This window comes from Myxine glutinosa, chromosome 5 (assembly GCF_964187855.1).
Source record: "Myxine glutinosa chromosome 5, kmMyxGlut1.1, whole genome shotgun sequence".
In the NCBI taxonomy this organism is placed as follows: Eukaryota; Metazoa; Chordata; class Myxini; order Myxiniformes; family Myxinidae; genus Myxine; species Myxine glutinosa.
Genome location: NC_136265.1, coordinates 129,097,669 through 129,213,330, shown reverse-complemented (window position 1 = coordinate 129,213,330; position 115,662 = coordinate 129,097,669). Strand labels below are relative to the sequence as shown.

The window sequence follows — 115,662 nt, the reverse complement described above, 5'->3', positions numbered from 1 at the left end:
GCTGCCACACTGGTTAATGACCCTCTCAGACCACTACATTTTTGATGAACCCACTCAGCGCACATTGTACATTGAATGGAGTTCACTCCGACACCCTTCCTGCACACAGCACATGGCCACTTCCCAGTTCTTTCCACCTCACCACATGCTTTACCACTTGCCATCACCTTCGTCTTTCCTATATTCAACTTCAGACCTTTTGTCTTCATACATTCCTTCCACTTGTTCATCTTTTCCTTCAGTCCATCCATACTTTCCACAATCAAAACCAGATCATCTGCATACAACAACCCACGGTAAACCCTCCTTTACGTTCTGAGCCAGCACCTCCATCACAGCTACAAATAGTAGTGGACTTAGTACCGACCCCTGAAGCACTCCCACCTTCACCTCAAACTCACCACTGTTCCCGTCCTTCGTCCTTACAGCTGTGCGTGCTCCTTTGTGCATTGCCATCACTACTCTGATCAACCATTCCTCCACTCCTAACTTCCTCAATGCCCATGTCAATACTTCACGTGGAACCCTATCGAATGCTTTCTCCAGATCAACAAACCCAAGAAACAACTTCTTCCTCTTCTCCATGTACTTCTCCTGCAACTGCCTCACAATAAAGAGCGTGTCTGTCGTTCCTCTTCCTGGCATAAATCCAAACTGCATTTCGTCGATCTTCACCTTCTTCCTTATCCTCCTCTCCAACACCCTTTCCAATACCTTCATTCCATGCTCCAATAACTTTATCGCTTGGTACGAGCCACACTCCAGAGGGTCACCTTTCCCCTTGCATAGAGGGACGAGGGTACTCAGATCCAAATCCACTGGAATGCGGCCTTCTTTCACCACCAGATTACAGATCTCTGTCATTCTCTTCACAACCCAACTTCCTGCTGCCTTCAACATATCTCCCACAACTCCCGTCGGCCCTCCCGCTTTTCTACTCTTCATTGCTTTTATCGCTTCCTCAACTTCCTTCTCAGTTATCTTCTCTGCCGGTCCTAAACCTGGGTTACTCTCTATGTTGCCATCCCATTCATTCTCTGTATTCAACAGCATTTCCATATATCTTTTCCATCTTCCTTTAATTCCATCTGGGTCCACAACGATTTGTCCCACTTCATCCTTCAAGCAACTCACCCCCATCACATCACACCTCTCTTTCGCTATCTGATTTGCAATCCTGAATACCGCTCTCTGACCCTCTTCCGAATCCAAGCGTTCTCCGAACATTTTCCTGCATGTCTCCTGCGCCTTTGCTACCTCTTTCTTTTCAGCCTTCTTGGCTGCCTTATAACTTTCATGCTCTGCTGTTTCTGCTCCCATACCCTTCGCCTTCTGCCACTCCTTGGACTTCTTCCTCTTCTCGGCAATCCTCTTTCCAACTTCATCATTCCACCACCATGTTTCCGAGTGCCTCGGTGGTCCTTTTGTCCATCCACATACCTCACCAACGGCTCCCAACAGACTATCTTTCATTGAGATTCAACCACGTTCAAGCTCAACCACATCATCCTCTACCCTACCCAGCCTCTCTTTTAATGCCTCCCTTACTGTCACCTCTTTCAACCTCCACACCTTCATTCTCGGTTGGTACTTCACCCGCCGAGCTCTCCCCGCACCTTTCACCCTTGTGTCGCAGACACCAAGTGGTGCTGTGAAACAGCCTCCTCCCCCGGGATCACCTTTGTGTCCCGGAGGTGCCCCCTATCTCGCCTACGCACCATCAGGTAGTCAACGGTTGTCGTCGACCCACCTGACGTGTATGTAACAAGCTTATTATCCCCTTTCTGGAACTGAGTATTACAAATCAACAAATCAGCTCCACCAGCAAACGCCAAAATCCTTTCACCTTCTCCATTTCTCACACCATATCCGTAACCCCCATGAACTCCCTCAAAACCGTCCATACTCCTTCCCACATGTCCATTTAGGTCTCCTCCTACCACAACAACTTCCTCATCTTTCACGTTTTCCATCAGCTTCTCTATCGCACACCAGAACTTGTCCTTCTCTTCATCGCTCCGACCAACCTGCGGAGCATATCCCGAGATGACGTTCACCAAGAGCTTTCCAATCATCATTTTCACCATCATCAACCTATTACTCACTCTAGTCACACTCACCACACTGTCTACAAACTCCTCAGAAAACAGGACACCAGCACCATTCACGCCCTCCAGGCACCCTTGCCACACAAACTTGTATTTCTGTCCCTGCCTACCCTTCACCATTCTCACACCACTTCCCTTCCATCTCGTCTCTTGCACACAACATATGTCCACTCTTCTTCTGACCAATACTTCCACCACTTCTCCTGATCTCCCTGTCATTGTCCCTACATGCCATGTCCCAAACCTCAGAAACCGATCTCCACTTCGGGCTGTACCCTGCCCATATGTAGTTGTAATTGTCATGGTTCTCTTTTTGAGGCAATGTTTTTATGGCCGGATGCCCTTTCTGACGCCAACCCTCTTTGTCGCCTCTTACGACCCGCAGGGATACGGTGTACCTATTGTAACCAGGGTACACACCGGTCATTAATTTAACTAGGGCATGCCCGTACTATATATATATCTAAAATTATATCCCCCCCCTCTATTTACATGAAATGGTTTGGTCCAAAGCGAACGGCTTGCGAGTACGGTGACAATCCCCCCCCTCTATTTACATGAAATGGTTTGGTCCAAAGCGAACGGCTTGCGAGTACGGTGACAATCCCCCCCCCCCTCTATTTACATGAAATGGTTTGGTCCAAAGCGAACGGCTTGCGGAGTTTGGTAAAGAAATCGCCATAGCGTGCACAAACGCGCAGGAAAGCGAAAGAATCGCAAATTAGTTTTAATTCATCTCGCGAGATCTTGGAGACGGCGGCAGGGATTTTCGAAGCTCCACACGGTCTCCACGTTTTTCGAAGTTAAGTCTGTTCACAATTGTATTTTGTCGAAACTGTATTTATCTTTCGGTGTGTGAAGTTATTGTGTGCAACTTTGGTTGTTTCTCGGTGTTTATCTTTCATAAATTGATCGTCTGTTTGCCGTGTCGCGAGCAAGGCCTTGTACAGTGTGCACTGTACAACCTTGAGGCTTTGTTTTTCTCTCAGTGGTCCGTCGTTTGTGATCCAATAACTTTCGTTCTCTGTATTCCCAGGCTTTTCACCCATAGCCTACTTCCTTGTGTAAATCTCAACTCAAAAAAAAAAAAAAAAAAAAAACATTTCCTTCTCTGTTCTCATTCGTTTATTCATTCTTATTCGTTCGTTCGTTCTTCGACCACGTGTTTCTCCCCCATTTCCCCAGATAGTTTTCACTCATTAACCTTCAATGTTTACACTTTCCCCTCAAGTTATGTATTCCGTCATATTTTATAACACCTTTTTCTTCTTCTTCTTTAAAAGGCTGCTTTCGACTTGCTCACCAAATCAATTCATCCCAAAAAAAATATCCATCTCCTATAGTGCCTTTGTTCTACATTCCCTAAACTCTCCTGCACTCCATCCTCCATCCAGCGTCCTTAAACGTATTTTTAACTCGAAGGTCACAAGAAACTCATTTTGCAATAAATGTTCGTTTCCCATAAATCGTACACTTTCAAAAATCCAATCTCACCCCTCCCCTCCAAATCTTCCCCATAACCCCTCCCCTCCAAATCTTACCCATCACCCCTCCCCTCCAAATCTTCCCCATCACCCATCCCTTTCAAATCTCCCCCCTTGCCCCCTCCCTCCTAAACTACTCCCTCACCCCTCCCCGCCAAGACGCCCCCTCGCCCCTCCCCTCCTAGACTCCTGCCTCACCCCTCCCCTCCAAATCTCCCCCATATCCCATCCCTTTCAAATCCCTCCCCTTGTCCCTTCCCTCCCAAACTCCCCCCTCACCCCTCCCCTTCAAATCTCCCCACCCTCATTGCTTCTCAATTTCCCCCCGCTCACTCCCCCTCCTCAAAGCGTCCTCCCCACTTCTTCCCCCTTCAAACTCTCACCTCCATCTCCCCCAACCTTCTGCCTCGCTCTTCCCCCTCCTCAAATAACACCTCATTGTGGCTCACCCAATCACCATCAAACCTTTTGTCCGCCCCATCCTTCCCTTTCTCTGAGCTATTCTGAAATCTCTGACACACCTTCAACAGCTCTCCCTACCTCTTCCACCTCTTCCACATCTTACCCTACCCCTCCTCCCCCCTGTTCTGTATCTGATGCTCCCCCTTCCTCTTCATTAACGGTATGGACCTCAAACATCCGGGGCCTTCGTTCAAACTTAACTGATCTCTCCATACAGGTTGCTTCTGTCCAACCAGACGTGATCTGCTTAACAGAAACTTTCCTCCTTTATGATGTCTCTGATTCCATAGTATCTCTCCCGGGCTACTCCCTCCTCCGGTATGATAGACCTGAGCCTCGTCCTGGAGGCGGGGTTGCTATCTTTATCAAAAACTCTCTTCCTCACTCGCCCTGCACTGCACTCTCTCCACCTCACCCCCAGGAATACCTCTGGCTACGGCTTCCCCTTCGCTCCCACCTCTTGTTCATATGTGTGTTGTACCGTCCACCAAACAGTGATGACTCCATCTACATCTCGCTGTCTGATGATATGGACCAACTTCTATCTACTCATCCCAACTCTCTCTTCCTCATATGTGGTGATTTCAACTGTCATCATGCCAGTTGGCTGGGTGTGGGTACCTCTCTCACCAGCCATGGCTCCTCAGCAAAGGACTTCTGCGACTCACTGGGACTGACACAATCTGTCAATTTCCCGACCCGGATCTCAGTCAACGGAACATCTTCTCTTCTGGACTTGGTTATGACTAACTTCCCTGAAAATGTCTGCTGCTCTTCTTCTGCTCCGATCGGATCATCTGATCATGTCCTTGTTAAAGTGGACATCTCTCTGACCATCCTCAGGGAGCCTGCTCAGCGTCGACGAGTCTGGCATTTCACTCAGGCCAACTGGCACGGTCTTCAAGCAGCCATCAATCATCTGGACTGGTCTCCCATCTCTACCACCTCTGACATCAACTCATCCTGGGAATTCTTCCAAAGTAAATTGCTCTCTCTCATGCACAGATTTATCCCATCTCGTCTTCAGTTGTCATACCCTTCCTCCCGTCCATGGTACACGGAATCTTGTGGTGAGGCTGTTGCCCAGAAACAACTTGCCTTCGTCTCCTGGAAAGCAAATCCAACGGAAGGAAATCTCATTTCCTTTCACAAAGCCCGAAACAAGTGTGTGTCCACCCTCAGGAGAGCCAGGAAACAATATCTCTCCGTTCTCAAGACCGAACTCTCTTATCTGTCTCCCTCTTCCAAATCCTGGTGGCGTCTGGTCAAATCCGTTTCTGGTGTTTGTTCCCCCTCCATCCCCTCCCTTACCTCAAACGGCTATACAGCTGACTCCGCACGTGAAAAAGCTGAATGCCTCAACTCTGTGTTTGCCTCTAAATCTTGTGTCCCAAACCCATCCCTCTCTGTACCCACCATACCCAGTCGTACCCTGCTGCTCCTGGACTCCGTGTCCTTTCCTCCTGACAAGGTGGAAAAGTTTCTGTCAACCCTCGACTCTGATTCTGCAACTGGACCCGACGGCATCAGCCCACGGGTCCTAAAATCCTGCTCTGCTGCTCTATCTCACCCTCTCGCTGTTCTCTTCACCCTCTCTTTTGCTCAAGGTCAACTGCCATCTGCTTGGAAATCAGCCAACATCACCGCTTTGCACAAAAAAGGTGCAAAAACAGATCCTAGCAACTACAGACCAATCAGCCTTCTCCCAATTATCAGCAAAGTCATGGAATCCATCATTGCTTCTGATATGAAATCTTTCCTCTTCTCCAATGGCTTGATCTCTGATCATCAATTTGGTTTCAGACCAGGTCACTCTACTCTGGACATGCTGCTTCTGCTGTCTCAACAATGGATGGAGGTCCTCAATGCCAAACAGGAAATTAGAGCTGTCTCCCTCGACATATCACGTGCCTTCGACACGGTCTGGCACCCCGCTCTGCTCACCAAACTCTCCTCCTTTGGTATCCATGGAAATCTCCACGCATGGCTGGCGGACTTCCTCTCTAGTCGTCGTCAACGTGTGGCCCTGAATGGGTTTCTCTCATCTCCTCTTCCTGTTCAGGCTGGAGTTCCCCAAGGCAGTGTTCTGGGCCCCGTGCTTTTTCTGGTCTTCATCAATGATCTCTCTGACTCTCTCGAAAATCCTCTCTATCTCTTTGCTGATGACTCCACTCTCTGCCGCTCCATTCCTCTTCCCTCAGATCGGCAGTCTGCTGCCTCCTCACTCTCTGAAGACCTGGACAAAATCACAGACTGGTCAAACAAGTGGAACATGTCTTTCAATCCTGACAAATCTCACACTCTTACTATGTCTCTCCGAAAAGATCGACTGGACAACCCTCCCATCTACTTTCTCAACAATCCTCTCCAAGAAGTTCTGTCGCTCAAGATTTTGGGTCTCACTATCTGCCATGATCTTTCTTGGGAAAACCACATTTCCAAGCTGGCCTCCAAAGCCAGTCGCCGACTGGGCATCCTCCGTCGTGCGAAGTCCTTCCTCGGCACACATGAGCTCCTCACCACATACAAGGCTTTCATCCGCAGCTCAATGGAATACTGTTCTCCCCTATGGGCCGGTGCTCCTGCCTCACACCTAGCTCGGCTTCACGCTGTTGAAACCAAAGCTTTCAGAATTATTGGAATCTCCCACGATGAAGCTATCTCTGAGGGCCTTTCACTCACTCACCGCAGGCAGGTAGGTGGTCTTTCTGTCTTCTACCGACTCCTCTCCGGCCTTGCACCCCCAGCTCTCTCTGTGCTCTGTCCCCCAAATATTCCTACAGGTCGCACAAGATCTGCCAGCAACCCTCTGATGGTTAAACTGCCGAAATCTCGGCTCTCCGCTCACCTTCACTCTTTCATTCCTCTTTTCTCCCGCCTCTGGAACAAACTCCCTCACTCCCTTCAATCCCACTCCTCCCTCCAGGTCTTTAAAACAGCTGTTCACCACCATCTCTTATCTTCCCCCATCCAAAACCTTGATCTTTTCTACCCCCGCTAATTCACCCCAGATCCACCTTGTTTGAAATTCCAACTTCTTTCCTGGAAGTCCTGGCAGTGTCCATATGTTTTATACCTCTCCCACTGCCCCCTTCCCACGCCCCCCCCCCCCCCCCCAAAGCCCTCGCCCTCTCTCAGATCTCTCGATGTCTCCATGTCTCTCGGTCCCTGCTATCAAATGTTGTGTTTGTGTCCTTCACCCTCTCTCCCCATCTTGTCTACCGCTCCCGATGTTATATGTTTTATGTGTCGGTTTGTCTTTCTGTGTGATTAATGTTCGCTCTTTCACGAGCCTCGATATTGTATACAAAAAAAAAAAAAAAAAAAAAAAAAAAAAAAAAAATTAGTTTTAAAACATAGTTTAACGCCAACATAGCGGCAACATAGTTTGCCAACGTGAAATAAATGAATACGCTCTCAAATGTGCCGTCCGAGGCAGAGTCTGTTCGCCACGTTCGGCACACGTGATAGCTCGCTGCTCTCTGATTGGTTGAATCGTTTTTTGGACATAGCTCGGTAACTACTTGTCCGATTAATATGAAACCTTGAAAAGGCACATCCTCAGGTCCCCAGCAATATACCTGGCAAGTTTCAAGTATATCGGACCGGTAGTTGTCGAGAAACAGCGGTCGCATACACACAGACACACACACACACAGAGATTACTGGAATTATAGATAGATAATGCATGTTTGACCGAAATTAAATTGTTTGGCTTTTTTCAGGCACATCAAAAATAAGTTCAATTGCTCAACCAACACTTATTGGGCGCATCAAAAATAAATTCAATTGCTCAATTGCCATTTTTCAGGCGCATCAAAAATAACTTTAATGGCTCAACCAACATTTATTGGGCGCATCAAAAATAAGTTAAATTGCTCAACCAACACCTATTGGGCGCATCAAAAATAAATTTAATTGCTCAACCAACATTTATTGGGTGCATCAAAAATAAATTTAATTGCTCAATTGCCATTTTTCAGGCGGATCAAAAATAAGTTAAATTGCTCAACCAACACTTATTGGGCGCATCAAAAATAAATTTAATTGCTCAATTGCCATTTTGTTGGGCCAAACCCTGGTGTTGGGCTAGCGGCTAGGGTGCCAGCTTAGGATCCTAGGATCCTGGGTTCGAATCCCGGTCGATCGCTGAATTAACGCCAGGGGGGTTGACTCAGCCTGTCATCCTTCCGAGGTCGGCTAATTGAGTACCAGTTCACTGGTAATTCCCTGTTTGTCGTTAAAGGCGGCAAAAAGGGTTGGCGTCAGGAAGGGCATCTGGCCGTAAAACATTGCTTCAAAAAGGGGACCAAAAAACAACAACAACCACGGTTCCCGAAAAAGGCCAACCCCCGCTTTGTGGGGAAAAATGGCCTCTAAAGGTGGTTTAATTGCCATTTTTCAGGCGGATCAAAAATAAGTTAAATTGCTCAACCAACACTTATTGGGCGCATCAAAAATAAATTAAATTGCTCAATCAACATTTATTGGGCGCATCAAAAATAAATTTAATTGCTCAATTGCCATTTTTCAGGCGGATCAAAAATAACTTTAATGGCTCAACCAACATTTATTGGGCGCATCAAAAATAACTTTAATGGCTCAACCAACATTTACTGGGCGCATCAAAAATAACTTTAATGGCTCAACCGACATTTATTGGGCGCATCAAATATAAGTTAAACAAGTCAGGAGACGACGATGGTTCACGAGTGAGCGGTTTTCAATGACAAAGGACGGACTATAACCGAAACAGGCCCGGACAGGCCAGGCCCGGAAATGTCAAAATGAAGGTTACTGACCTTGAAATGAGATAGAAAATAATGTATAATCAGTTATGAGGTTAGTTAGCTACACAATACCGAAAATTCGGTGAAAAATGAAATGAAAAAAAAAAAAATGAAAAAAAATGTGAAAAATCGATTTCCATGGGGGTAGACCCATGACATTGGCCTCACTAAATATCGAAACCCCTGTCAGATTCCACCAAACCCCTCGGAGAAGATGTAGCTTGAACTCGATTACCCCCTAAAAAGATATCTTTTTGGGGCGTGGCTCCGCCCACAATGGGCGCAATACGCCCACTCTGGGCAGGACACTAGATCATGATATCAACCTCCCACCCAAGTTTCATCACGATCGGATGATATCATCGGGTAGTTATGCTGCGGACAGACAGACAGACAGACAGACACACACACATGATGAATATAGTGGTCACTTGATAACTCGTGAACCAATTGCTCAACCGACATTTTTGAGTCGTTTGACGAATTATGACGTCATAATGAAGGCACAGATTGAGTCACCATTATCATATCTTTTTTCCCATGGGGAGTACTTGACAATAAGCCTTATTTCAACTTTTTCCATTGAGCGTTTTGGGAGATTTAGAGGTGTAACGTTTTTCCAAGATGGTGCCCTACCACGTGACCTGTGACGTCATAATTATGAATAAAAAATTATACAGGCAGAGGCACCCCTATTGTAAAATTTTGTGTCAATCGCACCAACGGTTGCCGACAAAATGAATTTTTAAAATGTAGACACGTACGTACGTCACACGTACGCACCCGAATGCCGAACACTGATTTTCGCTTCATGAGCGCAGGGTAATAACTGTATTGGCTGAAACGACCTTCAGGGGCATCAAAAATACATTTAATGGATCAACCAACACTCTTCGGGCGCATGAAAAATAAATTTAATTGCTCAATTGACATTTTTCAGGCACATCAAAAATAAATGTAATTACTCAAACAACATTTTTCGGGCTATTCAAAATTAAATTTAATTGCTCAAACGATATTTTTCTGTCGCAGAACGAATTATGACGTCATAATGAAGGCACTGATTGAGTCACCATTATCATATCTTATTCCCCATGGGGAGTACTTGACAATAAGCCTTGTTTAAACTTTTTCCATTGAGCGGTTTGGGAGATTTAGAGGTGTAACCTTTTTCCAAGATGGCGCCCGTACCACGTGACCAATGACGTCATAATTATGAATAAAAAAATTATACAGGCGGAGGCACCCCTATTGTAAAATTTCTTGTCAATCGGACTAATGGTTTCCAAGAAAATGAATTTTAAAAAAATTCAGACACCTACGTATGTCACACGTACGCACCCGAATGCCTAACCCTGCTTTTCGCTTTGCGAGCGCAGGGTAATAACTACAATGGCTGAAACGACCTTCAGGGGCATCAAAAATACATTTAATGGCTCAACCGACATTTTTTGTCCTTGAGCCAAGTTTGAACAAAATCGGACCACGCATGTCGGAGAAATTGTTGGAGACAAGTTTAAGTAACAAAATGGCCGCCAGTCAGCCATCTTGGATCTGATCTCCGAGTCCGAGAAAAAAAATGTAAATGCAAGTCCCACAAATGGAGAAATGGCATCAAAAATACCTTTAATCGCTCAACGTACCCTTTTCAGGTGCATAAAACACATTTTTAAAGGTCAGTTGAGTGATTAAAGTTATTTTTGATGTGCTCTGTGTTGAGCATGCATGGTACATGATCTCATCCGATGTTCATGACGTAACTATCTAACAGCAGGGTGGCCCAAGATAAAGAAACCCCAAAGAAAGAAGCCTCTCATCGATTTGTCCTTGTCACACACCCAACCTGCCCACAAAATTCCATCCGAATCCGTCCACAACTTTTTCAGATATCCTGCTCACAGACAGACAAGGACGAAAAGTGAAATATATAACAATTTAATACAACATTCATCTGGTTTAAACGTGTGATTTACTAGTCCAAAGTCCAATGAATCACACGGGGTGTCTTTGTGTTTCGTCCCCCGTAACTGGCGATGAATAAGAAGAGTATGCAGTTAGTGTCGGCCATGATAGAGTAGTTAGTGATAGAGACGTCATAGATTTGCATCTTCTGTTTTTTTCGACTTCATCCTACGGTGTGCAACAATAATTGTGATCTTAAAGGAACGGCACACGTGAGATAGTAAATAAGGTAAAAAGGAATGAGTGGAAAAAGAAAGTGAGGTACATTTTTGTTGCCTGTGTGGTGAGAACATGGAGGCACCAAAGATTGAGCACCTTGTGGTGGATACCGGGGGTTTTCTGAAAAACGCACCTGTGCAGGTACTGTACTGCTGACGCTTGGAGGGAGCGAGACCTCTTGAATCTCCAGTAAGAGTTTCCTTTCCGACAGTGTGATCCGTGAGGTTCCTCGATGACAATGGCGCCGACGGGGCCTGGTCACATTGCCTGTGGTTTGGTGTGTTTCCCACACTTTGTGTCGCCTTCTCTGTGTTGTCACTAGACCATGGCTCGAGACCTGTACACGTTGCGTTCGGTCATCTACGAGGTCCGTGATAAGGAGACGCGGCGGACGTTGTCCATGCTGCTGTACAGTTTGAAACTCGAGGAGCCCTCGCCCAAGTATGTCTCCCTGGGTGAGTGTGACGTCATTTAACGTGCTCCGAGCGACGGTCGACCCGATCTGTGTATACATTGTATCGATATACCTCATACGCCACGACGTTAAGCGCGATGGGTGTTCTGTGTCCACCGACTCGAACATCTAATGCCAATGGTAGTTACCTTAGGATGTACAGGTGGACATTTAGTGACCCTTTTGGTCATATAGATCGTCTCGAGATATAAACACCCCCACGATGATCGGTACTTGTACGGTGATTGTTTTGTGAACATGTTTATATAAGTTGGTCTGTTGGTGATGTGGTGCAAGCATGAGTCTAGTGTGTGTGTGTGTCTGGGTGGGTGTGCGTGTGTCTAGGTGTGTGTGTGCGTCTAGGTGTGTGTGTGCGCGCGCGCGCATCTAGGTGTGTGTGTGGGTGTGTGTGTGTGCCAATGGTAGTATGTCTCGGTGTGTGTGTGTGTGTGTCTAGGTGTGTGTGTGCCAATGGTAGTATGTCTCGGTGTGTGTGTGTGTGTGTCTAGGTGTGTGTGTGCCAATGGTAGTATGTCTCGGTGTGTATATCTAGGTGTGTGTGTATGTCTGGGTGTGTGTGTGTGTATATATCGGTGTGTGTGTCTGTATCTAGGTGTGTGTGTGCATCTAAGTGTGTGTGTGTGTATATGTTTCTCTCCACACTGACTTGGTTCTGCTCGCCCAGAACTTAACCTGCCGCTCCTCATGTGAAATGTGTGATTCAAATCGTCTTTTTTTAACACAATAATCATTTAGACCAAACTGACTATTTCAGGATGGTTCACTGTAATGGTTCTGATCCTAAATGCAAATCGGACTCATGGAAATGGACGACAAAATGGAAATGGACTTATCCTGGACACATGATGTACTATTGTTTTGCCCTGAACACGCAAATTTCCTGGGGTTTCTGCACACGAGCACAGGTCGTTCTGGGGTGGATTACGTCATTTCGAAAGTCACATATTGCATGGAGGTTAGAATGTCACCGGTGCTTTATGAATAAGAGTCAACAAAGAAATCTCTACAAGTGGACATGTCGCTGTCATCGAAAAAGAGGAGAAGGGAGTGGGGGTTGTATGGGTTCTGATTTATTTTTTTTCCCCCTTTATTCTGGTGGTTTTGCTGCCAGAACGTTAACGAACCGGTCATCCTTTGTGCCAATGGAATGAATGCCCTGCTTCTCACCAGTCACCGAATTCTCGAAGAAGACCGGCGACTTCCCGAGTCTCTCTGCTACCGACCTGCGCGTCTTGGCACTAACCTACGAGCTGGAGGCCAAGCACGTGGGCACGGCCCACCTCTGCAAAGAGCCAAAGCACTCGGTGAGCCTCAAATAGATTATGGTGTTGCTTTTTCAGGCAAACTTCTGGGTTCCATCATGGCCGCACGGCATTTTCTCTGCCCTATTCCGGTATCGTCTTGTTCATGATGGGATTGCAGTGCAGGCAATGGCATCAATGGGATTGTAAAGTGAAAGGTTTTTTTTGTTACATTGTACAATTTTAAGGTGTTTTGTTTTCTTGTAGGTACAGCTGACTATACCTGGACCCCACACACAAGCTCCTGTCAAGATCGAAGGCTTCCACCTTCCCAATGCTGTACGTTTTGGTCGGTCTTGCCTTTTATCACACCTGCTCAACATGTTTTGAAGTATCAGCCTAGTGTGCACAGTACCTCCCATGACTTTGCTGCTCCTCTGTTTTCCTGGTTCAATTCATGTTATGATGTTGTTGAACCAACATCATAACATAATAACATCGTCGGTGTGTATAAATTTTTGTATATCTTAAACACTTCAACCATGCTCCGTTTTTCTCAACGTCCTCTATCTTTTTCAGAAGAAGAAGAAACCCATCGATTCTTGGAAAGACCCAATAGAGTCGGTTCCAGCTGATCCTTTTGGAAACTTTTTGTTCTGGCGTGAACCTCCAATGGCAATTTCGACGTTTGACGAGCACTTGCTTCAGGTACGCTCACAGTACCTTCGGAATTTTAGTGCTTCCTAGTAACAACGAGGAATCTTGAGTACAAGAGATAAAACTCATCGGCAACATGCGAAGATGTGCAATTTCCCCTGGTATCTCGTTTTACCTTACAAGTAATAATTAAGGTAAATGCAAAAGGTTATCAGGTCATAATAAATAATCATGTGAAACCAATGCTACATCTTTCTTGGAATAATGGTTGTTCCCTGTCCATCCCTGCATCCATTTGTAGTGATGGTGTATATTGATTGTTTCCATGTACGAGTTTGACCAGTGAAAGATGAAACTGTTAAAGACACAGATGTTTTGTCATTTCCAGGCAGAACATTACTTACTAAACTAGAAGGGCACTCAGTAGAGCACATACCTCCGCCAGGTTGAACAGTTTGTTTTGAATCCCACTGATAGGCCGGATCTGGATTCAGACCTGAACCAAAATATAATCGGCTTGTTCTTGTCACCAAAACAACTCGTCCACCAAGTTTAGTCATAACTCGTCCATAACTTTTTGAGATATCCTGCTATATATTTGGCGTCAGGAAGGGCATCCGGCCATAAAAACATTGCCTCAAACAGGGAACCATGATTGTCATGGGGCCCGTAAGGCTAACCCCCGCTCTAGCGGGGAAAATGGCCTTAAAACGATCATTCATTCATTCATATCGTTGTTGGCCCGGTCTCTCAATGGTGAAGAATCACTTAAAAATTAAATAATTCTCATATCCGAATCCATATTCGAATCTTCACCAAAATCGAATTGATCAGTCCTTGTCACACACACACCCTGTCCAACAAGTTTCGTCCAAATTCGTCCATAACTTTGAGATATCCTGCTACATATCGTTTTTGGCCCTATCTCCCAATGGTGACGAATCACTTTAAAAATAATTTATAGAATTATAATTTATATAAATTTATAGAATTATTCTACAAGCCAGATAGGAATCTGGATCTTCACTAAAATCACAATGTCCTCGTCACATAATCATGTCAAATGTCGCATAATAATTTTGTCCTCGTCACATACGCTACCTCCCTGCCAGGTTTCTTCCAAATCTGTCCATAACTTTCAGATATCCTGCTATGTATCGTTTTTGTCCCGATCTCCCAATGGTGAAGAATGACAAATTCTAGTAGCCGGATCCGAATCCGGATCTTCACCGAAATCTAATCATTTCGTCCATGACATACGCTACATCTCTGCCAAATTTTGGCCGAATCCGTCCACAACTTTTTGAGATCTTGTTCACAAACGGACAGACAGGGGTGAAAACATAACCTCCATCCACCTGTGGCGGAGGTAATTACTGAGCAATTAATTGTACAATCTTATTGCCATTTCCTTGTATTGAAACTGCTCGTTAACATAGGGACGTTTTCCCTTCCCACCACTGGTTGATAAGCAAAGGAAGTCCTTATTCAAATGTGGAAGTGACCATTTCCCGTGAGCAGTTTCAAATTTGCCTAATCACCATTCGAAGTCTATCCTACCTAGGTACTCACCCCATATCTGTATGGAACACGTGAGAGAAATGTTTGTGTATTTAGTACACACGACTGCCTAAATAAAATTACCTCACCTGGCATTGTGATCTGCACACCAGCAGTTCTTGCGACATGGGTTTTAACAAACTACTTACCAACTGCTACACATCCACCATGGTCGGGCATTCATTACACACAAGTGCATGAAATATATATATATATATGTATATATATATATATGTATATGAATGAATGAATGATCGTTTTAAGGCCATTTTCCCCACTAGAGCGGGGGTTAGCCTTCATGTTAGTTACTTCATGTTAGTTAGCATGAAATATATATATATATATATAAGGTGCCTGGTGTTGGCCTGGTGCCAGCTGTTGTTGGCACTGGGTTTGGCACAACACCATGTTTAGCCTGGTGTTGGCTTAGCGGTTAGGGTGCCGGCTTGGGATCCTAGGATCCTGGGTTCGAATCCCGATCGATCGCTGAATTAACGCCAGGGGGGTTGACTAAGCCTGTCATCCTTCTGAGGTCGACAAATTGAGTACCAACTTGCTGGGATGAATGATCACGGTGTGTACCCCGATTTAGAATAGGTACATCGTATCCCTGCGCATCGTAAGAGGCGACCAAGGGTTGGCATCAGGAAGGGCATCCGGCCATAAAAACATTGCCTCAAACAGGGAACCATGATTGTCATGGGGCCCGCAAGGCTAACCCCCGCTCCAGCGGGGAAAATGGCCTTAAAAAAGACGATCATTCATTCATTTTCATATATTAAAGGTCCACAGACACGGAATCTCACTCAAAATGCATTTGATGTCATCGAAATGAGTCTTTTTATGGTGAATTCAAATATGGCATTGATTTTTTGTTATATTCACTTTGAAACATTAAAAATGAAAGAAAGCCGAACCACTTGGGAACGCCCCTAAAAATTCTGCCCCATACCTCAAAGCCGATGACGTAATCCATGTGACGTCACCTCCAGAACGCAGCTCGCTCGCAAGCATGCTCCACGTGCATTTGCTTGATACAAATCAAACACTTATTTTAGCTCCAATTTTCATTGTTTCCACTTTTAGTGAGAAGTAGGGGTCTGTGCAACCATTCATAAACTTTATTTGATGCAAATCGGATAATTTTTAGCCGAGATACCTCAGACCGTGAGTTGTTAATTATATAATTCACCCATAGTTGAATACGTGCAGGCTACTCCACGGAGCGACCTTGCGGGCTTATCAACGAGGCGAGGAGTGACACACATGCGTCTCAGCATACCTCAGATCAAGATCAAGCAAATCAAAAGTAGAGTACGTACAAATTACACGGAACGGATCGCGGGCCGAAGCATAGCGAATCGAGATGGCATGGACTTCGTTCTGGAGGTGATGTCATACGTCATGTGATCTGGTAGCAGTGAAATTCGGGGTTTTTTTCGGGCGGGGCTTAGCAGGGTGCAAGAGTGCTAAAAAGGAAAGGAAAAAAAATTATATATAAAAAAAATTATCTATTACTTATTACAAGAAATCGATTTCTATTTTTTTTTTTAACTGATACTCATACAAATAAGTCAAAAATGTTCTGCATGTCTGTGGACCTTTAAGGCTCAGATGAGGTGAAAGTGAATAATAGTGGAATTGTTGGTAAAGTTTGATTGTTGTGTTCCCTGGTTCTGTGTCAGCTGTTGAATGTGGTAAAAGAAAAGCATGAGGAACAGACTGAGCATGAACCGCAAGGACCTACGGAGGAAGAACATACAAGTGGTGAAGAAGCTGAGCAATTAGAACAGGATTTGCTGAACGTGAAAGATTGCGGTGAAGGAAGCGGATCTGACGAAGTAATCAGTGTTGAAGGTAAGTTTTGGTATACTCTACTCCTCTCCTCATCCATCAAACATTTAAGTGAACAATATTTGTACTAATGGATGACATTTACTCCAACTCGAGATGAGAGTGATGAGGACGACGATGGTGAGGGCTGGATCACACCGAGCAACATCCGAGAGTTGCAGAAGGATTCGTGCAAGGAGAAATTGGTAGAGGGAACTAAGGTTGCATGCCTCACCACCGACTTCGCAATGCAGGTAGGACCTTACGTGAGGTTCCAATCGCTCAATTGTACGTGGATTGTTAACGAAACTTTTTTTGACTCGCACCGACGATGTTATCAATATTGTCGTGAGATCACCTTTGCTAATCAAGAAGGGTTGGTTAATGGTAAAATGGCTGACCCACACTTTGCAATTTATCCGTTATCCAGAATGTTCTGCTCAACCTGGGCCTGACAGTCGTGTCCGTGACTGGCTTGCGCATACGTGAAGCTCGAACCTTCACCCTGCGCTGCTTTGCTTGCTTCACGTGAGGACTTGGCCCCTCTTCCTCGAGCTTTGCAGATAATAATCAAAGCTTTAAAGCATCGACAATATTAAATGTTAACTTTTCTAATTCTCAACATGGTCGAGCATAATCCTGGCCTTGCCTGCCACGAGAAGGTGCACACATCTCATTGGTGATTTGAACAACTGTTGCAGATTAACTTGGGACATGCAAAAGCAGTTTTGCATTCGCTGCGGCAATGCCACCCTGAAAAGAGTGCCTGTGTCACGTGGTCCCGATGGCTCGCTGGTCCTGTATTTGTCACGAAACCCCAAAGTTTTGAATCGTCGTGGACTCAAGGTAGACCCTTCACAAATGTATTTCCGAAAGTTTTGATCTGGCCAAAAACATCCATTAGACAAAGGAAAACACAAACCTCCCCCCCCCCCCCCCTCTTGTTTCAGTTTTCTCTGCCGATGCCAAAGGGTGGAAAGCATGCCCACAACCCAATACTGTGTGCCGACCAACGCCTGCCACACGAGAGGGTGTCACGCAAGGCTCTTGCCCGCACCGGTGCCCTGGAACCGGACTACGATGCTGGCGTCTCCCCTTTTGCAGTTCACGACCTGTACAGCCGATGGGCCACGCTGGGTGTCAAGCGTCCCGGCTTCGGCTCCGGGCGACAGCGGATCAACCCCAACGTACCGCGGGGTCGCTTTGGCCCAAAGCGCAGATGACCATTTATTCTAGCGATATAATGGAACGATTTATTTATACGTCATTTGTACAGCTAAAAGGGATGAATGCTTTTGGAAATTTTTGCAAACATTAAATTGGGCACATCTCAACTTGGTTTACTATGCATTTCCTTCCCATGAGCATTTGACTTGCATTTCAGAAAGTTTGTTTGTTATCCTACAATTTTGCATCAGATGTGTGTGCAGGTTGTCTTGGATCAAATAATGACCTTTAAAGAATACTGTTTAGATGAATGACAACGGTTGAGTTTACAGAGGAAGTAGTATGGTGAACACAAAGCAAGATGTAAGGAAAACAAATCCACATTTATTAACTGAAGATGAGTAAACACGGATCTTAAAACAATGACAGGCAGCATGGTTTAAAAAAAATAATAAAAAAAGATCCCAGGCCCTTCCCTCCTATGAGGAAGTCCACAAGCAAGCCTTCAGAAAAGCAGTTCATAAAATCCATACAAAGCCAGCTCAACATGAAATTCACAAATGTTGCTGGTACTCAGTACACTGAAGGCAAGTGGGGTAAAGGGAGGAGGGGTGCGGAGGATTTTACACCAAATATGTTACATCTCTCGGTTACATCTGATTGAGGAATTGAGTCAGCTTCAATATGTTAAAACTCAGACAGGTGTACTTGTACTGGCCACATTTGTCTGTCGTTATCAAAAAAGGCAATAAACTATAACGGTACTCAGCAGAGAGCATACCTCCGCCAGGTGGACAGTTTACGTTTTGTATCCCAGAGTAGACCAGAAAATCACAATACAGAATCACATGTAATCAAAATCATCTGTCCACAACTTTTTGAGATATGTATCGTTTTTGGCCCCATCTCCCAATGGTGAAGAATCACTTAAAAAATTATACTAGCCGGATCCGGATCTTCACTGAAATTGAATCGATTCTTCCTTGTCCCACACACAACCTGGCCACCAAGTTTGGTCCATATCTGTCCACAACTTTTTGAGATATCGTTTTTGGCATTATCACTAAAAATTCTAGTAGCCAGAACCGAATCTTCACCAAAATCTAATCATTTCGTCCTTATCACATACACGACCTCTCTGCCAAATTTCGTCCAAATCCGTCCACAACTTTTTGAGATATCCTGTTCACAAACAGACGGGTGAAAACATAACCTCCATCCACCTTTGGTGGCGGAGGTTAAAAAAAAATAAAAAAAATAATAATTTCCTCATTGGCAGACATTTTGCAGACTAACCCAAAGTAATGGAACATCTGGAGGGAAAAAGGTCCTCACAGCATTGAAATAGTTTTGAACAAACAAAAAATATATATAGATATGTATATATACATATATTGGTACTCAAAGAAGAACATCCCTCTTACCTTCAGTGTACTGAAAAGACCACTAAGGTATGAGGGACAGGTGGGAAGGGTAGGGGGTCGCTGTTTGGAGAATGCTGGCAAAGGAAACACCCGCACCCTGCCAGGCCAAGCACCGTGTCCCTCTGGCCCTAACCTGTGGGAAATGCAGGCAGAGACATAACTGTACCCAATTTCTATAAGACCACCCCCCCCCCCCAACCCCACACAACCCCATTGCCATTCCAGAGTGCCATCTTTCCTGAAAAACAAAGACTGCCCTAAAATGGGATCTTAGATCTGTAAACCCAGAGCCCAAAAAGCATTTAATATATTATGGTAAAACTATGTGTCACAGGAATAACCTTCCCACTGTGGCCAAGGCTCTCATGATACTGCCTCACTTAATGCTTTAACATTCAGCATTAATGGCAATTAACTTTCATAACATGGGGTAGGATTGAAAACAACCAAGGAGTAGGGTTCAACACAACTAGCTAACATTCAGACCAAGCAAAGTCAAAAGTTAGAAAGCAATGCAGTTAAGAATCAAACACACAAACAGGGTGAAGAGGCCCCCAAAAAAGAAAAAGATACAGTAAAAGGACTCCATGAAAGGCCATTAATCTGACACAGCTGTTCCCTCCCAGCACCCCTTCCTGACTCCCATCCCGTAAAGCAGCCCTGAGGGAGCGGCAGTTCTACAAACCCGCTGTCTCAGTTGTACACTCGGGTCTGCGCCGAACCTCGCCGCTCGTACACACCGCTCTGCCTTTCCCAGCAACCATTCGGCTCTCCTCAGCCCAATCAAGACCCCCCCCACAACCCCCACAACGTGATAAATCACTCAGCCCAAATTCCAGCAAGCATCAGTGCATGGAAAGCTGGGGTGTTGGAGAGAATGGGGAAGGGAAAGGTCAAGACTGAAGGGCAAAAGAAGGTCAGGAGAGAACAACAACAAAAAAAACATCAGTGATGGCAGAACACAAACCACAATGAAAACATCGCCCTTCATTCAAAAGGTTCGCACATCGAGCGAGTCACGTGATGTGCACTGCACATCTATTTTTCAAGCTTACACCATTTCCATCAAATTCCAGGCGACTCACGTGGGATGGAGGGCGGTTACAAGAAAACTACTCGTTTTGGATCATTCCGTTAATACATCACAATAAATCGCACGGATCTGAGAAAAAAAAAAAGAAGCTTTCCTGAAACGATTCCCAAAATCAGAACATTTTGGACGTGATAAAGCCAGAAGTTAAATGTACTGCCGTATTTGCCTTGTCCAGACAAACTTCGTATTTCCACCAGCATTTTTCTACCTGACTGGGCCCGGATCCAACAGGTCTACGCGTCGTGTGGCCAACGGCATCGCAAAGTACGGACCACACGATCAATATCCTTCGTGGGAAGAAAAAAAATTTGCAAGGGAGATTTGATACAAGTATGGAATTCCTACGTTTAACTACTTTGTATCTGCAAGGATTTCCACACAGCCAAGTGAAGAACTTATGACAAAATCCGACGAACAATTCAATCGGCCATAATTCTACAACAAACGTGCTAACGGAGCCAACATACTTTTTTGGGATGAGGTTAGAGACCCACGGTATGGAAGTGGATAACCTAGCTTTGTACACTGCCACTGTGAACTCCACAATGTCTATTCCCAAAGAAGGCCCGAGCGGTATAGCGATCCATATTGCTTCGCAAATGCTAGTTCTGGGAACAGTGCATTAGTCCAGGAGATGGAGGGAGGGTCAGGATGCAATCGGGAAATAAAAGTAAAAAGTTTAAAATATTAAATGATTTTGGGTTGTTTAATGAATTCCCAAATACAAGTACAACCAGCGAACAAACATGAAAATAAGAAACGTCAAAATTCCCGTAAACGTAACATTATGTACAATGTCCCCACATTCTGCGCCGCTCAAACGATCTTCTCCTGAATGAAGGGATGTTGCAGAGCATGGTTGATGGAGATCCGTTTGGCCGGGTCCAGCATGAGGATTTGTTCCAGTAGATCCCTCAACTGATGGACTTTCTTGCGTTGTTCCTCAGGCAGGCGCTGGAAGCCCACGAGGTCAGACAGCAGGTCCTTGGTGGGGTTAATTGTGCTCATGATGGTCACCTTCTCCTGAGAACATCGTGGGAAGGTGTGATGGACAATGATGAAGAACAACCAAGATACCACACGCAGCAAGAACGCGGATCGCTTACTCCGATGTCAATGCTCAATCGGTGCAAACTTACCCGCTCTGTGATTTTGTCGACCTCGATGTGCGTGAAGTTGAGGTTTTGGTCAAAGTGCTGGTCCTTAAACATGCCTTTGCGGATCATCTATATAAATGACACCACAATAGCACAAGTAAAGAAAAACCCGATTGTAAAGGCTGATCACTTATTCCCCAGATCAGGACTATGATTTTACAATGTGCTATGCAGTCATGAGAGTTGTGTCTAAACATGGACGGAGACGTGGGCGTGGCTGAACATGGACAGAGGTTTGGGCGTGGCTGAACATGGAGGGAGGAGTGCGCGTGGCTCAATATGGAGGGAGGAGTGGGCGTGACAACATGGAGGTGGTGTGGGTGTGACAACATGGAGGTGGTGTGGGCCTGGCTCAACAAAACGAGGCGTAGATCAGGTCAAATCATGCCAAGACCACGAACCAAGTATTATGAACACCAGAAGCATTGGATGTGCTACCTTGTTTGGCATCTTTCCTTTGAGGTCCATCATAAACTTCAGCATGTGGTTATTGGTCTTGCCCGGGAAGAGGATTTTACCAGTGTAGAGCTCGTACAGAGTACAGCCAACAGACCACAGGTCAATGGCATAATCATACGGTTTCCCTATGACTGCCAGAAAATACGGAACACGCTGATCAAAATGCTTCAATCAGAACATATGAATGCTACACAAGACTAATGTAAGCAACAGCAAGACTCAAAATACTGTGGCAAACCCAACAAAACCATTTCATCTTTAACATGGCAGGCACATGTGGACAAAAAAATGGAAACACCAATGTAAAGTCACTTAATAGGGCATTGGGCCACCACATGCACCCAGTATGGCCTGTATGTGCCGTGGCATAGTATCCACCAGTGTCTGTAAATCTGCAGGAGGGATGCGGCACCATTCTTCCACAAGAAAGTCAATCAACTCACACCCGTTTGATGGAGGTGTAAAACGCTATCTCAAGCGTCATTCCAGAATATCCTATAAATGCTCGATTGGGTTCACATCTGGTGACTGAGAAGGCCATGACATGAATAACATCAGTGTCATACTCATCAAACCATTGGGCAACCACATGTGCTCTGTGGATGGGACCACACATGCCTTCCTGCCGGGAGGGGTGTCCTGAAAGACACCCCTCCCGGCAGGAAGTAAATGCTGCAACACGGGGTGAAGATGATCACTCAGTACCATTAAGTAGCGATTGGCATCGACCTTGCTTTCTAAAGGAATGACTGCACCCAAACCATGCCAGGAAAATGCGGCCAACATTAGAGAACCACCAGAACCCTTCACTGTTGGAACCAAGCACTCAGGGTTGTAGAGTTCTTTAGGTTGGTGCCAGGGTCGGATTAGGGTTGGACCAACGGGGCATTTGTCCAGGGCCCAAACTCCAGGAGGCCTACGAAAACCACACGATACATTTATTTATTTATAAAGCTGGTATTATTCCCTTGTTCTATCAATCACTATCAAATGATATCACTTAATAAAGCTCTAGCTCTTCCTGATGATTTAAAATCCTTTTATAATCCAATTAGTGTTGAGTTCCCTATTATTTATACTTTTAAAAAAAAATCGATTCCCTCTCCCAAAAAATAAATAAATAAATTGGGCATCTCTCTCCGTGGCGTTTTAACAATCACTTTATAGTCGCTCATTCGTTCCAGAAACTGCTGCCCTCGTGTGCACTTATCCTTCAGATTTGGGTGGACCTTCCCCAGCAGAAATACATCACTTTGCTAAATTACGTTGTTGTTGGTAAGGAGAAGAAAACAGCTTCTGACATCCGCCGCATCATTTTAAATGCTGTTGCGATTTCCATATTTCCAAATGCTTAAATCACAACCTGGCCAGTTAATGCAGTACAAGCGCATGTAAACTGTTTCTCTTTCACGAGCCTCGATTAAGTATACAAAAAAAGAAAAAAAACCTGTTCTCAGCTCACCTGGAACGACGTTCAGGGGAGCTCATGCGATGGCGCGTCGTCTGTCAGTCCGTAAACACTTGAAACTTTGGCACAAATGAAACCAAATTTGGCACAAATGACATTTGTTGTGTTGGGACAAAAGTTTGTTCACGGCATTAAAAAAAAAAAAAAAAAAAAATTCGGGAACCGAGGAGGTTTACCTCGGTGGAAAACAAAGTGGATCCAGGTTTGACCTCCCAAAATAGGTATTTGCTTTTTCCTCTCAAACTACACACACCATTTCGATGAAACTTGACCACAACCTTCATCATCCGTGATGTACCAAAGTTTGTTCACATCATCAAAAAAAAATCTGCCCCTTTGGGGATCAATGTGGGGGTCGCCCCCCAAAATAGGTATTTGCTTTCTTCTTGGAAACTACACATGCAATTCTGATGAAACTTGACCACAACCTTCATCACCCATGATGTACCAAAGTTTGTTCCTGGCAATTAAAACATTGGGGTCAGAGGTGGTCTATGGGGGGAGCTTTCCCCCCAAAATAGGTATTAGCTTTTTTCTCAGAACCTACACACACAATTTTGATGAAACTTCACCAGAACCTTCATCATCCGTGATGTAACAATGTTTGTTTAAGGCATTGGAAAAATTGGAGCCTGAGGAGGTACACGGGGTGGGAGAGGGGTAGGGGGTGGTGCCACTCAAAATAGGTATTTTTTTGTTTGTTTGTTTAAATTCTTACGATTATGTTAGTAAGATTCTACATGCTGCCCTGTCTTCTAGCAACCATTTAAATTGGTTTAAAATACTCTTAGTCAGTGCATTATACTGTTTATTCTACCAAGTGAGCACCAGGGGTATTGCCCTTATGTTTTAAAGTCGTATTGGGCATTTCTGTTATGGTCGTTGGGTTTTAATGCAGTCAGGTGGTTAAATCAAAGGGAGGCACAAAGCTCCCCTCCCTTTATATAAGGGATCGTTTCTCTGTATGCAGCTTTAACATACACACAACACACAACAACAGGCATTTTAAGCCCATTTCCCCTGCTAGAGCTGGGGGTAGCCTTGCGGTCCCCATGACAATCTTCTCCATTTTGCCCTATTTTCTGCATCTCTCCTTGTTAACCCCCTTGCCCGCATTTCTTCTTCCACCATCTTCAGCCAAGTCTTTCTCGGTCTTCCCCGTCCTCTACTTCCTTCTACATTCATTTCCATCACTCTTTTCAACCAGTCACTTTCATCCTTCCTCAACACATGACCAAACCATCTCAACCTGTTCCTCTTCACAGCATCAATCACAGGCTCTATTCCCATCATCTTTCGCAATTCATCATTTGTCTTCCTCTCTCTCAACGATACTCCGCACATCCACCGAACCATTCGCATTTCCACCCTTTCCAGCCTTCGTTGCTGCTCTACGTTCATTACCCATGTCTCGCTCCCATAAATCATAACACTTCTCACATATGCAGCATACACCTTTCCCTTCAGCTTCAATGACAATCCCCTCCTCATCAGCACGCCAGTCAGTTCCCGAAACTTCTTCCATGCACATCTCACTCTTGCAACCGTTGCCGAGTCTGATTCAGCATGTCTCCGAGGTAGCAAAATGTTTTCACACTTTCCAGCTTCATGCCGTCTCCAAGATCCAACCCAACATTTCCTCTATCTGCAGCTCCCTCTGTGCACACCTTACATTTGAATGTAGCTGCCACACTGGTTTATGACCCTCTCAGACCACTACATTTTTGATGAACCCACTCAGCGCACATTGTACATTGAATGGAGTTCACTCCGACACCCTTCTTGCACACAGCACATGGCCACTTCCCAGTTCTTTCCACCTCACCACATGCTTTACCACTTGCCATCACCTTCGTCTTTCCTATATTAACCTTCAGACCTTTTGTCTCCATACATTCCTTCCACTTGTTCATCTTTTCCTTCAGTCCATCCATACTTTCCGCAATCAACACCAGATCATCTGCATACAACTCCCACGGTAAACCCTCCTTTACGTTCTGAGCCAGCACCTCCATCACAGCTACAAATAGTAGTGGACTTAGTACCGACCCCTGATGCACTCACACCTTCACCTCAAACTCACCACTGTTCCCGTCCTTCGTCCTTACAGCTGTGCGCGCTCTTTTGTACACTGCCATCACTACTCTGATCAACCATTCCTCCACTCCTAACTTCCTCAATGCCCATGTCAATACTTCGTGTGGAACCCTATCGAATGCTTTCTCCAGATCAACAAACCCAAGAAACAACTTCTTCCTCTTCTCCATGTACTTCTCCTGCAACTGCCTCACAATAAAGAGCGCGTCTGTCGTTCCTCTTCCTGGCATTATTCCAAACTGCATTTCGTCGATCTTCACCTTCTTCCTTATCCTCCTCTCCAACACCCTTTCCAATACCTTCATTCCATGCTCCAATAACTTTATCGCTCGGTACGAGCCACACTCCAGAGGGTCACCTTTCCCCTTGTATAGAGGGACGAGGGTACTCAGTTCCAAATCCACTGGAATGCGGCCTTCTTTCACCACCAGATTACAGATCTCTGTCATTCTCTTCACAACCCAACTTCCTGCTGCCTTCAACATATCTCCCACAACTCCCGTCGGCCCTCCCGCTTTTCTACTCTTCATTGCTTTTATCGCTTCCTCAACTTCCTTCTCAGTCATCTTCTCTGCCGGTCCTAAACCTGGGTTACTCTCTATGTTGCCATCCCATTCATTCTCTGTATTCAACAGCATTTCCATATATCTTTTCCATCTTCCTTTAATTCCATCTGGGTCCACAACGATTTGTCCCACTTCATCCTTCAAGCAACTCACCCCCATCACATCACACCTCTCTTTCGCTATCTGCTTTGCAATCCTGAATACCGCTCTCTGACCCTCTTCCGAATCCAAGCTTTCTCCGAACATTTTCCTACATGCCTCGTGCACCTTTGCCACCTCTTTCTTTGCAGCCTTCTTGGCTGCCTTATAACTTTCATGCTCTGCTTTTTCTGCTCCCGTACCCTTTGCCTTCTGCCACTCCTTGAACTTCTTCCTCTTCTCGTCAATCCTCTTTCCAACTTCCTCATCCCACCACCATGTTTCTGAGTGCCTCGGTGGTCCTTTTGTCCATCCACATACCTCACCAACGGCTCCCAACAGACTATCTTTCATTTACATCCAACCACGTTCAAGCTCAACCACATCATCCTCTACACTACTCAGCCTCTCTTTTAATGCCTCCCTTACTGTCACCTCTTTCAACCTCCACACCTTCATTCTCGGTTGGTACTTCACCCGCCGAGCTCTCCTCGCACCTTTCACCCTTATGTCGCAGACAACCAAGTGGTGCTGTGAAACAGCCTCCTCCCCCGGGATCACCTTTGTGTCCCGGAGGTTCCCCCTATCTCGCCTACGCACCATCAGGTAGTCAACGGTTGTCGTCGACCCACCTGACGTGTATGTAACATTGTAACAAGCTTATTATCCTCTTTCTGAAACTGAGTATTACAAATCAACAAATCAGCTCTATCAGCAAACTCCAAAATCCTTTCACCTTCTCCATTTCTCACACCATATCGATAACCCCCATGAACTCCCTCAAAACCGTCCATACTCCTTCCCACATGTCCATTTAGGTCTCCTCCTACCACAACAACTTCCTCATCTTTCACGTTTTCCATCAGCTTCTCTATCGCACACCAGAACTTGTCCTTCTTTTCATCGCTCCGACCAACCTGCGGAGCATATCCCGAGATGACGTTCACCAAGAGCTTTCCAATCATCATTTTCACCATCATCAACCTATCACTCACTCTAGTCACACTCACCACACTGTCTACAAACTCCTCAGAAAACAGGACACCAACACCATTCACGCCCTCCGGGCACCCTTGCCACACAAACTTGTATTTCTGTCCCTGCCTACCCTTTACCATTCTCACACCACTTCTCTTCCATCTCGTCCCTTGCACACAACATATGTCCACTCTTCTTCTGATCAATACTTCCACCACTTCTCCTGATCTCCCTGTCATTGTCCCTACATTCCATGTCCCAAACCTCAGAAACCGATCTCCACTTCGGGCTGTACCCTGCGCCCATATGTAGTTGTAATTGTCATGGTTCTGTTTTTATGGCCGGATGCCCTTCCTGACGCCAACCCTCTTAGTCGCCTCTTACGACACGCAGGGATACGGTGTACCTATTCTAACCAGGGTACACACCGGGATGTGCACTCTGCAGCTTTAACATGAATGAATGAATGAATGAATGAATGATCGTTTTATGGCCATTTTCCCCGCTAGGGCGGGGGTTAGCCTTGCGGGCCCCATGACAATCATGGTTCCCTGTTTGCGGCAATGTTTTTATGGCCGGATGCCCTTCCTGACGCCATGGAAGCTTTAAACCACCGTTTAGAGGCCATTTTTCCCCGGAAAGCGGGGGTTGGCCTTTTCGGGGACCGTGGTAGTTGTTGTTTTTTGGTCCCCTTTTTGAAGCAATGTTTTACGGCCGGATGCCCTTCCTGACGCCAACCCTTTTTGCCGCCTTCAACGACAAACAGGGAATTACCAGTGAACTGGTACTCAATTAGCCGACCTCGGAAGGATGACAGGCTGAGTCAACCCCCCTGGCATTAATTCGGCGATCGACCGAGATTCGAACCCAGGATCCTAGGATCCTAAGCCGGCACCCTAGCCGCTAGCCCAACACCAGGGATTAACACTTTAACATAGTGACTGAAAATACGTTTCTCGGCTTCTACTGGACGAAATTGGCTGCAAATTTCAGAAGTAAATGCTTTGTACGTTGAGGTAATATGTTCCAAATTTCAGCAACGTCTGTTTCCACATTCTTGAGTTTTATTTAGAAAACCCTCGAAATCACGTTGGTGTTTGTCCGTCCGTCCGCCCAAAATGTGTTGGCGCTCATATCTCAAGGGCTATACATCGAAACTTGGAATATACATCGGCAAATAGATCTAGTTAATGGCTTTCAAAACAAATTCCACCTAAGTGCTACATTTTTTGCTTTAAAATGAAAAAATATATATATCTAACTAACACACACACACACACACACACACACACACACACACACACACACACACACACACACACACACACACACACACACACACACACACACACACACACACACACACACACACACACACACACACACACACACACACACACACACACACACTATAACTCTTCCAACATGTGGCCTTATGGATAAGGTATCAGACTCCCAAGTTGGGGGGAGTGTAGGTTCGAGTCCCATCTGGGTTGAATCTTTTTTTCCCCTTACTTTTTCAAGTCTTTTATATCGTCTTGAATAAAGCCTTGTATAAAACCACCGTTTTAGAGGCCATTTTTCCCCGCAAAGCGGGGGTTGGCCTTTTCGGGGACCGTGGTAGTTGTTGTTTTTTGGTCCCCTTTTTGAAGCAATGTTTTACGGCCGGATGCCCTTCCTGACGCCAACCCTTTTTGCCGCCTTCAACGACAAACAGGGAATTACCAGTGAACTGGTACTCAATTATCCGACCTCGGAAGGATGACAGGCTGAGTCAACCCCCCTGGCATTAATTCGGCGATCGACCGAGATTCGAACCCAGGATCCTAGGATCCTAAGCCGGCACCCTAGCCGCTAGCCCAACACCAGGGATCTGAGCCTTGTATGATGAACAAATTTAATTTTAATTGAATTTAAATTTAATTTTGTTCGTATTTAAAATGTATCTTATGAAAAATTCCAGGGGCATGGAAAAGACCTCTTTGTATGGGATGTGCCATGTGGCAAACTAAAGAAAATAAGGGGCATTCTTGGATTAAATGACAGGTGCATAGAAAAGGCCCCTTTATATAAGGGTATGTGCCATGTGGCAAAGTATAGAAAAGAAGGGACATTCCATAGCTTATAGAAAATGTCAAAAAATAGAAAAGAAGAGACATTCAAAAAATATCGTGTGCAGGCTGTACTACCCTTGTGTTCTTAGACGGAACTAAGTAATGCTCTAGAAAGGTTCATATAAAGGGGTGCCAATTTGATTCATGCACCTGCATGAAGAAATACATGTATTTTATTTGCCAGATGTAGGGTGCCCCTTTATATGAACTTTTCTAAAGCATTACTTGGTTCCTCCTAAGAACCTAAGATGTTAGTATCAAAATCAATGAAACAAGAACAATGTGACTGTGTCACCAATATGCCTCTGCAGTCTGCATAGTCCAACAACGGGTAGATGCCATCACTCTGCATATGTATGGGTAGGGGATCACGTTTGTGAAGTTTCGCGTTGTTCGGATAAGGTTCGTTTTTCTATTCAAGATGGCTGCCAAACGAAGTGACCGATGACATCATCATTTTCAAACTATATGCAACAGTGCTGTTAGATATTTGTAAAATTTCGCATCAATAGGGTGAGCGGTTTCAGAGATATAATTATTTAATATTTTCCTTCAATCCAATATGGCTGCCAACAGCCTGGTGTTGGCTTAGCGGTTAGGGTGCTGGCTTGGGATCCTAAGATCCTGGGTTCGAATCCCGGTCGATCGCTGAATTAACGCCAGGGGGGTTGACTCAGCCTGTCATCCTTCCGAGGTTGGCAAATTGAGTACCAGATCACTGGTAATTCCCTGTGTGTTGCAAGAGGCGACTAACAAGGTTGGCGGCAGGAAGGGCATCTGGCTGTAAAACATTGCTTCAAAAAGGGGACCACGGTGAATGAATGAATGAATGAATGGTGCGGTGCCCAAAAAAAAAGGCCAACCCCTGCTCTGCAGGGAAAAATGGCCTCTAAAGGTGTTTTTTTTAATCCAATATGGCTGCCAAACCATGTGACCTATGATGTCACAAATTTAATATTTGTCACAAAAATTTAGATGTCACAAATTGGTCATAGATCATGTGCATGCAATTTAAGATTTTTAGGACAAGGAATTCGATTACATTTTTGGCTGGTATACCACTTCACCTATAGTATGATATCATTATCATGCTTTTGTTCCCCATTGGGTGTACTTGTCAATGTGCTAAGTTTCAAATTTTTCCATTCAGCGGTTTCTGAGAAATAATTTTTAATTATTTGCTTTTAATCCAAGATGGATGCCATACACATGACCTACGACGTCACAATTATCATAAAAACATGCTGCGTGGGTGTCACTCCTAACCTGAAAGTTTTGTTTCAATCGGACATATGGTTGCTGAAAAAAACGAGGTTTAGCCCATACAGACGAACGGACGGACAACCCAAAAATTTAATGCCTCCGGCGACTTTGTTGGTGGCGGCATAAAAAGTAATTTTTACTTTTAATTTTCTTCGGTTTTAAAAGTTGTTGTAACGGAACGGAATGTTTATAGTAACGCAGTTAAGCTCTTTTATTTTTAGCCTACCTGGAATTGGTATTCCAAATAAGGTATTGATCGTCATCGTGCAGTCGTGCACCACCTGTCCGTCTGCTATTTCGACTTCTCCAGCCAACCCAATGGGCTGATCCAGCTGAAATTTGGCAGCAAGGTTACGCAGCTGGCTGGTAACGGGGATTGCAAAGCTCGTTCCGGTTACGTGACTAAGTAGGTCGAAATGGCGGACTTAGTAAATTCCTTCAAAAATCTTTTTCTCGAGACCCACCAACCAGAATGCTACCAAATTTGGGTTAGAACATTAAGATAGGGTAATTATGTTAAATTGCGGAAGCCATGCCGATCACGTGACCAGAAGTGTGTTAAAATGGCCGGCTTAGTCAATTTTTTTGAACATCACGTACATTTCTTCAAAAATCTTCTTCTCCAGACCCACCAGTCAAAATACAACCACATTTGGGTTACAACATTAGGCCAGAACCCAGATAAGCTACAGGTACAGTGGTCCTATATTTTTATTCCCACTAGGTTTCAAGGTACGTGAGGGATTGGGGGTTTGAGGGGAGGGGGGAGGGGAGCCATATGACTCTAATGTCCCAGGGGATGTAATACTTAAATCTGGTTCTGGTTGGCATCTGTTTGTCGAGAACATGGTGAAGGAAGATTCATCTGACCATATCACATTTCTCCACTGCTCGTTAGTCCATTGGCCGTGCTCCATGCACCACTGGACTCACAAACAACATGCATTGCTAGGTGTGATGGGTTGCAGTGCACAAAGCGCTCGACTATATGGTATCCCACTCTCTCTGAAGTTCTCGATGGACCAGGTTGAAATTTAGTCAATTGATCTGCAGTTGCTCATCTGCTTTGCCTTGCACTTCAAATTCATGTTCAGATAGCACGATCCTGGAGTATGCGCTTCCGCCCACTGTTGCCCTTTGCTGATGATGCATTTTCCTCGGCAGTCCATGCCGACATCACCGTAGACACCATTGTGCTGAAATTTGGCAGCAAGGTTACGCAGCTGGCTGGTAACGGGGATTGCAAAGCTCATTCCGGTTACGTGACTAAGTAGGTCGAAATGGCGGACTTAGTAAATTCCTTCAAAAATCTTTTTCTCGAGACCCACCAACCAGAATGCTACCAAATTTGGGTTAGAACATTAAGATAGGGTAATTATGTTAAATTGCGGAAGCCATGCCGATCACGTGACCAGAAGTGTGTTAAAATGGCCGGCTTAGTCAATTTTTTTGAACATCACGTACATTTCTTCAAAAATCTTCTTCTCCAGACCCACCAGTCAAAATACAACCACATTTGGGTTACAACATTAGGCCAGAACCCAGATAAGCTACAGGTACAGTGGTCCTATATTTTTATTCCCACTAGGTTTCAAGGTACGTGAGGGATTGGGGGTTTGAGGGGAGGGGGGAGGGGAGCCATATGACTCTAATGTCCCAGGGGATGTAATACTTAAATCTGGTTCTGGTTGGCATCTGTTTGTCGAGAACATGGTGAAGGAAGATTCATCTGACCATATCACATTTCTCCACTGCTCGTTAGTCCATTGGCCGTGCTCCATGCACCACTGGACTCACAAACAACATGCATTGCTAGGTGTGATGGGTTGCAGTGCACAAAGCGCTCGACTATATGGTATCCCACTCTCTCTGAAGTTCTCGATGGACCAGGTTGAAATTTAGTCAATTGATCTGCAGTTGCTCATCTGCTTTGCCTTGCACTTCAAATTCATGTTCAGATAGCACGATCCTGGAGTATGCGCTTCCGCCCACTGTTGCCCTTTGCTGATGATGCATTTTCCTCGGCAGTCCATGCCGACATCACCGTAGACACCATTGTTTGTGAAACATCAGCAAGTTGAGCTGTCTTTGTCACTGGAGCTCCTACCAAGCGTGCCCCAATAAATCGCCCTTCTTTCAAAGTCACCGAGGGCTCTTCTTGCAGCCATGCTGGCCATAATTACAGTCAGGTGAAAAAGTAGTTGGGGTTGTCTGCGAAAAAGTTGGGGCGATCTCGCGAGATCTCGGAGACGGTGGGAGGGATTTTCGAAGCTCCACACGGTCTCCACGTTTTTCGAAGTTAAGTCTGTTCACAATTGTATTTTGTCGAAACTGTATTTATCTTTCGGTGTGTGAAGTTATTGTGTGCAACTTTGGTTGTTTCTCGGTGTTTATCTTTCATAAATTGATCGTCTGTTTGCCGTGTCGCGAGCAAGGCCTTTGAGGCCTTGTACAGTGTGCACTGTACAACCTTGAGGCTTTGTTTTTCTCAGCGGTCCGTCTTTTGTGATCCAATAACTTTCGTTCTCTGTATTCCCAGTCTTTTCACCCATAGCCTACTTCCTTGTGTAAATCTCAACTCAAAAAAAAAATATATATATATATATATATATATATATATATATATATATATATATATATACATTCCCTTCTCTGTTCTCATTCGTTTATTCATTCTTATTCGTTCGTTCGTTCTTCGACCACGTGTTTCTCCCCCATTTCCCCAGATAGTTTTCACTCATTAACCTTCAATGTTTACACTTTCCCCTCAAGTTATGTATTCCGTCATATTTTATAACACCTTTTTCTTCTTCTTCTTTAAAAGGCTGCTTTCGACTTGCTCACCAAATCAATTCATCCCAAAAAAAATATCCATCTCCTATAGTGCCTTTTTTCTACATTCCCTAAACTCTCCTGCACTCCATCCTCCATCCAGCGTCCTTAAACGTATTTTTAACTCGAAGGTCACAAGAAACTCATTTTGCAATAAATGTTCGTTTCCCATAAATCGTACACTTTCAAAAATCCAATCTCACCCCTCCCCTCCAAATCTTCCCCATAATCCCTCCCCTCCAAATCTTCCCCATCACCCCTCCCCTCCAAATCTTCCCCATCACCCATCCCTTTCAAATCTCCCCCCTTGCCCCCTCCCTCCTAAACTACCCCCTCACCCCTCCCCGCCAAGACGCCCCCTCGCCCCTCCCCTCCTAGACTCCTGCCTCACCCCTCCCCTCCAAATCTCCCCCATATCCCATCCCTTTCAAATCCCTCCCCTTGTCCCTTCCCTCCCAAACTCCCCCCTCACCCCTCCCCTTCAAATCTCCCCACCCTCATTGCTTCTCAATTTCCCCCCTCTCACTCCCCCTCCTCAAAGCGTCCTCCCCGCTTCTTCCCCCTTCAAACTCTCACCTCCATCTCCCCCAACCTTCTGCCTCGCTCTTCCCCCTCCTCAAATAACACCTCATTGTGGCTCACCCAATCACCATCAAACCTTTTGTCCGCCCCATCCTTCCCTTTCTCCGAGCTATTCTGAAATCTCTGACACACCTTCAACAGCTCTCCCTATCTCTTCCACCTCTTCCACATCTTACCCTACCCCTCCTCCCCCCTGTTCTGTATCTGATGCTCCCCCTTCCTCTTCATTAACGGTATGGACCTCAAACATCCGGGGCCTTCGTTCAAACTCAACTGATCTCTCCATACAGGTTGCTTCTGTCAAACCAGACGTGATCTGCTTAACAGAAACTTTCCTCCTTTATGATGTCTCTGATTCCATAGTATCTCTCCCGGGCTACTCCCTCCTCCGGTATGATAGACCTGAGCCTCGTCCTGGAGGCGGGGTTGCTATCTTTATCAAAAACTCTCTTCCTCACTCGCCCTGCACTGCACTCTCTCCACCTCACCCCCAGGAATACCTCTGGCTACGGCTTCCCCTTCGCTCCCACCTCTTGTTCATATGTGTGTTGTACCGTCCACCAAACAGTGATGACTCCATCTACATCTCGCTGTCTGATGATATGGACCAACTTCTATCTACTCATCCCAACTCTCTCTTCCTCATATGTGGTGATTTCAATTGTCACCATGCCAGTTGGCTGGGTGTGGGTACCTCTCTCACCAGCAATGGCTCTTCAGCAAAGGACTTCTGCGACTCACTGGGACTGACACAATCTGTCAATTTCCCGACCCGGATCTCAGTCAACGGAACATCTTCTCTTCTGGACTTGGTTATGACTAACTTCCCTGAAAATGTCTGCTGCTCTTCTTCTGCTCCGATCGGATCATCTGATCATGTCCTTGTTAAAGTGGACATCTCTCTGACCATCCTCAGGGAGCCTGCTCAGCGTCGACGAGTCTGGCATTTCACTCAGGCCAACTGGCACGGTCTTCAAGCAGCCATCAATCATCTGGACTGGTCTCCCATCTCTACCACCTCTGACATCAACTCATCCTGGGAATTCTTCCAAAGTAAATTGCTCTCTCTCATGCACAGATTTATCCCATCTCGTCTTCAGTTGTCATACCCTTCCTCCCGTCCATGGTACACGGAATCTTGTGGTGAGGCTGTTGCCCAGAAACAACTTGCCTTCGTCTCCTGGAAAGCAAATCCAACGGAAGGAAATCTCATTTCCTTTCACAAAGCCCGAAACAAGTGTGTGTCCACCCTCAGGAGAGCCAGGAAACAATATCTCTCCGTTCTCAAGACCGAACTCTCTTATCTGTCTCCCTCTTCCAAATCCTGGTGGCGTCTGGTCAAATCCGTTTCTGGTGTTTGTTCCCCCTCCATCCCCTCCCTTACCTCAAACGGCTACACAGCTGACTCCGCACGTGAAAAAGCTGAATGCCTCAACTCTGTGTTTGCCTCTAAATCTTGTGTCCCAAACCCATCCCTCTCTGTACCCACCATACCCAGTCGTACCCTGCTGCTCCTGGACTCCGTGTCCTTTCCTCCTGACAAGGTGGAAAAGTTTCTGTCAACCCTCGACTCTGATTCTGCAACTGGACCCGACGGCATCAGCCCACGGGTCCTAAAATCCTGCTCTGCTGCTCTATCTCACCCTCTCTCTGTTCTCTTCACCCTCTCTTTTGCTCAAGGTCAACTGCCATCTGCTTGGAAATCAGCCAACATCACCGCTTTGCACAAAAAAGGTGCAAAAACAGATCCTAGCAACTACAGACCAATCAGCCTTCTCCCAATTATCAGCAAAGTCATGGAATCCATCATTGCTTCGGATATGAAATCTTTCCTCTTCTCCAATGGCTTGATCTCTGATCATCAATTTGGTTTCAGACCAGGTCACTCTACTCTGGACATGCTGCTTCTGCTGTCTCAACAATGGATGGAGGTCCTCAATGCCAAACAGGAAATTAGAGCTGTCTCCCTCGACATATCACGTGCCTTCGACACGGTCTGGCACCCCGCTCTGCTCACCAAACTCTCCTCCTTTGGTATCCATGGAAATCTCCACGCATGGCTGGCGGACTTCCTCTCTAGTCGTCGTCAACGTGTGGCCCTGAATGGGTTTCTCTCATCTCCTCTTCCTGTTCAGGCTGGAGTTCCCCAAGGCAGTGTTCTGGGCCCCGTGCTTTTTCTGGTCTTCATCAATGATCTCTCTGACTCTCTCGAAAATCCTCTCTATCTCTTTGCTGATGACTCCACTCTCTGCCGCTCCATTCCTCTTCCCTCAGATCGGCAGTCTGCTGCCTCCTCACTCTCTGAAGACCTGGACAAAATCACAGACTGGTCAAACAAGTGGAACATGTCTTTCAATCCTGACAAATCTCACACTCTTACTATGTCTCTCCGAAAAGATCGACTGGACAACCCTCCCATCTACTTTCTCAACAATCCTCTCCAAGAAGTTCTGTCGCTCAAGATTTTGGGTCTCACTATCTGCCATGATCTTTCTTGGGAAAACCACATTTCCAAGCTGGCCTCCAAAGCCATTCGCCGACTGGGCATCCTCCGTCGTGCGAAGTCCTTCCTCGGCACACCTGAGCTCCTCACCACATACAAGGCTTTCATCCGCAGCTCAATGGAATACTGTTCTCCCCTATGGGCCGGTGCTCCCGCCTCACACCTAGCTCGGCTTCACGCTGTTGAAACCAAAGCTTTCAGAATTATTGGAATCTCCCGCGATGAAGCTATCTCTGAGGGCCTTTCACTCACTCACCGCAGGCAGGTAGGTGGACTTTCTGTCTTCTACCGACTCCTCTCCGGCCTTGCACCCCCAGCTCTCTCTGTGCTCTGTCCCCCAAATATTCCTACAGGTCGCACAAGATCTGCCAGCAACCCTCTGATGGTTAAACTGCCGAAATCTCGGCTCTCTGCTCACCTTCACTCTTTCATTCCTCTTTTCTCCCGCCTCTGGAACAAACTCCCTCACTCCCTTCAATCCCACTCCTCCCTCCAGGTCTTTAAAACAGCTGTTCACCACCATCTCTTATCTTCCCCCATCCAAAACCTTGATCTTTTCTACCCCCGCTAATTCACCCCAGATCCACCTTGTTTGAAATTGCAACTTCTTTCCTGGAAGTCCTGGCAGTGTCCATATGTTTTATACCTCTCCCACCGCCCCCTTCCCATGCCCCCCCCCCCAAAGCCCTCGCCCTCTCTCAGATCTCTCGATGTCTCCATGTCTCTCGGTCCCTGCTCTCAAATGTTGTGTTTGTGTCCTTCCCCCTCTCTCCCCATCTTGTCTACCGCTCCCGATGTTATATGTTTTATGTGTCGGTTTGTCTTTCTGTGTGATTAATGTTCGCTCTTTCACGAGCCTCGATCTTGTATACAAAAAAATAAAAAAAAAAATAAAAAAAAAAAAAATAAGTACATCCCATGTAAAGTTTTAACTTTTTCAACATATTTCAACATACAGCTATTTGATCTTCATTTCAACAATATTGATAGATAAAGGTGATATAATATAACAAATATCATGAAACATTTACATTTTGTAGTCCATTGTATAATTTAAATAAACATAAATGCAAATTTCGCATGTGGAAAAAGTAAGTACACCCCTACATTTATCACTACTTCAAATACCTAAAATTAGAATCAGGTGCAGCAGCTCAGGTGCAAATGATTAGAACATCGTTAGAGAGGATCTTGGAGGAACCTGTCTTATTTAAACCTCAGACATTTAGTTTGGTTTGCTCTTTGTTGTTGAAGTGTGTGGCATTACCATCCCGAGATCAAAAGAGCTCTCTGATGCCTTCAGAAAGAAGGTTATAGATGCCTACGAGTCTGGGAAGGGATTTAAAAAGATCTCCAAACAATTTGAAATCAATCATTCGACTGTCCGGAAGATCATCTACAAGCGGAGAAGACTCCAAACAACTGCCAACTTGTTCAGGCCAGGCCGCCCCAGCAAGTTCAGCCTGAAAGGAGACCATAAGATGCTGAAAGAAGTCTCTAAGAACCCCAGAATGTCATCACGGGACCGACAGGTAGCTCTTGCCACTGTTGATGTCAAAATGCACAAGTCTACCATTAGAAAGAGGCTGCACAAATTCGATCTCCATCGGAGGTGTGCCAGGAGGAAACCTTTGCTGTCCAGAAAGAACATCAGGGCAATAATAAAGTTTGCCAATGAACACCGAGGCAAAGACCAGCCCTTCTGGAACAATGTGCTCTGGACAGATGAGTCAAAGGTAGAGCTATTTGGCCACAGTACCAGAAGACATATTTGGCGAAAACCAAAGACAGCATTTGACCACAAGAACCTGATACCAACTGTAAAGCATGGTGGTGGAAATATTATGGTTTGGGCCAGCTTTGCTGCATCAGGGCCTGGGCAGCGCACCATCATGGAATCCACTATGAATTCTTCATTGTATCAGAGGGTGCTTGAGGATAATGTGAGGCCATCTGTCGGAAAGTTGTCAGATGTGTGGCGTGCTGATGAGGAGGAGAGTGTCGCTGAAGCTGAAGGGAAAGGTGTATGCTGCATGTGTGAAAAGTGTTATGATTTATGGGAGCGAGACATGGGTAATGAACGTAGAGCAGCAACGAAGGCTGGAAAGGGTGGAAATGCAAATGGTTCGATGGATGTGCGGAGTATCGTTGAGAGAGAGGAAGACAAATGATGAATTGCGAAAGATGATGGGAATATTGCCTGTGATTGATGCTGTGAAGAGGAACAGGTTGAGATGGTTTGGTCATGTGTTGAGGAAGGATGAAAGTGACTGGTTGAGAAGAGTGATGGAAATTAATGTAGAAGGAAGTAGAGGACGGGGAAGACCGAGAAAGACTTGGCTAAAGATGGTGGAAGAAGAAATGCGGGCAAGGGGGTTAACAAGGAGAGATGCAGAAAATAGGGCAAAATGGAGAAGATTGTCATGGGGACCGCAAGGCTAACCCCCGCTCTAGCAGGGAAAATGGCCTTAAAATGCATGTTGTTGTTGTTGTTGTTGTCGGAAAGTTGAAGCTCAACCGAAGGTGGACCTTGCAACATGACAATGACCCTAAACATACCAGTAAATCCACCAAGGAAGGCTGAAAAGAAAGAAATGGAGGGTTCTGGAATGGCCAAGTCAAAGCCCGGATCTAAATCCCATCGAGATGTTGTGGGGGGATTTGAAACGAGCTGTGCATGCAAGAAACCCCTCAAACATCGCACAGCTGAAAGAATTCTGCATGGGGGAGTGGGCAAAAATTTCTCCCAGTCGATGTCAGAGACTGGTAGACAGTTATATTATAAGAAACGCCTACTTGAGGTTGTTTCTGCCAAAGGGGGCAATACCACCTATTGGAGCCAAGGGTGTACTTACTTTTTCCACATGCGAAATTTGCATTTACGTTTATTTAAATTGTACAATGGACTACAAAATGTAAATGTTTCATGATATTTGTTATATTATATCACCTTTATCTATCAATATTGTTGAAATGAAGATCAAATAGCTGTATGTTGAAATATGTTGAAAAAGCTAAAACTTTACATGTGGTGTACTTACTTTTTCACGTGACTGTATAGGCAACCAGGTCTGTGCAGCATTTTTATGCATGACCCTAAGCACGCTGGGATGTTATTTGCTTAATTAACACATGGGCCACACCTGTGTGGAAGCTGTTGCTTTCAACATACTTGGTGTTCCCTTATTTACCCTGGTATTTCCATTTTTTGTCGACTACGTGTATTTCCCGAGTACGAAGACCCAAACACTAGGGTAGCATCCTCAACGACTCACCAATTTCCGGGGCACGATAGAATCGGCTGACGAGATATGGGGTAATGTCACAATCAGCAATATGTGACGCCGAGCCAAAGTCACACAACTTCAGAATCGTTTTTGATTCATTCACCTGGACGGAGGAGGAAGAGGAAAGTGATTAAATAAGTAGTTTTCAAACACGTATCCCCACCATAGTGTTACGTTTTAACCAGTCACCACCATTTACCCATTGCAAAAGACAGTGGAAGTGGTGGACATGAAAGCGTAGAGTCGAAGCTGATTTGCAAACGCACCAGGATGTTGTCGGGTTTGATGTCTGCGTGCAAGATGTTACATTTCTTGAGCAGTTTCAACGCCAGGAAAAGCTGCTGGCTGTACGAACGGACAGCCTTGATGTGCAGACCAACATCCTTCCCATACTTCTTCAGAACCTCTCGCAGGTTCATGCTGCATATGTGGAGCAACGTGCAGATCAAGGAGCGTTTTGAAATGAGAATAAATAAATGAAATGAAGAGCACACCAAAACACAGCAACCAAACTCTTCATCAATGAGGTGGTGAAAACTGTGTATGTGAGCGTGTTGGGGAGGGCAGGGCATGGACAGCAAAAGTGGTGGCAAGATGGGGAGAGGGTGCATGGGTTTAAATTTTAAGGGATAATTTACCTGAGTGGCTCAAATACAAGGCAGAGATGTTGTTTGTGGGTAAAATGGCGAAACAATCTAACACAATGAAACTTGTCATCCGTGTCTGCATCGTTTAACTTCTTCAGGAACTCCAGCTCTTTCAGGCCTGTCTTTTGCCTGCAAACCAACACGAAGCGGTAAACACTTGGGTGGTGTGGGGGTGGAGAGGAGGTGAGGGGTTTAAATTGCCAATTTTCATTTGGCGACTTTACAATAGGCACACGTCTTCTTTCGACAACGCCCTTCATTGGAAATCCGAGAAATTTGTCCGACTTTCCAAGCAGTGCGTTGCAAGCATTCCACGGTAAACAATTTAACAATCTTTTGGTTTTAGTTTTTGTCAATGAGACAGCACCACTGCCCGAGTGATGCCTTGGTCATACCAATTCACCGTACGGGAGGCCTGTCGTGGCAGAGGCAGAGCAGAGGTCTCGAAGCGGAGACACATTTGAACTGCGAGACCTTGTGTTATCGAATGGAATCTCTGCTCGCCAAGCCTCTACCGTCTGGGCGATTAGCAGGGAGACAAGGAGAAAAAAGGGTGTGGGGGAAGGGTGGGGGGGTTGGGAGGACGGAAGCGGAAAATCAGTGACCTAATGTGGCCTAGCGCCTCTCAAAAAACCCAGAATCCCTCATTCCGTGCGAAATTGTTCACCAATGTGCTGGAGGAGCCTTCACACAGAAGGAATCGAGTGGCAGAGGGTCCAGAGGTAGATATCGCACCTTGGTGATGGACACAACGTTGCAGGAGAATGTGGAAGTCGTAGGATGCAGAAAAGATAGAATAATGAGGATTTTTTTTTTTTTTGCAAAGAATTGGAATATAAAAAGGTAAGAGGTTTTAAGAGGAAAAATGTGAGGAAGCAGCGGCACCAAAACGGGGCAGCAAGCATAAGGGGAGGAGGAAGATGCCAAGCGGAAACAAACTTGGGCAAGATTTCAAAGTAGGCATATTTTTTTAAAACACCAGGAAGAAAGAATGTCAAATGTTGGTGACAACGCACATGAGTTCGTTGTTGCGAATTATCTTGATGGCAACGTCCTGGTTCCCCCGAGCGATGTCCCGAGCCCGGACCACGTTACTGAACACACCTTGACCGGTGTACCCATACACATTGTAACGTTTGTCAAGCACCTCACCGATGTTTACACCTGCGGGTGGGCAGGGAGGTATTCCGGCACGATTATGCAGTGTTCCATCACCGTTAACTGGCCGCGCAAAGTCGGCATCACTCCACCGATACAGTTATCCCATATGTTATAGAGGAGGAAATGGCCTACTATGAAGAAGACAACATGGTGTCAGTCGCATTTCAATTTAAAACAAATTAATTCATGCAAATCTGTCGATAAGGATACACTTTTACACATTTATCATTGCACCCAAAAGCGTGACAATGTAAATTGAAGAACGTGGGCCTACCATGGCGGCGTCATTGGGACAATATCCTATAATGCACGACTGCACTGGGTAAAAGCTGTATTTGAAGGTTCAGACACCACAAGGTAGCAGCAGCAACGGACCAGCGTGCTGGGTTTCCAAAGATGATATTTAAAATGCAGTACTGGAGCTTACGGTAATATCCCTCGGAATCGGTCCAGTTGTCTCTGAGGTTCGGGTTCTCCTTGTAATCTTTTCCCACGCCAGCCACCCTCACCCTCGGGCTCTGAATCGACAGATGAAAAAAAAAAAAAAAAAACCAAGAGGTAAACTAGAACGGCACTCAGTAGAGAGCATACCTTGGCCTGGTGAAGAGTTTACGTTTTGCATCCCACTGATAGGTTGGAATCCATCCACAACTATTTTAAATATCTTGTTCACAAACGGACAAAGAGACAGACAGACAGACAGGGATGAAAACATAACCTCCATCCACCTTTGGTGGAGGAGATAACAAAATGTGCTCCAGGTAATGGAGCTGTGCTCCATTTGTACCTGCAATAAAACAGTGCAACTCTGGCATAGAAGCCCTCACAGCTCCATGACTAGTCTGAGTATGAACGTATGTGGAACATCCGCTCATGGACACGAATGTGAAGGTACACGTAAAGCAAAAGGAGAGACATATGCCAAACCTATACATCAAGAGAAGAAACCTAGTGCCAAATGTGATCGGCAGGTTTCATGGTTCACATGCTGGTAATGGGTCCTTGGGCCTTACTGGCTCTCAATATCAAGCATGGTAATGCGGTGAAGACGATGGATTGATACCCCATAGGTTGTTTATTTTTTGTTTTGTTTTGTATACAAGATCGAGGCTCGTTTAAGAGCCAACATTAATGCCAAAAAAAAACTAGAGGTTCCAGGGAACCTGAACTCAACTGGTCTATATCAATATGGTTAGAATATGCATAAGAGAACCACAAACTATATATAGTTTATATGTGCTAAAGAGGTACAGTAACGTTGAAGGTATCTCATGTTTAAACAGGAAACAAAAAAGGAAGAGGAAAAAGGAAACAAACAAAACAAAACAAAAATTGATTTTTCAATATGGCCGCCCTGCCGCGCCCATTTTTGGGCGTACAACGCCCAAATGCAATCCCAAACTACTAGTTTATGTCTTAAAGATGCTGAATAACAAGTTTCATCAAATTTAATCAATATTTCTGACTTTTAGAGCGAAGACGTCGAATTGTTTACAGACGACAGACAGACAGACAGACGACGGACACTGGGTGTCGACAAAAACTCAGCTGGACATAGTCCAGTTGAGTTTTTAAAAAACGACACATAAGATGAAATAAAGGGAGCGGGGGGCAAGATGGGGAAGCACACAAGTGCAACATTTGAGAGCAGGGACATCGGGAGATCTGTAGGAGGGAGAGGGCTTGGGGGGAGGAGGTGTGGGAAGGGGTTGGGGAGTGAGAGGTAAAAAAAACAAAAAAACACATGGACACAGCTAGGACTTCCAGGAAAGAAGTCAGTTATGTTCAAATAATTATGGTTATGGGTTCAAATCCAACTCGAAGTAGATCTAGATTTTCAGCGTCTGAAAAGAGCTCGTATCATAAGTACCGTGTCTATTGTGATAAAAGGTCAGCTGACTCGCCAATGAAATTCAGCGAATAGTAGTCTACCTGGGGCTTTTATACGTAGCAATGAACCACATCGGCAGCAATCATGAGGGGTGAGTGAGAGAACAGAACCTCACAATGTTAATACGTTTCTAAACCAATAAAAAGCATCCATTGAACAACACGCTCACTTACATCAAAATGTGCCGCAAACGTGGTATCAGACTCCACAAACATGTCTGGAACCAGTGGCTTTCTTGGTGCAGCATCTGCTGTGAAATAAGGACAAATCTGAATGAAGCAAAACCAAAAATCTCCAGATCCCGATATCAGTTTAACTGTTCAGTTGATTAAAAATAAATATTTAAAGCAACACCAAAAAAAAAAAAAAAAAAAAAAAAAAAAAAAAAACAGCTTTGTTCTGTCTCCCCAACAACAACACAACAACAACAAGCATTTTAAGGCCATTTTCCCTGCTAGAGCGGGGGTTAGCCTTGCGGTCCCCATGACAATCTTCTCCATTTTGCCCTATTTTCTGCATCTCTCCTTGTTAACCCCATTGCCCGCATTTCTTCTTCCACCATCTTTAGCCAAGTCTTTGTCGGTCTTCCCCGTCCTCTACGTCCTTCTACATTCATTTCCATCACTCTTCTCAACCAGTCACTTTCATCCTTCCTCAACACATGACCAAACCATCTCAACCTGTTCCTCTTCACAGCATCAATCACAGGCTCTATTCCCATCATCTTTCGCAATTCATCATTTGTCTTCCTCTCTCTCAACGATACTCCGCACATCCACCGAACCATTTGCATTTCCACCCTTTCCAGCCTTCGTTGCTGCTCTACGTTCATTACCCATGTTTCGCTCCCATAAATCATAACACTTCTCACACATGCAGCATACACCTTTCCCTTCAGCTTCCACGACACTCCCCTCCTCATCAGCACGCCACTCAGTTCCCGAAACTTCTTCCATGCACATCTCACTCTTGCAACCGTTGTCGAGTCTGATCCACCTTCTCCATTCAGCATGTCTCCGAGGTAGCAAAATCTTTTCACACCTTCCAGCTTCACGCCGTCTCCAAGATCCAACTCAATATTTCCTCCATCTGCAGCTCCCTCTGTGCACACCTTACACTTGAATGTAGCTGCCACACTGGTTAATGACCCTCTCAGACCACTACATTTTTGATGAACCCACTCAGCGCAAACTGTACATTGAATGGAGTTCACTCCGACACCCTTCCTGCACACAGCACGTGGCCACTTCCCAGTTCTTTCCATCTCACCACATGCTTTACCACATGCCATCACCTTCGTCTTTCCAATATTCACCTTCAGACCTTTTGTCTCCATACATTCCTTCCACTTGTTCATCTTCTCCTTCAGTCCATCCATACTTTCCGCAATCAACACCAGATCATCTGCATACAATAACTCCCACGGTAAACCCTCCTTTACGTTCCGAGCCAGCACCTCCATCACAGCTACAAATAGTAGTGAACTTAGTACCGACCCCTGATGCAGTCCCACCTTCACCTCAAACTCACCACTGTTCCCATCCTTCGTCCTTACCACTGTGCGAAATTAACGCCAGCCCGACAGCCCGTGGCTGGTATCTTTATTGAGTTACCAGCCCGGTGGTCTGGATAGATTTTGCCCTACACCTTCGTTTAAAATAGACTTTTTTCTGTTGAAAATGCATGTTTCCCTCAAATTAATACTTTTTTCTGCGTTTGCAAATTGTTTTTGTTTATATCCGGGGTCTGACATTCGACGCCATTTATATTTTCTTTCGTGGTATTTGATTGGATGTGCCATTCGAGCGAGAGCCAATGAGGATACGCCTTATATAGGTTCGCTGTATAGTACGAAACGAACTCCGTTGGTCAAACGGAACGGAGCTAAATTAACTAATATACGAAACGGAACTAATATGCCGTATGTGGGAGATTTATGAATGACTATAGATGTAGAATACTTTATTCATATAGTTCCCACCAATAAGAAGATTTCAAAATGCTTTTATGCTGTAGAAATGCTATAGTAATTATATATATTTATAAATATATAAATTTTATAGATAAACTATAATAGTAATTATTACTATAGTAATGCTATAGAAAAATCACAGATCTGCAGTGGCCAGAGGTGAATGACTCCTATCAGCCTGTGTGCCCCAACATCCTGGCAGTCATTGACCTGATATTGACACTGCCAGCCAGCTCGGCCGAATGTGAGCGAGGATTCTCACAAATGAAGATCATGAAGAATGATCTCAGGAACAGGCTCAAGTCAACAACAATGTCGGATTTGCTCTGCATCCAACTAGAATCTGCGGATATCACCGACTTTGAGCCTAAGCCAGCAATCAACTTCTGGAACAGCTGTTCCAAGAGAACGAGAAGGCCCAACTTCACCCGGAGCGGAGCAGGGGCCAGCTTGTTGCCAAAGCTGGTGCGGGATCAGGTCACGGAGATAGATGCTGCTGCTGTTGCAGGTGGTGAACCTGAGGGAGCTGGTCTGCCGGAGCCAATATCAGCAGCTGACAAAGTCGGATTATGAGTCCGGCCTTGACACTGACTGCGAAGACGTGGTTCTGGATGACATTGAGGACTTACAGGCTGCCGTGGAAGATATGTAAAACTAACAAGAAATGTGATAGATCATAGACCGACTACTAGACCTCAAGTTTTTCTCAACTTTGTATTACTTTAACTCACCATCAAGTTATCAACTGTGACTGTCCTGCACATGTTGATCGATCTATGCACAAACTTTTTATAAAATTTCCTCACTTTTCTGACAATAAAACGTATTTGGTGTCATGAAAATATTATTCACTAGTGTTTTTTAATTTAATTATTCGAGAAGACCTATAGTTGCGATTAGGTTTTTAGGGAGTTTATTCCTGAACACTCCTAAAATGCACCAATTTGAGTCCTTATTTTCATCTCAGTTCTTCGGGCTGGTAACTTTTTCTTCGGGCTGGTAACTCTCAAAAGTTACCAGCCCAAATGGCTGGTAACTATATGCCCCAATTTCACACACTGGTCCTTACAGCTGTGCACGCTCTTTGGTACATTGCCATCACCACTCTGATCAACCATTCCTCCACTCCTAACTTCCTCAATGCCCATGTCATGGGCTGCTCTGTCTCCCCGATTCAAATATTTTCACCTACTTACCAGCAATGCATTCCAACCATGCCATCTGGCGCATCTTGGCCACCATTGATGCTTCAAACGTGTCCCGGTTCTCAATCTGGTAAGCCTTGACGTCAGCGGCGGCACGTTCAAACAGCTCTTCTTCAGGGGATGGCGAGCGTGAACGGCCCGAGCTGTGCGGGCTGCTCGGCTCCGACTGCTGGCTGTCTGCATCCGGCTGCACCCGGTATTTCTGCAAGGCAAGGTCATCGAGGTTGAAACAGCCAGGTTTTAAATCAATCTGGGAAGATATGAGGAAACAAACGTCTCGTATCCACCAAATAAGTAAATAAACACTCCGACCTATGTGGTGACACGAGATCTCGACTTGTACCTGCAATAAAACAGTGCAACTCTGGCATGGAAACCCTCACAGCTCCATGACTAGTCTCAGTATAAACGTATGTGGAACATCCGCTCATGGACACGAATGTGAAGGTACGCGTTAAGCGAAAGGAGAACGGGAGAACGAAGGTCATGGTTCTGACTATGAATAACTACGGTATGTTACTGCAAGTGCTTCGTCAAGATGCAACATGAAGAGCAACTTTAGAGGTCGAGTCAGGTAAAGCCTCGATGTATTGGCTCACCAGTGTGGGTTTGATTCCCCAGTATCTCGGATTGATCAGTTCCACATGGTGAAGTGGCAACCTGGTCAGGATTGGTTCTCAGGCACAGAAGACATTCACGACCTGTCATGAGTGCCCTGATGCTCTGTAAGAAGTGTGGGCCTACCTACCTCGAAGTATAGTCAGGTTCACTATGTCAATAAATTATATTTCGTTCCAAATCATGGTAGATTAGCAAACCTATACATTTTTGGAAAGGTTATAGCATAAGGAAACTAAAAATCAATGTTTACATTTGGAGAGATACCTGTATGGCGGCCATTTTGGATTTTCAAAATGGCCACTGTAAAATACATATTTTGTTCTATTTCTGCCTCTAATTACCCTAAAAACTTTAAAATATATACTAAACCTATATTTTCAGGGACAAGGAATCCAATGAAAGTATCAAATTAGTGCTATGGGGAATGGTAAGACACGAATCAAAGGTTTTGAATTGCAAAATACTGTCTTTATATTCGCGATAAGTTGCATAATCAAATACATGTTATCATTTTGTACAGGCAGTTAATAACATCAAAATGTGTCACAATAATTCATATCACCAAACATACACAGGCAGTCAGCAAAATCATATATACACATGCAGTCAGTATAACTTCACATCTACACAGGCAGTCAATGACAAAATATACACAGGCAGTCAATGGCATCAAACATACACGATTACAGAATATGCCATTTAGAGTTCGTCATCACTGTCCTGTGTGTCGTATCCGACAATATAGTCCGCATCGTTTTCACAGTCCGTTCCACACAAGCAAAGGTCGGTCAAATTGATTGGCAAATCGAATTGGTCGAATGGTCGATCGAATCGAATTCGATGAATCGAATCGAATCGATCGAATTGGTCGATCGAAGCGATTGGTCGAATGGTCGAATTGGTCGAATGGAATTGGTCGATTGGTCGAATTGGTCGAATCGAATTGGTCGGAATTGGCAAATGTAAACATTGATTTTCAGATTTTCCATGTAATAACGTTTCCAAAAATGTATAGGTTTGCTAATCTACCATGATTTTGAACGAAAAAACATAGTGAACCTGACTAGTACAGAGCTGGTGTAAATGTGAGGTAGGTTATCTCCATTCATGCTCCATTGATTAATCTATCTTCTATCTATTATCTTCTATCTATTTATTATTTATATATATAAAAGAAAGCTTTTGTTTGTTTGTTTGTCTGCGCAAGCTAATCTCTTGAATGGTTAAAGATAGGAAGAAACCTCCAATACAAACTAGAGGTTCCAGGGAACCAGAACTCAACTGGTCTATATCAATATGGTTAGAATATGCATAATAGAACCACAAACTATATAGTTTATATGTGCGTTTATATGTTTATATGTGCGTTTATTTGTGTGTTTTCAAATATCTTTAAGTGGAAAAAGGCACAAGTTTCATCAAATTTGATCAGCATTTGTGACTTTTAGAGCTTGGACATCGTCCAAACTGATGTTTATGGGTCAAGTCATGTCATAGGTCACGACGGTCATTTTTCGGACATCGTCAAAACCCGTAATATATGTGTTGAGGTTTGTTACATACTGTCTACACACCAAGTTTCAGCCTTCTAGCTACATTAGGAAGTACCAGATTGACAAAAATTGATTTTTCAATATGGCTGCCCTGCCACGCCCATTTTTGGCAATGCAATGCCCAAATGCAATCCCAAACTAGTTTATGTCTTAAAGATGCTGCATAACAAGTTTCATCAATAATTGTGACTTTTAGAGCGTAGACGTCGAATTGTTTACAGACGACAGACAGACAGACAGACACAGACAGATGACGGACACTGGGTGTCGACAAAAACTCAGCTGGACATAGTCAAGTTGAGTTAAAAATGTCGGGACGGGCCCCGGGAAGGTTTTAGGCGAGGTGGCGAGGCCGGTCGAGGCCCACCCACCTCGGCCGGGCTGGGCCCATTTCGCAATTAAAAGGTGAGCTGAATTATAGTAGTCAATCTTCTAAGGCCGCAAGTAAAAGCTGAATTATATTAGTGAATGCATTCAAAAATAACCAAAAATGTCGGGACGGGCCCCGGGAAAGTAATAGGCAAGGTGGCGAGGCCGGTGGAGGCCGCCTCGGCCGGGCTGGGCCAATTTCGCAATGAAAAGCTGAGCTGAATTATAGTAGTCAATCTTCTACGGCCGCGAGTAAAAGCTGAATTATAGTAGTAAATTCATTCAAAAAGAACCCGAGCAACGCTGGGTGCTTTGGGCTATTACTTTATAAAACTTCAAACATAATGACAGGTACCCAGGAGTGGGGCTGGAGAGGGGGGGGGGGGGTTGATGGGAAGGGGGAATGTGGCAAAAAGTTACAATCGGCTGAGTTCAAGCTACGAAAAGTTAATGGGGAGGGAGGATGGGAGCAGATCATATACTCATCTGCAAGCTATCCAACGTTCTCTTCAGTCTCAATTGACAAATGGACTATGCACCTGGAATTACATGGACCCCTGAGAAGTTATCCACCTTGTCACTGTGTGCAAACCATGCCAGGAATGTAGCAATGTTGATTACCTGTACAATCGCCATCCTCTGCTTCCTGCGCTGCTCAATCACGTAATCGTCATCCTCCTCCTCCACATCCACGTCTTCGACGCTAAACACGGAAAGAAATCACCTGATCGGACTCAGCTCACAGAGGATCACAAAATGTGAAGATGTTTTCCCATTAGTCCATGAGCTAGCCAAGAGTTGACTCCCAGAAAGGGAAACTAAAAAAAAAACAAAAAAAACACCTTTAGAGGCCATTTTTCCCCGCAAGCGGGGGTTGGCCTTTTTCGGGAACCGTGGTTGTTGTTGTTTTTTGGTCCCCTTTTTGAAGCAATGTTTTACGGCCGGATGCCCTTCCTGACGCCAACCCTTTTTGCCGCCTTTAGCGACAAACAGGGAATTACCAGTGAACTGGTACTCAATTAGCCGACCTCGGAAGGATGACAGGCTGAGTCAACCCCCCTGGCGTTAATTCAGCGATCGACCGGGATTCGAACCCAGGATCCTGGGATCCTAAGCCGGCACCCTAGCCGCTAGCCCAACACTAGAAAGGGAAACTAAAAGCCACTATATTTACCAGTTAGGTTGAATGATGTCTGTGGTAAATAAAAAAACGTGATGGACATCTCGAAAGAGTAGCTAAACACCCTTTTGGCGGCCATCTTGGAAAATGTCGGCCACAATTGATCATATTTCTGAAAATTGACTATAACTTTGCAATGGCTGATCTGAGGCATATACAACCCTTAACAAGATATGTATGTTCAGTATAAAATTTGGCACATGCCAGTACAACCTTTGTAAATATTGGTCCATTGGATTCCAAAATAATTGAGAAAATAGGTCAGAATTTCGATCTTTCTCGCACAAAATTTTCTACACCTGGCAGCATGCTTACCAGAATATTTATGATATTTAACTTATTTAACATGGAATGTTAACATGAATAAGGAATATTGAACATGCAGATATAAGGCAAGTACGAGCTTTAATGCTATTCGTCACGTTTCAGATAATTACTCGCATACTGATGGAGGTGTCCTTTCAATCGTCATCACTGTCTGACGAGTTCTGCTGGTCATGCTCTGGCTCCTCGTTGCATGATGACATAGAGGGGGACTGGTCCCCTCCATCTTTCTTGCATCCGAGGCGCGATTCCTTGGTGTTTTGCCACAGACAAATCCAACTGTGCAAGACATCTTCTTGTCTATTACGCCCAGATGTCATGGCTGCACGAGACCTGTCCAGGATTGCATGACCACTTTCTCAATGGTAGATTCTCTGTTCAGTGGAGGAATGGAAATCCATTCGATAGAACTGCTGTGGACCAGATCACTGAAGAGACTGTAAACAAAGACACACAGACTGCGGGAGACCCCACAAATGGAGATAACAAGCGTTACGCCTAGGTCCCCCGTCGGTGAAGTGATGCGAGTTGACAAAGTGGAAGACGCAGAAAACATGCTATGATATGATATTTCGCTCACAAGGTTCAGACATACATGGAGGCGGCCATCTTGGATTTTGACGTGGCCACCCAATTTTCAATAGCGTTCTTCCGTATGCCGAGATACACCCACACACCAGATTAGAAGCTGGTACCTCGCTTATTTTTCAAGATATTCCACTCACAAGGTTCAGACATACATGGCGGCGGCCATCTTGGATTTTGACATGGTGACCCAATTTTAAACAGCGTTCTTCCTTGTGCCTAGATACACCCACACACCAAATTAGAAGTTGGTACTTCGCTTATTTTTCAAGATATTCATCTCACAAGGTTCAGACATACATGGCGGCGGCCATCTTGGATTTTGACGTGGCGACCCAATTTTCAATAGCGTTCTTCCTTATGCCTAGATACACCCACACACCAGATTAGAAGTTGGTACTTCGCTTATTTTTCAAGATATTCATCTCACAAGGTTAAGACATACATGGCATCAGACATACATGGCGGCGGCCATCTTGGATTTTGACGTGGGTTGCACCCACACACCAAATTCGAATGCGGTCCTTCGCTTACGCACGCACGCCCGCACGCAAACACGCACGCACCGACACAGGGGAAAGCCATAGTCCCCCTTTCGCTACGCTGTGCGACGGGGGACAACAACAAAACAGGAGGGCCCCGTGGTTTCAGTCTCAAACCAAGCACATATACTAACTCACAGGTGAACATCCGGCAGGAGCACTGAGGCAACTATTGTAGTCGTAGATTTCTAACCAGGGTCCAAGGGTCATCAGGCATAAAGACCTTGAGAAGACTCGCATAAAAAGGGATGAGTTCGATCTTTTGGATACCAATTGTATGGGTGTCGCACCTTTTGGAAAATAACCATCTGATCTAGTGAGCATTTCCACGGGGGCAGTAGCATCCCCAGAGGTATACAATGACCTGTTGGCAGAACGTCAAAAGGGAGAAGACGCGTACACAAACTTCCAAGTGCAACGGCTGCAGAAGGGTGAATGTTTCCATGACCCAATCAAGAAGCTAAAGGTGAAAATCGTCAATACAATGAAGAGTAAATCAGGCAAAGGAACAACAAAGGAAATTGTCCTGAAAGTTTACTGATGGTTGTTTGGGAACATGGGTTCTAATTGCTAAAAGGCAGAAAATTGGAAATGCGTGATGTCCCTCCAGTCTCATCCTCTTGACCCATTACCCCGAGCATTAGCAAACGGTGATGGCACCATAAAGAAAACAAATAACGCTATTTTGTCAAAAACACCTTGAGAGCAAAGTCTCGCGAGCAGAGGATGTCCCTCATCCATGTGCTGAACTAATCGATGCCATGGCCCATGGGTCTCGTGCATAAACTGCTTGGTGAGAATCGAACATCCAGTAAACTCTCTGATCACGTGCTCTCACGAATGCACCGAGCTGCTATCCTTCAGGCAAACCGGGGTATTACTGCATAGTAATACCTCTCAAAGCAGCAATAATAATAATAATAATAATAATTACGTGGTATAAAAGAGCATTTTTTCGTGCGTTTCACTTTGTACGCTTGTATGTCTGAACATTCTAGAATCAAAAACAGCTTGGCCGATCTCCATCAAATTTTTCATACATGCTCAGGATACCCAGTGTCAGGGGGTCCTGGGCATTAAATACCCCACCCTCCCCATGAGTATAGGGGAGACGACATACAGTTTTCACTTGTGCATGTGGAATAGTGCATGTGATTTAACCCACGTATCACTGCCTGAGGGAGGAGGTACTTACACCTTATTTTGCTTCTAGAGGGAGCGGATATTACCAAACGAGCCACAAGTACACAGTGGTATGCATTCTGTCTCCGTGCGTTAAAACTCTTCATAAAAAGCCGTACTTCTCATCAGACGTATCCCGCTCCACCTTCATGCCTTCGGACAAACTCCCTTTGAATCTATCTCCTTCCTCACGCATATGGCCATCACGCCGCCGGTGCCTCGAGTGCGGTGAATGGCGCTCTCTGTCACGGTCACGTGAGCCACTCCTCCAAGGGCGCTCACGAGCGTGACGTCGGTCAAAGGATCTGCTCCACACAATGGGAACAACCGACGACAAAGTTACAAGCAAGAAGGCACTGGCAAAATTCGAGTTCCCTTACAAGGAACTTGATGCAGGTGGAGGCCATTAGACCCATCAAGCTTGCACAATGGTCGCCAACCTACAGTTGCTTGTTTATGCTATGCTAACGGTCTTTATAAATGCTAGGAGCATCAAGCAAGGAGGCAGCACGTACCACATTAAAGACATTTGTATGACCCAGTTGAGGTCACATTCGAACCGCCGGCCTCCTGGACTCAGCGGAAGCGCTAACTATTAAACCACCAAGTCTGGTAAAGCATTGGTTTTGGAATCATTGAAAAAGTGGAACGATTCCAAAAGTTGTTGCCAAAACTCACGCATCTGGAATGGAAGCTTACACTTTCAATGTGTAAGGACCATCAAAGTGATGCAATTTGAATCCTTTATCTCAGTGTCATTCATCGTGCTGAAAAAGCATGCAAATCGAACAATTTTATGCACCCCAACCCCTCCCACCAATTAAAAAAACCCTGAAAAAACCCCAAAAAAATCAATGCGTATCAACAAAGCACCTGCGTCGAGGTGAGCGGTGCCGCAGAGGAGAACGGGATCGGTGGTCAATTGGTGATCGGGAACGGCGGCGGAAAGGTTGGAGGTGTGAAGGAGGGCTTGCGTGATGATGACCTTGTTCATCAGATCGGTCTTTGGATCGTAACATCCAATCGGACCTCTCTCTCATGTGTTCGGCCGAGCCATGATGTGAGCGCGATCGATGGCGAGATCGCTCATAACGGTGCGACATCCCATCTCGAGATTTTGGCCTAGGCAGATAAAGTGATGGAGGAATGGGAAGGGATGAAATGATGATCAAGAAAGGATGAATAGTGTTAGAGCAAACATGTAAATGATTCATGTCGTTCAGAAGGAGTGTGATGTTTCATCACATGTGTGCTGTACTAAACAATAAAATGAGGCATCGATGCAAAAATGGCAAAGGTTTTGAGCATATCTTGTGTATAGGAGACCAGAACCAAGGCCGCAAACATGCAGATAATCAGGAATATCAGCACTCAGCCTTGACAAGTCCCATTACCTTGGGGAAATACTGCGTCTGCGTTCAAATTCCCTCTGCTTGCTATCTGTAGATGTCCTGCTGCTCCTGTAGTTGCTGGGCTGTCCACTTGGCGAACGAGCCTTCTCGAGGGCATCATCCCCCCGAGGTCGACTGTCAGAGTCACTGTGCCTGTGTCGATGGCGACCATCACTGCCACTCTGCCGCCGAGGAGACAAGTTCTCTTTTCCTGCACCTGGGGACATTTCTTCCTTTCTCCTTTTCTTCTTCTTTCTCCGTGACTCATCTTCGCCATCGTAAAAGCCTTCCACATATCTCTCTTCCTTCTTCAAACCTCGTGCGGTTTCCTCGCTACTCCAGCTCTTTTCTTTTGCCTCCAATTCACTGTGTCTCTTCCTCTCTTTTTCCTTTAGCCTTTCTTTCTCTTTTTGCCTCTCCTTCTCCTCTTTTTTTCTCTCCCTCTCCTTCTCCCTCTCTTTTTCCCTTTCCCTTTCCTTTTCCCTTTCTTTTTCCTTCTCCTCCCTCACCCTTTCCTTCTCACGCTCACACTCCCTTTCCCTTTCCTTTTCCCTCTCTTTTTCCTTCTTCTTTTCTTTCCCCCTTTCCTTCTTTTCTCTCTCCTTTTTGTCCTTTTCTTTTTTTTCATCAGACCAAAACTTCTCAGAAACATCACCATCATCATAATCCTCCTCCTTGGTAGAATGATGACGCACTCGACGGTCTCGTGACTTTGACCTTCGCCCTTTTTCATCACGACCACCATACCGCCCACCAAATGATCCGCTTCTATGTCGCAATTTCTCCCGGGAAATATTGTGGCAATCTTCTGTGGGTGATTCGACCGGTGCCCGATTCTCCGTCCTAATTTCCATCAAGTCAATTGTTGGGGCAACCACAGTGAGTTGTTTGGAGACCATCACTGACGGCTCATGGTTTTGGATGGCTGCAGGTCTGTCACTGCCACCATTGGCAGAAGGCACCGTACGTTCACTGATCTCACCTTCCTCTTCTGATCCAGAAACGTAACCCTGTAAACATGCATTGACAAAGGAAGTTTTCAATTGCTTCAGATTATCTCGACAATACATCCTTATAATGTTGACTTAGTAAAAATGTAGAACAAAGTCCAACCAAAGCTATTAAGAATCCTAATGTCAAAGACTAGACTCAGAATATAAATCCATAGTAATTAAAGTGTGTGTGTGTGTGTGTGTGTGTGTGTGTGTGTGTATGTGTGTATGTGTGTGTGTGTATGTGTGTGTGTGTGTGTGTGTGTGTGTGTGTGTGTGCGCGCGCGCTCTCTCTCCCCCACCTCTCTGTCTCATTGCCATCATGAAGCAACTGTGTTGCCCAGCAACGCCAGGTACCTTTGCTAGTAAATAAATATGATTATTCACTCCTACTCAGAAATCAAACAGTAGTCCAATAAAGGTACTGGCTACTCATGGCACTCACCTGTAAGATAAGACCCATTCCTGAGCGAACCTTCCCTTGTCCTTGCATTTCACCATCCAGCTCTGCTTTGATCAAAGCTCTCTGCTTCTCCAGATCTTCAAGCACAGTGTCATCCTCAGCACGCTTCCCCTTGGTCGAGTCGACATCACCCACACAAGGACCAGCGAGAGCAGAAACTCTACTCGAAGGCACCTCGGTCGGACCCACATTTTGCGCTTTGTCCCAGCTCTGCACAGGATCCGCCTCCACAGAGTTCACAGGAGGTTTGTCTTGCACCCGCTCTGGCTCTTCTTGTGGGTGTACCTTACGTCGATGCTTCTTGCGTTTGTGCCGATGCTTCTTTTTCTTCTCCTCGTTCTCTTCTGCACCAATGGCGTGGCTATGCTTTTTGTGCTTTGCCTTGTGATGGCGGTGGTGGTGGTGATGTTTGCGCTTCTTTTTCTTACTGTGACGTAACGTGGCTTGATCACCATCTGAACCATCGCTGCAATGTTCGCTCATGCTCTGCCCAGAGATGGTTCCAATCTTGGAGACGCTGGTAAAAGCAAACAAACAAATAAATCATGAAAAGCTAAAGAGTAAACTTTGTATACAACAACACACCAACAACAGGCATTTTAAGGCCATTTTCCCTGTTAGAGCGGGGGTTAGACTTGCGGGCCCCATGACAATAAACCTTTTATGAAAATGTAAACAAGTAAACCTTGTATGAAAATGTAAAACTTATCAGGTACCTTAAGCCTTCAAATAGAGAGAAAGATTTTAAAATATCAAACATGTACCATCATCCTTCAAGGATTTTGGTTCAGGCTCGGATGCAGATCAGGCCTTTCAGTGGGCTAACAAAAAGGAAACTGAGGCCTGGTAGAGATATGCGCGCTACCGAGAGCCATTCTAGGATGTATGTATTCTTGTTTACTTGCGCTGTATATATATAATTTGAGAATTATTTCTTTTTGTGATGGTCTGTGGGTTTATTTGTTTGTGTTTTACACGGTGATCATACTAAAATAAGCCCTTTGTGTCTGTCTGTCTGATGAATTTTTTACCGCGATACATTCCGTCGTTACTTATGCAATCTCAACCAAACTTGACAGGATGACGAAGGGTTACACAATGATGGTTGTAGCGCATTCATTTGCCCCCCTCCCAATGGGGGTTTTCTCCCCCCCCCCCCCCCCGAGCGAGTTTGCCCACCATTGCCGTCAATGGGGTTACACGTTGAGGTGTATATAAATGTTAAATTAGCTTTACTCCTCAGTCACATTTGCTCTACGGCTAGGATACGGCGGCCGTACCCCCCCTAACTTGACAGAAACGTGCGGCGGCCACAGAGTTTCTGAGGTGGCCTCAGGGTGGCCCTAGGGCGTATGGCTATCTTTTACAGGCCGTAGGGGTCGCCGTGGAATTATAGCGCGGAGTTATAACTTTTTTCATTTCGAGGTTGGCCGTAGCAATTCGACAAGCCGTAGCCATGACAACTGTAAGTGCTGTTATACATATGAAAAATAACTGGTATATATACCCACTCGTTACCATCCGTCTGGCCGCACGTTCACCTTAGGGCCCCCCTGCGGTCGCCTTGTGGGCACCTTGAGGCTACCTTGCGTCTGCCTTGAAAATTCTATGGCCGCCGCAGGGACGCCCTAAGGTCACCGTGCGACATCAAATCAAAGACCGTATACGGCACCCCCACGTTTTCGGTCTCCACAATTTCTAAATACCCCGTGCAGCTACCCGAAAAATAAAAACATATGTGACTGCTACATTGTGTGACCGTGGAAATACTGCGGCCGCCCTATAATTGCTAGTGGCCGTAGATTTTTTAGACCCTACGGCCGCCGAGCCAAATGTGACTGAAGCATTATCGTGGCGTATTTCCAAAGAAAATTTATCGTGCCGTTTTTCCAAAGACGCTTTTAATAACAAAATTAATGATAATCGCATATTGTTAATGTTATTACAAAACAATATTAATACTAATAATGTCCCACTTCCCCAAGGCGTTTTTTTCTGCAGGGATAACGTCTATAAATAGCTTATCTATCTTCTATCTATAATTCCAGTAATCTCTGTCTGTCTGTCTGTACGTCTGTACGTTTGTCTGTGACCGCTGTTTCTCGACAACCACGGGTCCGATATACTTTTAACTTGCCAGGTATATTGCTGGGGACCCGAGGATGTGCCTTTTCAAGGTTTCATATTAATCGGACAATTACTTACCGAGCTATGTCCAAAAAACGATTCAACCAATCAGAGAGCAGCGAACGATCGCGTGTGCCGAACGTGGCGGGCACACTCTGCCTCGGATGGCACATTTGAGAGCGTATTCATTTATTTCACGTTTGCAAACTATGTTGGCGTTAAACTATGTTTTACAACTAATAAAAACGAATTTGCGATTCATTCGCTTTCCTGCGCGTTTGTGCACGCGATGGCGATTTCTTTACCAAACTCCGGAAGCCGTTCGCTTTGGACCAAACCATTGCATGTAAATAGAGGGGGGGGATTGTCACCACTCGCAAGCCGTTCGCTTTGGACCAAACCATTTCATGTAAATAGAGGGGGGGGGATATAATTTTAGATATAGATATAGTACGGGCATGCCCTAGTAGTTATAATGGCGTTTCTGTGGGACAGGAAGTAACAGCTTCTACAGGAAGTAAAAATATTATACACCACAAACACGTATGATTAGCTTTTTTAAACAGTCGCTAATGCTGTTTAATAACACTAAATGAAGAAATTTGGAGGATTCCTGACATCCGTGAAGTAAGGTTTACTTACAGAACTGAGCCGAGATCTACTGTACTCTATATAACGCACAAATGTTGGGTTAATAACATGGACCTTTCTGCCGCTACCGTGGCATTTTTCGTAGCGAACTTTTGAAACTCGCTCCTGCTGTTTCATACGAAACTGAAAGGGAGGAAGACCGGGGTGTGCTCATTTACCAAGCAGCTAGCTTGCGCTGGCCAAGCCAGCCGTTTGGTTTTGAATGGAGTGCTTGCTCAAATGCTTAAACCACTTGGCGATCTCTCCACAAGAAACTTGGTAAATGAACACACCCAATGTTCTTGAGACCCGACCATACATCGGCTGTAATCTATATACCCCAAAGAGGAATGACCCTTCCTGCCCCTCCCGGAGTGAGCGGGTGTACTAGTATATTAAATGTGTGTTTCAAATCAACCTTTTCCTACAATAAAGAAATTGTCTGCTCCGAGCTGGTTCGTGTCATCTCTCTTATTCTTCTTCCCAGAAACACTGCGCCACAAGTGATTCAAGCGCATGCGTGTTGTTTTGAGTGGATTTTTCACATACGTTATGGATTCAGAGGGGGTGGTGGGGTGGGGGGGGGGGGGAAGGATATGTGAATAAAGGTTTGGAAAAAGTCCTGATACAAACTTTAAGCTATTTAAGCTGATGGTTATAAGAAGATGCTGAATAAATGAATAACTGTGTTACTGCAGAAAACGGTGTGCAATGTTCATTGATGGCGGATGCAGGAAAGGTCATTATGGAATACGGTCTTACGAGAAAAAGCATTCAGTGGGCCCAAGTGTTGGAATGGAAAGTTTCAACATATCGAGAAAAGTGTTGTTTTTGTTTTTTTTGCTTGTTTGCAAAGCCAAGGCTCATGGAAGAGCTAGAACACAGGACAGAACACAACAAAAAGAACAGCAGAAGGAGGGAAAACACCAACAGCTGGGCCGGGGGGAGAAAATAGACAGAGACAGACAAACAAGGAATGCGGGTAACGATATGGGGTAGAGGAGAACGCATGGGGTGGACAAGGTGGATACAAACGCAACTAGAACAGCATTCGGTAGGGCACACACCTTCACCAGGCTGATCAGTGTAAGTTTTGTAGTTTCCGTTTGTTTGAATAGCATCAGAACAAGAATTTAACACGTCCTCGTTATTACGTACAGAGACTAGTTGTGCAGTTTCACAGCCTCGAGTGCTACACGCTTAAATCCATATAATGACATCTCGCTTATTGCTCGGCTTCAACCTGGTGTTGCATCCCGAATGGTATCGCCTGGCCTTGTAGTTGTGGGACTGAATCATTGATCCTGTATCACAGCACGAGTCATACATCCGTGTGTGCGTGTTGGTTTTTCGAGTGTCAGGCTATTTATAGGAGTGCTTACAAGGTGTTGGGCTAGTGTTGGGCTAGCGGGTGTTGGGCTAGCGGCTAGGGTGCCAGCTTAGGATCCAAGGATCCTGGGTTCGAATCCCGATCGATCGCTGAATTAACGCCGGGGGGTTGACTCAGCCTGTCATCCTTCCGAGGTCGGCAAATTGAGTACCAGTTCACTGGTAATTCCCTGTGTGTCATAAAAAGGCGACAAACAGGGTTGGCGTCAGGAAGGGCATCCGGCCGTAAAACATTGCTTCAAAAAGGGGACCAAAAAACAACAACAACCACGGTCCCCGAAAAAGGCCAACCCCCGCTTGCGGGGAAAAATGGCCTTTAAAGGTTTTTTTTTTTGGTTTTTTTTACAAGGGGTGTGAGATAGTTAAAATGAGCCAAATGTCATTTTTACGCACATAGGCGTTGAGGCTCGTACAAGAGCAGAATAACACGAAGACAATTAAAGCGTCAGCACACAAAATCGGGTGAAGGGCCCACTGCTCCGCCACAATGGAGAAATAATTCAAATAATAAGACCAGTGAGAAATCCAAAATATATCAAAATAAAATGTTGGAATTTGTTATTTATTTATTTATTTTTGGCAATGCTTTTTTGTACAGTTTTCATTACACTAGAACACAGATCGATTCCATATTGAGCTGCGACTTGTAATACACCCTGTAGCAGCGGCACTACAACATCCACATTTACATAGAGAATTTGCATGCCCTCTATCCCATCCCTTCATCCCCTCCCATGACTTAATTATTTTTAATGCCCAAGCATATGAGTTCACACCAATCTATCAAAAGGTACGCACACAACTCTGTTCCTCTTGTGTGCATTTTCCATTTTTTCATGGATAGTTTTCCATAGGGATGTTGTCGTTCGGTCGGCCAACCAAATATCGTTGGGTTGACAACATCCGAGGCTGGTCAGGGTGCAATATCATAACTTAAAGTGGCAGCGCTGGAGAGATGGGTTGTATCGAAAGGGGCAGTAGTGCTTCGGTGTTGTATAATTGGAGGAGGCGACCACGGGCTTATGCCTATGTCGAATGATGACGATTGGTCAGAGTTTTCATTTTTCAGGTCATCACATCTCGATTCTCAAAGAGATGAAATTATAAAATGGGTTGTAATACGATTAAAATTCTCAAAGAGATGTCGCGATTCTCAGAGATGAAATTATAAAATGGGTCATGATGTCCAGACATCTATCCACCCATCTGCCTGTCCACCCATCCGTCCGTCCGTTAACGTTTCGCTATTTTTTCTACCCCTCCCTTATCACCCAGCTGATCATTCTGAAACTTGACATGAATACAAGATAGTAGCCGCCTGCACAATCACCCGGGCTTCGATCTTTCAATTTCAGATCATGGACAATCCAAAGGGAATCTGGGGCGGAGGTGTCACACACCCAGGAGTTCCTCCAAAAATCAGCAGTGGTCTGAACTACAACCTCAAGAGATGACAGTCAGTCCACTCGGGGTTATATGTTTCAGGTTCACGCACAGATGGGTAGACCCTGTCCACAGTCATTCAGAACAACCTCCTGTGATAAGGGAAGGAAATAAGTGTCAACCGCAATGAGTTGACCAACAGCATGTGCAGACCAGACCAGGTGGTACAAACATTGCCCCCACCCTGGAGGTCGTTATTAAAGAGGTGAGACAGCTGCATTTTCTTTACAGACAATCCAATTGTGACATGGCAGTTCTCCAGAAACGAACGAGCCATACCGAGGCCGAGAATCAAATCCCCAATACCATTGCCTTCATCGGGATTTGATCCCAACACCTCTGCGATGCTAGTCCAAATACCTTAACAATGATCCACCACCGATACCTAATACTCGCTCTACATCATAATGCAGCAAACATGCGGTCATGTGGTTTCCTTCATTGGTAATAAGTGCAAAGATAAAAACATGAGCAAAACCTGTAACCACTGAAATGTGCTTCATTAATAACGAATATTATTAGTGCTAGTAAGGGATGTTATGACGTAGAGTTGATAGTATGACGTGTAGGATGACTTTGACAATTAATATGTAAGTATATCATTTTGTAACGACTGTTCAAGATACAGATCTCAAACTACAACGACACTCGGTAGAGAGTGCATACATCCGCCAGGCTGAACAGTTTATGTTTTTTTATCCACTGATAGGCCGGATCTGGATTCGTACTTGAACCAAAATCTAATCAGCTGGTTCTTGGCCCCTTACCAACCCATCCACCGAGTTTAGTCATAACTCGTCCATAACTTTTGAAAATATCATGTTATTTATCGCTTTTCGCCCGATCTCTCAATGGTGAAGAATCGCTTAAAAATTAAATAATTCTCGTATCCGAATCCATATTCAGATCTTCACCAAAGTCGAATCGATTCGTCCTTGTCAAACACCCAATCGATCCACCAAGTTTCATCCAAACTAGTCCATAACTTTTTGAGATATCCTGCTATATGCTGGTTTTAGTCCTATCACTCTATGGTGAAGAATCAATGAAGAATTAAATAATTCTCATATTCGAATCCATATTCAGATCTTCACCAAAATCGAATCGATTCGTCCTTGTCACACACCCATCGTCTCCACCAGGTTTCGTCCAAATTCGTCCATAACTTTTTGAGATATCCTGCTATATGTTGGTTTTAGTCCTATCACTCAATGGTGAAGAATCACTTAAAAATTAAATAATTCTCATATTCGAATCCATATTCAGATCTTCACCAAAATCGAATCGATTCGTCCTCGTCACACACCCATCGTCTCCACCAGGTTTCGTCCAAATTCGTCCATAACTTTTTGAGATAACTTGTCCACAGACAGACGCTGAAACATAACCTCCATCTACCTTCGGTAGTGGAGGTAACGAGACATTTTACCAACGTTACCTGTCTGTGCGAGACCTCGCAAACTAGTCAAGGCTGTAATGAAAGTTCGAGAACGGGGAGTCATTAACTATGGGGTTGCACAACACGTCACGAGTAAAGACAAAAAGATGCCATTTCAATACGAAATCAACGCAATGCGGTAACAGGTGACGACAGGTGACAGGTGACGACAGGTGACAGGTGACGACAGGTGACAGGTAACAGGTAACAGGTGACATCGCAAGGAGCACAAACACAGAGCGAGTCAAATCCAAGGAAACGAACGCTCGGGCGAGCACGAAATGGGAACGAGCAATTCTAACATGAACGATACTTCAAATTCAATGATGTTAGTTCGTTTAGAGAGAAATCCAAATCGCCATGTTATAGTAAATTTCCAATATCAACACGATACATAATTCAACGTTCGAGATGTAGGCCGCTAGGCCTTAGCCCGGCCTAGTCCGGCGTGCTAGGCCCGAATCGTTGGAGGAAACGAGGCCGAACGCGTCGATTTCACCTTCACCGACACCGACACCGACAAAATATTCAAATTTACAGACAGATTTACACGGACAGGAGCAACGAGAAACCTGCAATGAAACTTTGATTCAACACGAACCTTCCATTGCCGGCACCAACTGCAGCTTCGGCAATGACAATGTCCGCCATCTTGATGACGGTTGCACGCTGCTATCGCTCCGCCCACAAATCGACTGTTGTTGTTGTTGCTGTTGTTGTTGTTGTGGTATTGTGTTCTTGGTATTGTTATTGTGTATTGTTATACAGCACATGTTGTTATATTGTGTGTTGTATTGTGTTGTGCGTTATGTTGTTGCTTTGTAAAACGACGCAGAACAAGCCTATTGAATGGCAGTCAAAGCTTAAAAGACGAGAATTCATTGCCCAATATCCAAGCTGTAAACGGTGCACGAGGACACCCGAAGAGGACCTCTCCATGAGGATCTCTCCATGAGGACCTCGTCATGAGGACCTCTTCATGAGGAAATGCCCATGAGGACATTTCATGAGCACCTTTCCATTAGGACATGCCCATGAGAACGTCTCCATGAGGTGTACCTCTGCATGAGGACATTCCCATGAGGACCTCTCCATGAGTACCTCTTCATGATGACCTCTTCATGAGTACATTCCCGTGAGGCCCTCTCATGAGGACATGCCCATGAGGACATTTCATGAGCACCTTTCCATTAGGACATCCCCATGAGAACCTCTCCATGAGGTCTACCTCTGCATGAGGACATTCCCATGGGGACCTCTCCATGAGAACATGCCCATGAGGACCTCTTCTTGGGGACCTCTTCATGAGAACCTCTCCATGAGAACCTCTTCGTAAGGACCTCTCTATGAGGACCTATCCATGAGGACATCTCATGAGCACCTCTCCATGAGGCCCTCTTCATGAAGACCTCTTCATGCAAACCTCTTCATGAGGACCTTTCTTTGACGACCTCTCCATGAAGGCTTCTCTATGAGGACCTCTTCCTGAGGACCTCTCTATGAGGACCTATCCATGAGGACATGCACATGAGGACATCTCATGAGCACCTCTCCATGAGGACCTCTTCATGAAGACCTCTCCATGAGAACATTCCCATACGGATCTTTCCATGAAGCCATCTCTATGATGACCTCTCCCTCCATTAGGCCATCTCTATGACGACCTCTTCATGAGAACCAATCTATGAGAACCCTCAGCCTGGTGGTGGCTTAAGATCTTTGGGTCTTGAGTTTGATCCCCCGTCGTCCGTTGAAATAACACCAGGTGGGTTGACTCAACCTGTCATCCTTCCGAGGTCAGCAACATGAGCACCAGCTTACTGATAATGGGGCACTGCATCAACAGCGCAGCTGTGCTTCCATAAAATGATGCAACCAGCAGCCACAGGCTGCATACAAAACAATATTAACAAAATTTCTTTCAAAAATGACAATAATTATAAAGTGCATTTCCAAGACTGTGCCGCAGCACCTTGTCCACCGACCATGGACCGATAAGATTACTCCCGTCGGTAAGATGGGGTGCTCGCTCGTATACAACAGAGCGGTGTCTGTATGTTTGTCTGTCAACTACTCCGAGAGCCTTGGGCTGATCGACAGCAAATTTTGAAGGTATACATTGGGGGTCCATACTTCGATTTTCTGGGGAAAAAAAAAAAAAACTTAAGTGAAACTTTTTAATTTTATTTTTTGGGATTTCTCACTAGTCTTATTATTTGAATTATTTATCCATTATGGCGGACCAGTGGCCTAGAAGGGCTTACCCTTTAATACCATTCGGGATGCAAGACCTGGTCGAGGCCGGGCAACTAGTGTGACGTCATGATCTGTATTATAAACATGCAGCGTTCGAGGCTGTGAAACTTATCCAAGTTGTCGCTGTGACGTAATAACGAGGATGTGTTAAATTCCTGTTGTGACGCGATTCAAACAAACGTAACATTGATCCCCGTGTGTAGCTGGTAGAACCCAGAATGACCCACAAATACTGTCGTTGTTTCAAGCTGTACCAGGTGCGTTTGCACAACCAATAGGACAGTGATGCTCAACTTGATGCCATGGCAACCATTCGAGGTCTTAAAGATCATCGGAAAATCCTATGATGAAGCCGAGTGTATGGTCCACCATCAATCCCCTTCTGGTGAAACAACCTAAATCCAGGATGACTAGGCCGCCTCACCTCCTCTTATTCGTTCCTCTTTTTTCCCACCTGCGGAATCAACTTCCACATCCTCTTCAACCTAATTCGTTCCTCCAGGTCTTCAACACAGCTGTTCACCACCATGTCAGGTCGTCCCCAATCTTAAAGCATGATCTTATCCAACCCAATTAACCCCCTCCCCACCCCCCCATTCCCCCAAGCCCACCTCCTTCCAAATTTCCAGTTTTTCTTTCTTGAGAATTTGTAACTGCATCTATATTGTCCACTTCGTGTGTCCCCCGCTACTCCTCATCCCCCCTACTCCTCATTCCTTCCTAACCCCTCATTCCCCACTACTCCTCATATCCCCCCTACCCCTCATTTCCTCCAATTCCTCATTCCCTCTTACTCCTCATCCCTCACCTACCCCTCATCCCCCATTTCTCCCGACCCCTCATTCTCCCTTAATCCTCCCCCAATCCTCATTTCTCCCCTACCCCTCATCCCTCCAAACTCCCCATCCCTACTACTCCTCATCCCTGCTACTCCTCATCCCCCAAACCCCTCATGGGCCTCATGCCTCCCCTACTCCTCATCCTTCCTGCTCCTCATTCTCCCCTACTGCTCATCCCCCCAACCCCCATCCCTCACCCCCCCCCTACTTCTCATCCCTCCCAACCCCTCATCCCTGCTACTCCTCATTTCCCCCTACCCCTCATTCCGCTCCTTTCCCTCATCCCTCCCAACCCCACCTCCCATACTCCTCATCCTCACTACCCTACGCCTCATCCCCCCTACCCCTCATCCCCCTATCCTCTTCCCTCCAACCCCCCATCCCCGCTATTCCTCATCCCTCCCAATCCTCCACCCCTCATACTCCTCATCCCCCCACACTTCATCCCTCCCTATCCCCATTCCTCCCTACTCCTCATTCCCCCCATACTCCTCAATCCCCCAATACTCCTCAATCCCCCCTACTTCTCATTCCCCCCATACTCCTCATTGCCCCCATACTCCTCATTCCCCCCATACTCCTCATTCCCCCCATACTCCTCAATCCCCCCTACACCTCAATTCCTCCCGATCCCATTCCTCCCTACACCTCATTCCCCCCCTACCCCTCATCCCCTAGGCCTAATTCCTCCCCCCATCCGCTCACCCCACCAACTCCTCATCCCCCATATCCCTCATTCCTACCACATCCCTTGTTTGTTCAAGTGTCCCTCTATTTTGTTCCTCCTTCCTGCCGTTTGTGTTTTCCCTCCTCTATTCTGCTCCCCCTTTTGTTCTGTTACGTCCTGATCCATTCTATGTTCTAGCTCCTCCATGAGCCTCGACTTTGTACACAAAAACAAGACAAGATTAAACGGACACGCACGGGTTAAATGGGCATGGGGACGTGGCCGTGGCCAAAGGCGTTGGCCGGACATCCATTTACCCAGTGGTCTTTCCACAGCTGCCTTGACAGTGGTTGGGGTTGGGGTGGGGCCAGGGGGTGGGGGGGGGGGGGGGGGGGAAAGCGTGTAATATTTAACAAACCCCATCCCACACTCTACCTCCATGTCCATGCTAGCCCCACGTGCTTCCCCTCAATCTCCCATTCGAATCCCACGCTCCATCCCAGGCGCCTCCGCCCAAACTCCTTGGATTTTAACCGAAACGCCTCACACTTTCCACCATAAGCAAGAACTGCACCGGAGACCAGATAGACGTGAGAGGACAAGGGGCACTTAACAAATGAATCATTCAGGGACAAAGAGAATGATTGACAAACAAATGAGGAAAGGGAGGAGGATACAGGAACGACTGTCGAATGGAGAGGAAGTGGCGAAGGGAGCAGTGGGGGGGGATGAGATGAGGAAGGAGGAGCACAGGGGAAAGGAGGCAGGGAAGGGTGTGGAGGCCATTGCGAAACACGACGTGGAACAAACGGAAGGAAGGAAATCTTGAGAGCGTTGAAATGGTCGCGTCGTGTCCAAACTCTGAGGACAACGAGTCAACCCTGCAAACGGTCCAAAAGGTCTCCTCCTGCGATGTTTGAGGATGTTGCGGTAAGATTTCGATGAGTTAACGCTCACTGAGCGGCTACCATTGAGTAGAGTGAGCAGTGTGGTGTTTGTGGATTCACCTCTTGATAACTGCTTGGTGTAAGTGTGGAAGGACAGGTTTTGGGTCTCATCGGGTGCTGGTGACCATCGGGTCCTGGTGACCATCGGGTCCTGGTGACTATCGGGTCCTGGTGACCATCGGGTCCTGGTGACTATCGGGTCCTTGTGACCGTCGGGTCCTGGTGACTGTCGGGTCCTGGTGATCATCGAGTCCTGGTGACTATCGGGTCCTGGTGACCATCGGGTCCTGGTGACTATCGGGTCCCGGTGACCATCGGGTCCTGGTGACTATCAGGTCCTGGTGACCATCGGGTCCTGGTGACTATCGGGTCCTGGTGACCATCGGGTCCTGGTGACTATCGGGTCCTGGTGACCATCGGGTCCTGGTGACTATCGGGTCCTGGTGACCATCGGGTCCTGGTGACCATCGGGTCCTGGTGACTATCGGGTCCTGGTGACCATCGGGTCCTGGTGACTATCGGGTCCTGGTGACCATCGGGTCCTGGTGACCATCGGGTCCTGGTGACCATCGGGTCCTGGTGACCATCGGGTCCTGGTGACTATTGGGTCCTGGTGACTATCGGGTCCTGGTGACCATCGGGTCCTGGTGACCATCGGGTCCTGGTGATCATCGGGTCCTGGTGACCATCGGGTCCTGGTGACCATCCTAAGCAGACTTTGTGTGCTTCGCTTTGCCCCAGACCCATCGCGTTTGCTCCAAAAGCTTCACCTCTCAGCCAGCCAGTCACGGTATGACGTCATGGACAAGTTGAACTTCTGGAGAGATAAAGCCCGTTGAAGAACCCTTTGGTGTGTTTCAGCAACGGTCTTCACATCTATTCTGACATTCGTGCTCTTGAACCCTTCGACTCGCCATTCTTATCCATCAAATCTCTTCAAGAACCCCTCAAACTCACTTCTCATCACTTGTCCGAAGAAAGTCTTCCCTTTTAAACAAAGCGTCCACCTTGTACACCGCACATCCGGTACCACATCCTCATTCTATGTTTCACCTCGGATCCCTAAAAAGCTTTCATCTTCCCTTACTCCTCATCCGTCTCTTTGCTCTCCATCTAATCTAAATATCTATAAAGCTCAGTTGATCTTTTGCTCCACCAAATAACAGCGAAACGGAGTTGAGTAAAAGGGTGAAACTTCTACAGATGCTGTGATAAATAACTACCTCTGTCGGTTTGAATGTTTCAAAGAGAATAGACGTCTGGATCAATTTTTGAATTAAATTTAAATCCCGATTTATATATATATATATATATCAACGTGAGTTGTCTGTCTGTGTCCGCGTTATATTCAGAGATGGCTGAACGGATCTTCATCAAACTTTCAGAGGTTCATCAGTGAGTGCCTGGGAGTGTTTTAGGCAAACGAACAAAAAAATATATTGAAAACAAAAAAGTTCGTTTTTTTGGAGTTAAAAAAACCAAAGAAAACCCCATAGTGCTGAAGCCTTTTAAAATCAATGACAGTTATACACAAGTACACATTCGCATAAATAAATACAAAACAATTACCAGACATTTGAATACATATAAATCAAACAATTCCGGAAGTGTACGAATTTGGTAGTACGGCTTCTTCTTCCTGATCGGCATCACACTTAACTCAGAAACGTGAGCCACTCCCCTTCCTCTCCTGCCTCCCCCTCCCCTTCCCCCCTCCCCTCCCCCTGCCATTTCCCCCTCCCCTCCCCCATCCTTCCCCCTCCCCCTCCACTTCCCCCCTCCACCATCCTTCCCCCTCCCCCTCCACTTCCCCCCTCCACCCCCTACCCCTCCTCCCCCCACTCCCCTTCCTCTCCTGCCTCCCCCTCCCCTCCCCTTCCCCCTTCCCCTCCCCTCCCCTCCCCTTCCCCCTTCCCCTCCCCCCTCCCCTCCCCTCCCCTCCCCCTCCCCTCCCCTTCCCCCCTCCCCTCCCCTCCCCTTCCACCCTCCCCACCCCCATCCTTCCCCCTCCCCCTCCCCTTCCCCCCTCTGCCCCCTACCCCTCCTCTCCCCTTCCCCCCTTTCCCTCCTCCCCTCCTCCCCCTCCCCTTCCCCTCCTCCCCCTCCCCTTCCCCTCCTCCCCATCCCCTTCCCCCCTCCCCTTCTCCTCCGCTCCTATCCCCTCCCCCCCGTCCGCTCCTCTCGCCCCCCTCCCCTCCCCTTCCCCCCGTCCGCTCCTCTCGCCTCCCCTCCCCTCCCCTCCCCCTCCACCCCTCCCATCACCCTCCCCTCCCTCTCCCCCTGCCATTCCCCCCTCCCCTCCCCTCCCCCATCCTTCCCCCTCCCCCTTCACTTCCCCCCTCCACCCCCTACCCCTCCTCCCCCCATTCCCCCCTCCCCTTCCCCCCTTTCCCTCCTCTCCCTCCTCCCCTTCCCCTCCTCTCCCTCCTCCCCTTCCCCTCCTCCCTCCTCCCCTTCCCTCCTCCCCATCCCCTTCCCCCCTCCCCTTCTCCTCCGCTCCTCTCCCCTCCCCTCCCCCCCCGTCCGCTCCTCTCCCCTCCCCCCCGTCCGCTCCTCTCCCCTCCCCCCTCCCCTCCCCCCCTCCCCTCGCCTCCCCCCCCTCCCCTCGCCTCCCCCCCTCCCCTCGCCTCCCCCTCCACCCCTTCCCTCCCCCTCCACCCCTTCCCTCCCCCTCCACCCCTCCCCTCCCCCTCCACCCCTCCCCTCCCCCTCCACCCCTCCCTCCCCCTCCACCCCTCACCTCCCCTCCCCCTCCACCCCTCACCTCCCCCTCCACCCCTCACCTCCCCCTCCACCCCTCACCTCCCCCTCCCCCTCCACCCCTCCCCTCCCCTCCCCCTCCACCCCTCCCCTCCCCTCCCCCTCTCCCCTCCCCTCCCCCTCCACCCCTCCCCTCCCCTCCCCCTCCACCCCTCCCCTCCCCTCCCCCTCCACCCCTCCCCTCCCCCTCCACCCCTCCCCTCCCCTCCCCTCCCCCTCCACCCCTCCCTTCCTCCTCCACCCCTCCCTTCCCCCTCCACCCCTCCCTTCCCCCTCCCCTCACCCTCCACCCCTCCCCTCACCCTCCACCCCTCCCCTCCCCCTCCACCCCTCCCCTCCCCCTCCACCCCTCCCCTCCCCCTCCACCCCTTCCCTCCCCCTCCACCCCTTCCCTCCCCCTCCACCCCTCCCCTCCCCCTCCACCCCTCACCTCCCCTCCCCCTCCACCCCTCACCTCCCCCTCCACCCCTCACCTCCCCCTCCACCCCTCACCTCCCCCTCCACCCCTCACCTCCCCCTCCACCCCTCCCCCTCCACCCCTCCCTTCCCCCTCCACCCCTCCCTTCCCCCTCCACCCCTCCCTTCCCCCTCCACCCCTCCCCTCACCCTCCACCCCTCCCCTCACCCTCCACCCCTCCCCTCACCCTCCACCCCTCCCCTCACCCTCCACCCCTCCCCTCACCCTCCCCTCCCTCTCCCCCACCCAGCAAAGCCGGGTACTTCTGCTAGTGCTTTTGTAACCCTCACTGTCCACCGGGTTGTGATGTCATATTTCATTCTCTTCAACCACATTCTCTCCAGATTTCATTGGTTTTTCAATAATGTCCCAATTACTGTCCACTGGTCTATTAATTTGTACGTATTTCTCATTTTTACTGTATCAAAGTCATTTTAATCACGATGCATCATTTCCTTCCACTTGTGAATTCTGCCAACAGGTCCGACAATCCCAGATTCCTCATCTCCTTTGACTTGGTCTTCAAAATCCCACTCTTCAAAACTTCTGCATCATGGCTTCAGCTCTTTTCCAAGGGACATCGTTGCTCAACATGTTTGTCCATTCCTGTCGTATTGCTGCTGCCCGCCATTGTTGCCTGGCCTGTGATGATGCATTGCGTCCATCCCTGCGGCAATCACTCAGCCAATCACTTGCTGCTGCTCGACGAAGGACCTGTTGTGGACGAGGTGGTGCCGAGTTTGTGCTCTGTGCCACCTGGTCTGATCGGAATGAAGTGTCGCTACGCCGGAGCCTTCTAGACGTGGCAACGCTTTGCCGAGGCCTACTGCAGGCCTTTCCAGGAGCCGTGGAACGGAGCGCCCTTGCTGCCAGTGCTTTGGTCCCAGGTGAGTTCAATGAATAGTGGTTTTGTGGTGAAAGTTATGGGTGGTAATGGCGTGTTTATTTATGGATAGAGATAGAAGGCTTAAGAGCATATACCTTTATGCTATCCCGCCAGCATATTTTGTAGCCGATACCTGCTCCAACCAAAACTGCAAGCGATTAAAGGCAGGAAGTACACCTCTACTGTGAACTAATATCTCATGGATAGCCAGCTTAAGGCCAAATTTAGACAGTTCCTCTCCCGAATGGTAGGGGTGATGCTCCTCTAATTCAGCCTTGTCTAACACTCGCCATTAGCCAAACAGAGGGATCATCCTATTTTTATTTTTTTCCCCTCCAGGGGTCTCCAATAAGCTGAATCAGTCAATGTGGGAAAGATAGCGGAACCAGACATACATGCAGGTTTAAGGAACACAAATAAATTCATGAGCATAAGATGAAATGAATCCGAGACAGAATCTCGGAAGAAGAATCCCGGATAATGGGCACTGTGGCCGTTAAGTAGCAGGGTCGCATGGCACGCTGCCTTGCTCGCCGCCAATCAGAGGTGCCCATGCTGTGGGGGCCTCCCCTCACCGGTGGGAGGTCTGAGGGCTGGCCCTTTTTCCTCCGTCCCCAAGGTGTGCCCGAGGGGGTTGGGAAGGCATGCCCGGATGTGGGAGACGGCTGCAACGTCTCCTTCAAGCCTGGTTAAACAATAGCGACGTGTAACGGGACATCCTTAACCTCTCTAGTCTACAAATGACAAAGTGTCTCTCACATGGACCACACGACAAACATCTATCCCGAACACGTGTCCTTAATACATGTTCAAAAGTCGTGTAAACTATATGACCATAAATGGTGCTAAGGCCTTACATGCTAAGAACTACTGACCCCCACCCCCATCATAAGTTGAACTATATTTACCCGGCGTGTGAAGCGAAAAGCGGGGTGAAGCAATCGGTTCACTTTGTCTGTCTGTCTACAAATGTTAGACTCTGATTATTGGAACAACTCGATTCCAATTGAATGTTACGCTTTGAACACCGCAGAACATGAATCGCAACATGAATCGGAACATGAATCTGCAGTTTCGCAGTACTTTGACTGAATTTGGCAAATTGCGCACGGAGTAAGGTATTTTATTTAGTTTGTCTGCCTGTCTGGAATTGTACGGAATGTTGTCCCGATCGCACATGCGCACAGAGGTGTAAGGTATTTTTTTTTAGTCTGCCTGCAGGTCTGGCATCATGCGGAATCTCATTCCGATCACGCATGCGCACAGAGGAGTGAGGTCATTCTTTTTAGTCTGCTTGTCTGGCAGTGAAACAAAAGTGAAAACCATTCCAAACAGGAAAGTTACTGTTTTTGGGAACGTCATAAAGGACACAAACAGACAGGAAGAATTAATCTAACGTGTTAAATAAGGTGATGTAAAAGACGGTGTATCAATGGCGGTAAATTTCTGAAAAAAGTATTTTTTTTTTCAGCCTTTAAAACCTTTATTTTATTTAAATGTAATTATACACTTGAACACTCCAGAACACAAATCGCCTTATTGTCACTTCCAAAAACCTCTAGTTTAGCTGTACCAAGACAAAATATTATGCCATTTTACATCATCTTGACCAATTAAATATTCCACTCGCACTCTCAGCGGTGGGGAAAATCAAGATTCAGACAAAAATGGCGGCTCGTGGGGAATATAGATCGTGATTGGGAACGCAAAGCAAAAGTTTAAAAGACCCTTTCCATGTCCTTTTCTCAAGATTACATGGAGTAAGGTGTTCCATGAAATCTCCAGGTATACATTCACGTGAAAAAGTAAGTACACTCCGTGTAAAGTTTTGACTTTTTCAACATATTTCAACATACAGCTATTTGATCTTCATTTCAACAATATTGATAGATAAAGGTGATATAATATAACAAATATCATGAAACATTTACATTTTGTAGTCCATTGTATAATTTAAATAAACATAAATGCAAATTTCGCATGTGGAAAAAGTAAGTGTGTACCCCGGTTTAGAGTAAGTGTGTACTTAGAGTAAGTAAGTGTAAAAGTAAGTGTGTACCCCCATCCATGTGTACCCCGGTTTAGAATAGGTACACCGTATCCCTGCGCATCGTAAGAGGCGACCAAGGGTTGGCGTCAGGAAGGGCATCCGGCCATAAAAACATTGCCTCAAACAGGGAACCATGATTGTCATGGGGCCCGCAAGGCTAACCCCCGCTCCAGCGGGGAAAATGGCCTTAAAACGATCATTCATTCATTCATTCATCCAAAACCTTGATCTTTTCTACCCCCGTTAATTCACCCCAGATCCACTATTTTGAAATACCGACTTCTTTCCTGGAAGTCCTAGCAGTGTCCATGTGTTTTATACCTCTCCCACCTCCCCCCAAGCCCTCTGCCTCCCACAGATCTCCCGATGTCCCTGCTCTCCATCTGGTCTCCCGCTCCCTTTATCATGTTTTATGTGTCAGTTCGTCTTTTTGTGATCAATGTTAGCTCTTACACCGAGCCTCGATGTTGTATACAAAAAAAAGAAGAAAAAAAGTTGTGAAACACTACTCCCATGTCACGATACGATACACACCCCGATGCGGAGCTGACGATGTGATACTAATCATGACAGATGCCTTAAGTGCCAAATCACAATGTCCACTGTTGCATTAACTTACCAGCTTATCGTGCGTGACTCATAAAATGTAATGTGTACTTTGCTAATCCTGCCCTGCACACAAGTCCGAAAATGATTGATGTCCAATTACTCCATGTAATTCCCACTAATAATTATTTACTATAAAATGCACAAAACTATTCACCCCTATGCAGGAGCGTCGAGAGCAAGCACGGGCCCCCGGGGCAAACGACCTTACAGACACACTCCTGCCTCTCTGCGCCCCACCATTTCTCGCTCTTTTGTCACTTTTAAAAATAACTTTCTTTAATGAAGATCCTAAATTAGAACAGAGACCAGCTCATGAATAAAGCAATATCACAGCAGCGGAATTTTTAGCTCACAGTTTAAATGTTAAAAAGTAAATAAATAAAGTATTAATAAATCTATTTATACATAAGGTGAAGTTCATGTCTGTCCATGCGTCGGTGCTGCTTTTGCTTTTCTATCCAAGATTCAAATTGCCACCCATCTATAAACCGTCATCCCGGTGTTTTACAGACTGGGCGATTCATCAAGATCCCACGGTGTCTTTAGCAAAGAGTAGGCGAGCTGTCACCAGAATCCTGAACAAATTCCAAATTTCTGTCCAAACCAGCAGAGGGCACTGCATCGGTGGCACAGCCACACCCTCAGCCAATGCTGCTACTCCGCAGCCTTATGCTGCCTATGAACAGCAAGAAGATTTATTGTTATTAAACATTCCTGGCCTGTGTAAATTCATGAGTGGAGACACTTTATTTCCCGACATTGGTGGCATGTAAATTAAAGGACGGTGTCTATCTATTTGTCTGTCATATTTCCTCCCTCTTTTTTTCATTGCTTCGCTCATTGTCACCAACCTTTGTCAGCACAATCAACAGTCTTAGAGTTTTGCTTTTGACCTCTAAATTTACATCCAACTACTCTATTTAATCCATTCGGCCGAGCGCAAGGTAATCTTTTCTCAAAGTGTTCGCCATGCCAGATGACGTCATTCCATTCCAGGGAACCTAAAGGAATTGTTTTTTTGTCATCATTGTCATTTCCATTTATTTTGTGATTTGTCCTGTGGCCCTCTTGTCCTTGTTTTATACATATGGCAAATCCCATAACTGTGTATAATCCCATTACAGCCATTGCTGTACGATTTGTGACAAAACAAGCATTGTCTGCCACATGAACACATTGTATTTGCCTTATAACAGCATGATTAAGAGGACACAGTTTTGTTGTTGGGAATAAAGATGATAATAATCCGTTCTCCAACCTAAAGCCACACTGTGACGTTCCACAATACTGTGATGCCTAGGGGACGTCTAGCAGCGTTGCACATACTGCGACCCCTTGGGGACGTCTGGTGGTATTGCCCGATTGTGCGACCCCTTGGGCACGTCTGGTAGTGTTGCACGATACTGCGACCACTTGGTGACGTCTGGTGGTGTTGCACAATACTGTGACACCTTGGGCATGTCTGGTGGTGTTGCACGATACTACGACCCCTTGGGCATGTCTGGTGGTGTTGCACGATACTGCGACCCCTAGGGGACGTCTGGTGGTGTTGCACGATACTGCGACCCCGAGGGGACGCCTGGTGGTGTTGCACGATACTGCGACCCCCAGGTGGTGTCTGGTGGTGTTACATGATACTGCGACCCCTCGGGGATGTCTGTCAGCTTTGCAAGATACTGTGACCCCTCGGGGACATCTGGCAGCGTTGCACAATACTGCGACCCCTAGGGGATGTCTGGTGGCATTACATGATACTGCAACTCATTGCGGTGTCTGGTGGTGTTAAACGATACTGCGACCCCTAGGCGGTGTCTGGTGGTGTTACATGATAATGTGACCCCTAGGGAATGTCTGGCATCATGCACAATACTGCGACCTCTCGGGGACGTCTGGCGGCGTTGCACAATACTGCGACCCCGCGGGGACGTCTGGCAGTGTTGCACAATACTGCGACCCCTTGGGTATGTCTGGTGGCGTTACATGATACTGCGACCCCTATGGGGTGTCTGGTTGTGTTACACGATACTGCGACCACTAGGGGGTGTCTGGTGGTGTTACATGATAATGCGACCCCTAGGGAATGTCTGACAGCGTTGCACAATACTGCGACCTCAAGGGAACGTCTGGCGGCGTTGCACAATACTGCGACCCCTAGGGGACGTCTGGCAGTGTTGCACAATACTGCGACCCCGAGGGGACGTCTGGCAGTGTTGCACAATACTGCGACCCCTAGGGGACGTCTATTGGTGTTACACAATACTGTGATCCTTAGGGGACGTCTGGCAGCATTGTATGATACTGCGACCCTGAGGGGACGTCTGGCAGCGTTGCACAATACTGCGACCCCGAGGGGACTTCTGGCAGTGTTGCACAATACTGCGACCCTTAGGGGACGTCTAGTGGCGTTACACGATATTGTGATCATTGGGAGACGTCTGGCAGCATTGTACGATACTGTGACCCCGAGGGGACGTCTGGCAGCGTTGCACAATACTGCGACCCCTAGGGGACGTCTAGTGGCGTTACACAATACTGTGACCCTTTTTTTTTTCTTTCTTTTTTTGGGTACAGAGTCGAGGCTCGTGAAAGAGCTAACATTTATCAAACAAACAAATCAAACAAACAAGCAAACAAAGTATATAAAAAGGGGAGCAGTCGACAAGATGGGGAGAGAAGGGGAGGAAGCACACAAACACAACATTTGAGAGCAGGGACATCGGGAGATGTTTTTGGAGGGAGAGGGCCTGGGGGGAGGCAGGATAGGTATAAAACGCAAGGACACCAAGGACTTCCAGGAAAGAAGTCAAAAGTCACCTCAAAAAAGTGGATTTGGGGTGAAATTAGCGGGGGTAGAGAAGATCAAGGTTTTGGATTGGGGAAGATAAGAGATGGTGGTGAACAGCCGTTTTAAAGACCTGGAGGGAGGAGTGGGATTTAAGAGATTGAGGGAGTTTGTTCCAGAGGCGGGAGAAAAGAGGAATAAGGGGACTTCTGGCAGCATTGTACGATACTGTGACCCCACGGGGGTGTCTGGCAGTGTTGCATGATACTGCAACCCCTATGGGGCATCTGGTGGCGTACATCGAGCCCTAATGGCACTTGAACCATTGCCATCTAATCTGCCATATATAATATATTGTTATGGATCTCAGAGACGGCACTCCCCTTAGCAAGGGGGGGTTATTCCCCTTGGCCTGTTAAGCTGGCCGTCTCTGGTCCTGATACTTGTAACGCTCTTTCACAGGGTGGAATTGATCAGGGTTATTGGTCAAGGTGTTCTCCCGAATACCTTTACTAATCCCTCCGCAAAACAGGGAGACAAGTACCGCTCGAACTACGGACAAGATGGTATTTGCCAAGCGGTTTAGCAATCCGCAGCCCGAGCCATTAACAAAAGACTAAACCCGATTCCGAGCGTTGGCCAAATCGTGCCACAGGTACTCAATGGGAAGAAGGGACTAAAGCGATCGGGGCAAGGAAGAAGCCAAAGTAAGGAATCCCAGACATTTATTAATTATTTACAAAACCAAAGAACCAAAGAAGAAACGAAAGTAATATACAGAAGAAGAAGAAGACACAGGGCAAACCTTAAAACAATCTTATATTAATTCCCCAGGACAACAAACAGGACAGACAAACATACTTACACGAAAGGGAATAGCAGGCAGGTATGACTGGAAGAAGGAGAAGGGCCCATGCAGGTGACAGGGTAGGAAGGTCCGGGCCGGTGCGCAGCTTCGAGGTTGGCTCCAGTCCACGCTCCGGCTCGAGGCGAAAACCCGGCGGCAGCGGCACGTATTCGTTTCACGTGGTAGGGGCTTTCCGAAGCATCTCCGCGCAGCTTTGTCTCTCACAGCCAGACCCCACCAAGCGCCGTCTCCACCCCAAGTCGATTCTCGTTTATCTCCTTCTCACTCGACTCGCAACCGCACCTTCTCACCGGACTCCGGATCACGTCTCTCTCTCTGCCTTCTTCGTAAAAAAGGCTTCGCGCTCGTCCTTATATTACGCGTGTTGCAATCAATGCGCGCTTCATGGAGCCACGCCCGCAATGGTCTTTCGTCAGCCCTGGTTGGCTGGTGGGGGCTCGCTGGCCCCGCCTCGGGTGGTGCGTCGGCGTGCCACGCCCGTGATCTGGCGGCTCCGCCCCCTTCTTTCTCGGCTTGACCGCATGGCTAATGGCGGCTTGGGACCAACCCGAATCAAGGCAAGGAGCAGCGAACGCTGCTGGCAAACGAAGTACTGGGGCCTATCTTATTTGATTAATGCAAAGCAGATTCAACTACTGGGAACAGCTCCTTAACTGAAACACATAATAATGAAATAACTACGAAGAGGTCCTATGGTTCGCTACGTATTGTTCATGGACTAACTAGGGTGCGATCTTTAACAAACCAATTGATGGGGATATTTACAGGGGAACATTTATAAGGGAAACATTTACTAAAATTTACTAGTGAAGGTTCTAAAAACCGTAACAATATAAAGCTCTTTCTAACCACTGACTGATTGACTAACTGACTGATATTAATGTTTGGTACCTTCCGGGTGTCATAAAAAGCTGAAATTTGGCGTGCCATTGGCTGGTACATGGGGGAAAAAAAATCACAGAACCATCAGAAAGCGTCCAAAAATGAAAATTTACGTAAAAAAACAAAAAACCGTAAACGCAAATGTAAAAACAAAACAAAAAAACCGCAATCTATATCTAGCATTTGAAAATTGTAATTTCTTTAACTGTAAAATGTGAAATAAACATAATAATGTCCGTAAATGAAAAAATGACAAAGCATCCGTAAATGGAAAAGTACATAAAAAAGCCGTAAACGCACCCATAAAACCTCAATCAACATCTAGCATTTAAAAAGTATTTCTGTACTGTAAACTGTGAAATAAAAATCTCAATGAAAATTTCAGTAAAAACCGTAAATGTGTCCGTAAAATAAATAAATAAATAAACCTCAATTGATATCTCGGAGCAGGTCGGTGATGGTTGCTTGTAATCATGAAGCTTCTATTTATCATGTATCTACGTACGAAGTAAGGTTTGTTATTGCTTACACAATGTGTAAGCATACCCCACTAGTAATTATATGTAAATGAAACAGTTGGCTGGAAATTCACATTGTCATTTGAAGCCTGCGGTGAAGTAAGAAAAGCCCATTTTGAGCACATTATCGCTTATCCCATTGGTTGCCAATACAGGTGCACACAAAGCTTGTTATTATTTCATGAACTCTGATTGTGTGTGCACAAGCCTGGCCTGACGTGTGGGATAGATCATTCTAAATGAAAGTGTTGTTCAGCGTCCTCGACAGCTGTAGCTTCTCCAGTCGGTGGAATATCCGAGTGGTGCCCAACGGGCATCGCCATTCAAAGGAACCTCATCACAGTGTTAATTTTTCAGTTTTTTACAGGTACATGACTATAGAGAGCTGCACCTCCACCCCTCACCCTTGTCCCCTTCACCTTGCCACCAACCAGGCTATGTAGCTGTAAAGAAAGCAAGAAACCTGGAGGAAATAGTCAATGCTGTTGAAAACTTGCTGCAGATCATTCTGGAACTTCCAGTCATGGTCAGTTCTGATCTTTCACAGCACCTTTGAATGGAATTACGTCAGTTTACGTTGGAATAAAGTTTATTAGTCTTATACCGAAAGTGTGTGTGTGTGTGTGTGTGTGTGTGTGTGTGTGTGTGTGTGTGTGTGTGTGTGTGTGTGTGTGTGTGTGTGTGTGTGTGTGTGTGTGTGTGTGTGTGTGTGTGTGTGTGTGTGTGTGTGTGTGTGTGTGTGTGTGTGTGTCAGTTGTTATTTCAGAAGATGGAACAGAGTTCCCCCATACCTTGAAGTATATCCACCTCCAAAGAAACTTTGCATACGTCATCAACTCCCCCATGGGGGTATATCGGGTGATAACGATGACATAATCGGAGATGTAGTTTTCAAGCCATAATTGGTTGAAGCAAAATCCTTGTCCGAAAATCTGAAACTTCATATTTGTGATCTACGGCCCAATATGAGTGAAGCGTTATATTTATTAACTCATCGATCACGTGGTCTGGCACCCATATTGAATTGAAATTTGAAAAGTAAAAGTAAAAAAAACCTTCTCCAGAACCGCTTAACAGATTGTTGCTTAAATTCATATGTATCATCGACTCCCCATGGGAAATACAGTTTGAATATTTTTCATATTCATCTTCATTGATACAATTTAGTCTTAATTTGCAAAAAAATGGTTGTTAAATATCCTAATAATCAATCAATAATCAATAAAGCTACAGATAATGGTGGTGTATGTGACATAATAGGGTGCATGGATGATACGGGTATATGGACCATAATAGCAGTGATCCATAATAGGAGCGTGTTTAGTTAACGATGGTATTTTTGTTTTGAATAAGCCCATGAGGCGAGATGATGCGCTCGACCGAATGCCGTTGTAGTTATAAAATGTTTTATTTGTCATGTATAAACCCGAAACACGTGTCTTTGGCGTTCCTGGTTCTGCATTCAGTACTCAAACAATTCACATCAAGCGGATTCCTCGTATATGTTTTGTCCTGTCTCGTTTCTCTTTGTGCTTATTAGTACAATGAGTAAAACAACTTCAGGGCATTTTACATTCTAGAAATCTAGATGATAATATCAATAATGATTTAATAATTTATATTCAAGTAGTGTTACATTCAAAGCACACCACCCTCATTCAAAGTACAAATTTTTTCTATGCAGCACTTTCAGAGATATAGAGGTGCAATTTTTTCGGTTTTTACAAGATGGCGGCCGAACCACGTGACCGATGACGTCATTATTTCTTTCCCCACCAATTTATCCCAATATGACACACAATAAATTTCATCTTGATCAGATGAAGTTTTGTACTTGTCGAATTATGATGTCATAATGGAGGCACCTATGACATCATCATTAACATAAGTTATTCCACATGGAGAGTTCTTTACAATGAGCCATGTCTCATTTTTTTCTATGCAGCGCTTTCGGAGATTTCGAGGTGCAAGGTTTTTCGGTTTTTCCAAGATGGCGCCCATACCATGTGACCTATGACGTCATAATTATCATTAAAAAATTTGCAGAGAAAAAAACGGTTGCAGAGAAAATCATATTTATTCTGTGCGGACAAACAAACAAGACAGACAGACAAACAAACGGACTCAAATGCAATACCCTCTCCTCAGGCAAGGGTAATAACATATCCTCGAGCATGCGACATTGGAGCACATGTAGATGGAATTGGAAGGCAGCGGTGTACAATAACTGATTGATTAATCCATTAATTGAGAATGAAGATTGACATTGATAAAATTGACATTAATAAAATATGTGGAAATAATTTAGTCACCTGAAATGTAGAATTGCCGGGCGGACACTCTGCTAATAATATTGTTGCGGATCTCAAAACGTCGGCCTTCCCCTTACCAAGGGGGGATTAATCCCCTTGTCTGTTATCTAGCCGACACGATCCGGGGCTATGACGTTCCTTCCGGACGACGTTAGGTAGGGTCGTAAGCCGAATTCTTATTACCTAATTACTAACGCCGGCCATGAAGCAAGGAAATAACCCCGCCCGAACCACGGTTTTAGTGGACACGCCGAGCGATAGCGAGCCGCGATTCGGGCCGTTAACAGGTACTAACCCGATTGGAGCGGTTGTGATCGTGCCACGCTTACCCAATTGAGAAATCACTAAAACGGTCGAATTAAGAGGAAACAGGAATAACAAGGAGTTTATTACACTTTGTACAATGAAGAGGAAGAAGCAATGTACAGTGAAGAAGAAGAAGCAGATACACAGGGCAGCCTTATACAGCCTTAACTTATCCCTGGACACGGGCCCGTTCGCACTCAGACTCAGACTCACACGGGGGTTGTAGATGGTCGGGTTGATGGTCCAAAGGATCGCGTCCACAGCTCGCTCCGGTCCCCGACTCGTACCACGAAGACGATGGTAGACGGCAGGCAAGCTCTCCGCGTGTCGTTGGCGCGGATCGAACAATTAGTGGGGGGATCGGTAAGCTGGGCGATTACACTGGCGTGGCCGCGTACGTAATAGATGTACTGGCGCTTTATACGCGTTCCCAGTATAGTTCAATACAATGCGCCGCTTTCACAAGTCCTCTGCAATGCGCCGCTCCAGCAATGCTTTCACAACGACAAGTCCATTAACACAGGGCGCTCTCCCAATGAGTCCTCGCAGTTCTCTCAATGCTCATCAGTCTCCTGGTACCAGACCTTTGACGCAGTCCAACAAGAGTCCTTCTACAATTCGCAACGCCAGCCAGTCCTTCCAACAAAGCGCCTCTCCCAATAGTCCTTCACCGTCCTTATCAAGCGAGTCCTCTGGTAAGTCCTGATCAACCGCATAAGTCCTGTGGAAGGGCTTTGCGTGAGCGGTTATATAGCGCCGCCCAGCAAACCCTCTGGAATGTGCCCGACGCGCACTGACCACGCCCCTTAGGCCATGCCCACTGAGCCCTGGTTGGTTGTTGGGGTCTTACCGGCTCCGCCATTGATGTCTGCTTGACGTGGCCACACCCCCGACCTCGCACTCCGCCCCTTTTCCAGGCCTTACCTCGTGGCATCTGGGCTGGTTTGAGCGAAAACCCAAGAGTAGCGAACGCTGCTGGCAAGCAAGGTGCATTAGCCGAATCGGGGCACGGGATGGATGCTGCACAACGAGGTCGATTTGGAGGGTGGAGGCAAAATGAACGGGACCTACTCTTATTTATTTCTTTACACAACGCAGGTATCACTATTGGAAATGTCCTTATCTCACATATACTATGAAATAACTAACGTTCTAAGGTGGCCTACGTGTTGCATGTGGACTAACTATGGGGGTAAACCTTTAACCTTTATTAATCATATATGTACACTTTCAGAACCGCAACTATCTATCTATAATGCCAGTAATCTCTGTGTGTCTGTCTGTGTGTCTGTGACCGCTGTTTCTCGACAACCACGGGTCCGATATACTTGAAACTTGCCAGGTATATTGCTGGGGACCCGAGGATGTGCCTTTTCAAGGTTTGAAATTAATCGGACAAGTACCTACCGAGCTATGTCCAAAAAACGCTTCAACCAATCAGAGAGCAGCGAGCTATCACGTGTGCCGAACCGTTAATGCAATGCAAGCGTTAATGCGTTAATGCAAGGCTTTTCTTTTTTTCCCTCTTCTCTTTCTACTTTTCCTTGCGATTAAATTGCAAACAGCCAAAATACGTTGGCGCTAATTGAATAATTGGCCATTAACACTAAAATAATCGTAACTGCGATATGCCAACTTCCGGACAGTGCAGCCTTCCATGTTGTTGTTGTTTGCAGCAGCTGTTTGCAGCAAGGCAAGGCTTTTCTTTTTTTCCCTCTTCTCTTTCTACTTTTCCTTGCGATTAAATTGCAAAAAGCCAAAATACGTTGGCGATAATTGAATAATTGGGCATTAATAGATAGATAGATAGATATGCGATATGCGAACTTCCGGACAGTGTGCGCGTTACGAGCTGACCGCCATTACGGTACGTAATTCGATTTCTTATGCGCATTATTTCTCCCAATTCAGTCAGAGCGAAGGGCGGAAGCGAAGAGCGTTGTTATTTTTTGTTTACGGGCGTACGGGCGGGGTAGAGCGTACGGGTAGCGTTTTTTTTTTTTTTTGGCAAGGAACGGGCACCCACGTACGGGCAATGCCCTAGTATTAATAATAATAATAATATTAATGATATTGATTGCAGTTTATCAGCTATAATATTAATCTGGTTTACAACCCTATTTAATGCATTACAACCACACAACACTCCAACCATTGCCTGTTAGCATTGTGCGTTGTTCCTTCCATGGTAACTAGCTGCAAGGCCTAACAACTGTTTCAACATGTACTCTCACAGTTTTCTCGCTCTGAAGTGGTTCTGACATTCTTCGAGCATTCATCCCAAGACTTGTTACGGAGCAATAGGGGCCAAGAAGTGGAATTGGATGAAGAAGGCCAGTTGCCCCTCCTCAGCCCAAGTGATCTCCAAGACCCCGAAAAGCTGGCTGGTAGGTCCGAGTCAACTCCAACACATTACCAGCTAACTGTCACGATGCTGTATTTTGTCGTACACTGTGTGGTGGTATACGGAGATGGAAAAAGAAATGTCATCCAACGTTGTGTTGCAGAAATTTTGGACTGGGACATCTGCTGCTTTCCAAGTAATGTGGCGGATTCTCCAATTCCATTACAAGGTCATTCACAGGCTGGGTGGGTCGATCTTACGATAATTCACCAAATGTCCGTCCGTCCGTTTGAAGGTACCGCAAAAACGGCTCAACCGATCGCAATGATATTTTGGGTGGGTATTCCAGGGACCCCTGGGAGTAAAATAGGCTATATTGGTTTTCCAAGTTTTCCAATTTTCCAGTTGTTCCAAACACGATGGAATAATGTTTTCCGATATGAGCAGTGATGTGGCTTTTGTTGAAATTCTACAAATACTGTTTATTCTACGTACCAGGAGAGAGTAGATCGACTCCTGACAAACTCTTCCTATATAAACGTGGGGCTCCGAAGTAACATGGCAGCGTGTGCAAAGCGACTGAGAAACAGGTGTAGTGGCCGCTTCCGTGTTACAGATTCGGCACGCACTCTTCGCACATAAACGTGTGACTGAGAAAGACGTGCAGCGGCCGCTTCGCTTTTGCAGAATTCAATCTTTTTTCAAAATGGGCGCCATGTACTGTTTAGATTTTGATGATTTGCGTGTGATATGATTCAACGGATGTTTATATGAATCGTTTAAAATAAAAAAGCCTTCAATTTCTGATATTTTTCCTTTTCATTTGGGCTTCCCAATTGAAGCCCCGCCCATAAGGCGGGTACCGTTGCTAGTAGGAATAAACCTGATGTCTGTATTCATCATGTCACACCACATTGAGATACTATAGCTGTGATAATAATGACAAAACAATTGATAATATATAATCGATCTCCCTACCCTCCTTTCTTTCTTCCAAAATGACTGATTTTAAACGTCCATCAAGGGAGGAGCTTTTAACACTGATCAAAACGTATGGAGGACCTTTGATCAGTGTTGATGTTTGTCCATTGTACACTTGTGAATACAAGATATGAAGGAATAGTTAGCATGAGGAACACCTTGTCCTCTCACATAGTACAAGTAAGGGTGAATCAAATTATATACAGTAAATGTCTAAAAGCACAGATATAAAAGGCGAAATGTATGGATAGTAGTAGGGTGATCTCTGCTCACCTTCACTCCTTCATTCCTCTTTTCTCCCGCCTCTGGAACAAACTCCCTCACTCTCTTCAATCCCACTCCACCCTCCAGGTCTTTAAAACAGCTGTTCACCACCATCTCTTATCTTCCCCCATCCAAAACCTTGATCTTTTCTACCCCCGCTAATCTCACCCCAATTCCACTTTTTTGAAATACCAACTTCTGTCCTGGAAGTCCTTGGTGTCCTTGTGTTTTATACTTCTCCCTCCCCCCCCCCCCCCCTCCCACACCTCCTCCCCCCAAGCCCTCTCCCTTCCACACATCTCCCTGCTCTCAAATGTTGTGTTTGTGTGCTTCCCCTTCTCTCCCCATCTTGTCTTCCGCTCCCTCTTTTTATATATTTTGTTTGTCTGGTTGATTTGTTTGTGAAGTAAATGTTAGCTCTTTCACGAGCCTCGATTCAGTATACAAAAAAAAAAAAAAAAAAAGGTGTGTGTGTGTGTGTGTGTGTGTGTGTGTGTGTGTGTGTGTGTGTGTGTGTGTGTCTGTCTCGTTCATTGTTATCTCCAAATTTCAGAAGGTGGAGCGGAGCCATTCCAGGTCTCAAAGTATTTACCTCCATGTGCACCAGTTGTTATTGTTAGTTGCTATCTCCACACGTGGGTTTCATGAGGGGGGAACAGAGCCCTCCAAAGTCTCAAAGTATCAATTTTTTTATCTTCTTTTCAAAGGTTCTTTTTTATCATTCCCGTTGCTCCAATAATGACTGGGACAATTGTGGCACTCCTCAGCTTCCACGATCTTTTCATTCATTTGGAGGACTTGGTATTTGGTCATTTTCTTGATTTGTGCATTGTTTAGGCCAAAATCGCTGGGGACTGACACTCGATTAGGAATTCCTTCTTTTCTTTTTGTACCTCAGTATTATATCTGGTCGCAATACTTTGTTTTCTATGTTCACGCTCGTTGGGATCATTAAGTCATACGTGAGCATTACTTCCTTATTTTCAGTGATTGCTTTTGGTTCATGTTTCCATAAGTTTTCTGGAACTGGGATAGTGAGACTTTTGCAGATGTGCCAGTGGATTACTCTACATACCTTGTTATGCCTTTGGGTGTACAACTGCTCCGACATGAGTTTTTTTTACATCCTGATAGGAGGTGGCTCGTACTTTCTGTTTCTACCTTGCAGAATCTACACTTGTCCGATTGACTCATTTCAGACATTTTGTTAAAGCCATTGGTGAAGTATCCTTGGTCTTGGGCATTTATAATGATTCATTCTCCATCGCAGTTCAGATGACATCTTCTTAGCCATTCCAGTGATCCTTCTTTGTCTATCCCCAATCTGTCCAACTCTTTTTTTATATATACCTTTCTGCTCTTTTATCATTTTCCCAATTGTCTGTATATCTGTTGATATTTCGTTTTATGTTTTTCTTTCTTCTTTTTTGCAATTGTTGGGGCTGTACTCATCGTTTTGGTTTATTGTGTGGCATCTTCCATTCACACCTGTCTTTGGAATTTTTTTGCTAGATGGGTTATAGGGATACCTTCTCTGGTTTGTGGGCTTTGTGGTTGCTTACAAATTGGATTTGGATTCAGTAGTCTGTTGGACTTTTTACGTATTCGGCCAATCCTCCAGTTATCATTTTGTGTAGTTGGTTGAGCTCCATCAGACCGCTACCTCCTTCTGGTCTCGGCAGGTACATTCTCGGGATGTATTGAATTTTGTAAAACATTTTGGGGATGGCGAGGAGTTTTCTTGTTTTGATATCCAGTTTATTGATTTCTTATTGTGGCCAGTTTATTATTCAGCAGCTACTGTATACTGGAATACTGATATTGCGAGTTGGTTTATGGCTTTGATTTTGTTTCTTGGAGATGGGTATGTTTTCAGGATCAGCCTCGTTCTACACAGGTATTCTTTAGTAATTACTCTACGCTCGCGAAGCATGAAGCGGGGTTAAGCATTCAGGTACGTACGTGCCGTGTGCCATGTGCCGTACGTGTCTGCATTTTAAAAATTCATCTTCTCGGCAACCGTTGGTCCGATTGACATGAAATTTTCAACATAGGAGGGCCTCCTCCTGCAGAATATTTTAATGATTATTATGATGTCATAGGTCACATGGTACAGGCGCCATCTTGGAAAAACTTCACACCTCTATATCTCTGAAACCACTCCATGGAAAAAATTGAGACCTGGCTCATTGTCAAGTACTCCCCATGGGGAATAAGATATGTCAATGATGATGTCATCGGTGCCTTCGTTATGACATTATAATTCGACAAGTAAAACACTTATCCGATCATTATTAATGTTTTTTTTCAGCAACTGTTGGTCTGATGGACACAAAATTTTCACCATTGGAGCGCCTCCTCATTTCGAATATTTTAATGATAATCATGATGTCATAGGTCATGTGGTACAGGCGCCATCTTGGAAAAACCAAAAAATGTTGCACCTCTATATCTCCAAAACCACTGCATGGAAAAAATTGAAACATGGCTCATTGTAAATAACTCCATATGGGGAATAGGTGTTGTTAACAATGACGTCATTGGTGCCATAATTATGACATCATAATTCGACAGGGACAATGCTTAGTCTGATCAGTTTGAAATATATTGAGCGTGATCTATCCTACAATTATATTGGAGAATATAAATTTATGATGTCATCGCTCACGTGGTCTGGTAGCCATATTGGATGAAACAAAAAAAATGTTCAAAAACAGAAGAGTTGGCTCGCAATAAGTCGACTGCGCTGGGTAAGTATTCTATGAATACCATCTAGTTGTTTCACACATTTGTTTGCGACAAATTTGGTTTCCGTCTTCTACTCTGAGGTATTTGTGAGATGTTTTGTTGTCTAGCTCGTGTACTGTTGTATTTGTATCAATTTTTATGTTGTCCATTTTTGTTGGTCTAACTTATATGAATGTTCACTCGGCACATTTATCTCGGCCAAATTCCATTTGAATGTTGTGGATGTGTCACCATTTTATCTCTTGGGATATTCACATAGTTTATGTCAGGGTGTATCTATGTCCTTGCTCATTAATGAGATTGCTCAGTGGGTCCAAGGCCAGGTAAAACAGGAGGAGTGAAAGGCTGTCTCCCTGGAAGATCACACAACGTATCTTCACTCCTGGTATTTTGATCTTTCAGTTTGAATGCTGTAATATCAATGTGGTATTCCAAAGCTCCATTCCTTTCTCTATCAGTTTGATTATTTGGGGGTTTGATCTTGTCCAATTGCATGCATTGTACCATCCATGAATGTGGGACACTCAAAAGCTTTTTTCTAGTCTATCCATGCTGTGGATAATTTTGTTAGTCTTGTATTGCAATTTTCGAGTATGGCCTTGTTTAGTAGCAGGTGGTCTGTTGTTCCAAAGCACCCTCTTTTACATCCCTTCTATTCTACCTCTAGGCCTCCTTCTTGTGCTAGGTGATCGTATATCATTTCTGTGATGGTTCCCATGAGGAGTTTGCATGTTGTTGGTAGACAGGTTATTGGTCTATACTTGGGAGGTAGTTGGGTCTCTTCAGACTTTGGGATGAGGAAGGTGCTACCTACTGCGAGCCATTCTTCCAAGGCTTCCTCCCCTTGGATAAGTTTGTTGAATGCTCGAGCGTAGTCGTTGTGGAGAGCATCTAGTTGTTTTGACCAGAAGTTTGAAATTCCATCTGGGCCTGGGCTTTTAAAGTTTGGCATTTTTGCTAGTTGTTGTTTTCGTTTTTCTTCATTACATATCACTGGAGGCATTTTCCTTTAGATGTTGTTTTTTTCTTCCAAGTTTTGGATCCAATCCACCTCTTTGTTGTGTTCATTTGGATCCTCGTAGATTCCTTTCCAGAAATTTTCAAGTTTATCTTTCTCGGGGGTATTTGACACGTTTTGCTTTTGTTTCCCTAGTTTGCGGTATAATCTTTTCGGGTTATTTTCAAACATGCGGCTATGTTTTCTAGCTTTGTTGACTTCATCGTAGTATTTTTTTATCTTTCTTGCGATCATCTCTATTTTGAGTTTGCTTCCAGCAGCGATTACCTCTAGGTCTTTATTTCCAATTTTGTATTTGTTTTTATTTTTGGGATTCTCCTCATTAGCTTTGGGTTTCAATTTCCCCTTATAAATTGCTATATTTGTCCCATTTATTTTCTAATTTGCTCCCTTTGTGCTTCCAGCCTCCGTTTCCATGGTGGTGCCTGGTCTCTGTCTGTACAGGCTGATTTGCTCTTCCTGCGGTGTTGTTTTCTTGGTATTTTTTTTCTTGTATGAGCAGTGCCACTGCAGAGGTCACGATGTTGAGTTTCGTTAACGGGGATGATTTTGGTACCAATCTCTTGAGCGCAACAGGGTACCAATCTCTTGAAGTTCTCCCAACCAGCATTTTTGTCCATCAGTTGTTTTTTATCTTGTATAGTTGTGGTCTTTCCCTGAATGGTGTCACTCTCATCTCCACCATTTTATTTTCCAGCTCTTCTTCCAGTCTTCGCTGGTCATCATCATACTCATCCTTCTTCTCTCCTTCACCTCTCCTTTCCCCTCCATCCTTCCGCCTGTTATCATCCCTTCCAACTGCTTAGGTGTTTTCAATCTCACTTGGTCCACGACTGGAAATCGGGTCTGGTCCCCCTCCCTATTCTGGTGGTTCTGTGTCTTCTCCCCCTATGTCTCACTTTGTGTGTGTGTGTGTGTGTGTGTGTGTGTGTGTGTGTGTGTGTGTGTGTGTGTGTGTGTGTGTGTGTGTGTGTGTGTGTGCGCACATGTCATTCATTGCTATCTCCACACGTGGGTTTCAGGAGTTGGAACGGAGACCTACCATGTTTCAAAGTATCCACCTGTGTGTGTGTGTGCATGCACAAGTCCTCCTTCCATGTCATTTCCTCCTCACATGGCTTCTCCATCATCACTCTCTCGCTCTCCACCCTGCCCCTTCCCCCCATCCCATTCCCAATCACTGCCCATCCCCACAAACACACAATGGTTTTACCCTTTCTGCTCATACATTGTCAGCTGCTGTCTCTTTCCTTTATGGGGTCGCTTGCCAATTGTCACCTGACCTACGTTGTACTTCTGTGCCGGGAAAGGTGTGCAGCAAAGGTCGTTATCTATAAGAGGTCGTTAATATGTAGTTCTGAAGGAGCTGGGGCTCCCACGTCGATCGGAAGAATGGACGCGACAAAAAGCTGGAATTCATCCGAGTTGCTTTAATCAAACCAAACACTCAGGCACTCTGAAAAGCCCGTTTATCGGGCAGCAATATATATACATATTATCCCGGAGCGTTTGCCCAGGAAAGGCGAGAGGGGGCGTGGCCCAGCGTCCTGGCTGCGGCCTGGCAAGTTGAGGGCGAGCCTGCCCGGGCATGCCCGGGCGTCCCGACCGAGGCCTGGCAAGTTGAGCGCGGGCCTGCCCGGGCGTCCTGGATGAGCCCGGCATGGTGATCGCTCCGCGTCCTTCATAGGTGCAAGGCGATTGTGAAAACCCAGCGGTAGCCGCTACACACGTCCCCCCAGAATCGACTTGCACCGGCAGGGTCAATTTGAGGGGGGTCCTGATGACCCGGCCGAAGCGACCCCTGGCGGGTCGTGGGAGGGGGTCCGGTGTGGTGGTGGGCGGTCGAGTGGGGGGCACCGTGGACGGGGGGCGGCCTCGCCGTGGCGGAAGGGCCACCCGTGGTGGGTGGTCGACGTCCACGTGCGCCGGCTTGAGGCGGTCCACCGCAATCCGGTCCGACCTGCCGCCGATGTCGATGACGAACGACTTGTCGTCCCGTCGCAGCACCCGGAAGGGCCCGTCGTACGGCGGCCGGAGTGGCCCCCGATGTGCGTCGTGACGCACAAAAACATACTCCGCTGTGCGAAGTGCTGGGGGGACGTAGGACTGGGGGTCACCGTGGTGGGATGTTGGCACGGGGGCAAACCGTCGGGCGGCCTCCTGGAGGTCCGAGCGCTGGTGAGCTGCGGACCAGGGACTGGTAGCGTCGGGCACGAATTCGCCCGGGACGCGTAGCGCCTGGCCATAGACAAGCTCGGCGGTGGATGCCTGGAGGTCCTCCTTGGGGGGCCGTGCGGAGGCCCAAAAGGACCCACGGCAGCCGGTCGGCCCAACCGCCGTCTTGAAGGCCGGCCATGAGCGCGGCCTTCATGGAGCGGTGGAATCGCTCGCACAACCCGTTTGCTTGGGGGTGGTAGGCCGTAGTACGGTGGAGCTTGACCCCCAGGTTGCGGGCGACCGCGCCCCACAGCTCGGAGGTGAACTGTGGTCCGCGGTCTGACGAGATGTCCGCCGGTGCGCCGAAGCGGGCGACCCAGGTGGCGATGAAAGCCTGCGCCACGTCGGCGGTGGTGGTGGAGACGAGGGGAACGGCCTCCGGCCACCTGGTGGTCCTGTCCACCATGGTGAGCAGGTTTGTGAACCCCCGTGACGGGGGGAGGGGGCCCACCAGATCCACATTGACGTGGTCGAAACGTCGTTCGGGCACGGTGAAAGGTGCCAGCGGGGCCTGGGTGTGTCGGTGGACCTTGGCCCGTTGGCAGGCCGTGCAGGTGCTGGTCCAATCGCGGACGTCCCGACGAAGGCCGTGCCAGACGAATCGCGCCGACACCAGCTTCTGGGAAGCTTTCCGGCCCGGGTGGGAAAGGCCGTGGAGGGAGGCGAAGATGCGGCGTTGCCAGGTGACGGGCACGATGGGGCGAGGCTGGCCTTGGGAGACGTCGCAGAGCAGGACAGTGTCCGCGAAGGGGATGTCGGCCAGGCGGAGGCCCATGTCCGCCGCCCGGAGGGCTTGCACCGTAGTGTCGGTGGTTTGGTCCGCCGCCATAAGCGCAAAGTCCACGCCCAGGTGGACCGCGTTCGCGCTGGCCCGGGAAAGACAGTCGGCCACGGCGTTGTTTTTGCCGGCGACGTGCCGGATGTCCGTGGTAAACTCCGACACGGCGGAGAGGTGGCGCTGTTGGCGGGCCGACCACGGCTCCGTGACCTTGGCCATGGCGTAAACCAACGGCTTGTGGTCGACGAACGCCGTGAAAGGTCGGCCCTCCAGGAGGTGGCGGAAATGGCGGACGGCCAGGTGTAGACCGAGGAGCTCCCGGTCAAACGTGCTGTATTTGAGCTCGTTCGGCCGGAGCTGCCGGCTGAAAAAAGCGAGTGGCTGCCAAACCCCGTTCACCCATTGCTCATGTACGGCGCCCACCGCGTAGTCGGAGGCATCCGTGGTGAGGGCGATGGGAGCGTTGAGCACCGGGTGAGCGAGCAGTGTTGCGTCGGCGAGGGCCCGCTTTGAGCTTTGAAAGGCCGCATCCATTGCTGCGGACCAGGCGATGTCGTGCTTGGCCGGCTTGCCCCGGAGGGCTTCGTAGAGGGGCCGCATGAGTTGAGCAGCGCGGGGCACGAAGCGGTGATAAAAATTCACCATTCCCAGGAATTCCTGCAGGGCCTTTATGGTGCGGGGACGCGGGAACGTGGTGATGGCCTCGACCTTGGTTGGCAGCGGCACGGCCCCGTTCTTGGTGATGTGGTGGCCCAAAAAATCAACGGCCGTTGTGCCGAAGTGGCATTTGGCCGGGTTGACGATGAGGCCGTGCTCGCTGAGGCGCCCGAACAGTGTTCGGAGGTGGAGGAGGTGCTCGGCCCGGGATGTGCTGGCGACGAGGATGTCGTCCAGGTAAACGAAAAGGAACGGCAGGTCACGCAGCACGCCGTCCATCAAGCGCTGGAACGCCTGAGCCGCGTTCTTGAGACCAAACGGCATCCGCAAGAATTCGAATAAGCCGAACGGCGTGATGACTGCCGTTTTAGGGACGTCGGCCGCCCTGACAGGTACCTGGTGATATCCCCGTATGAGATCAATTTTCGAAAAAATGACCCGTCCCGCCAGACGGGTGGAGAAGTCTTGGATATGCGGGATCGTGTACCTGTCGGGGGTGGTAGCGTCATTGAGACGGCGGTAGTCGCCACACGGGCGCCATCCACCCCCCGGCTTTGGCACGATGTGCAGTGGCGAGGCCCACGCGCTATCGGAGCGCCGCACGATGCCGAGGTGCTCCAACGCGTCGAATTCGGCCTTCGCCACGGCGAGCTTGGCTGGGTCGAGGCGGCGGGCCCTGGCGTAGACCGGCGGGCCCGTGGTTGGTATGTGGTGCTCGATCCCATGCCGTACTGCGACGGCCGAAAACGTCGGCCGCGTGAGGGCCGGGAACTCCGTGAGCAGGCGAGCAAACTCGTTCGCCGCCGGGACGGCGCATGCCAGCTCGGTCGGCGCGGAGCTGCTCAATGTGCATACCAGGGAGCTGAAGGTTTCGGCGTTGATTAAACGACGCCGTTGGACGTCCACCAGCAGTCCGTGTGCGCAGAGGAAGTCGGCGCCTAGCAGAGCCATGGGCACGTTTGCGGTTACAAACGTCCAAGCAAAGCGTTGGCCGCCGAAGCAGAGGGTGACGTTGCGTGGGCCGAAGGTGCGGATGGTCGATCCGTTGGCCGCAACCAAGGAGGGGCCGCAAACCGCGGATTGCCTGTCCTGGTCAGAGGCGGGTATGATGCTCAGTTGGGCGCCGGTGTCGCACAGGAAGCGCCGTCCGGACGCTTTATCCGTGATGAACAGTAAGTTGCCCGTGTGGCCGGCGCTCATGGCTGGTAATGAACGCCGGCCCGGCCGTTTCCCGGCCTGCCGAAGGTGCACGGGGGTCGGCATGTCCGGGCCTTCTGTCCGAACCTGGCATGATAGTAACACCACGCTTGGTCAGGTGGAGGCCCCGGTCGTCGTGCTGGAGGTGGTCGGCTCGGTGTAGCGGCCGCCAATTGCGTCGGCAGTTCGGTCGTCGACCGTGCCGGGTGCTCGGGCGCCATGGGTGTTGCGTCGGACGGCGGTGGGTCCCATGTCGCCGCTGCGATGCGCTGTCCTGCGGCGGAGATCTTGTCGGCTTCTCTGGCAAGGGCCCGGGGATCTGTGATCGTCGTGCTTGCCAGGGCGAGGCGTACCGGGTTAGGCAGCTGACGGAGGAACAGCTCCCGGAACAGGAATGCCGGAGAGTGCTCGCCGAGCAGTGAAAGCATGTAGTCCATTCGCTCGGAAGGGCGCGTGTCGCCGAGCTCGGGCAGGTCGAGCAGGCGCCGTGCGCGTTCCGCCGATGGGAGGGCGAAAGCGTCGAGGAGAAGCTTCTTAATCGCGCCGTATTTGTCAGCGGCTGGCGGGCTCTCGAGGAGGCTCAGGGCGCGGGCCGCGGTGGCCGAACCGAGCGCTGCTACCACATGGTGGAAGCGGGTGTCGTCGGCCGTGATGCCTCGCAGGGCGAACAGGGAATCCGCCTGTGCGAACCAAACCGCCGCGTGAGCCTCCCAGAAGGTAGGCAGTTTAAGGGCGACTGCCGTGTCCATGTCGGTAGGTCACCAATGAAGGAGCTGGGGCTCCCACGTCGATCGGAAGAATGGACGCGACAAAAAGCTGGAATTCATCCGAGTTGCTTTAATCAAACCAAACACTCAGGCACTCTGAAAAGCCCGTTTATCGGGCAGCAATATATATACATATTATCCCGGAGCGTTTGCCCAGGAAAGGCGAGAGGGGGCGTGGCCCAGCGTCCTGGCTGCGGCCTGGCAAGTTGAGGGCGAGCCTGCCCGGGCATGCCCGGGCATGCCCGGGCGTCCCGACCGAGGCCTGGCAAGTTGAGCGCAGGCCTGCCCGGGCGTCCTGGACGAGCCCGGCATGGTGATCGCTCCGCGTCCTTGATAGGTGCAAGGCGATTGTGAAAACCCAGCGGTAGCCGCTACAGTTCTGTGATTTTGCATTGATACTCGTACATTGTGGGAGCTATTCTCGCAAGATAAAACCGGACAAAATGGACGACGCCAGGAATGAAGTTTCACTGAGCTATTTATTTCCAGCTCACTCAAAAGAACTCAAAAGCACTGAATCAGCCCATCGAACGGGCGGCAATTTATAAGTCCCGTTCAACACAGAAAAGCCATGCCTCTCAGGCGGGGCGTGGTATGCAAATAGGTAAGCCACGCCTCTCAACGGGGCGTGGTATGCAAGTCAAGCGTTCGCCCGGGAAAGGCAAGTCTGGACACGCCCGGGCGAGTCCGGACAAGTAACCGCTCGCCGGTTGCGTCATCGGCCGGTGCAAGGTGATTGTGTATGCTTCCGGTAACCGCTACAACATCATAAATTCAATATTAAAAACTTTATGCCACATTGTTGCCATTTTGGTAGCCATTTTGAAAAGAAATGGCTACTATGTTGAATTTTCAAGTTGGATAATCACCTGGATTTAAAGAGTATCTATATCAGAGAAAGAAATGCCAAAATTCATGCTTTTATCACAATGTGAACGATTCACTCTAATAATGGGTGTTCGCCGCCTAGCTACTCTCACACTCGGAGCGGACGCTCTAACCATTACGCCACCAAATCTGGTCATAGACATTTAGTCCGTGCCAAAAGACCAAATGAAACAGAGGCCACAGAGGCCGTTGTTATGTAAAGTAAAAATCTAATACAATTTGGATGTAAAAGACGGGTGTGATAAGACAATTGATCACTTCTGGCCAGGTTTTGTGTCGACGTTTCCTTGTTTTTGTTTCTTCAATGATTGGCTCATGTGGTGCTCTCATCCGAGCACATAGAGTAGGTAATGATTCTGGGATTCCAGGTTCAAATTCCATTTAATAGACTGTTCATAAGTACTGTGTGTGCATCGACGTGTCGCGCGTGCCTGATGTCCAAGCACCTGCATGAGCCGGACAACTTTAATAAAAATTGTCGCTTCCTGTACCTTCTAATGCGCTGCTCGATGTAGAGTTTGAATCCATCATTTTACGGCAATGGATCGGGCGGTGCAATTTCATTGTTTCTCGCACCTTTTTCCTCCTCCTCTTCTTCTCGTCACATGACCAGAGTTCCAGCTGCAGAGAATGGAGTTGCAATGCGGGACAGCGATGGGAAAAACCTTCATACAGAGCCTGCTGTATACAAGACGAACCTTTCGTACTACCATCTGGTTTCTCTAGACAGTGAAACAACAGATTAGAGCAATCCTCCTGCCCCTCCCAAAAACTTCCTGCTACATGACGTCATAAAAACCATGAAAAACAAGAATGTGTGCGTCTATGCATTCCAGTGGTCTCAGCACCATCACAAAACAGTCTCCTAAGGACAACCATCAAGCTAATAATTTGCAAGCCTATAGTTTGAATACCATTCCATCAAGCGTTACGCTTATAATTCTTAATGTGCAATCGCTTTGGGAATGTCCGAGCAAGAATCCAAAGACTGCAGTCCATACACATCGGCATCGGTGTGACCGCATCACATGAAGAGCCGAAAGCACAGCGGGGACTCGGAAGAGTGACCTTGCATCGACTCGGTGACTTTGGAGATTCTGCGTTGATCATCAATCCCCTCGTCCACCCGATGAGGAACTCTAAACGAGGCACAGGACGTGAACCAGGCCTCACTTGGGAGCCTGACTGTGAGCTTTACCTGATGAACAAGTACGAAGGTGCATACACGTGAAATAATTTTAATTGTTGCTGTAAAAGTTTTAATCCCAAACAAATGCTCATATAATATAATTACAAGATGCATGTATAATATAATGAATATTAAATGCCTATATTTTAAACACAAATCATATGGGTTGTTGTCTCTGTGATGAATTATTTGGACTTGTTGATAAAGCGTGATGCGGCTTGCATTAGAAACAAAGCCTGCTTTGTGATTCGCCCTCTAAGGTTCTGATTAAGCAAATATCTCATAATATTTCTGCAACCAGAATTGTCTTTAAAAAGAAAAGAAACACGTACAGATACATTCAAAGTATACCTCCCCCATGCCAAATAAAGAAATAACATATCCTCCAGCGCACAGCACAGAGACGGTATTGGGATGGAGAGGTGCAACATAATTGATTGCATAATTACAATAAATAAATTATAATCATAAAATATTTTCTTATTCAATTGGCTGATACCATACCTAAAGCATCACTGCTTCATCTGAAGCTGTAACTTTTTGAAGATTAAGCAATCGATTGAATAATTAAATAACTAATCGATTAATTTATTAATCAATAAATCAATAAATCAAAATACCCTTTGCAGCCAAATCACTTGGTCACTGTCATGTCCACATATCAGCTTCCGAGCTCAAAAGGTGCCTGAGATATTAATTACCCAGATGCGCAAGAAAATAAACAAGTGATTAATAATTTAAATAAATAATTGTACATAATTAATTTATCAATCAATTGGCTAATACCATACCTAAAGCATCACTGCTTCATCCCAATGTGTAACTTTCTGAAGATTAAGCAATTAACTGAATAATTAAATAATTAATCGATCAATTTATTAATCAATAAATAAATAAATCAACATTCCCTTTGCAGCCAAATCACTTGGTCACTGTCATGTCCAAATATCAGTTCCTAGCTCAAAAGGTACCTGAGATATTAATTATCCAGATGCGAAAGAAAATAAATAAGTGATTAATAATTTAAATAAACAATCGTACATAATTAATTTCTCAATCAATTGGCTAATAGCATACCTAAAGCATCACTGCTTCATCCCAATCTGTAACTTTTTGAAGATTAAGCAATTAACTGAATAATTAAATAACTAATCGATGAATTTATTAATCAATAAATCAATAAATCAAAATTCCCTTTGCAGCCAAATCACTTGGTCACTGTCATGTCCAAATGTCAGCTTCCTAGCTCAAAGGATGGCGAGATATCGCCCGGACAAACAAACAAACCGAGTGAAAACTGAGTACTCCCTTTCAGCGCGAGTCATCGCCGGTCCCCCTTCGGTGCCCGGCGATGACGTCATGCAGCGCCTGCAGGTGGAGTAGGCAAGGAGCTGTGTACAACAAGAGACTCGACAAGCGGTATTGGACTGAATGTTTGCCAATTGTCGCATTTTGTACGAGGAGTGTACTTTGTGGATGAAACGAACAATCATTGGATGTGATTATTGGACCGTGGGCTGGCAGGATGGCCTCGCACAGGCTAGGCAAGACGTCCGCCGTCCCTCTTAGGGCACGACGATAAGCCGGAGCACCCGTCTGCCAGCACCGGGGGGGGGGGGGGGGGGATTGTCGATGGATGTTAAAGACCCCAGAGTGTCTTTCGTGAGGAGTAGATGAGTTTTTACTGCGGCACCATCAGGAAATTACTATAATCCGGCCAAAATCACTTCCAGTCGAACGTTAGGCCAAGTCAGTCAGTTCGTGAAAGTCTTCAGCCAAATACATCCGACAGCCAACCGCAGAAATGGGTAGGAATAATTAAGGCTGTTAAAGTAGTTGTAGTTGGTGTTATTTTTGTATACAGAGGAGAGGTTCTTGGAGGAGGTTGAACACAGAACGGATCAGTACGAAACAGAACAAAAGGAACAGTCGAAAGAGAGAGGAGGGTGGGGACACACCAACAGCGGGGTTGAGGGACAAAATAGAGAGAGACTTGGAGGGATAACGGATGTGGGGGAAGAATCCTAAGTCCCAAGGAAGTCCCAAGCAACATCCAAAGCAAGCAGGTTGTGGGCAAGGTCCAAAGGGGAGGACACAGGCGGTGAACAAGATGGATATAAAGTGGTTGTCAACTCTTAATCACATAAGTGAAAGGAGAAACTGGAAACTTGGAAAGAGAAGGGCTTGGGTAGGATTAACAGGGTAGAAAAGATCATGGTTTCAGATGGGGGAGATGGTGGTGAACACCTGTCTTGAAGCCCTGCAGGGAAGAAAAAGATTGAAGAGGCTGCAGAAGTTGGTTCCACATGTAGGGAAAAGTTGGAATGAAAGGGTGGAGTTGAGCATTGAGTGGGGATTTTGAAAGTTTCACGAGAAGGGGGTTGGTGGTGGACCGTTTGCTTGCAGAAACCTGGGGGGAAGGGAGGAGGGGCAGGGGGGGAAGGGAGGAGAGGAGGAAGGGACAAAGCATGGAAGGGCGGGAAGAGGGTAAAAGACCAGAGAAAAGTGGAGAGGAAATTGACTTTCCTCAAAGCATTCACCATCCTGAATGACATCACGGGAGTGTTGTGGTTTTTCTGTGACCCTCTCATCCTATCAAATCCCATACCATTGCATCACTGCTGGACACACGGTGGCTCTGGGTGGTGAGGTCGATTGGGTGACATCCAGCATCCTCTCTGTGAACTCGGTGACGACCACTGTGACATTGTTCACCCTCACAGTATTGTGCTCTGGGTTGCTCCAGAGTTGTCTACTTTATCGAGCATAGGCCATTGCTTCTTCATTGCCCTGCTCAATGAAGGCCACTTTCAATCTCCTCGTTTTCCCTTTCTTCAGATGTGCAAGTGGAAGTTATTACCAACCAGGTGTCAATTCAAGCTGGATTTCCTGTATTTGTGAGTCCCACAATCCTTGGTTTTTCCTGTCGTTGTCCGTGTACATCACGTCCAAGGAACGGTCTCCCAGAACACAACCATGAACTACGGAGTCCATGTCGATAGACAACCGTCGTGGGATATGATCATCTAGTTGTTCGCTCGGTCTCTGTAAATGTAAGACGAAGAGCTTGAACAGCTCGAGTTGAAACACCAACACAGAAGCATCTGTGAGAAAGAGAGAGGAAAATAGGATATGTCACATCAATGACGTCATAATTTATTCCGCCATTTTATTGGAGGCTCGTGGGGGAGCTAGAACATCGGACGGATCAGGACGTAATCGAAAAAAGGAGCAACAGAAAAAAGGGGGAAACACAACCAACAGGGATGAAAGACAAAATAGAGGGAGACTTGGACAAATAAGGGATGTGGGGAGAAATGAGGGGTAGAGGAGGACGCATGGGGTGGACAAGATGGATACAGAATGAAATAGAAAGAGCAATCGGAGATTGCAGACCCTCACCAGGATGTGTTTTCAGTGGTTTTAAGGCTTTGTGTTAAAACAAATATGGCGGCCGAACTACGTGACCGATGACGTCATCTTTTTTTTTTCTCCACCAATTTATCCCGAGATGATGCTCAAGAAATTTCATCTTGATCGGATGAAGTTTTGTACTTGTCAAATTATGACGTCATAATGGAGGAACATATGACATCATCGTTAACATATGTTATTCAGCATGGAGAGTTATTTACAATGAGCCATGTCTCAATTTTTAGCTGTGGCGAGCAGCTCAATGAGAGGACCGCGTTGTTGTTCTTGTTGTTGGGGTGTCTTTTTGAATCGCGCATGCGCATACACTCGGACGTGCGTTGGTATGAGGTAAGAACATCGCGGACTAAAATCGCGATTTGTTTGAAGAAACCAGAATAAATTTAGCAACAAAGACAACATGAATGTTTTCATATCAATCTCGTTTCACAGAATTTGACACAAATTAGGTGTAATTATTGAATAGCGCATGCGCATACACCCGGACATGCGTTGGTATGAGGTAAGAACATCGCGGGCTAAAATCGCGATTTGTTTGAAGAAACCAGAATAAATTTAGCTGAAAGACAAAAAGACACTAGTGCATGCGTATAATTTAATGACTGGTCGAATTTGGTGGCGCATATTGCAACGGATATCCTCATGATTCTACACGTCGCAGCTGGTGACCACACTTTGGTCATTTTTCTCTTGTTTCTATTCAGCGCTTTTGGAGATATGGAGGTGCAAAGTTTTTCGGTTTTTCCAAGATGGCGGCCGAACCACGTGACCGATGACGTCATCATTATTTTTTTTTCCCCCCACCAGCTTATGCCGACATGGCGTTCAAGAAATTGCATCTTGATTGGATGAAGTTTTCTACTCGTCAAATTATCGAATTATGACATCATAATGGAGGCCTTGGGCCTAGAGAGTTAGAAATTGGGCACAGTCTATTCAAGGGCAAGACAAATAAGTGTGTAAAGTTTGGCGATTCTATGTGCAACGATGTAGACGTAGTACTGCGCACAAACAGACAGACAGACAAACAGACAGACAAACCAACCAACCAACATACTTGCCGGAATCTTTTCTGGCAAGTAATGAAAAATCACTCATAGAGTGACACTTGGCAAAACAGAACAAAGTAGAATGGCACTCAGTAGAGCATCCTTTTGACCTCATAAATAATTAGTGGTTGAATTCAGTTTGCTGACATGAAAATAGTCTTCAAAGTTTAAGTTAATCGGATGAAAATTGACAATTTTAGAAATGTGGCCTATGTTGACTTTTTGGCCTATGTTGACCTTAAAAATAGATGGTGGTTGGTTTCACTAACTTGATAGGAAAATCCTTTTCAAATTTCAAGTCAATCGGTTGAAAATTGAAGATTTTAGAAATTATAAAAAAGTGGTTGACCTTTGGCCTATGTTGACCTTTTGGCCTACGCTGACCTCAAAATAGTTGTTGGTTGAATTCAGTTAACTGATATGTAAATCCCATTCAATTTTTAAGTTAATCGAATTAAAATGTAGGATTTTAAAAATTCGAAAAAAGTGGTTGAACTTTGGCCTATGTTGACCTTTTGGCATATGCTGATCTCATAAATAGTTGGTGGGTGAATTCAGTTAGCTGATGTGTAAATCCTATTCAAATTTCAAGTCGATCATATGAAAATTGAGGATTAAAAAAATTTGAAAAAAGTGGTTGACCTTTGGCCTATGTTGACCTTTTGACCTCAAAAATATATAGGATTTTGTCGGACCACGAACTCCACCATTTAGTGAAGTTTCGTGAAGATCGGTTTAAAATTGTGACCTGTGGGCAAGTAAAAGTGAGCAGCCAGACAAACACACACACACGGGGTTTATCGGGGTCAAAGTGGATCCAGGTTTGACACCCCCCCCCCCCCCCCCCCCAAAATATGAATTTGCTTTCTTCTCTGGAACTACACATGCAATTCCGATGAAACTTCACCACAACCTTCATCACCCAATAATAGGTATTTTTTTTGTTTGTTTAAAGTTTTATGATTATGTTAGTATCATTCTAAGTGCTGTCCTGTCTTCTAGCAACCATTGAAATTGGTTTAAAATTTCCCCCCAAAAAAATACCTTTAGTCGGTGTACCAGGTGAGCGCCAGGGGTATTGCCCCTATGTTTTCTTTAGCTCACCTGGAACGTAGTTCCAGGGAGCATAGGCGATGGCGCATTGTCCCGTCACTTGTCAGTCCGTAAACACTTGCAACTTCTTCTCCGAAACCGCTGAAGGGATTGTGACCAAACCTGGCACAAATTACATTTGTTGTGTTGTGTCTAAAGTTTGTTCATGGCATTAAAAAAAAAAAATCAGGGTCTAAGAGGGTCTACGGGGAGGGGGGGGGGGGGTCAAAGTGGATCCAGGTTGGATCCCCAAAATAAGAATTAGCTTTTTTCTCTGAAACTACACAAACTATTTCGATGAAACTTTATCACAACTTTCATCACCTGTGATGTACCAATGTTTGTTCAAGGCATTAGAAAAATCAGGGCCTGAGGAGGTACAAGGGGCGGGGGGTTGCCCCCCAAAATAGGTATTTTTTTGTGTGTTTGTTTAAAGTGTTATGTTTATGTTGGTATCATTCAACATGCTGCCCTGTCTCCTAGCAACCACTGGAGTTGGTTTAAAAGACCATGATATTGTTTAAAATACCTTTAGTCGGTGTAGACGTGTAGTATACTGCTTTATCCTACCAGGTGAGCACCCAGGGGTACCCCCTATTTTCTTTCCCATCTCTCAATGGTGAAAAATCACTTTATAAATTCTCAGATCCAGATCCGGATCTTCACCAAAATCGAATCAATTCGTCCTTGTCACACACCCTACCTCTCCGCCAAATTTCGTCCGAATCTGTCCACAACTTTTTTTTTGTTTGTTTTGTTTTGTTTTGTATACTGAATCGAGGCTCGTGAAAGAGGTGACATTTATTTCACAAACAAATCAACCAGACAAACAAAATATATAACAAGTACACATACATTCAAAGTACACCGCCCCATGCCAAATAATTAAATATGCTGCAGCGCGGCTCATTGAGGCTCATTGGGAGGGAGAGGTGTACACTAATTGATTGATTAATTGTATAATTAAAATCAATAAAAGATTATCACAAAATATTTTCATAATCAATTGGCTAATCGCATAACTAAACCAGTAGTGCTTCATCCGAAGATGTATCTTTTAGAAATTTAATTAAATAAGTCATTTATAAAAAATTAAATAATTAATTGATTACTCAATAAATAATTAATCGATTAATCAATAAATACTTAATAGATGAAATGATTAATCAATAAATCAAAAATATCCTTGATAGCCACATCACTTGGTCACTCATGTCCAAATATTAGCTTCCCAGCTCAAAAGGTGCCTGAGATATTGGCCAAATGAGAAAGAAAATAAATAAATGATTAATAATGAAAATAAATAAATAATAATCATAAAAAAATTAAATTATTAATCAATTTGGTCAGAGAACACATAAACTACCACTATTTCATCAGAATCTGTAACTTAAAAAAAAAAAATTTTTTTGTCATTAATCGAATAATTAAATAATTAATCGATTAATTGATTAATTAATAAATCAAAAATATCCTTTGCAGCCAAATCACCTGGTCATTGGCATGTCCAAATATCAGCTTCCTAACTCAAAAGGTGCCTGAGTTAATAATGGTCAGAAGATAAATGAAATTTAATTAATTAAATAAGTACTTAATTAAACGCTAATAATTAAATAACTCCTCAATTAATTGATTATTCAAAAAACAAAAAATACCGTATTTGACAAAGGACTTGCTCACTACTGTGCCGAAATTTCAGCTTCCTAGCTCAAAGGATGGCTGAGATATCGTCCGGACAACCAAGAAAGAAAACAAACAAGAAAACAACCAAGAAAACAAACAAACAAGAAACCAGAGTGAAAACTGAGTACTCTCTTTCAGCGTGCGTCACTGCCGAGCCCCCTTCGGTGCCCAGCAATGACGATTTGCAATGCCTGGAGATGGCATAGGAAAGGAGCGGTGTACAAAAAGAGGGAGCGGAAGACAAGAGAAGGGAAAGCACACAAACACTTGAGAGCACACAACATTTAAGAGCAGGGAGATGTGTGGGAGGGAGAGGGCTTGGGGGGAGGAGGCGTGGGAAGGGGGGGGGGGGTGGGAGAAGTATAAAACACAAGGACACCAAGGACTTGGGAGAAGTATAAAACACAAGGACACCAAGGACTTCCAGGACAGAAGTTGGTATTTCAAAAAAGTGAAATTGGGGTGAAATTAGCGGGGATAGAAAAGATCAAGGTTTTGGATGGGGGAAGATAAGAGATGGTGGTGAACAGCTGTTTTAAAGACCTGGAGGGTGGAGTGGGATTGAAGAGAGCGAGGGAGTTTGTTCCAGAGGTGGGAGAAAAGAGGAATGAAGGAGTGAAGGTGAGCAGAGAGTCTTGATTTTGGCAGTTTAACCATAAGAGGGTTGCATGCAGATCTTGTGCGACCTGTAGGAATATTTGCGGGACAGAGCCCAGAGAGAGCTGGGGGGGGGGGGGGGGGGGGGGAAAGGCCAGAGAGGAGTCGGTAGAAAACGGAAAGACCACCAACCTGCCTGCGGTGAGTGAGTGAAAGGCCCTTGGAATTAGCTTCATCACGGGAGATTCCAATGATTCTGAATGCTTTGGTTTCAACAGCGTGAAGACGAGCTAGGTGTGAGGCAGGAGCACCAGCCCAGAGGGGAGAGCAGTATTCCATTGAGCTGCGGATGAAAGCCTTGTATGTGGTGAGGAGCTCAGGTGTGCCGAGGAAGGACTTCGCACGACGGAGGATGCCCAGTCGGCGACTGGCTTTGGAGGCCAGATTTGAAATGTGGTTTTCCCAGGAAGGATCATGGCAGATAGTGAGACCCCATAGCTTGTGACAGAACTTCTTGGAGAGGATTATTCAGAAAGTGGATGGGAGGGTTGTCCAGTCGGTCTTTTCGGAGAGACATCCTTTCGGAGAGACACTTTTTGAGATATCTTAATTTTTCACAGACGACAGAGATAAAAACATAACCTCCATCCACCTTCGATGGCGGAGGTAAACAGGGGTGAAGACCTGGAGGGAAGAGTGCGATTGAAGAGGACGTGCAAGTTCGTTCCACAGTTGGAAAAAGAAGAAGAAGGAAAGTGGAGATGAGCAAATGAGTGGAGGAGATTAGTAGTTGTGCTGCTGTGTTGCTGATGGACACCGGGAGTGGGAAGGGTGTTCCATTACCAACTAGAACGGCACTCAGTAGAGAGCATACCTCCACCTGGTTGGCCATATCACTCAATGGTGAAGAATCACTTAAAACATTAAATAATTCTCATATCCGAATCCATATTCAGATCTTCACCAAAATTGAATCAACTCTTCCTTGTCACACACACAACCTGTCCAACAAGTTTCGTCCAAATCCATCCATAACTTTTTGAGATATCATACTCTATTTCTCTTGAAAATCCTCTGTATCTCTTTGCTGATGACTCCACTCTCTGCCGCTCCATTCCTCATCCCTCAGATCAGCAGTCTGCAGCCTCCTCACTCTCTGCAGACCTGGACAAAATCACAGACTGGTCATTGGTCAAACAAGTGGAACATGTCTTTCAATCCTGACAAATCTCACACTCTCACTATGTCTCTCCGAAACGACCGTCTGGACAACCCTCCCATCCACTTTCTCAACAATCCTCTCCAAGAAGTTCTGTCGCTCAAGCTTTTGGGTCTCACTATCTGCCATGATCTTTCCTGGGAAAACCACATTTCCAAGCTGGCCTCCAAAGCCAGTCGCCGACTGGGCATCCTCCGTCGTGCGAAGTCCTTCCTCGGCACACCTGAGCTCCTCACCACATACGAGGCTTTCATCCGCAGCTCAATGGGATACTGTTCCCCCTTGTACCTGCTTCACACCAAGCTCGTCTTCACGCTGTTGAAACCAAAGCTTTCAGAATCATTGGAATGTCCCACGATCAAGCTGATTCTGAGGATCTGCCTGCAACCCACTTACGGTTAAACTGCCAAAATCAAGACTTTCTGCTCACCTTCACTCCTTCATTCCTCTTTTCTCCCGCCTCTGGAACAAACTCCCTCACTCTCTTCAATCCCACTCCACCCTCCAGGTCTTTAAAACAGCTGTTCACCACCATCTCTTATCTTCCCCCATCCAAAACCTTGATCTTTTCTACCCCCGCTAATTTCACACCAGATCCACTTTTTTGAAATTCCAACTTCTTTCCTGGAAGTTCTTGCAGTGTCCATGTTTTTTTTTTACCTGTCCCACTCCCACCCCCTTCCCACGCCTCCTCCCCCCAAGCCCTCTCCCTCCCACAGATCTCCCGATGTCCCTGCTCTCATATGTTGTGTTCTTTCACGAGGCTCTTTCACGAGCGTCGATCCTGTATACAAAAAAAAAAGGATCGTTTTTATCCCTATCTCCAAATGGTTAAGAATCACTTAAAAAATTAAATAATTCTCATATCCCAATCCATATTCAGATCTTCGCCAAAATTGAATCTATTTGTCCTTGTCCCAACCGGTCCACCAAGTTTCGTCCAAACCCGTCAATCACTTTTTGAGATATCCTGGTATGTATCGTTTTTGGCCCGATCTCCCAATGGTGAAGAATCACTTTAAAAATTATAGTAGCCGGATCCGAACCCGGATCTTCACCAAAATGTAATCGTTTCGTCCTTGCCACATATGCTACATCTCTGCCAAATTTTGTCCGAATCCGTCCACAACGTTTTGAGATATTTTGTTCACAAACAAACAAACAAACAGACAGGGGTGAAAACATAGCCTCCATCCACCTTCGGTGGCGGATGTAATCAGCTGTTAGAGAGCTCACCAAGTGCCTTAAGCACTCCATGTCTCCATCGAAACAGTAGATAAGGAACGGCTGGCTTAACAAGCGATAGCAAGCTGCTTGGTAATGGACCACACCCTGCAGTATTATTACCCTGCGCTCGCGAAGCGAAAACAAAGTTTAAGCGTTCATGTGGGTATGTGTGCCGTGTCTGCATTTAAAAAATTAATTTTCTCGGCAACCGTTGTTCCGATTGATACGAAATTTTACCATAGAAGCGCCTCCGCCTGTATAATTTTTTTATTCAACATTATGACGTCATCGGCCACGTGGTACGGACGCCATCTTTGAAAAATATTACACCTCTTTCGCCCAAACCACTCAATGGAGAAAATTGAAACATGGCTCATTGTCAAGGACTCACCATGGGGAATAAGATATGTTGATGGTGATGTCATCAGTGCCTTAATGATGACGTCATAATTCGCCAAGTACAACGCTTGATCTGATCAGTATGAATAAAACAAAAATTCCTCTGCAACTGAGACCGATGGACACGTAATTTTCAGAACATGTGCGGCTCCTGAAGATTTTTTTTTAATGATAAACACGTCATAGGTCACGTGGTACAGACGCCATCGTGGTAAAAATCGAAAAATGTTGCACCTCTATATCTCCGAAACCGCTCTATGAAAAAAATTGAAACATGGCTCATCGGCAAGTACTCCCCTTGGGGAATAAGATATTGTCGCGTAACCGTGATTAACACCACAGTTACGGATGACCGATTTGCGAGACTTTAACTCCCGAGGCGAACACTCAATGGCGGACTCAAGTTCAACACCAACGCGCGGAATGGCGGGACGCAGCGAAGGCTCCGCAACCTTATCTATTAAAATCAAACACCCAGGAAAACTGCGTTCAGATATTATGTACAAAAAGTAATATAAGGGTTTATTAGGAAAAGTAAAGCCAGTGAAAAAGCCCGCCGGTAAATCTAATAACTCTAATAAACCTAAATCGGGACGTCCCCACACGACTGACAGCAAACACAAACGAGGGAGATTAATTACGAAAATAACACGTCTTGTAAAATGTACACAAGGAGCTCGGCTTATCTGTCTTTGTCGTCTTGTATTGTTTGCCGTCCACCCCGGCACCGCTCGGCCCCGATGCACCCACGAGGCCTTGCTCCACCAGGCTCCGATCCTCTCGCCGCCCACCAGGTCCGTGCACCACGCTCCAAAGCACCCAACGCAAGCCAGCAGCTTCACACGAGGTCGATCCCCACACAAAGCACGAAGACAGGACCGGAGAGAACGCAGGTGTGACTGCACGTCTCGTCCTTCCAACTCGCTTCTCAATTGCTCACTGCCAAGCTCGAACTCGACTGCGACTGCCCGAAATGGCGTGTCCTCTCCAACTCCAACTGGCGAACTAACTCCGTGTGACTTGCGACTCAAACTCTCTGGTGCCTGCCTGCGTCTGCCACGAAATGGCGTCCGACCGTCGCCTATATTGGTCGCCGATGACGTCACATTGGCGCACTCCTCAGCCAATCAAAGCCTCCCGCGACTCCTGACATCTCCCGTCCGTGACCCCGCGGTCCCGGCATAACACGTGCCGGCCAGGTTTGTAGGCCTTTGGAGGTGTACACGGTGGCGGCCACTTGTGGCGGTGTTTTTGACCTGGTTTCCTGTCAATTTAATACGAAGTCCTTGTCAGGGAAAGGGGATTATTTAATGTTGCGCTAAGGACCTAACTAATGTTTATGTGGTTTGCAGTGCCATAAAGGACAAAGGTTTGATTACTAGGTGATACTCACAGGGGCGTTACCTTTAATCCCTCACTATTTAACACTCGGACCTCCAGGTAGATCCACAATCATACATCTTACCCCGACAAACGCCTAAACATCAATAACTTATTACATGTAGAGTCCCTGTCACGACAGCCGAATACCTACCTATTCAGATCTACCTAGCTCTAGATGTTGCATTACCAAATTCATAACACAGCCCCCCCCCTGGAACCGTAGCTCCTGCAAGGTTCACCGCAGGGCTACCATTCCAGCCTTAACACTTACTGTCACACACTCAATTAACCTATGAAATAAATCAGGAAGGGCTGTGGGAAGTGAGTCGGACTACCTACCTACACTTCCTTAACATGCTGAACCCCTTAACCATCATGCAAGTATGTACATTTTCTTCGTTGTTCCTGTGGAGGGAGGAAACAACAACACACAACGCTAACTTAACCACAAAACTTAACCATCTTTCCAAACTCAAAACTCTAACCTTTGTACATACCCCGGTCTACAGACCGCGTCCCCCGGTGGATGCCACAAGACACAACCTTACCTGCGGGGCCATCCCCAATGCATCCCACTAAATTTCCACGGGCCCTGTCCAGATGTTACAGGTGAGTGACACGGCTCGGTGGATTTCGCCCACATTCATGCAACACAGACCCCTTAACCACTCATTCTCATTCCATAGGTCATCAAGGCATTTCAAAAATCAACAAAGCACTTATTTCAATACACCCCCTGCAGGACCATGGCATTGATGTCATTCACGTGTGTGTGCATTCCTCAACTAGGCAGCGGGGAGGTACCGCACAAAAAGATGGTGGGGGGCACATCAGGCTGTGGTGCCCGCAGTCCCAAAAACAAGTCAACCGACTTACAAGTTCATTGCCCCCCCCCCCTTTACCTCTTGGCCCCATGACAGCCCAACAGCCCCTTTCCGCCGTTACCTCGCCGGTGAGGGTCTCCACACACACCAGGCTCCTTTGCCTCCTGCTTTCGCGCAGCAACACGGGTCACCGGGGGACTTCCTCACCCCGCGGCGCCCAACCAGACCCTCCACCGACGAGCTCCAATTTCCAGTTACCACCGGCTGTCAGGGGTAATTGCCGCAGAGGGGGGCCCGCAGGCATCGCTCCTCAGAGCTTGCGCTGTACCTGCGGACACACACACCTTCCCCACCCATGGTCCCCAAAACACACTTCCTCCCCCCGCTGCCATTCAATTCTCCACACAACTCAGCACAATTCAGTACAATTCATAGATGGTGTAAAAGGTGTTACAAGGCTTGCCATGGCCTGCCAATGTGAAATCCCATTCACAGTTCGAATCATTGAATCCTTACACATTTCCATTAGCACATTTCCAAAAAGCACAATTTATCGCCCCTCATTATCTCCAATAATCATCACTCACTCTCCAGGTTCCACTCTCACGACCACATCAAAACACCTAACCACAATACAAAAACATACGCCACCCACAAGACACTGTGGCTCCCATTCCATCCCCTCACCGGCCATGTCATCACTCTCACCCGCCTCCCAACTCCAATTTACATGTCCCCAATTTCCAAAGCAAGTCCTGAAGCCTGGGACAGTACTCCTCAAAACACTCACCTCAAGTGCAGGTAGTTGCAGGTTGGTCAGGTCCAAGAGTGTCATCCACCCTTCACAATCCCAAAATTTCACATTGGGCCTACCAAATACTTCCAAATTTCTCTTTTGTCCCCACTACACTGGCAGGTATGTGGATCCGCATCCAACGGTGATCATCACTACACAACTACCTGTGGCCACGACAGCTCTGCACCTCTACCGTGCAAGGGTCACCGGGACAAGGTGAGCAGTCAAAACGCCAACATGGCCCATGAGTGTCCATAAGGGTGCGACCCACCATCCATCCTTCGGCCCCCCCTGCGAGGAACACAGCTGCAGCAGCCCCAGCTGGCCAATGTGGTGAGCACTTGCTGCCAAAACACACACTACCGCACACACAACCTCGGCCCTGGGGGGCACGGTCGCAGTGCGTGGCATCCCTACAGCCACGTCCCCTGCACCTCCCCATCATCCCCCAGTCCGACTACAGAACTGCAGCCCCCCAGTGCTCACCCACACTTGACCACACCAAGGTCCAGTCAACAGCCATGCTCCACCAGGAGACCCACCCAGAAGACATGGTCCACACACCTCGGACACGCACAGCACCACGTTGACCCTCAGGCTACACAACTACATCCCCATCATCCCGCGTCCCAAATATCAGCACAGTTGCCCCCGCAACCAGTTGAAAGCTGTGTCTTGCTACCCTATTAATTTCATCACAGCCTCCAACACTTTGGTCTACACACCTGGATCAATAATGGCGTCACTGTACAGTGTCCACCATGGCATTTCAAAATCCACCCTTAAATTTCCATCTAACCCACAGATTACCCATGCCAACCATTTGTCACATTTCACTCACCTCACCAAAGAAGGATGCTTTGCCATACACATGCCAGCCGAGCATGGCCCATATGCTCGGCTCGTTACACATCTCCCGATTCACATCCCCATGGCTCTCTTCCCAACCCGAGAGTCCATAAATCACAACGGAGCATCTGTGGAAGGTCACTCACACCATCACGTTCCACAGATGCCCCAATGGTTGTCCGGCAGGCTATCTCCATCCCTGTCCATTCGGTTTGACCCGCGTCCATCGACCAACACGGCATGGCAGGTCATCACATGCCAGTTGTCCCAAAGTCTCAGGGAGAGGGTGTCAGGTCGCATGCCCGGGTGATCACTACATCAGGCCCAAGCTGGCCATCTGCGGTGCCACCACCAAAGCGCGACCCACAACACCTCCCCCCAGTGGTCCTCAATATTTGCCATCCCAGGCTTGAGAAACCACCTCGGACCTCCCTGGAGGTCTTAACCCCCACCAGGGTCCGGTGACCCTGCCGGCCCGAGCCACCAGCTCGGACGGCGCCCCGACGGACAAGGGACGCCACACTCCACCAGACCCCCCGTGGGACCCAGGTCGTACCTCGACACCCAAGGCTGGACCCCACGTCCAAATCTCGCCATCACAGCCCCCCTGCTGGCCGGCATACCCAAATTTTGAAAGGGGCAACTTTTGCCCGAGGCCATCACCCATGACCTCTCCATATCCAGATCCCGCAGCCCGGGGACCAATCCCAACCATGGCTGCTCCAAATCAAGTTCCCATTGTAATTTTATTTTAAATTTTATTTTACAAATTTTTATTCCCACTGCCATTCCGCAGCTGCAGGGAACAACCTCTACCACCGGTTGTTCTGCCCCTCCCTGCAGTTGATCCAAATTCCCTACAGGGACCAAATCTCCAGAAGCTCTATCTCCCGATCCTCCAAGATCCAAATCCAGCCCGGAGCCAACACACTCCCCCAACTGGTTGTCCAATTTTGGAGCCTCTGTTTCCAAATAGCAGTGTACAGTGAGCGTCCCCTCGGTCATTCCAACCACCTCCTTGGACCAACTCACCTCTTCCCCCAGACTCCTTTGGGCCTGAACAAGCTCTACCTCCATGGGACTGTCACAGGTCTCCAGCCGCTGGATCAACTCATCCTCATCATTAGAAATCATTCCTGGCCCCGCCAGGCTTTGATCAATATCCCCAATAAATACCCGGTCCGGCTCTATCGCATGGACCCCCAAAAACTCTACCCCCTCTTGCTCCGCACCACCGCCCTGGTGCTGCACAATTCCAAATTCATCCCCCGGTTGGGGTGTTGTGACATCCACACGGTCCCGATAAACAACCAGGCCAGAATGTGGGAAACATTCCCCATTACAACTCTCACATTCCAAATTTCCTTCCCCGCTCACCTGTGGACTCTCCACGTTTACCTGCAGGCATTCCCCCTCTACCTGTACACATTCCCCATCCACCTGTGGACATTCCCCATCCACCTGTGGACATTCCCCATCCACCTGTGGACATTCCCCATCCACCTGTGGACCTGCGGTCTCCCCATTTACTTCAATTGCCATTCCCTGTGCAATTCCCAATTTTGCCATTCCCGGCTCCTGAGCCCCGTGCACATCTGCATGGGCCGTACTCTCTCCTGTTCCCAATCTAGCTTCCCCCCGTTCCGATTCAATTTTTGCCACCTTTGGCTTCTCCTGTGCCCCCATTTGAGTTTCTACTTTACCCTCAAATTTCCCCAGTCTGTCCGTAATTTGGTTTTGCACTCTCCCTTCTATGCCATCAATTCGTTCCCCCAGCTGCTGTGCCATTTCCCCAATTTTTCCTTCCATACTGTTTTCTAACCCCTCAAAATTATTGTCTAACTTCCCGATTTTCTTGTCTAACTCCTCAAAATTATTGTCTAACTTCTCACCGGTACCCCTCGCTTCGTCCCTCATTATCTCCAATCGCTCCCTCTGAGCCCTCATGTCTCCCCGAATTTCTGCAAGGTTTCGCTCACCCTCGGCCCTCTGAGCATCCATTAATTCCTTAAAAAATTTCATTAAAGCCTGGTCGTCTCTCGGGGCCGTCCCATTTGTTCCCGACTCCCCGGTAGGGGAGGGGCATAAGTTGGTGCTCGGGACGAGGGAGGTTCCAAGGCTCACCTCTGCATCAAACTCCCCTATTTCCGGCTCACTCCCAACGCTGACGGAGGCCTCGCTGCGTACTTCCATCTCGTCGACCTCCGACATCCGCTTTTCGGAAGGTCGTTCCCCGCGCGCGTATTTATTTTAATAATTCCTGAAACACAATTTAAATTTGACGAAGACGCGATATCGCGCTCCGTTTGCCCAATTGATTATCAAATTTCTCCGCCTCAACTATAAAAATTTTGCGTTCGAACGTCGAGCGCAATGTACGCCCGACCGTGTCGATGTCGCCCCGCGGACAAAAAAATTTGTCCGACCGTGTCGATGTCTCGCCGCGGACAAAAATTTTTGTCCGACGGGTTCAAATCCCACTCCTGACACCACTTGTCGCGTAACCGTGATTAACACCACAGTTACGGATGACCGATTTGCGAGACTTTAACTCCCGAGGCGAACACTCAATGGCGGACTCAAGTTCAACACCAACGCGCGGAATGGCGGGACGCAGCGAAGGCTCCGCAACCTTATCTATTAAAATCAAACACCCAGGAAAACTGCGTTCAGATATTATGTACAAAAAGTAATATAAGGGTTTATTAGGAAAAGTAAAGCCAGTGAAAAAGCCCGCCGGTAAATCTAATAACTCTAATAAACCTAAATCGGGACGTCCCCACACGACTGACAGCAAACACAAACGAGGGAGATTAATTACGAAAATAACACGTCTTGTAAAATGTACACAAGGAGCTCGGCTTATCTGTCTTTGTCGTCTTGTATTGTTTGCCGTCCACCCCGGCACCGCTCGGCCCCGATGCACCCACGAGGCCTTGCTCCACCAGGCTCCGATCCTCTCGCCGCCCACCAGGTCCGTGCACCACGCTCCAAAGCACCCAACGCAAGCCAGCAGCTTCACACGAGGTCGATCCCCACACAAAGCACGAAGACAGGACCGGAGAGAACGCAGGTGTGACTGCACGTCTCGTCCTTCCAACTCGCTTCTCAATTGCTCACTGCCAAGCTCGAACTCGACTGCGACTGCCCGAAATGGCGTGTCCTCTCCAACTCCAACTGGCGAACTAACTCCGTGTGACTTGCGACTCAAACTCTCTGGTGCCTGCCTGCGTCTGCCACGAAATGGCGTCCGACCGTCGCCTATATTGGTCGCCGATGACGTCACATTGGCGCACTCCTCAGCCAATCAAAGCCTCCCGCGACTCCTGACATCTCCCGTCCGTGACCCCGCGGTCCCGGCATAACACGTGCCGGCCAGGTTTGTAGGCCTTTGGAGGTGTACACGGTGGCGGCCACTTGTGGCGGTGTTTTTGACCTGGTTTCCTGTCAATTTAATACGAAGTCCTTGTCAGGGAAAGGGGATTATTTAATGTTGCGCTAAGGACCTAACTAATGTTTATGTGGTTTGCAGTGCCATAAAGGACAAAGGTTTGATTACTAGGTGATACTCACAGGGGCGTTACCTTTAATCCCTCACTATTTAACACTCGGACCTCCAGGTAGATCCACAATCATACATCTTACCCCGACAAACGCCTAAACATCAATAACTTATTACATGTAGAGTCCCTGTCACGACAGCCGAATACCTACCTATTCAGATCTACCTAGCTCTAGATGTTGCATTACCAAATTCATAACAATATGTTAATGATGATATCATTGGTTCCTTCGTTATGACGTCATAATTCGACAAGTACAACACTTATCTGATTATTGTGAATTTTTTTTCTCAGCAACTGTTTGTCTGATGGACACGAAATTTTCATCATAAGAGTGC

The 115,662-nt window shown here is 46.5% G+C and overlaps 3 protein-coding genes across 17 annotated transcripts; 2 read left to right on the top strand and 1 right to left on the bottom strand.

The window, feature by feature from the left end:
- Positions 1 to 10,981: 10,981 nt before the first annotated feature.
- NOB1 (NIN1 (RPN12) binding protein 1 homolog) lies at positions 10,982 to 18,125 on the top strand. Of its 6 annotated transcripts, none has more exons than XM_068116283.2 (10): positions 10,982 to 11,166; positions 11,348 to 11,480; positions 12,671 to 12,804; positions 13,009 to 13,080; positions 13,321 to 13,449; positions 16,644 to 16,815; positions 16,909 to 17,045; positions 17,222 to 17,319; positions 17,493 to 17,637; positions 17,742 to 18,125. In XM_068116283.2, the coding sequence occupies exons 1-10, from the start codon at positions 11,098 to 11,100 to the stop codon at positions 18,012 to 18,014; spliced, it is 1,362 nt and encodes a 453-aa protein (XP_067972384.2). In that variant the 5' UTR covers positions 10,982 to 11,097; the 3' UTR covers positions 18,015 to 18,125. The 6 variants fall into 6 exon arrangements, with proteins under 6 accessions (XP_067972384.2, XP_067972388.2, XP_067972387.2 ...); XM_068116287.2 differs by having other exon boundaries at positions 11,031 to 11,166; positions 13,015 to 13,080; positions 13,324 to 13,449; XM_068116286.2 differs by having other exon boundaries at positions 11,031 to 11,166; positions 13,015 to 13,080.
- Positions 18,126 to 18,322: 197 nt separating this feature from the next.
- PRP4K (pre-mRNA processing factor kinase PRP4K) lies at positions 18,323 to 63,706 on the bottom strand. Of its 7 annotated transcripts, XR_013623561.1 has the most exons (19): positions 63,626 to 63,706; positions 55,980 to 56,514; positions 54,546 to 55,552; positions 54,025 to 54,273; positions 53,271 to 53,456; positions 49,960 to 50,041; positions 46,787 to 46,997; positions 43,792 to 43,868; positions 42,155 to 42,245; positions 41,583 to 41,730; positions 40,558 to 40,695; positions 40,186 to 40,339; positions 39,908 to 40,022; positions 22,071 to 22,222; positions 21,615 to 21,701; positions 21,280 to 21,498; positions 20,068 to 20,242; positions 19,383 to 19,515; positions 18,323 to 19,181 (listed from the first exon to the last, which is right to left on the bottom strand). XR_013623561.1 is itself a non-coding variant. In XM_068116277.2 (16 exons), exons 1-16 carry the CDS (start codon positions 63,673 to 63,675, stop codon positions 21,292 to 21,294), a joined length of 3,489 nt encoding a protein of 1,162 aa, XP_067972378.2. In that variant the 5' UTR covers positions 63,676 to 63,706; the 3' UTR covers positions 18,323 to 21,291. The 7 variants fall into 7 exon arrangements, 1 of the variants encoding a protein (XP_067972378.2); XR_010984444.2 differs by having other exon boundaries at positions 20,068 to 21,498; XR_010984445.2 differs by having other exon boundaries at positions 18,323 to 19,515.
- Positions 63,707 to 67,506: 3,800 nt separating this feature from the next.
- On the top strand, positions 67,507 to 97,368 carry PXDC1 (PX domain containing 1). Of its 4 annotated transcripts, none has more exons than XM_068116267.2 (7): positions 67,507 to 67,716; positions 68,475 to 68,583; positions 71,432 to 71,837; positions 79,980 to 80,071; positions 84,400 to 84,550; positions 84,671 to 84,802; positions 96,636 to 97,368. In XM_068116267.2, exons 3-7 carry the CDS (start codon positions 71,504 to 71,506, stop codon positions 96,746 to 96,748), a joined length of 822 nt encoding a protein of 273 aa, XP_067972368.2. In that variant the 5' UTR covers positions 67,507 to 67,716; positions 68,475 to 68,583; positions 71,432 to 71,503; the 3' UTR covers positions 96,749 to 97,368. The 4 variants fall into 4 exon arrangements, with proteins under 4 accessions (XP_067972368.2, XP_067972370.2, XP_078634817.1 ...); XM_068116269.2 differs by having other exon boundaries at positions 67,508 to 67,716; positions 84,671 to 84,752; XM_078778691.1 differs by lacking the exon at positions 68,475 to 68,583 and having other exon boundaries at positions 67,510 to 67,716; positions 84,671 to 84,752.
- Positions 97,369 to 115,662: the final 18,294 nt, after the last annotated feature.

Excerpts from the sequence above, each read along its gene's own strand:
- NOB1 (XM_068116283.2), top strand. The coding sequence starts at position 11,098 with ATGGAGGCACCAAAGATTGAGCACCTTGTGGTGGATACCGGGGGTTTT. Across the intron at positions 13,081-13,320 it reads GCTTCCACCTTCCCAATGCT|AAGAAGAAGAAACCCATCGA; the intron begins GTACGTTTTGGT and ends TATCTTTTTCAG. Across the intron at positions 13,450-16,643 it reads TTGACGAGCACTTGCTTCAG|CTGTTGAATGTGGTAAAAGA; the intron begins GTACGCTCACAG and ends GTTCTGTGTCAG.
- PRP4K (XM_068116277.2), bottom strand. The coding sequence starts at position 63,675 with ATGGCGGACATTGTCATTGCCGAAGCTGCAGTTGGTGCCGGCAATGGA. Across the intron at positions 54,274-54,545 it reads AGACGCAGTATTTCCCCAAG|GCCAAAATCTCGAGATGGGA; the intron begins GTAATGGGACTT and ends TTATCTGCCTAG. Across the intron at positions 22,223-39,907 it reads CTATCGTGCCCCGGAAATTG|TCATAGGGAAACCGTATGAT; the intron begins GTGAGTCGTTGA and ends ATTTTCTGGCAG.
- PXDC1 (XM_068116267.2), top strand. The coding sequence starts at position 71,504 with ATGGCTTCAGCTCTTTTCCAAGGGACATCGTTGCTCAACATGTTTGTC. Across the intron at positions 80,072-84,399 it reads TTCTGGAACTTCCAGTCATG|TTTTCTCGCTCTGAAGTGGT; the intron begins GTCAGTTCTGAT and ends GTACTCTCACAG. Across the intron at positions 84,803-96,635 it reads GTCCGTCCGTCCGTTTGAAG|AGTTCCAGCTGCAGAGAATG; the intron begins GTACCGCAAAAA and ends TCACATGACCAG.